This window comes from Heptranchias perlo, chromosome 9 (genome assembly GCF_035084215.1).
Source record: "Heptranchias perlo isolate sHepPer1 chromosome 9, sHepPer1.hap1, whole genome shotgun sequence".
NCBI classification, from domain to species: Eukaryota; Metazoa; Chordata; class Chondrichthyes; order Hexanchiformes; family Hexanchidae; genus Heptranchias; species Heptranchias perlo.
Window position 1 is genome coordinate 27800831 of NC_090333.1, and position 144179 is coordinate 27945009.

The 144179-nt window shown below is 43.3% G+C and overlaps 1 long non-coding RNA gene across 1 annotated transcript; it reads left to right on the forward strand.

Annotated features, from left to right (window-relative positions):
- The first annotated feature begins 32798 nt into the window (after positions 1-32798).
- Positions 32799-99730, forward strand: LOC137324984 (uncharacterized). Its single transcript, XR_010963762.1, has 6 exons — positions 32799-32906; positions 70232-70363; positions 76658-76786; positions 84892-85003; positions 94637-94680; positions 96993-99730. It is a non-coding gene; the product is annotated as an uncharacterized lncRNA (long non-coding RNA).
- Positions 99731-144179: the final 44449 nt, after the last annotated feature.

Consider the following 144179-nt stretch of genomic DNA (forward strand, 5'->3'; position numbering starts at 1 on the left):
CCGGCAGGTCCTCTGATGAATCACCCTCCGCAGTTACGACGGTCGCAGATGGCCCTGCAAGGAACAGAAAGCAATATTAAGCATATAGACAGATGTTGAGGTGCTGCAGATGCCAAGTGATGCTAAGATCATTCGCTATCATGAGTGCTGAGTGTTAGATTTCTGTCACCAGCCGCTTGTGCACTCCCAGTCTCTGCGTCCGCCATGGACAGACACTGCAGCGTCCGGCTTATTTCGAGTGCCTGCTGCTCTGCATCTGTTAAGGCCACCTGGTGTGGCGGGCCCCCTCCGGTCCTTGATCTCTCCCAGGCATTCTGGCATCTCAAGGCAAAACACAGAGGCGTGATTGAGTGATGGTTACATGGTGACCCGCTGCATGCATTGGTGTGGGTGGGGGAGAGCGTGAGGGAGATGCCTGGGAGGGTGGGTTGAGACATAGCCATGAGATTGTATGAGGATTGGGTTGCATGGTAGTGTTCGAATGGGAACTGGGGCGGTGAGTACGTGCAGGCAAGGTGAGGATGATAGTTGAGTGGATGTGAGGAGTGATGCGAGAGCGTTGTGGTGGCAGTGCAGAAGGAGTTGTGTGGTGGTGGAGGTGATGTGGAAGATGGAGTGTCGGAGAATGCGTAAGTATACTCACTTTGGCTGACCTGGTTAGGTCATTAAATCTCTTCCTGCACTGCACCCAGGTTCTGGACACATTGCCACTGCTGGTGACCTCCTCAGCCACCTCCAGCCAGGCCTTCTTGGTGGTGGAGGGAGGACACTTCCTCTCATCCGATGGGAAAAAAATTTCCCTCCTCCTCCTCACCCCATCGAGCAGCACCTGGAGTGAGGAGTCTTCCTTGCCTCTGGCCTGCTCCATGCTCCTAAATTGGTTCTTTGCTGCAGGAGGAGCATTGGAGGACTGCCCCTTTAAATAGGGCTCCTCCTGCTGACAGCCTGTGATGCGGGTGTGCAGTCCGCCCGCTGCACAGGTCTGGAACAGAAAACCCGGAAGCCAAGGTAAGTGCCTTCAATTAGGCTGTGATCGCGTGCGGAGCACCCCGAGTTCACTGGGCACATTACCCACGCGCCCATTCGCCGCCCCCCCCCGCTGCCAACCCGTCTCACTCCTAATATCGAGCCCATTTTTTTTGCACTTTTTACATGTGCACACATAGTGCAAGCAGTACAGAAGATAATTTGGCCCTTTTTGCCATTGTCCCGGGCTTTTTGCGCAGACCTTCCATCAAGGTGACAGTGGAGAAGCGGGAGAATCCTCGCGGAATTTCACCCTATTTATATGTTAGAGCTGGAGTGTTGTCCCAGACAATTCTGGCCCACTTCAATGACTGATGGGGCGAGGATTCCTCTGGTTGTTATGTTTAGCAACACTGTAAATTTGTTTAAGGTTTCCTCTGTTTGCTATTACTAATGAAATTGTGAACATCTTATAAAAGATTTTTCATGATTTTACTAGAAATACTTCAACAACCCATTTACGATATCGCCACACAGTGACCAAAGGAATTCCTCCCCCTTGTGGCAAATAAGAGGGAGCTACACCTGACTCAGGAGTGCTTGATGGTCCAACTTAGAAAGACCTATACTTTGATTCCCACTTACATCTTTCATGATCTAGGAATGCTTGATATTAACACTGATGGGGGTAAAAATTGGTAAATGTTCCATTCCCACCACCAACATCCATCATCCCGATGCTTGTTCCTTGTCCCCCCCAAAAAGGAAAACAATATCAAAGGAATAGAGAGGTGTGAAGTGGTTTGTGACAGGGCTCAGGCTCACCTCACAAATACTCTTAACTGTAAAATTGTTTTGTGGACATGTGGCATGGCATCATAACATCACCACCCAAATGCTGTGTTGGCAGGAAGAAGCAGCAAGAATGAGGAGTTTTTTTGAGGGCAGGAGCAGCTTTTATGGCTGAGCACAAGCAGAAAGGAGTTGCAGTGAAATCTTCCTGCTGACTTATGGAGAACGATGGCAAGTGGGGAAGGGAAGGATCAATAATGTTGGGGCAAAGGTAGGGTCCATGATGGGCTGTGCAGAAAGTACGAGAGATGTGAAGGGGAGTCTTACCTTGGCAATCTTGGTGAGATCGTTAAATTTCTTATTGCACTGGAGCCTGGCTCTGGCAACAAAAGTAATGGCATTAAAGTTTTGTGCCACTTCTCGTCATGCTGGCTTACTAATTTGCCCACCTACTATTACATGGGGAAGAAGACTTCCTTTCTGAAGTTAACTTGCTCTACCAGCATCTCAGTAGCAGCATCCAAAATCCTCGTGGTCTAGCTGGTGCTCATGTTGTATGCTGCTCCCCGGTGTTACTTCTCTCTTTTCCCCACAAAAATGCACCGCCCCTTTAAGGTTCCTAAAGGCTTGCAGTAGTACCTGATTTCCCGCCTCCTAATTGGTAAGCTACCTATGGGAAGCAAGATTTTCACTGGCAGGTTTGCCTCGATCATACGAACAAGGGGTCACCTAGAAACAGGGCTGGTTCCTCCGCCAACTCCCCAGAGACCAAAATCGTTCCCAGTCTCACACACTGAGTACAGCATGAAAAGCATTAAAGCTCTTTGTCCAAAGTCATATTGTTTGAATTGCATTTTACACATTTGTGGTGGTTTGGAAGATTAAGTTGATGACGGCATACAGTTTCTTTTCAGGAATGGTTCCCGTTAAGGAAGCATAACCATTGCCATGATATTTATGTCAGTTTTCTTTCCACAACTTTCATAGAATCATAGAAAGGTTACAGCACAGAAGGAAGCCATTCGGCCCATCGAGTCCGCACCGGCTCTATGCAAGAGCAATCCAGCTAGTTCCACTCCCCCACCCTATCCCTGTAGCCCTGTAAATATTTTCCTTTCAAGTACTTATCCAGTTCCCTTTTGAAGGCCATGATTGAATCTGCCTCCACCACCCACTCGGGCAGCGCATTCCAGATCCTAACCACTCGCTGTGCAAAAAAGTTTTTCCTCATGTCACCTTTGGTTCTTTTGCCAATCACCTTAAATCTATGCCCTCTGGTACTTGACCCTTCTACCAATGGGAACAGTTTCTCTCTATCTACTCTGTCTAGATGCTTCATGATTTTGAATACCTCTATCAAATCTCCTCGCAACCACCTCTGTTCCAAGGAGAACAACCCCAGCTTCTCCAGTCTATCCACGTAACTAAAGTCCCTCATCCCTGCAATCATTCTAGTAAATCTCATCTGCACCCTCTCTAAGGCCTTCACATCTTTCCTAAAGTTTGGTGCCCAGAACTGGACACAATACTCCAGTTGTGGCTGAACCAGTGTTTTGTAAAGGTTCATCATGACTTCCATACTTTTGTACTCTATGCCTCTATTTATAAAGCCCAGGTTTCCGTATGCTTTTTTAACTGCTTTCTCAACCTGCCCTGCCACCTTCAATGTTTTGTGCATATATACCCCCAGATCTCTCTTTTCCTGTACCCCTTTTAGAGTTGTGCCCTCTAGTTTATATTGCCTCTCCTCGTTCGCCCTACTGAAATGCATCACTTTGCATTTTTCTGCGTTAAATTTCATCTGCCACGTGTTCGCCCTGCCACCAGCCTGTCGATATCCTCTTGAAGTCTATCACTATCCTCCTCACTTTTTACTACCCTTCCCAGTTTTGTGTCATCTGCAAATTTTGAAAATTGTGCCCTGTACACCCAAGTCCAAGTCATTAACATATATATCAAGAAAAGCAGTGGTCCCAGCACCGACCCTTGGGAACACCACTGTAAACCCCCCTCCAGTCCGAAAAACAACTGTTCACCATTATCCTCTGTTTCCTGTCACTTAGCCAATTTGGTACCAATGTTGCTACTGCCCCCTTTATTCTATGGGCCGCAATCTTGATAATAAGCCTATCATGTGGCACTTTATCAAACGCCTTTTGGAAGTCCATATATACCACATCAACTGCATTGCCCTCATCTACCCTCTCTGTTACCTCATCAAAAAACTCTATCAGGTTAGTTAAACACGATTTGCCTTTAACAAATTCATGCTGGCTTCTCCTGATCAATCCACATTCGTCCAAGTGACTGTTAATTCTGTCCCGGATTATTGTTTCTAAAAGTTTCCCCACCACTGAGGTTAAACTGACTGGCCTATAGTTAACTTTGATGCAAGATGTCGTCGGATTAGATTTTCCTAGCCAGCCATTGCCAGAGCATTACCCCTCACAAGTGAACAACTGAAGCTATGTTTCATTAAAATAATGGCTAAATGATGCAAGAGTCTTGCATACTGTTTGAGGTGCAGGCTGCAGGGCACATCCCAATCAAGTAATGGCTTCCACGTTTATGTATACAAGATGTCTACAATTCTACTGGCTGCTTTATGAGCTTCATTAAAATAAATAAAAGCCAAAAGACTAGGAAAACAGAAAATGCTGGAAACACGCCACAGATTAGTCCACATCTGTAAAGAGAAAAAGACAGCTTAAGGTTTCGGGCAGTGCTCTTCATCAGAACTGAAATGAAAAGTGAAAAGCATTTTAATAAAACCAAAGGGCAGGCGAACGAGAACAAAAGCAAACAGCAGATACAAAAGGGGAGGTTAATGGCTTAATAGTCTGCTTGAAACAAAATCAGGAGGTTGTTAAATGGTGCACAGAATGCTCAGACAGTATAGACAGACATTAAAGAAGCAATATAATGAGCAAATAGTTAAGTTAGTGAGAGGCCCAATTTGGGAAATGGCAAGAAAGTGGTGGAGAAATGAGAAAAAAGCCTGCAAGGCTATAGCTAAAATTTGAAATGACTAATGTCAGCGTTCAGACCAGAAGGCTGCAGAGTGAGCGGGAGAAAGATAACATACTGTTCCTTACACTTGTATTGTGCTTGGCCAGAACATGATTCAGGGCCAAAGATAGAGAGGTCACTATGGGAATGCCAATGGGAGAGGTTGCTAATGTGTTAAGCTGTAGGGTGCTCAGGGTTACAGGTCAACAGACCGAGGTGTCCGGCAGTTCTCTGATCTGTGGTCGGTATCCCCAATGTAAAGGAGAGCGGACCATGAGCAAGCAGGCTGTTGGAGCTCTATTGTGTCGAATCTGTTCTGTGCACTTGCTTCTCCTCAGCTGCAAAAAGTGGCAAAATCTAGGAAATCTTGATCGTCATTTCTCTGTGACCTCTTTGTTGCAGTTGAACACCGTGAAGTGTGAAATGTATATGTGCAAAATGGTTAAATGAACATTGCTGGTGGCAAGTAATTTTATTTACTTAACTGTTCTATTCTTTTATCCGTTTTAACTGTTGTATCAAGTTTGGCAAAAAGCTAACAATGGAATGCAAACTGGATTTCAATGACAGTATTGTAAAAACTGTCACACAGTTGTTATGGATAACTGAAAGTGTATTTATGTCATTTGCTTCATTAAAATATACACATTGCAGTGCAGCACAACAAATCTTTTAAAAATGGATTTAAAAATCTTTTAAAAAGGAGACAGAGTTTTTGCCACGGTTGCAACCAAAGAGTTTGTACACCACTAAGCCATGGGTTAGTAACAAGCATCACAAAGCTTGAGCATTAGCTCCTGATGAGGTGAAAACGACACTGAACCATCACTGATTACTCATTGATTACTTGGTGATTTTCACACCTAGACAAAAATGGGCTGGAGGTTCACGATCAACCTCTCCAACCCAGTGGAAGACAGGATCCTTGACTCTGGGAACCTCGAGCAGAAACCCAGAGTCAAGGATCCTGTAAAGAAAGTAAAGGTCGGAGGGAAGGCAGGAAACCTGGGCAACGTGGTTCAGATCGAACGTCTGAAAAACGTGGCCACAGTCATGTCGGTGAAACAGTTCTCGAAGAGGTACCAGAAATAGCTCACCAAAAAGTACCTGAAGAAGAACAACCTGTGGGATTGACTGCTCATGGTCTCATCCCACAGAGAACGCTATGAGCTGCAGTACTTCCAAATTTGTACAAGTTAATCTGTGGCATTGCTTGTAGACAGGTGCCTCTCTGCTTCCTTCTAATTTCTTTGTGCCCCTCTGTCATTTTTTCTGTTTATCTTCCATCCTTTCTCCCTCTCTGTATGGCTGTCACACATTTAATCACATTGTCACCCCTGTATCCGTCTGTTTGTTTCTAACACTTTTTCACTCATTTCTGTTTCCGCTCATTCCCTCTGTCCCTCTTCTGTATGCTTCTCACACATGGTTCCTTTATGGATTTACTCAGTTTTTACTTTTTACATTTTTAAAAAAAATGCTCGGCAAAATGGCAGCCAACATGCCAGAAATGGGCATTGAACTGAGTTTGGGGAGCTGGGGCCAGAAAGGGAGATGCAATCTGGGAGCTGCTACAACAAGCACAGGTGAGAGAAGAGCTGGGCCCAGGGCTTGAGCTATAACTGATTTGGGGCCTGGGGCCTTGGGCCTTGGAGGAAACAAGGAGTGGGGAAACAGGGAGGGAAAGGGCCATCCAGGCTTGGGCTGCGGGAGATCGTGGGCGGGTTGGGGGGAGGGGTGGGCCATCTGGGAGAGATTTAGGAGGCAGTGGAGTCTGTGGTTCTCAAGAAAAAGGGGAAGAATTGTAGATGGGTAAGGCAAAGGCAGAGTCAGGGAAACTTAAAATGTAGGCAAGGAAAAGGAGCCAGTCATAGTCAAGTTTAGAAGTTGTGCATCTGGACCGGGAGCAGAGCCATAGCACGCAGGGTAGATCCACCACAAAGTTTTAAGTTAAGTATTTCTAGGCACAATTCTTTTCCTTAAAGACAGTGGAGCTCTGATTGGCTCATTAACCACTGGCTCTAGAACTAACAAATCTATCTACAGTTCAACAGGATATAGCCAAAAATTCAATGCTTCATGCTGCTTTACATTCTTTAGACGATAGTGTAAATCGTGCGATATCGGCCCAGCCACCCGTTAAACACCTCTCTCGATTTTCATTTCCGTTGACTTCAATAGAAATGAAAATCGGGACAGGTGTTTAGTGGGTGACCGAGCTAACGCTATCGCCATTTGAAGCTTCGACTGACATCTTTTGTACTGCCTACAGGTACCTGGAACATGGAAACAGCAAAGCAATCTTTTTGCTGACAATTCTAAATCACTTAAAACAGATTGTCTGGTCATTATCTCATTGTTGTTTGTGGGACCTTGCTGTGCACAAATTGGCTGCCACATTTCCTACATTACACCAGTAACTACATTTCAAGATACTTCATTAGTTGTAAAGCACTTTGGGACGTCCTGGGGTCGTGAAAGGTGCTATATAAATGCAAGTATTTCTTTCTTTTAATAAATCTATTAAAATTATAGATCTACTGTATGTAAAAGCAGTGGAAGAAATGGGTCAACTTATGTGCCACGAGGCATGGAAGAGAGAATGAGAAGAATTCTATACTCCAATTAGCAGCCAGGTCTCAAACCTATTGCATTACTTAATCTGACTATTTAGACACTGAAACTAATTGGCAAACTAATCAACACCAGATTAGGCAGAAGATGGCACACTCCTGTGAGTTGAGTTAGTGACTCAAAGATCATAACATAATATAAAGTGACAAAGATTTATTTATTTAGAACTTGCAATTGTGTAGTCTGTCAATACTGGACAACCACATGAGCATAGTGCTGAGCAGACAGGAATTTGGCAGCAAATAGATCACATTAAAGAGTGACTTAGTTCTCACGGCGACAAGACTAACAAGATTCTCAGAGATTTTAGGGCAACGATTGCAAGTGGATAAATTCAATGTCAAGGGAGGACCAGGGTCTTTAATACATTTCTCCTATTTGACCAGTCACCTTTGAGCTTTCCAATGGTAGACACGGAGGGCAGGATGGCTTTTGATGTTTTTATCTTTAACATTTTGTCTTAAAAATAAAACAATCTGACTTCCTTTCTTTGCTGGCCTTTCCTTTTAAGAAATAAAATGCAGAAAGTTATTACCATAACAAGTACCAAACAAGTTATGAAATATCCTTGATAGAAACTAAACTTTTTTTTCAAATTAACAATTTCAAAAATCATTTTCTATGTGCTTCAAGTGAGAAAAATTATAGAATAATAATAGTATTTTTAATCTTGTTCTCTAACCCTCTCTGGTTTTAACTATATTTTTGCATCCAGGACAAATGTCAACGTTAATCTTGAGCTGGCCACTAGGAGAGTGGTCTGAGGTAATTCTTCTGCAGATTATTCCCCTCTTCTCTAGTGAGAGAAGTGGCAGGTAACCACTAATGACATAACTGAAATCAGGAACCTGGGGAGTCAAGGAGCCAATACACAGCCTACCACTTCGACACACTGAAGGAACAATAAACACTGATGGACTGAAGATAGAGGGCTAAGCTTATTGACACATTGCTTTGCTTTTCAGCATCATCTAAAGATCGAAAGTGACTTAGTTGAAATGTGTTCACAAACAGGATTCTTCTGTCTTAGTGCAGGACCTTTCTTAAAGCTGTAAAACTTATAGGCCTAGAAATAGGCCTGCAATCCTTGTGCCGGAATCAGTAGGCCTAAGGCCCACCCGATATTGGGCCTCGGGCCTCATTTACATGAGGCAGGCGTCCCCAGCCAGCTCATCGTCGAAGATGAGTTCAATTTTGGGCCACTGCATCGCCAGGCAGATGCCCTGAGGCAGATCCTGGGAGAGGGGGAGTGGATCGGGAGGGGGAGGGGGTCTAGCATTCAGGACAGGGAGGGGAGGCAATTGGGATGGGGCTGAACAGGAGCCAGCAATGGTCTTCAGCACGGCAGTTGAGCCAGTATTTTTTTAAAAACTTACATTTTTGGTGGCGGACTCCAATGGTCCCTTTAAGACCACATTTTCCTGACTGCAGTTGGGCTGGCGCTGGCTGCATTTAGGGCAGCCCAATATTACAAAGGGAGCCTCAAACAGGCACTAGGCCCCTTATTTGCATATGCAAAGGATCTAGCGCCCGTTTTTGGCACAGGGCCCTGGACTCCTCTTTTTCTGCCTTTGCCAATATGGTGGGCGTGCACTTCCAACACAGAGGTGCTTTGCCACTGGATTTCACTTTGACATATTCAAATGAGATCAGTGGCGATTCAGTCAGCAGATTGCGGGCGTGCTGCAGAAGTGCGAGGAAATTCATGGCAAGTTGTTTAAATGCCAATGTCGGGCAGAAACAGCTTCCACTCAACTTTCTTCATACAAAAAGTTTCCTACACTGTTCCAGCATGGTAATTGTACCCTTATTCCACATGTTGATCACTCTTTGGGGGTAATTTTGAATTTGGGCGATAGTGTAAAACGGACGATTTGGGATTAGCCGCCTGTTAAACATTGCTCCTGATTTTCATTTCCATTGACTTGGGGCACCCCACTTAGTAGTTCCTCCACATTGACATAAAATATTGCTGGGCATGTGATGGTTGTATATTCATGTAAAGTAATTAAATCAGGACAGAGAATTTAAAAAATGTGTGAGAAAAACAACATTAGAGCAGAAGGACAAGTTAAGGTGTGTGGCCCAAATGAGCATTCTTTATACAAACGCACAGGGTGTAAGGAACAAATTGAATGAATTGCAGGCACAAATTCAATTTAGAGGGTACAACATGGTAACCATTACTGAGACATGGCCGCAAGATTGTCAGGACTGAGAACTGAATGTACCAGGTTATAAGGAAGGATAGGAAAACTGATAGTTGGTGGGGGGGGGGAGGAAAAGCATACAAAAATGCAAGAAATAGCATAGATCCTGGCGGCTGGGAGAGATACAAAGAACAGCAAAGGGTGATAACACATTTAGTAAGAGCTACATAAAGTGAGTATGAGAAAGAAACTTGCAAGGGATATCAAAATCAACACAAAAAAAATGTACAATTTTATTAGGAAAAAGAGGGTGCTCTAGAGCAATGTGGGCTCCTTAAAAACTGACAATGGTGATATTGTAAATGAAAATAAGGAAACGGCGGACATGTTAAATAATTACTTTGCATCAGTATTTACAGTAGAGGAAGAGGATAGCATGCTGGACACCCCAAGGAAACTAGTTTTGAATCAGGGACAGGGACTCATCATAAGTAACGTAGCAAATTAACAGTAATGAAGAAAATAATGGCACTAAAAAGTGACAAATCCCCAGGACCAGATGGTTTCCATCCCAAGATTTTAAAGGAAGTAAGTGAGAACATTGCAGATGCCCTAACTATAATCTTCCAAAGTTCTCTAGATTCAGGAACCGTTCTTTTAGATTGGAAAATTGCACGTCACTCTGCTATTTAAGAAAGGTGAGAAAGGGAAACCAGAGAATTATAGACCAGTTAGCCTAACATCTGTTGTTGGGAAATTACTAGAGTCTATAATTAAGGATAGAGTGACTGAACACCTTGAAAATTTTCAGCTGATCAGAGAGAGCCAGCATGGATTTGTAAAGGGTAGGTCATGCCTGATGAACCTGGTTGCATTTTTTGAAGAGGTGACTAAAGTAGTGGACAGGGGAATGTCTATGGATGTTGTTTATATGGACTTCTAGAAGGCATTCGATAAAGTCCCTCATAAGAAACTGTTAGCTAAAGTTGAAGCTCATGGAAGTGAGGGCAAATTATTGACCTGGTCAGGAAATTGGCTGAGTGGCAGGAGACAGAGAGTAGGGATAATGGGTAGGTATTCAAATTGGCAGGATGTGACTAGTGGAGTCCCACTATTCATTTAATTATTAACGACTTAGATGAAGGGATAGAGAGCCACATATCCAAGTTTGCCGATGACACAAAGATAGGCAGCATTGTAAGCAGTGTAGATGGAAGCATAAAATTACAGAGAGATATTAATAGATTAAATGAATGGGCAAAACTGTGGCAAATTGATTTCATTGTAGGTAAGTGTTAGGTCATCCACTTTGGTCCTAAAAAGGATAGATCAGAGAACTTTCTAAATGGTGAAAAGCTCAAAACAGTGGAGGTCCTAAGAGACTTAAGGGTCCATGTACATAGATCCTAAATGCCATGGACCAGTACAGAAAATAATCAAAAAAGCTAATGGAATACTAGCCTTTATATCTATAGGACTAGAATACAAGGGGGTAGAAGTTATGCTTCGGCTATACAAAGCCCTGGTTAGACCACACCTGGAGTACTGTGTTCAGTTCTGGGCACCGCACCTTAGGAAGGATATATTGGCGTTGGAGGGAGTGCAGCACAGATGTACTAGAATGATACCTGGACTCCAAGGGTTAAATTACGAGGCGAGATTAAACAAACTATGGCTGTATTCCCTGGAATTTAGAAGATTAAGGGGTGATTTGATCAAAGTTTTCAAGATATTAAAGGGAATTGATAAGGTAGATAGAGAGAAACTATTTCCGCTGGTTGAGGAGTCTAGGACTAGGGACATGGCCTAAAAACTGGAGCCAGAACTTTCAGGAGTGAAGTTAGGAAACACTTCTACATGCAAAGGGTGGTAGAAGTTTGGAACTCTCTTCTGCAAACAGCAGTTGATGTTAGCTCAATTGTTAATTTTAAATCTGAGATTGATAGATTTTTGTTAACCAAAGGTATTAAGGGTAATGGGGCTAAGGCGGGTATATGGAGTTAGGTCACAGATCAGCCATGATCTCATTGAATGGTGGAACAGGCTTGAGGGGCTAAATGGCCCACTCCTGTTCCTATGTTCCTATGTCTTTAGCTTTTGCTCCTTCTTTTCCAGATGGTTGAATTCTCTGCATTAGATCCATCGCATGCACTGCTAGTAAACAGATCTAATGTTAATGCATTGGATCTGTGCTAACTCTGTTATTTGCTTGTTAAAGTGCTTTTTAAGCAGCTATTAATGGGGAGCAAGTTTATTTGTTTCACGCAACACATTAATTTTGTACATTTGAAGCTAATGTTGAGTTCAGGGATAAGTACAGCAGGAGGTAGCTCAGAAAATTGTCAGAGAGAAGACCTTCAGTGAACACAACAGCATAGGTGTGGCCTCAAACCTCTCTTTGCTGGACACTTCAGAGGAGAAGGAGGAGCAAGAACAGCAGGAAACAACTGTGACAATCTGGAGATTTTTATCCTACAGTTTTCAAACTAACCAAAGTTAAATTGAAAGCTGTCTTCCCTTACCAAAATTCAACAAAATTCAACATGGAGGACCACGTACATTGGCTGGGGTCTTCTGCGTGAGGGCTCACAATCCCATGATTCCCCCCCCACCCCCGCCATTGTTTTTAATGGACAGGAATATTACAGGCGAGCCAGTATAGAAGCAGAAAACCTTTTCCACTGTGTCTATGGGAAGAAGCCAATGGCTCTGAAATTCCTGGAGTCCTGCTCTGCCAGTGCAGGTGCAGCAGAGTGGAATACCCTATCCAACTATGCCCAAACACCCAGAATCTGTCCCAAACTGTGGGGACAAAGCCATTTGCAGGGCCAGGGCAGGTGCTTCAGTGGTACCCATTCTGAACCAGTGGTTGGAATACATGAGCAATGCCATGCTATTCTGATGGCGGAGAGTCAGCCCTGGAAGTGCCTGATGAAAATTCTCTTTCCACATCTTTTGCTCCCTTCTAGAATTTAAAGAGAAACTTTTAAGAGAAGACAGCCAGTTCTATCCTAAATTTCGAGCCCCCAAGGTGGAAATCTTCTTTTCAGCAGTCTCCAAACTCAGGCATATCGAGCCAGTGTCTTTATTCAGAAATCAATTATGTCAAAAGCTACTTTTGTGACTGAAACAGTCAATTTTTTTGTTTGATAATGCTCCTGTGAAGTGACTACGTTATAAATGCAAGTTGTTGTTATTTGACATATTAATGTGTGAAAATTAATAGAAAGTGGAATAGAAGACTCTCTGCATACTAATCACTATGGGAATCCAATTTCAGAGCAAAGCTCTATTTAGGGGAAATGTATGCAGGAAACAGTAATATCACAGCATTAACATCACAGCTCACAAGGTATAATATCTGTTAAATTCTCAGTTTGTTTGTTTACTTCAAAGAAATGGCTACAACATAAAAGAACATAAATCCCAGCTGTGATTGTTAAACTTTAGTTCTGGCAAAACATCCAAACTCTGTGGGTGGAATTTGAGTTGCCACATACAACATCTTGTATGTGGCAACTCAAAGGTTTACCAAAGAGACAAACCTGCCTGCTTATTTCATCCAAAGTTCTGCATCTCATCATAATCTGCACTGGGGGCTGATTGTATTAACAAATTCAAGAGTTGGATAAGTACCTTGAAAAAAACTTGATGGAGGGATATGACAGGTATTGTAGGATATGATGGTTCTTAGACACTGGACTGGCCAGATAAACTTCATTGGTCTTTTCTGGTACAGTACATTGCTATGTTCCTATGTTCAGGTGGTAATTTGAATTGGTGCCACAACAAGCAAAACTTAGGTGTGAAACATTTTTAATTGTCAGCCACAAAGTTCAACCTGTGGCATTACGGACATAGAAGTGCAGGCGTGAAAGATCTGAAAGATTGTGGCAATGCTTTCCATGGTCCTTTGCTGTTACTGCACCATGTTTGGAGCACATTGGGACATGCTTTGGGACATCCTGAGGTCACGAAAGGTGCTATATAAATGCAACTTCTTTCTTTCTTTCACATTGCCTGTGACACCTCTATTTTGGCTAGAGATTTAATTAGAATTGGCAAAATATAGCCAGACTTGCCTTTGTACCCTTCCTCAGGCCAGAGAATATTTTCGTCAGCTGCTGTCATGACTAATGGAAATGGAAGATAGCATTGACTTGATGAACTGACTCCTGTTTTTTTATTCTGACACATTGTGATGTTGAGGAAGCTTCTCTTCAGCCCCCAGCTCTTCCAGCAGAACATCATGGCTATCCTCATCAGTTCTGGCCATATTCCTTTGCCCACTTTCCATTGCTGACCTGTTAGATTTCCTGGAGACAAAAATAACAACTGTCTTGATGTGGAGGCAGCAGCTCTTTAAAAGAATCAGGGACATGGAAGTGCAGGGGTGTAAAATCTGAAAGTTGTGTTAGTGCTTTCGATGGTCTTGAGGTTTAGAGCATAGTGCTACTGCTGTGCACGTTATGGCCACAGACAATTAGAATTGGCAAACTGTGGCTCTCAGGATATCCCATCTCGTGACAATCAGAGTACTCCCTGTGCACGTGAAAAACACACAGGAAGCACATTCAAATTATGTTCCTGAGCTGACCTCTCTAAATCTGGTGAGGTCAGCCATCCATTCCAACAATGTGGAGTCTCACAGGAATGTAGTTGTCCCCGTGCCATTTCAGCAATGATCACTGATCAGCCTTTTGGTGACATTTAGTACTGGATGATGACTACTGCACTAACCTGTATTTTTGGCATCGTCACAAGCTGTCCAGTTTAAATACTATCTTTTCTATAATGTCTATTTTCAACGTTAACCAACCATTGAATGTTGGGCTAGACCTGAGACAGCACTGACATTTAAATCATTTATCTATATTTAGGGGGCTTACAAACACACATCAGATATTGACTTGCACTCTAGTTTCTATTGTAGATGAGATCATTAAAATCAGCACCATTTCCTCATTTAGAGGATTCATAACGACACTATTTTCTCAAACTGCATTACAGCATTATAACCATAAAAAATATGTAATGTGCACCATCGGGAACAACCACTTAATACAAAATCAGCAGTTACCATGAATGGGTTTTGGTGCCTAAAATACATCTAACACCTAATAATGCATTAAAGTGAATGAGTTTTAAGGATCACAATCGTGAGAACTGATTAAAACACAAGTGATAGCTGGAACTGCAATGTGCTAAAGGGGATCCAGAAAGTAGATTAAGCACGTTGGAACATTAGGCAACTATGTTAATCAAGATCAAGGGATACAGAGTGAAACATTGGTTTATCTGGAGGCTATCAACAAAGATGACTTGGGGGCAACACAATGATGCACTGCATTGGAACTACAACATATTGGAACCGATTTTCTTCTTTCACTCCACCCTAGCGTAAATCGGATGGTGCACCCAACTACAATGGAGCTGAACCCGGATATATCTCTAGGTTCAGCTCATTTGCATACCCTTGCCTTCACCCGGGTGCAGAAATACCCCTGGGAGTAGGCAGGCATTCCAGATTAAAGGAGGCAACTTGGATACTGCTGCAGATCTAAGAGGCCTGCAGTAGTGCTGATGACTGCTGACTTTGGGGCCATCTGCCTGCTGTCAAAAATAGCAGCCAGACAGCTTCCAGTCCTGCTGCTGAAACTTCCTCGCCCACAGAATGAAATGCCTATCTATCTGGAGGTCTGTATCGGTTCCAGGCAGCCCCTTTTCAGATCCCCCAATCTGAAGATGCACTTTCAATGAGCAAGCTGCTTCTGGCGTCCACCAGGCAGAAACCCAGGAAAATGATGTAACAGGTCTCCCCCCCCTCTTTTTCCTCTGCTTTACCTCCTCAAAAGAGATCACATGGGGCACAAAACATAAGATAATCAGCCCTTTTGGTCATGGAATGGTAGAACACAGGTCTACCCTCGTGATTTTCCGCACAGCAAGGTTCAAATTTCAGTTGTGCTATTGTGGGGAAGTGCCAAGCATAGGAGGAAGAGGGGGAATTTTGCTGGTTAGTCACCCTGGGCTGATTCAGAAGACATGTGTTTTCTGGGAGGATTGGTTGATGTATCATATTAGAATAAATAGGGGGGTGAATTTCTGTGGAGATTGTCCCACATATCTGGCAGAAGAGTCACAGACACCCCAGAAATACAGCATGAGTGCCAATTACGCCATCTTTCCCAGTGTTTCCATGGCTCTTCCACTAAAGTTACAGCAGATGAGCGAGAGAACCTCCATGGAAATTTGCTCCTACAGTCTTACATTTCTGAAATACGGGATTGAAGCCCAATTCAGCTTCTAATGTTCATGAATCCCTCATGTAGAACTCTTTATAATTTGACATGAATTGGCAATTTCTTTCAGGAGGACATAAGAATGAAAATCTCACACTGGTGCAGGAGGATACACTTGTGGGGCTGGGTTTAAGGCACATTGTTCTGACAGAGTAGGATGAGCTTTCCTGTGCCATTCAACCTATGCTGTATCTTACCTAAGAGCACTTGATGTTGATACTGGATGGAAAACAGTGGAGAAATGTACCACTCCCAAGAAGTTTAATAAATCCAAAAATCCACCAAAAATTAAAAATGTAAAAGCGTATATCGCATGCAAAAGAACATTTACAACACACGGGCAACATCTCGCTAACACACCCACAAACTTGCACATTCTCTCACATGCTTTAATTTATAAAGGATATTGCCTTTTTATAAGTTCAAATCAGTCGAGTGGAAATTGGAAACATCTTTGGACCCACATCTGTTTTGGTTGGGACATGTGCTTCCTCTTTGATTAAAGCTCATAGAATAAATAGTACCTTATTATAAAATATTATACATAAGGAAGAGAGTGCAGCTTCTACAGGAAACCATTGAGTGGTTTATCATGTTACAAATGTATGTGTGCTGGCACTTTTACTGGATAAAAATAATGATAACTTTTATTATTTTTATTATTATTCTGCCTCCAAATCTGAGTGAACACAGGGCTCAGGTCTGAAGCAACTTCTTGGGTCTATCTGGATGTAATTCTGCAGCAGTGACTCATCGCTCTGTTTTTCTTATTCTTGGCAGGAGTTCTCATGTGAACTGAACTGTTTGCATTTTATCTCCACATTCTTTGGCTTCTTCAATGTCTGTGTGGCTATTTCTGCCAACTGTTCAGTGGTCTGTAGTACCCACAACACGGTGTGCCATACCTTTCAGACTGTGCATAGGTTGAAAGAAGAGGAGTTTGGTAAGTACTTTTGATGTTTATTTTAGTTACTGAAGCCTATTGGGCTTTGAAACCTTATGCTGTGGCTTTCAGTGGTTGGAAATTGGATGTTCCACAGGTTCCTTCAAATGCTTAAGTCTGAGCAGAGAGTGATATGATTTTGAAAAGCAAATAGTGTCACTTTTACAGTACATGTCAGGGAAAAGGCTGAGAATTCATTCATGCTAATTTGATACTTTGTGGCTCAGCATGTATTTTAATGTCAACTTCTGTACATGTAAATGCATGCTGGGTTAAAGTTGACTATTTACTCATGTCTGGTACTGTGTGGTTCATGTATGACTTCTGACCATGAACACTAAAATTTTTTTTAAATATATGCCCAACATAACAAAGGAGACAACTTTTGAAAGAAGGGCAAGTTGGGCTGGGTACAGAGGATAAGGAATTGATTTGATTAGTAGCTCAGCTAGATGGAATGACTGTATATAAATATGGCACATCTCTCATATGATCTGCATGTGAAACATATGATTATTATAACAGTGTGTCAGCTTTTATACTTTGTGTACTGTAATTTGAGGAGTATCTAAATATTAAATTACACTACTGCATTGCAATGTTAGTAGCATCAAGTAAATTAAATATAGGGGTGGACTCTTCACTGGCAGGGGCTCGCATGCCAGCGGGCGACTTATTGGAATATCGTGGGCAGCGCAATTTTCCAATAAGCCATTTGCTGTGTGTGAGGCGCCATCAATGGTGCAGTATGTTGGAAAGTTCCACCCAAAATGTCTAATACATTTTTGGTTTTTATCTCACCAATTTTCTCTGCCAATGTTCTTCCTGCCCCTTCCCTGAAGATGTTAACTCCTTGCTACAGTACGATTGCGCATGTTCTGGTTACCCTCTAGGAAGCCCAAGTGGCCATTATTTTTGTCTGAGCCTTGACGTGAATGTTAGAAGGCTTTTCGACCATGGAAGCATCATGCAATATCCTCACACATGCACTTCCAGCAGAGGTTGCTGGATAGCTAACAGGAACAGGACCTAATTTCTTCCCCTAACTCAGGGAATGCTGAGGCCAGTTTAGCACCCTTACTGCTGTCTTGACTGAATTCACTTAGTTCAGTACAGACCAGGAATCAAACTGGGACTCTTGTGGTCTATATGGCACGGTTTTTTACTGGATAGACTTACCAAGCAATCAAGGGATCTACTGTGGTTGAGGCAGTTGTTTGAAGCAAAGCACTTTTAATCCAGTATACGTGGGAAGTGCAAGACTAATTTAAACAATCATATCAACAGCTGGATGAATAACCCCAACCCAGCATATCTCACAGGGCACTTCCTCTCAGCTACCATGACAGCAGATACTTGTGTGCACAAACAACAGGGGGTAACCATATCAACAGAACACCACGGAAGTTCTTCTCTATCCATCACATCTAATCCCAACAACCCAAACATAATTCTTCCAATTTAAAAATAGTTCTAAAAAACTTATCTTAAAGTAATAATCCAGGCCACTAATTTATTTCTTGAGCATTTGTGGGAAAATATTCCTTTGCATAATTATTTAAAAAGCAATTATTTCCTTAAACATTACAATGAGGTGGCTAGTTTCACAATGGGGTTGCCAGCTTTGTGGCGTTTCTGAAACTGGGCACTCATGTCAATAATATGATCAGAGGTGCCCAAAGTGCTGCTGTACTTTGGGCACTAGAGCCCTCTATTAACGGGCATTGAGGCCTGAGGCATATGCTGCACCCCATGTATTCTACACATGCCAGTACAACCTGGAAGTACTTTAAGCACGTGGACAGTGTGTTTCTTCTACTTCCCGACTGTGTACTCCATCTAAGTGCAAGTGAGGGGGACGGCTGCTAGGTGTCAATGTCTGCGTCTTGATACAAAGGTGACTAATACCTCCTTGCAATGGGTCAGAAGATTGCCCACAATTTCAGGCACTACAAAAGATTAATGTGGTGGCTGCATGTACCTGAATGCTCAGGGAAACATCAGTACTCTTTTCAGTGGGTGGCAGAGATTCATGTAGGTAAGGAAAGATAAGCAAAGACAAGTGCCATTGGCTTTGGGTAGGCTTCTGACCTACACTCCCCACTCCCTCTGTTGCATCCACATCCATAATGTCCATGACCCTCTCTTCATAAGGAGTAATGATTTGCAGGTTTGGTGAACCCCATTCTTTCTACAAGCACTGGCTTCTGTTATGTGCAGTCTTCAGCCACAAACAAAAAAGGAACATATATTGGAAGGAGATATGTGAGAGAAGATTTATGTTACACATGTGCCAGGGCACAAGTCACCTTATGTAAGTGTGTGAACATACAGCATTAAGGAACCTTGTGCTGGCATGGTACTTGGTGCTTATTACTTGTTGGGTGACATGGTCAGCATTTTGATTGTCTAATTATACAGTATCATATAAGAACACGAGCATGCTTACTCATTTAGAAAGATGCACAGTTGGCAAACTGCCCTGAATGCTCCTTCTGTGACCGTCAGCGGGTTTACAGTGAATAGCAATAATGATGTCACATTTCGCACATCTATCTTAGCAATCTTGCATAGACCAGCAAATTTCTTCTTCACCTATACCTAGGTTTAGGCCAGTTGAGACACTCTGTTACCTCCATCTATACTATCCTGGTGGCACTCTTTATTGCAAGGTGGTCCTCTCCTCCAAACAGGGCCACCTTTCTCTACAGGACCTCCAACACCTAGTCACTGAATGGGGTCATTCATTTTTCACACAAAGCAGGGAGCACAATTTTAACACAGCCTTTTAAGAGCTACTGGTGCTGGAAACCTCACTCCCACCCCGCCCCTCCCTCTAAGTGCTCCCAGCGCATCATGCACTAAGTACTGAGAGTGCCACAAACCTACTTAAATTATCTGACCTGGCATGATGGTGTGAGATTAGCCGTGCTCTCCCAGTGTGTGTACAGCACCCAAACTGCATACTTTAATGGCTCCCATCTTTGCATAATTTTGATTTCCATCGCCCACAATAATCATCGGTAAGTAAAGACGGCATAATATGTTGGCTGAATTTTGCCACTTGCATGTTTCCTGATAGGGTTCACTTATTGAAAAGATAGGATATTAAGTGGGACCCTGACATGCATCCCCCATGCATGCAATGAAGGAGACATTGGAATAATGGTGGTACTGAAGTAGACTGTGTTAGAACCTATAGAATAGAAAAAAGACTTTCATTTACAGAATACCTTTCACATTCGCAGGATCTCCCAAAGCACATCATAGCAACTTTCGAAGTCTAATGAACTGTTGTAATGTAGGAAAATGTGGTAGCTAATTTATGCACAGCAATGTGCCATTAATCTGCTTTTAGTGGGGTTGGATGAGGGATAAATGTTGGTCAGGACACCCAGAAAACTCTCCTGCTCTTCAAATTATGCCATTGGATCTTTTACTGAGCAGGCAGATGGGACTCGGCTTAACGTCTCATCTGAAAGGTGGAAGAAGTTGTTGTGCAGTAATTGCAAAGCCAGTGAGGCTGTGAAATAAGGAAAAGAGCATTTGGCTACATAGAAATAGAGCCAAATATGGAGAATGGCAATTTGAAAACATAGTTGTGAAGACATCCAATTTTTTTTATGCAGGAAAGAAATTTGACTTAAAATCATCTCAGGAGTTTGTAATTGTGGAGTAAGGATCTTTATGGGGGTAGGAATGGGCACTGGTTAACAAGAAGTGTCTTTGGAGGGGCTGGAAAAAATAAAAACTATAATTTCTAAATTTGTCTCCATATACGTGTGCTGATTAATGTAGCAGGTGACTCTGAGATGTTTTGGATGGAGTGTGCTGCATGTTACATTGGGAAACCTGTAGAATCCCTGTGTAACTTCAGAGCATAACTGCTAAATTGCTTGAGGCAGGAGTTTCTGGAAAGTTCACAATGTCAGCAGCTCTTGAAAGTTAGCAATGGACCATAAGGAGCCTCACCAAGTTCAAACCCTGGCCTTTGCTGTCAAGTTCAGCATTCACTGGGTTCATTTTATCAGTTGTTACTTTGACAGAACACTGTATGTTAATTAAGGACTCTCTTTCAAGTACAAAAACTGACAGTGCCACAAGGAAGTGTATGTGACATTGCATAATTAAAGAGTAGAATGAAGTCCATATTCATTCAGCAACTAGAGCAAGGGATAAATGCAAGTGTTAAGCAAAGAATTTGTTAGGTAACTTTTATAGTTTCTGTTTATTCAGCAGACCAAGGGTTAAAGTCCTTATTGCAGCATTTGTGTAATTGCATGGAATTTCTGTTTACTCAGCAGGGCAAGGGTTAAAGCACTAATCTCAGCATTTCATGCTCACTGTATGCAGTTCCTGTTTACTCAGCAGAGCAGGGGTAGCCTATCGTAGCACTGGCAGTGTTAACTGTGTGGCGCTCCTCATGTACGGATTAAAGCACCACTATCAAAGACTCGGGGAGAAGAGGTAGGAGCTGGGTATAATAGAAACAAAATGTGCATTTTTTAAATAATTCCTCTTGGGGAGACCTTCAAAGGTACAATTCACTTCCACTTGAGTCCAGAAACAATTTGCATCCATTAAATTTAAAACTGCAGAGCTCAAACTTTTCAAGAGATATCGCTTCTCTCCTTTTAATTGTAACGAACAAAACTGACCTCTTTGCCCAAAATGTTTTCCAGCAACGTCTGTTATGGAGTTATTTAAGTTTTCATGTTAGAGGTCAATTCCATACACTGCATGGTCACACGTGTATCACTGATCTCCACCCTTCTCCTTTGATTCCTGCCAATCACAGAATCATTGCTGAAGAGAAGAGTTCAATTTCACTCAGACACAAACTTCATCCCTACTGAAAGGGGTAGAAATTCCTTTGAGTGGGTTTTCTTGCGTAGAGTGGACGTTGCACTTGTAGCGTGCCAGAACACATGGGTGGAAAGGAGACCTGATTAATTAAAATAAAACATGCGCTACTGTAGCCAGCGCTACTTGTGCTGTTAATTGGCAGCTTGTCTGATTTAAGGGGAGGATGGTGGGAGGATCAATGACATGATTTAAAGGCAGCCTGCACCTCTTAAAGGCGAGATGCACTTTGGCTTCAGGCATCCATCACAAAGGACTGTGAAAAATGGCAGGCACCGGAGAAGCTGCAAGGGCAGCCTAATTTTCGGCCACTGCTTTGGAGGTTTTGGCGGAGGAGGTCCGCAGGAGGAGGGGCATCTTCTAACCACCAGGCGGCAGGAAGATTTCCAGGCAAGCTTCCCGGGCACGAGTGGGCAGAGTGCGTCAGTGCGAGGAGCATCACTCCCAGGACATGGCTGCAATGTAGGAAGAATTTCAATGACCTCACCATCATCACCCCCTTCCCTTCTCACTTAAATCTCACCCTTACACATGATGCATGAAAAATTGCAGCTGCTTTCAGAAGCCACTGTTCTGTCTCTGCTTACCCATGCCGTTAAATGCTAACTCTTGTCTCTTTCTTACATTTCAGGTCCAGTAGCTGCACACAGCCCTCAGGGAACAGAGGAAGAAGAGGAAGAAGAAGAGGGCAGCAGCACTGCAGAACATGAAGCATCACTCGATCTTATACTTGCAGACAGCAGCTCAGAGACGTAGTTCCAAGGGTAGACTAGAGGGGCCAACATGTGGAAATGCACTCAGCATGAGTGCTCATGAGCAAGGGCAGGGGGATAGGATGGCCCAGGAAACAGCTCTCCAGAGGGACAGCTCACATCCTAGCCCTGCTGTGCAGGGTACAGATGGAGACATCGAGGGCCCACCATCCATAAGGAGACTAATGGCAATCCACATGGAGCTTCTAAGTGCACTGGGCTGCCTGCCAGAGAGCTTGCGCACAATGTCAGAGAGCATGGAGGAGTCCAGCTCCAACTTGTGTGCTATCGTCATGCATGGCATCGAGACTGTGCAGTCAAACATGGAGCAAGTGGTCAGCTCTATAAGCACTGTAGGGGGGCCACAAGGCAATGAAGCATCTGGTGACAGCTCTGTCAGCTGCGATGGAAGCTCACACTGCTGCCATCTTGGCTATGGGGTCCAGCATCTCCTCTAGCTTACAAAATCTGAAGGAGAGCGTGGAGTGGGGCTTCAAGAGCCTCCCAGCACACCTGCACTCTGTTCTCGTGCAGAGCCGTGGGAGTGCTGAAGCTCACCCCCCCACCCCCGAGTGGCAGTGGCTCCATGGAGGAGGATCCCACGCCAGCCTCTCAACCAGTGCCCGTATTGGTGCCAGACGTCAGTTGGGCCAGACTGCCCAGGTCAAAGCCGAGTCCCAGCAGTCTGCAGCACGGTCGTCAATGGCCAGAGCTCCGCGAGGTCACCCATCACAGACATCTCAAGTGTCCTCAGCGGCAGTTCAGCAGCCTTCCACCTCCCAACCTGTAACCACTGGGGAACCACCTCATGGGAGCACTAGAATAGATAAATGAGCACACAAGACAGGCACTAAGGAGTTGCACAAAGGTGACTTGTAAACAGGCATCAGTCATGTGAGCATTTGTCAAACGAATAATGGAGTCAGTTGGAGGAGTGAAGTAAAAGATTTGTTTTGGTATACCTGTTGGTCTTCATCATCTCATTAATGTGAGAGGAACACAAAAGTTATACAGTTTGAGGACATTAATATGGTGGGTGTGAAGATTGGGTCAAATGAAAGGAGGGACTGTGCTGGGGGCAAGGGAGGGATTGATGAGGAGAATCCCTCCTCATAATTTTGCTGCCTTACAGATCTGGCAACTTGCAGCACTGCTGGGTCGTGCTCTTCTGCTTCCTCAGTGCATGCTCTGGAATTGGGCTCCAGTTCACGCTGCAGCAGGGGGCACAGGGACATGACTGTCTCCCTGTTGAAATGCAGCCCCCTTAAATACTGCTTTTCTGTGAGATCCAGGTATAATGATTGGTTGCTGAAGATCCGAATGCTGTAAGGCCTTCTGCCCCTTGTCTCCTTTGCCCTCTTCTTGCAGCCTGTGCAGGTCTTTGCTGCTGCTCCTCCTCATTTGGGAGCATCAAGGGTAAGCCCAGCAGCATGCCCATGTTCAGCAATTGTGAACAAGAAAATGCAGTGAAACATTGTAGCCCTCCACAAACTCCCTCTTCCAAAGAATTTAACAGCCAAACTGTATCCAAAACAGCTAAAAACTTGCCCCAAAAGCACCTTAGCAGCCTAAACCAACTAACCAGAGACTTACCTTAATGGTGAGGATCCCTTTAAATACCACTTCTGAAAGCTGCTTCCCGACCGTTGTTGCCATGCCATTAGGAAGGATGTGACGGCCTTTGAGAGGGTGTAGAAGAGATTTACTAGAATGGTTCCAGGGATGAGGGACTTCAGTTACATGGATAGACTGGAGAAGCTGGGATTGTTCTCCTTAGAGCAGAAAAAGTTAGGAGGAGATTTGATAGAAGTGTTCAAAATCATGAAGGGTTTAGATAAAGTAAATAAAGAGAAACTGTTCCCATTGGCAGAAGGGTCAAGAACCAGAGGACACAGATTTAAGGTGATTGGTAAAAGAACCAAAAGTGACATGAGGAAAAACTTTTTTATGCAGCGAGTAGTTATGATCTGGAATGCACTGCCTGAAAGGATGGTAGAAGCAGATTCATAGAATCATAGAATCATAGAAGTTACAACATGGAAACAGGCCCTTCGGCCCAACACGTCCATGTCGCCCAGTTTATACCACTAAGCTAGTCCCAATTGCCTGCACTTGGCCCATATCCCTCTATACCCATCTTACCCATGTAACTGTCCAAATGCTTTTTAAAAGACAAAATTGTACCCGCCTCTACTACTGCCTCTGGCAGCTCGTTCCAGACACTCACCACCCTTTGAGTGAAAAAATTGCCCCTCTGGACCCTTTTGTATCTCTCCCCTCTCACCTTAAATCTATGCCCCCTCGTTATAGACTCCCCTACCTTTGGGAAAAGATTTTGACTATCGACCTTATCTATGCCCCTCATTATTTTATAGACTTCTATAAGATCACCCCTTAACCTCCTGCTCTCCAGGGAAAAAAGTCCCAGTCTGTCTAACCTCTCCCTGTAAGTCAAACCATCAAGTCCCGGTAGCATCCTAGTAAATCTTTTCTGCACTCTTTCTAGTTTAATAATATCCTTTCTATAATAGGGTGACCAGAACTGTACACAGTACTCCAAGTGTGGCCTCACCAATGCCCTGTACAACTTCAACAAGACATCCCAACTCCTGCATTCAATGTTCTGACCAATGAAACCAAGCATGCCGAATGCCTTCTTCACTACCCTATCCACCTGTGACTCCACTTTCAAGGAGCTATGAATCTGTACTCCCAGATCTCTTTGTTCTATAACTCTCCCCAACGCCCTACCATTAACGGAGTAGGTCCTGGCCCGATTCGATCTACCAAAATGCATCACCTCACATTTATCTAAATTAAACTCCATCTGCCATTCATCGGCCCACTGGCCCAATTTATCAAGATCCCGTTGCAATCCTAGATAACCTTCTTCACTGTCCACAATGCCACCAATCTTGGTGTCATCTGCAAACTTACTAACCATGCCTCCTAAATTCTCATCCAAATCATTAATATAAATAACAAATAACAGCGGACCCAGCACCGATCCCTGAGGCACACCGCTGGACACAGGCCTCCAGTTTGAAAAACAACCCTCTACAACCACCCTCTGTCTTCTGTCGTCAAGCCAATTTTGTATCCAATTGGCTACCTCACCTTGGATCCCATGAGATTTAACCTTATGTAACAACCTACCATGCGGTACCTTGTCAAATGCTTTGCTGAAGTCCATGTAGACCACGTCTACTGCACAGCCCTCATCTATCTTCTTGGTTACCCCTTCAAAAAACTCAATCAAATTCGTGAGACATGATTTTCCTCTCACAAAACCATGCTGACTGTTCCTAATTAGTCCCTGCCTCTCCAAATGCCTGTAGATCCTGTCCCTCAGAATACCCTCTAACAACTTACCCACTACAGATGTCAGGCTCACCGGTCTGTAGTTCCCAGGCTTTTCCCTGCCACCCTTCTTAAACAAAGGCACAACATTTGCTACCCTCCAATCTTCAGGCACCTCACCTGTAGCGGTGGATGATTCAAATATCTCTGCTAGGGGACCCGCAATTTCCTCCCTAACCTCCCATAACGTCCTGGGATACATTTCATCAGGTCCCAGAGATTTATCTACCTTGATGCGCGTTAAGACTTCCAGCACCTCCCTCTCTGTAATATGTACACTCCTCAAGACATCACTATTTATTTCCCCAAGTTCCCTAACATCCATGCCTTTCTCAACCGTAAATACCGATGTGAAATATTCATTCAAGATCTCACCCATCTCTTGTGGTTCTGCACATAGATGACCTTGTTGATCCTTAAGAGGCCCTACTCTCTCCCTAGTTACCCTTTTGCCCTTTATGTATTTGTAGAAGCTCTTTGGATTCACCTTTGCCTGATCTGCCAAAGCAATCTCATATCCCCTTTTTGCCCTCGTGGCTTTCAAAAAGGAATTGGATAAATACTTGAGGGAAAAAAATTTGCATGGTTACGGGGAAAGAGCAGGGGAACGGGACAACTGGATTGCTCTCACAAAGAGCTGGCACTAACTCGATGGGCCGAATGGCCTCTTTCTGTGCTGTAATCATTTTATGCGTCTATGATTTTATGATTCTATGAATTGCTGGGCGGGTTAAGGAGATGAAATCTGAGGTGTGCAGAGACACCAAATTCAGGAAAGGGCCCTGATTCAGACGTAGGATCCTGATTATTATATTTAAATGGCGTCTGCATTTGCTGCAGGCGGCCGCCGGGGACGCCTATCAAGCACCCGAATCAATATGGCGTAGCTCGCACTTCCGTCACTTTCCTGGCACGTTCCTGAATTGGACTTTGTAGCGCTCATTCTGGACCCCGAAATCGTGTGAGACGCAGCACAATTTCTATCCCAAAGTGTCTTCTGTTGTGTATACCTGAATAAGGAAGAAAGAACTTGCATTCATATTGCACCCTTCACATCCTCAGGACATTCCTAAAGTGTTTCACAGCCAATTAATTACTTCTGAAGTATAGGGGGTGATTTTAGGAGGCAAATGCAGGTGCGTTGGGGGCGGGGGTCGTCCGAAAATCGCGCAAATCCTGTTGGGGTTCGGACGCTGGCTGCAACCCGCCGGCTTCCGAGTTTCCCAGCCACGCACCTGTGTGCACGCGGGTGACCCGAAAACGGAAGTCCCACCGGCAATTAAAGCTGACGGGATGACAGTTAAAGAGCCAAATGTACCTCATTGAGGTACTTAAGGCACTTTACCTGTGACAGATGAAAGGATTAGAAAGGTTTTTAACTTACCTGGGTGGCTTGCCCACCACTTCTACAAAACACATTAAATAAAAAAACATGCAATGAAGTGAAAACACTAAATGTACCGACCTTTGAAATCTGCTCCGATGTCTGATGTCTCCTACTCCAATGTCCTACTCTTCACCCTCCCGATGTCCCCCCCGATGTCCCCCTGATCTCACCCTCCTGATCTTCCCCTCTCCCCCCAGATCTTCCCCTCTCACCCCCCACGATCTTCCCCCCTCTCCCCCCCCGCTCCAGTCTTCCAGTCCAGTGCCGGACGACGCCTGGCTCTCTCTTTCCTGCCCCCCACCTCGCGTTGCAGCTCCTGATGGCAACCAGCCTGTCAATCAGGGACTGCTGGGCGCGAAACCTGGCGAGGACATTAACAGGCGGGTGTGAATCGGGCGGGGCATATAACGGGCGGGTGTGAATCGGGCAGGGTGTATAACGGGCGGGCATGAATCGGGCAGGGAGTATAACGGGCGGGTGTGAATCGGGCAGGGCGCATAACGGGCGGGTGTGAATCGGGCAGGGCGTATAACGGGCGGGTGTGAATCGGGCAGGGCGTATAACGGGCGGGTGTGAATCGGGCGGGGCGTATAACGGGCAGTTGTGAATCGGGCGGGGCGTATAACGGGCGGGTGTGAATCGGGCGGGGTGTATAACGGGCGGGTGTGAATCGGGCGGGGTGTATAACGGGCGGGTGTGAATCGGGCAGGGTGTATAACGGGCGGGTGTGAATCGGGCGGGGCGTATAACGGGCGGGTGTGAATCGGGCAGGGCGTATAACGGGCGGGTGTGAATCGGGCGGGGCGTATAACGGGCGGGTGTGAATCGGGCAGGGTGTATAACGGGCGGGTGTGAATCGGGCGGGGCGTATAACGGGCGGGTGTGAATCGGGCAGGGCGTATAACGGGCGGGTGTGAATCGGGCAGGGTGTATAACGGGCGGGTGTGAATCGGGCGGGGCGTATAACGGGCGGGTGTGAATCGGGCGGGGTGTATAACGGGCGGGTGTGAATCGGGCGGGGCGTATAACGGGCGGGTGTGAATCGGGCGGGGCGTATAACGGGCGGGTGCGAATCGGGTGGGGCGTATAACGGGCGGGTGTGAATCGGGCGGGGCGTATAACGGGCGGGTGTGAATCGGGCGGGGCGTATAACGGGCGGGTGTGAATCGGGCAGGGCGTATAACGGGCGGGTGTGAACACTGAAGAAAAATTATTATGGCCTGAAATTTCCTTAGAGCAGCTCTCATTGCACCACCATAACTTCGCAGGAAATCTCAGGCTATAATTTCAATTTATTATGGATTGTCCACTCACAATGAATTGTGTATGTTTGTGGCAAAATGGATTTTTGCCAGTTGAATTTTTTTCACTTGTATTCTTGTAATGTTAGATTCAGCATGTAAGAGGTTGGCTCTCAAGGCATCACATACGATTCTTTTGAACAGAAAGCCATCGGTCTGTTTGTTTATTGGAGTTTCCTCAAGATTTTTGTTTCAACTGAGACAATGGGTATGTGGTATTAATTAGTTAATCATCCTGAGGTGGGCCATCATTTATAATTCCAAGTATCTTGTGGCATTGTTATAGATGGCTGCATTGTCCTACAGAATTATCACTGAAACATCTGGTTGCTTAAGATGTTGTTCTGTTCAATTTGCATAGCATGGGGCTGACCTAGGAAAGGCCTCACATACCTAAGGTGGAAGTTCTCTAAGAACGGTAAGAAAGTCGCAGAGTGTGTGTCCAACTTTGCAGTCCGCAGCTAAGAAGGCTGTCTATGCCTTAAAGCCTGAGCTAGCCCATCCTCAAAGGATTATGTTAGTGCAAGTAATTTCCTGTTTTAAGGCCCATGTTTAGAGAAAGCAAATTACATCTTTATTGTTATTTACTTGCCAAGGAGTGTTGGGAAATATATATACTCTCACCGTGTTAAACTATATACAGTTCATTCATATCATAGAATCATAGAATGATACAGCACACAAGGAGGCCATTCGGCCCTTCCTGCCTCTGCCGGATCTTTGAAAGAGCTACCCAGTAGTCCCATTCCCCTGCCCTTTCCCCATAGCCCTACAATTTTTTCACCTTCAAGTATTTATCCAGTTCCCTTTTGAAAGTTATTATTGAATCTGCTTCCACCATCCTTTCAGGCAGTGCATTCCAGATCCTAACAACTTGCTGCATAAAAAAAATTCTCCTCTTCCCGCCTCCGGTTCTTTTGCCAATTACCTTAAATCTGTGCTCTCTGGTTACCGACCCATTCTGCCACTGGAAACAGTTTCTCCTTATTTACTCTATCAAAACCTTTCATGATTTTGAACACCTCTATTAAATCTCCTCTTAACTTTCTCTGCTGTAAGGAGAACAACCTCAGCTTCTCTAGTCTTTTCACGTAACTGGAGTCCATCATCCCTGTTAACCATTCAAGTAAATCTCTTCTGCACTCTCTCTAAGGCCTTGACATCTTTCCTAAAGTGTGATGTCCAAAATTGGATACAATACTCCAGCTATTTAGCATAACTTCTTTGTACTTGTACTGTATACCTCAGTTTATAAAGCCCAGGATCCAATATGCTTTTTAATAGCCTTCTCAACTTGTCCTGCCACCTTCAAAGATTTGCGTACCCCCAGGTTTCTCTGTTCCTGCACTCCCTTTAAAATTGTACCATTTAGTTTATATTGCCTCTCCTCATTCTTCCTACCAAAATGCATCACTTCATATGTCTCTGCATTAAATTTCATCTGCCATGTGTCTGCCCATTTCACCAGACTCTCTATATCCTCCTGAAGTCTGTTACTGTCCTTCACATTGTTTACTACATTTCCGAGTTTCGTGTCATCTGCAAACTTTGAAATTATGCCCTGTGTACCCAATTCCAGGTCATTAATACATATCAAAAAGAGCAGTGGTCCTAATACCGACCCCTGGGGGACACCACTGTATACTTCCCTCCAGTCTGAAAAATAACTGTTCACCACTACTGTCTGCTTTCTGTCTATTAGCCAATTTCGTATCCATGTTACCACTGTCCCTTTAATCCCATGGGCTTCAATTTTGCGAACAAATCTATATTGTGGTACTTTATCAAGAGCCTTTTGAAAGTCCATATATACTATATCAACTGCACTACCTTAATCAACCCTCTCCATTATTTCATCAAAGAACTCAATCAAGTTAGTCAAACACGATTTACATTTAACAAATCAGTGCTGGCTATCATTGATTAACCCATATTTTTCCAAGTGACAATTAATTTTATCTTGGATTAATGTCTCTAAAAGTTTCTCCACCAGAGATGTTAGGCTGATTGGCCTGTAGTTGCCGGATTTACCCCTTCCCCCTTTTTTGAACAGGGGTGTAACATTTGTAATCCTCTAATCCTCTGGCACCACTCCCATATCTAAGGAGGATTGGAAGATTGTGGCCAGAGCCTCTGCTATCTCTACCCTTACTTCCCTCAGTAACCTAGGATCCAGACCAGGTGACTTTTCTACTTTGAGCGCTGCCAACCTTTTAAGTACCTCCTCTTTATCTATTTTTATCATATCCAATATCACTACTACCTCCTCCTTTACTGTGACATTGTAAGCATCCTCTTCTTTAGTGAATACAGTTGCAAATTTACTCATTTAGTACCTCAGCCATGCCACCTGCTTCTACAAGAAGATCTTCTTTTTGGTCCCTAATTGGTCCCATCCTTCCTTTGACGACCCTTTTACTATTTATATGTTAGCCCCTCTCATTTCCTTTTTCAGTTCTCCTCTGTACTTTCTGCATTCAGCTTGGTTCTCTACTGTATAATGAGCCTGACGATTATCATAAGCCTCCTTTTTCTGTTTCATTTTCATCTCTATTTCTTTCGTCACCCAGGGAGCTCTAGCTTTGGATGCCCTTCCTTTCCCCCTCGTGAGAATGTGTCTAGTCAGTACCCGAACTCTTTCCTTTTTGAAGGCCTCCCATTGCTCATTTACTGTCTTACCTTATTTCTCATGTAAATGAACAACTTACTGGGGATTCAAGGCCTGTGTCTTGCTAAAACACTTATTCAGTCCGTAATGAGAGAAGAATTCATATCACATCACATGATACATTCCAGTAGTCAGTATACGGAGTAAGGATTCTCTGTTATAATCCCTGGGTAATGCTATTGTTTACCAAGATAGCGGCCCAAAAAATTGCACTCCCATTGTAAGCGATGCAAAGTCTGCTTAAGGAAGTCACGGGTGACATTGAACTTAGTTAGAAACAGCGAATGTATGAAAAAACAACATAATGAGACCTATCTGCTGGCCAACTATTCCCAGGAAAAGAAGTTAGCATGGTGTTATCATCAGTCGAAGCGTCAAATGACACCCTAAGCTAGTCAATAACAGATGGCAATTTTATGTGGACAGGGTCAGTAACATGCACTGCTCTGTGTGGAATTATAGGCTAGGGTAACAATTTAACTCTTTCAATACTCACAGACTTTTTCAGCATCGTAATTCCCACAGCTTCTCCTGCATGGAACACCTACAAGACTGATTTTCCTTAGATTCCTAAAGACCAGTATGATAATGTAGAATATGTGGTGTGTACGAAATGGCAGAACCAGTTTTAATGTTCACAGATTTGGAAACAAACTTTAAAAAATGATAATATTGGTTGTGATTCTCATTTCAGTATAGAAGTCCTGCAGTAGCCTTTGAAAGGATGCTTTGAAACTTCCTTCCAATATTTTGTCTTTTTAAAAAAAAATAAAGCAAGACTTGTCTTTAAACAAAATTATATTCCTAAAATGGGAAATCAATTTGTGTTAATAGACTCACAGAAAAAAAGAATAATTCATGAAATCAGGGAACAAAAGTTAGTTGAAGGGAAGTGAGACGCCTTGCAGAGAAGTTTTTTTCTTGAGGAAGGCAGATCAAGACGAGGGAGAGAGGAGCAGTATAATCTGAAATATGTCACCCAAGACTAAAGCCAGGCATAAATCAATGAAAAGATTGTGCTGCTCTGTATTTATTTATAGACATGTAAATAGCCACTAGGTTTGCTAAGCCGTTTTACGTGTCAAAGTGAGATTGATGATTAATTGAACTTTACAGCACACTGAACTATTTAAAATAAAATATTTTGGAAGTTCAATTTAAAGAAAAAATATCTGAAAAAAATCCGTGTCTATATAGGTCAACAAAAGATAGACATTGTCTGTTTAGTGCTGGCAATCTAGGGCTTGAATGGCAGTTCTAGCCGCCCACACTGGGTGGGGTCCCTCTGGCTGACTCATATGCATTATCATCGATAGGAATTCTCCACACAGGCACACAGCAGGTGAAAGTTACATAGCCTGGTGTACTTCACAGATCAAGAGCAAGGTGGGAGTTTGCAGACTCTGTTGTGATTCTGTCTCAGAGAAACTATTTATTGACAGCAATTAATTCTCCACTTCCATTACCCCACCCCCTTCCCTCCTTGTTCCTTATCCCCTGGTTAAGCCGCATCAGGGTGGAGTTCTGAATTTTTTTTCAAAATCCATGAATGATCTGAGAAGGTTTATTCTTTCTAGCCACTAACCATGTCCCTGCCCAAAAAGGGAGGAGGGAGGAGTCTCGGGAGGCTGTCCTTTTTAAAACGAAGTCATTTTTTTTTCTTCAGAAGAAAGTTGAATGCAGTTGACCACCAGATGGGATGTTGTAGCTATGAAGTAATGATGTCGAAATATGTTCCTGTTGAGCACGAGTCGTCTGGAGGGGAAGACCGGCTTGATTGTGAGTAACAATTCAAAACTCTTTTAAAGTCTTCCTGCGTGTAAGTCCCTTTAGTCTAATCTATCCCGTTTGTGAGACACATATGCACAGTTCAGGATTACTATGTCGATGAGCAAGTTACCTCTGAGGAATGTTCATTTAAAAACAGTCTGCTGCTGGCTATAATTTTGCCTTTGACTCGTTTTAAAGGGGTGTGGGTTTCTGTTCAAATAAAATTGCACTTGTTGCTAAATTTAGTTCCCAATAGTTTTTTTTCCCAGGAAATCTTTCCATCTAAAATTCTTTATCATGACGTACTTGTTTTAATAAATAGGTTTGCATGGTCCATTTTTGCATGTCAGTGAGACGGGTTCTGAAGGCAGCAGTTCATTTGAGCCAAATGAGACGTGGACGGATCTGATGGGTGGCTTAATATATGTAAAGAAACTACCTTTGTGTCTTCAAACATGGCTGGAGTGAATGGCAGAGCTTTTAGAAGGGAATTCAGTGTGAAAATATTTCTGCCCAAAGCGAAGTTCTGCCTTTTTTTATTTCTTTTTTTAACTCTTTCCCTGACTAGTCCTGGTTGCACAGATACCTTTAGTAACACTGTTGAGTTCTGGTTCTCATGTAATCAATCCGATACGATTGGTAGTTATCACTAAATGCTGCTTTTATCTATTCAAAAAATCCCATTTTTTTGTGGAAAATTCTTATTCTTGTTCATTTCATTCACCAACTGGTTGTTTAAATTTTATTAAAAATTGATTGATTAAATTTAATTTAAATAAATGAAGACACGGACAGAAAACAGAGTCTTGTGGTCTGTCAAATGTAGTCCATTTAAACCTAAATTTTGGTAAGGCTGGTTGGAATCGGACCGAATTCTGGTTAGAATTCATTGTATAAACCAGATACTGTTCATCGTCTCTTTCCTTGTTAAATAGATTAAAACTCCTGTGCTTGGTTTAAATGCTCACAAATCGTATTCTCATGTGTCTATTGACGCTGCTCAACTTAAGTCCTTCTGACCTCTGTGAAATTGTTTGAGATTTTGCCATTAGCATTTAAGGTATTGAAGTAACATCAATCAATTGTGCAACAATGATAAAGTGATGACCTCCTTGCTCCCGCCAGTTTGGTTTTCCTGAAGAAATTATCAATGTCTGAACTCTGGGTGCTATGAAACCAACTCTGCCTATTCACTTTTATCAGCTTTCTGATTGAATTCTTCAAATTTGCTCTGCATTGAGTAATGATTTTTTTTTTGCGCCTTTTGTTGCAATTTACAGTCCAATCTCATTGTTATAAATTTACGAGGACTAGAAAAAGCAGAATGTTCTGGGAGGAGGGATTGGTTTGAGATGCCCTCCCAGTTATAATGGAGTTTCAGCTAGGACCATGGAAGCAGAATGTTGTAATAAGAAGTTTGTTTCAACAAGGTTCTCACTGTAACTTGATTACATCTGTTTTATTTGCGCGTAACCCATAGAGAAAAAAAGAGAGTCAGGACAGACAGTATTAGAGAAGAAGTGGGAGAAAAATAAAGTATGAGAGAAAAGAGAGGCAGGATTTCTGTCATTAAAGGCCCTGAAGAAAAATTTGGGGAAATTAGTAAATTGCTCCTAATTTACATATTTTAGGTGCTAAATTTAGTCTGTATTTTTCCCCTTCAAAGAGCTTCCTGTTTGCCAAATCCCACAGCCCTCTTTCCACAATTAGAACATTCTACGTTCAGTTGCATTATTGCTGGTTCATTTTCCTATGATTCATGCTCAGGACAGTAAAGATTTATAGATAGAAATCCATGTAGTGAACTATTACAAGAACTTCAAGTCTGCCTTTAATTTTTGTTACTCCATAACTCCCCCCCTCCCCCACTGTTAAATATTGATATATGATTATTTATACTAAAGCAGCTTTCTGGGCCTAACTTGTGAGAAAAATGAAAGATAATAGTGAATTTGTTCTGAAGATAGGTGCAAATTTGAGGCCTTCAGTTAGAATATATTCAGTAAAATCAGATGGACCTGGATTAGGAGTGGAGCAGCTCCACCCCAGTCCGGAAGAAACTGATATTTGGATTTTTAAAGACATGTTTGTCAAGAGTCTTTGCTTATTGCAGACTTGTATATATGTGGACTGACAGGTTTATGTGAGAGAAGAGCTATGCTCAGTCTACTGACCTCCTGAAAGGTACAGACATGGATGTTAATTAAGCCGTTCACTCATTCTTCCATCGTGTTAGTGAAATGGCATCCGAGCGGCATTCCACGTGTACAGAGTTAGACGTGAGCAAAGCTTAGTGGCATCATTAGAGTGGAAGGGGCTAGGAAAGAGTCTATCTGGGTGGGAGCACTTACTGAAAGTGTAATGTCTGTCTAGGACGATTACATTCACTTATGAGCTTTATATGTTTAAGAGATAAAGGGAGACACAGAGTAGAGTCTCCGAGGCTTCCTGTCCTGCAAAAAAAAACTGACATAGGCGTATTCATTGTAACCGCTACCAGAAAAAAGGAGTAACTATTAAATGGGGTATTTGGAATGCTGCCATTATGTGGACCTCGTTGGGACCAGGGACAAGCATATGGGTTTGAAATTTTTTTCTCTTCAGAAACATTACTGATGCCAGCTCAGCCGATGGGTTCAATCCCTCACTGGCACAAATCTATTTACTGTAAATATTTTACTCCTCTTTGGTGTAGCATTTTGTACCTCATTGTTAGGAGTTTAGTGGAGACCCATTATGTTTTTATTTAAATAGGTGATGTAGTTTTGCTTGTACACTGCAAATTCAAGTGCACGTTTAATTATTTTTTTGGAGGAAAAGTGGGTGTGGATTTCCCTCATCCCTTTTTTTGGTGAAAAAATCATTACTCAAAAGGGTTACAAAAATGTGGGAGTCCGAACCCTCTGCATCATCAAAGGAGTTGCTCTTTTAAATAGCTTTTTCCTTGCACTCAACCCAATAAACCCATTGCCCTTCCTGAGTAAGTAGAATCAAATTAATCACCATGAGACATCTTATGGAGTAACAATACAAATAAAAATCTGAAAACTAACTTTTTTTGCAAATCTCTGAAGTGGAATGTCCTAAAGTGGATTAGGGAAATGTACAGAGTACTTCTTAGCTGATAATATTCTATTTTTGTTCCTTTTACTGTAAATCTTTCCTACATTGTTTGCCTTTGGTGAAGAAATGCTACTGCAGCACGTGACAGAGTTAATCCCAAGAAAGGCCTCCATTTGTTGATTTGAAAATATTTTTCCATTTCCTTCCTATGCCTGATCAGCACAGGAGCTGTGTGCTAGTACTCCATCTTATTATAGTTATTTTAACTGGATCCTTGCTGAGCCTTTGTTGAACTGTATTAAAACTAACCAGCAGTCTGGTGAAATGTGGCACTTGTGTGCTAACTCACTGTGCCACGCAGTGGTAGGATCAGCAGATTCTCTGTATAGTGAGTTTCAGTTTCAGCCTAGTCCACACGGGATGGGGAGAATGTGACTCCTTCAAGCATCTCCCAGCAGCTGTCCAACGGCACCATTTGCACAGCCTCAGGAATGGGCTTCCTTGTAACCCTCTCAAACAATCAAGGGTGTGTGACATGAATGGAAAGGGAGGTAAGGAGAGGAACCTCTTTGAAAGAATAAAACTGCTGTGCATAGGACGCAAACGTTCAGCACTGTTATTGTATGAGTACTTATTTATTTACTAATCGTTAGAACCTATTGTGTTAACCAATTAACTAAAGGTCCAGTTTGAATGAGCCTGCAGGGATCGCTGGTTGGTGGATTCTAAATGCACATAATTGGCCTTAACTCAATAAATAGATCATTGCAAAAGAAAAAACACAGCTGTAATCGCTCTACTAAAGGAAGCAGACACCCATACCCCACGGGGCTGTAAAATGGCTCCTGCAGAGGCGGGATGGAGGAAAATGGAATTTAGATAAAGTGCTACAAGACTGTGACATTTTCAGTGTCCAGCTTCCATCTGCAACAAGTTTATGCCATTTCAATTCCACTGAGGGATACCCTCTAAAGGCCACACAATCATTAGGGAGATTGTAACCACTAAGATAATGAGCCCTGAAGCCACACGTTTCGGAAGTGAAAGAAATAGGTTAAGTTTCAGTTTATTGTAGAAACAAGATTGTTCCCAAAATGGTGACAATGAGTGGAATTTTGCCACAAATCCATGCTGCCGTGGTCCTTAATTGTTCCTAACTTGGTAGTTGTGTAGACCTCTGTTTATACATGTTTAGTTTTATGCAACATTTTTTCTCTTATTGTCATATATGTTGCTTATATAGTTCAAATATGGCATTGCTTAAAATGTCAAGATTAATGTTTAATGTCCTCTGGAAGTCTCACACTATGGGGTGGAGTAGCAGCACCTGTGATCTCTACTCACTGTTCCCCACACATGGGGGTAGATTTTGACCTTGTGCAATAGTATAAAATGGGTGATAACGAATTGGGAGCCCGTTTTACATCTCTCCCGATTTTTATTTCTATTGTGAAATATTAAATTACTGTAATCCAATCCAAGTTAAGAAAGATAAATATAGATTATAAAAAAGTGCACAACACATTGCTGGGTGGGTGAAAAGTTGGGTCATATCCATAGATTTGTTAAGGGAAGGGCAAAAGCCACTCCCTGGATTCAAAATTTGAGCAATACTATAACTCACACCAGTTAAATTAACTGTAAAGGCCAAAGGGTGATTCAGACCAGGATTATTCTTCATAGAGCTGACAGCAAAAGAGAATTAATTTCAACGTCACTTTTTAGACCAACAATAAATGGTCACACCTTTAATTAATCAGGATTAATGATTTCAAATTATCCTCACAATAAGGATACACCGTCCAGTTTATATTCACTTTACAGTAATTGGCATTAGATGGTGTCCTGAAGAAGGATTTCTTTCATTTGAATATGGTTCTATTCAGAATATAACTTTTGTTTATGTTGACTTTCTGTTGCAATAAACCTGCAAGTCAGTAACTAAAATTTTATGACCTTCAACTTTCCATTTTGGGAAACTAAGGTCGATTTAAACTCCCGGCAGGAAGCAAGTGAGAGGGGAGGCAATCCCATGTGGGAGTCAGAGGCCCACTAGATTTTAACTGCTGGGCCTGATTTGAATGCTGCCGCAGTTGGCCGGCAGAGGAAAACAAAAAGTAGGCAGCCCAGAGGCTGGACCCTGACCAGAAACCCCACACAACAGTGCCCTGGGCCCCAACTCCCCAAATGCTATCCATAAAACATACAAATTCTTGCAATCTTTGATATTTAGGTAAGATATGATTTCATCAAATTTTGTATAGTCAAAAAGAACAGCTAGATTTAGGAAATACAACTATTCTGATTCTTGAAATACTTGTTAAAAACCCATAAGATATACGAATTAAAAAAGATGGTTTTATAAGATTGTTATAGTTGACAGATCGATCATATAAAGTATTATAAGGAAACTGTAAGCACTATGAACATTTTTGAATATGACTTAAACCAAACTGCAGAAAATCCTCTATAAAAGTGTCCGTAATAGAAAGAGCTTTGAGATTAAAATCGCAGAAAATTAAATAGTTTACGAGCTCCAGTTTTCAGTACTCGTGTCTCTGGTAGTTATAAAACTTCTTTTTATACTTGAATATAACCCCTGTATTATGTTTAACAAATGCCATGTTTTATGTGGGTTAATATTGTTATAATGAATACAGGACTGATTTTGGTGCTATTTGATACAATGGATCCGAGCCTGCCGTGCAGACTCCCCGATATGGGTGCCACCACCCTTTAAAGAGCAATACTAATTCTTATTATAGAAGTTGCATCCTCTTCAATTAATCATTTAGAACAGAAGATATTGGAAGTAACCAGTTGACTCTTTAAGATTTCCACTCGAGCAATTATCATTTTTGCAAGTTGTTTCCCTATTTTCCCAATCTTTCTACCACTGTTAACAAAAGAAAAATTGATTCCAAGCCTGCCCCAATAGCTCTTTGTGTCAACACAGCCACTTTCTGTTCTTTATTTTAATATGTTATGAGCTATTCAAGTTATGCCTCCAACCCTACTTAGGCCAGGTCCCTTGGGGTAATTGCAATGCCTGTCGCTGTCCCTTGGAGAGTCTGTGATTTGGACATGTAGCCAAAGTCTGCTCAACCAGCCTGAACTTAAGATGATGACCTTAGTAGGGTATAGGATAGCTACTCTTTAAAAAAAATCAGATTAGTTAGTAGCCTGTTGGTAACAGAATCCATATATTAGTGAAAGGTAAATTAATATCAAACGGCACATTTCTCCTGTCTGATACAGACAGTCCCGCATATCTCACGTTAGTCTCAATATTAGCCCTTGTACACATACTGTACATACCAGGTAAAAGAGAAAAATTCACCGTTGGGTACTATACAGTTCACCTATGTCTCAGTACCAGCTCCTGTAGTCCTACAATATATGCAGGTAAAATTCATGCAATATTATCAGTGCTACTACAACATCAATTAGGAAATGCTGCTGCTCGAAATATTACATGGGTACGGAGCAGGTCTGTGACTGTGTGGCTAACTGGAGCATCCCCTGGCTTTAGATCAAATAAGTTTTTCACTGAAAATTGCTAAAATAATTGTGTTTTGTTTCACCTTTTGTAATTGAAAATCTTTCAAACCAGCTATATTCACAAAGAGCTAACATGTCTGGTACGGGTACAGGCAACATGTACATTTTTAAAAATGACAGTGAACCCAGGTGTTCCTTTTACAAGGTAAGAAGAAAGGAAATTTTTAAAAAATATATTAACCACTCCAAAGTGCTGCGTGACAAATGCTGTGCGCTCGTGTGTGATAACCACATTTACAGAACAGGCTAGGGAGCAGCTGAAAACTCACTCCTGCCTAGTACAGTCCAGCTCACATATGCCTTAGCATTCTCTCCCATACATGTCTAGTATATATGAGGTACAAGGGAACCATTCACTCCTATAAGGTACTAGCTGTATTGGTGGTGGACGAACCAGTGTACTATTACACATGGGTACAGAACCCCTATCTATGAATCCTGTCTCAGCTGGCAGAACTGGATTGTGGAATCACCCCTTATATGTAATCCATCTGAGGCACTGATTGGCTAAATATTGAATATAAAATATAGATTGAGGGACTACTAATCTGCACAATGATCTTGTTCCTACTATTTGCACTGCTTTCCTCAACATTATTTTATTAAAATAAAATCAATACATAGAAATAAATAGAAATTCATTAATTTAATTAAAATTCAAACACTGTTTACAATATACATAAGTAAAATCATAGCTTTAGCAAGAAAAATAACAATGTTCCTTAGATCATATGCAGTACAACATAGAATTGCACAGAGTATATAAAGGTTGTGATTCTTCTGCTCTATCCATATGAGAAGTAAATTAAACATGCTCAGTCTTGCACTAACATAAGGAGATATAATTAAAGAAAAGTATTTGCAAAAATGAACAACCGAGTAGACAAATCAACAAAATGATGCAAAGACGTAAACTGGTCAATAGCTGAGCAATGGCAGAAATGGGGAGAGCAGGAAATGGGTAGGGACATGGAGAATTAGTCGGCTTTCTGATTCTTGGGTTTCATTTTTTTCCTGGATTCAGATCACAAAGTGTGGTGAAATCAGCTGCAAACAAATATTTGCTTTTTTATGACAAAAATAAAACAAAATGCTTGCAAACAGAAAATGTGTTTAATCAGTAAAATAACTTTGCAGCAAAAACAATTTTGGAAGGAACAAAATCAAATGTCAAGTCAACGATAGGTGCTTGCAACTGGTCTTCTCAAAGTATAAAACCAAAAGAAACTGGCAAACACCTCGTCTGCTTAAAACTTTCTTTAGCTATCTATACATGATGCAGGTGAAGCCGCCTATCGGTACAGAGAAATGGTGACGTGCTCTTGATTCCAAAAAGGAAAAGCACCTACGTGTGTCATACCAGGACTGCAGTGTGTTTGACATTTCTGGGTTTTATTGGGTTTAACTGTAATATTGGAATTCGACTTTTAGGGGATAATTACATAGAACTGTATAGAATTTACAGCACAGAAACAGGCTATTTGGCCCAACTGGTCTATGCCAGCGTTTATGCTCCACACGAGCCTCTTCCTACCCCTCTTCATTTAACCCTATCAGCATATCCTTCTATTCCTTTCTCTCTCATGTGCTTTTCCAGCTTCCCATTAAATGCATCTATGCTATTCGCCTAAATTAATTCTTGTGGTAGTGAGTTCCACATTTTTACCACTCTTTGGGTAAAGAAGTTTCTCCTGAATTCCCTATTGGATTTATTGGTGACTATCTTATATTTATGGCCCCTAGTTTGGAAACATCTTCTCTATGTCTACCCTTTCAAATCCCTTATCAGGTTTAAACCTAAAATCATAATTCTTAAGAATGAAATAGTCACATAGACAGGCCCATGAACAGGACATCAGTGACAGAAGCAGAGGGCACAGTAGCACACAAGGATCAGAGTTCATACATCCCCATAGCCATAAAGCAGAGGGAGAAACGGGGAACTGGATGGTCAGGCAGAGAATGCAACGGGTGAATTTCTGCGGGAGGTGAGCAGACAGGATGAGAGTATCCTGAAAGGAGTGATGATGAACGGGTAAGAGATAGGGTGCATACATCACTGTGTTCTTCAACTGGATGTTTTAAACGGTTGGCAGATGGACAGAGCATAGCCAACAGCAAAAAAATAACAATCAGCACAGATAAGAATAATTCACCAAAATTAAATAAAATCCTCACACAACAATAAATAACAAAGGAAAAGTCATCACAATTCTCGATCACCAAGACTATCCAAGATCATCAGAAACAAGGGGTTTTAGATTCACCTTGGGCGGGAGTGCAAAATGGGCGTTAGTGAATCGATAGCCCGTTTTACACTCTGCCTGGTTTTCATTTCCATTGACTGCAAGATGACACAAGATCAAAAATAAATACAGATGAGGAGGGTCAGTCGATCCATCTTAACTCTCCCATCTAGAAAATCATACTGTCTCCCCATCACAGCATCTAAAGTTTGTCTTAAATAGTTCCAAATTTTTTGTCTCCAGTGCCCAATTTGCAAGTCAATTCCAAGTGTGAAGAATTTCCTGTTGTTGGTACTAATTTGCCTTTTTCCGTTTTAACCCTGTGCATCCTTGTTCTGCTTTGTTGCCATGCCTAAAATTGGTGCTCTAGAATTAACTATTGAATGCCATAGTATATCATACATAAGGTCCCCTGGTATCACCTCCTTTCAAGGCCATAGGGTGGATTTTCATTTTTGGGCATGCAGTGGGCAGACCGATTACACTGCCTTCCCGATGTCCTCAATGAGAGATCGAATCTCATTTGTATCTGATTGGCGCTCACGGGCAGCCTGCCAATCAAGGGGGAGGGGGTAGGAAATCTGGTGGCTCCTCCATATTGCTAAGCCGGAAGTTGGAGCTTTAAAGGAGGGAAGTAACTCATGCTCCTCCTGATGTCACAAAAATGATTAAAGAAACACAAACACAAATGTGAGCTGCCTGCAGTGGTTCCTTTAAGGATTCCTGGTTAGGCCACTATAACAATAACAAAAACAACATCAACTTGCAATTATATAGCGCCTTTAACGTAGTAAAACGTCGCAAGGCGCTTCACAGGAACAACAATCAAACAAAATTTGACACCGAGCCATATAAGGAGATATTAGGACAGGTGACCAAAAGCTTGGTCAAAGAAGTAGGTTTTAAGGAGCATCTTAAAGGAGTAGAGAAAAGCAGAGAAGCTCAGGGCCTAGGCAGCTGAAGGCTCGGCTGGTACGCCTAGGACCAATGGGCAGAGCATGCACGGCGTATGCTCCATCCATTGGTACCCGAAAATTGCATTGCGGTCCTGTGTTCGACACAGGATTTGCATATTTTAATGAGGGAGCTCTGGCCGCCTATTTCCAGCACTAGTTGGAAATGGAGGTGGGCTGATCTGGAGCGTGAATGGGGCGGTAAGTTCAGCGTTGCGATTTTCGGAGCGCTACCGCTCCATTCATGCCTGACGGAGGCAATGAAAATTAGCCCCCAAATTTCTCCATTCTTTCCTCAACTTCAATCCACAGACTCTATTCTCAGCAAAGTTACAGTCTGTAATCTAATGAGGGGTCCAGATGGTTTATACATAGAGGAGCATTAGGAGCAATTGCAAGGCAATTATTTAATCAAGGGGCTTTGATGACAGCTCTCATGATTCATAACTGTCATCTGAATTCAGATTACATTATTACCTTTGAAAATACATCCTGGTAATTGATATTATTTATACTATTTACTATTTGTACTTTTACATTTATTTTTGAGCAGGGGATTTTCTGTTTTTGTGCTGGCAGCAGCCCATCTATGTGGACACCTGACCTCAGCACACTCCCATATTCTTGATGCACGATAGTGTTTGCTCAAGAGGATTAATTATCATAGTGCGCTTGCTGTAAATTTACTGAGAAGTAACCTACAATTCATTGCTGGGATAGTCAGTCTATTGGATATTTATTTACAGACATTGCTGTCTACAATATAGATATCAGTTTACTTCACCGCCTCTCTGCCCCATTGCCCATGGATTGTCATATCTGTGAAGCATTCTGAGAATTAAGGGGGTAAAATTCAACCCTGGCAGGGGTGACAAACTGGCAATAGCAGATCGGCCGCCAGTTATACACACTATCCAATTCTCCTTTCCATTGATTTCAATCAGGCAGGGGTGTTTAACATGCAACCCACCCACTACCACCGATTTAGCACCCCCACCGAAGTTGAATTTTACCCACAAAGTAGGCATACAAAAATGATCATTGATTAGGAATATAAGAAAAAAAGAAGCAAAGTTTCAAACATGACTTCACGATGATCAATATTAATAAATACCTTTGCATCAATTGAAAATCTTTCTCAATGGTTAAAAGGCAAATTTTTACATTTCAAAAGAAATATATATATTTTTTTAAACTTCATTTTAATTTAGGTTGTTGGTTCTCAAGGTCTAAAATAAGAAGAATCTCAATGTAAAATAAATTCATACTGCAGCAGTTTATTGTCCAAAATTGGGAATTTATGAATATTACATCAGCAAACCTGTTAACTGGAATTAATTTTGTTTTCAGATAAGTGAAGTCCCATAGATTTGTGGTAAGTTTAATTGACCATGAAATTACTACATCCAATGGTAACGTATTAAAATGTAACATATTTGCCTGAAATTCCCCTCATCACTATTTTAGTGGACACATTGGGCAGAATTTTAACTTTGAAAAACGAGTGGGTTGGGGACAGAGGGGTGTGAAAATCACATCAATTTCAGACCTGCACCCAACCCACCTCCAACCCGCCTCCAACCCGTTTCCGGTTTTCACCGGGGTGGGACGAGGAGCGAGCAACTAACCCACTCCCAGGAGGTGGGTTGGTCACTCAAACCTTTCAAGGAGGCTGCGGGCCTCCATTTTAAAAAATGTTTTCAATTTCAATCCCTGGAGGCCGGGATTCCCGGGCCTTCTCCTTCACGTCACATGAAAGGAGGCGAGAAGGCCCGACTGCAGGTAAATGCCTTTCTGGCACTGCTTGTGGGCCCGGAGGAGCAGGAATACTTCCCCCAGACCCAACAAGCCTACCTGCAGCGACCCCCCACCTCCAATGATCACGGACCCTCCCCCCTAATCTCCAACCCCCCCCCCAACAATGGACCCTTACAATGGCCCCGATCCTCCCCCACAGTGATCACGGACTACAGAGATGACCCCTGATCTCCACCCCCCTCCCCCCGTGACTGACCCCTGATCCCTCCCCACATGACTGACTCCCCTGTGACCCCCATGCTTTTCCAACATCTCCGCGATTGGTGGCAGGCTTCAGGACCAGGCTACCCATGCACCTGCAGTAGCGATAGAGCCTGATAAGGAGTCCTCATAGACCTTAGAAGACTTGAGACAAAGGCCACCTTTGCCCCAAGGGGCTTATAATACCACAGCACAGCCAAACACCACTAGCCCTCAGGTATCACTTCGGCAGTGCATGAGCATGGGTTTGAGAATGGCAGAGAGGGACACTAGGGGTAGGCACGGTGGTAGAAAGAAGTACTTGTTGTAAATATATGTGTGCACAATCATACCACTTTGTGATTTGAAGTCATGCCCACTGCCCACTGGTGCCCCCATGCCCACCCATGCCCCCCCCGCCACCCCCCCATCCATACAATGAAAGATTTACCTAAAGACTTACCTTTTCATGTCCTCTTCCTTGCTCTGCTTCTGTCTGACTGAGACCAGCCTGTCAATCAGGCCGGCCAGTTGGACGGCAAACCGACAATAAAAAAATAAAAGACTTCCTTATGTCAAAATCGTAAGGTCGTCCGGAAAACCCGGGTTTTCCGTCCGCAATTCGGCCCCTCCGCCCTCTTCCGAGCTCTGGGTTAAAATTACCCCCATTAACTCAAGTGAAATAAATTGGTAGTGTCTCTGCTAAAATAGTGGAAAGAGGAATTCCAGCCAAGTGCATTAAGTATTCACATGTTAGTATTCCACAGTGTACTTTCAGGGTTTTTGGAGAGTATTTAGCCGAGTTTTGTTGAGTCTCACTTTTATTCGAGCATTCTTGCTGTTTTTTTACTGCTCCCACTGAATTATGTCGTATCATGGTACTTGTTTCATTGTTATTAATGGCAATTGTTACTTTTTCATGAGTTTCACTCACTTTTGGTGAGTTGCTGCTTCACATTGAGTCTTATTTTTGATGAGTCAAAGGCCCTTTTGAAGAAGGAGTTTTGCTATAAATCCCCTTTAAGGAGGTAACCACATGATTAATTCTGCAGATAAAGGATGAGCGTCACCAGCAGGGTACCTTTGGAAGAAGAATCCTGAGAGTGGGACTTCTTCTTTAAAAGGAATCCCATTTGGCATAATTCTCTCTTTAAAAGGCTTCTTGATGCCAGGACTCTGTATTTAATATGCCCATTGAGAGATTTATAGACATTTGGCCAGAAACAACCCCCTATAAATACAGCTTCACAGCACATTAGTGATTGCACTTCCATAATAACAGCTCAGATGAAGAGGGCCCGAAAAGGGGCAAAATAGATTTAAAAATAGCAGGATCTTTGTGGGAAAGCTGGATTGCATTAATGTGAAAACTGTTTGATCGGAGTGTGCGATAGTTCTAAACACAGCCTGTGTGTCTGCCCTATCGCTTTCAAACAGTCTGTGTTACTCTTATTCCTAGACTTTTGATGAAACAAAATCAATTCTCTCGATTCATTCATGCATATCAACCCCCTTCTAATACAGACCTGCAGATTTCAAAAAGCACTCTCGAGAATATTTTTAAAACAAGAACATTTTTCCTTTTTTGGTGCTAAGCCCCTTTAATAATCCAATAATCTTATTTACTTTTGAAAACCTGTTTAAAATCTTATTGAAATCCTGATCATATTGACAGACCTCATTTACTACACATAGAACCAATTAATGGGAACTGCTTACTTTAGCAGAGAGAGAGGCACCATTCAGTCATTATTTGGAAGGGAAGGATGGGGCAGTTATATCCGCTCTCCTGTTCCCCGTTGTGGGTCTCCTGGCCTCACTCACTAGCTAACTAATTTCCAGGCCTCTGCCAATGTGACCTTGATCTGTCTATTCAGCGATGCCTGATCATTTTTTCAGTCTCGGGATTTGGCAGTCGCTGGCAAGGTCGGCATTTATTACCCTTCCCGAGTTGCCCAGATTTGATACAACTGAGTTGGTTAGGCCAGTTCAGAGGGTGGTTAAGATAGTTAGTGTTGTCTGAAGTCCTATAGTGTGGGACTGAAGTCATATATAGGCCAGACTGGGTAAAGATAGCGAGACTCTTCCCTATAGGACATTTGGGTTTTTACAACAATCTGACTCTTACTTTTACATGATCACGTTTAGTTTTACTGGTACCAGCTTTTTATTTCCAGCTTTATTTTTAAATGAATTCAAATTTTTAAACTGCCATGCTTGCATTTGAACTCATGTTCTCTGGATTACTAGTCCAGTAACATTATCAATACACTGCTGTACCACAGTTATTTACACAATGGGTAGCACCGTGTTTTACTGATAAAGGAAACACATTGCTCCTATTTATACAAAGCCAACCAGGTCATTTTCTTTTGAATCTCGTTGGCAAAACTGGATAAACTGTTATTCAGCCTGTTTACTTGTAGCTGACATTCTGAGCTATCGAGGACTTTGGAAAAGTGACTGGTTCTGGAATTTCCATGACATCCAATGTATTCAAAAAGGCAATAACTAATGAATGTCCCAATTAATACCCTGACAGTTAGTACACAACTAGTTTCTATGATTTGCCAGTACAATGTGAGATCCATTTTCTCTCAACAAATCTGAACTATTAATTTATCAGATAGTTATTCTAATTTTTCAAAAAAATCAATTCCTAAAACTTGTTGATTAACTGAAGAATAATGGACACCATGCTGACTTAAAAGGCACTAATCTCATCAGGAGTCCAGGTAACACAGTTTATAATCAGCATCTGAATCCTGTGATTATCTGAGATTCTTTTGCAATGATAGAAATTGTAGAGTTTGGGAAAATGGTTTTGTTTCATTTTGGTTCCTTATTTTTGCTACTGATGGTTGCCATAGTGGATACCGACACCCAAAGTTTTTGTTTAGTTGGCATGTGATGACATTCACACTGAAGGATTAATGATTGGGACACAGTGACTGCAAGTTTATAAAGTGAAGATCCTAGCTGATTCCTGTAAAATAACAGTCAGCACATATATAGCTTATAAACAAGATAATGCACAGTTGAAATCAGTAACACAATCAATATGTCCTAAACTGTAAGAATGTGCCCTTCACAATGTATACAATATAAAGTTGAGAATTTCTTACCATTGTCAACCTTGGCTCAGTGGTAGCACTCTGGCATCTGAGTCAAAAGTTTGTGGGTTCAAGTCCCATTCCAAAGACTTGAGGACAAAATCTAGGCTGACACTCCTGTGCAGTCCTGAGGGACTGCTGTACTGTTAGAGGGGCCGTCTTTTGGATGTTAAACCAATGCCGCGGCTGCCCTCTCAGATGAAGGTAAAAAAAATCCCATGGCACTATTTCGAAGAAGAGTAGGGGATTTATCCCCAGTGACCTGGCCAATACTTATCCCTCAACCAACATCACTAAAACAGATGATCTGGTCATTATCACATTACTGTTTGTGGACCTTGCTGTGCACAAATTGGCTGCCATATTTCCTACAATACAACAGTAATGAATAAACCACCCTCTGACATTGCATCATGGAATCAGTGAACATGTCATTAAAAGAGCAAAATCGGTCAAATTTGTGTACACAACCTCGTGTAAATAGGATCGATGAGGAGTATATGACAGTGACAAGTGAAAAAGACCTAGCTCTTGAGGGATAAATGAGATCAGCCCTCCAATCACCAGGGACATTCCTGGCACCATCTCCAGTTACACATTTCCAGCTTCAGAAATCACATCGTGCCACAGCGATTGCACGCGCACTTTAATGATGAAAGTGAGCTGACGGCTTAGAAACTTATTATATATTATTATTTTGTTAAGATTGATTTGGTAAATACGCTTTTGTTTAAAAGCCAACTAAAGGAGTACAAAGTTTTGTTTAAATAAACACAAAATCTGCAAAAGGTGTCTGTGTAGTTGAATTTAAATCCATAATCCAATTTTTAAATGAAATTCTTAAAACATAATTTCATGATTGGAAATAAATATTTTGAGATTATATCAACCCCATATACAAGTATTTTGAGATTATATCAAGCCCATTATATATATTCTATCCATCACCTAAACTGCCTATTTCTACCACTGCTGCATTGCCCCCTCATCACTATCTCATCCCCACTGCTGTTGAAACTGTCGTCCACGCTTTTGTCATCTTCAGAATGAACTTCTCAAACTCTCTCCTCACAGGTTTCCCAAGCTACACCCAACACAAATTTCAACTCATCCAAAATGTCATTGCCCTCACGCTATCCAATACTATGTCCCACTTGCCTATTTCCCTTAATGTCATCAACCTCAACTTCACCAACACGTTGGGCTCAATTTTACAGGAAAATTGCGGGTGCATTGGGGATGGGCGGGGGGGGCTCCGAAAATCGCGGAAATCCCGTTCGGGTTCGGAAGCCGGCTCCAACCCGCCGACTTCTGAGTTTCCCAAGGAAGCACCTGTGTGCGTGCGGGGGACCCGAAACCGGAAGTCCCGCCGGCATTTAAAGCCGGCAGGATGATAGTTAAAGAGCCATATGTACCTCATTGAGGTACTTAAGGCACTTTACCTGCAGCAGATTACGTGATTATAACGATTTTTAACTTACTTGCCCACCGCTTCTGATTCACGGGCGTGAAGGGCCATTTCAGGCAAAAAGAAACAAAATAAAGTACATCAAAAAAAACAGAAGGAAGTTAAAACACAAAATCAACCTACCTTTCCATCCTGCTCCGATGTCCGATGTCCTCCCGATCTCCCCCTCTTCACCCCCCCGATGTCCTCCCGATGTTCCCCTCTCCCCTCCCGATCTTCCCCTCTCCCCCCCCGATCTTCCCCTCTCCCCTCTCGATCTTCCCCTCTCCCCCCCCCCCGATCTTCCCCTCTTGCCCCAATCTTCCCTTCTCCCACCCCTCACCCCCGTCAATCAGGCTGGCTGCCGGGCGCAAAACCCAGAGAGCACGTTAATCATCAGCAATCACCATGCAATCGCGTCGGAAACGGAAAGTTTTGTTATGCGGGTTTGCCACGCGCATCTTCAACCCCCCCGCTGCGAACCCGCCACCATTTCAAAATTGAGCCCATTGTCTTCAAATTCTTCAATGTCATTTACAAATCCCTCCGTATGCCCCAGCCAACTTGTGCAAATTCCTATAGCCCTACAGCCCAACTCACACTCATCATTCTGCTAAGCGTGGACTACTGTGCTTCTGTCTCCCTCCCACTGCTCCACCACTGGTGATAGAGCCTTCAGTCATCGTAGACCCACTTGCTGGAATTCCCCTCCATCTTGCTGCATCTGTTCCCACCTTTAAAAGTCTCCTCAAACCTATTTCTTTTACCAAACCTTTGATCACCTCACCTAACTCTTCTCCGAACTCCTCCTTGGTGTCCATTTCTCTATGCTCTTGTTCAATGCCTTTGAAATTTTGCTACATTAAAAGGTAAAAATGCAAACTGTTATTGTAAGAAGGAACCATTAAATAAATAGATTGAGTTAGCTTTCATCACAATTCGCAGACTGAATTTACTTATATCGGAATTAGAATTATACTACCTTGTCAGTGAATAATCTGGATCTTCTGTACATGGGTTCTACATTTTAACTCACGTGCAGTAACCCTTATTTTTTTTTATTCGTTCTTGGGATGTGGGCATCACTGGCATTTATTGCCCATCCCTAATTGCCCTTGAGAAGGTGGATGAATAAAAAGTCATAGCCACTAGCACACGGGATTAAAGCATGCTGAGTGATGCTTTAATCCTGTCCCTGCTGAATAAACAGGAGCTCTAGTCAATTATACAACAAACATTGTGAACAGTGTAGAAATCCTGACCCTGCTGATTGAATAAGAGCTAGAGTTAGTTAAGCAATAGATATCGTGGCTGGCTCTTTAATCCTTTCCTTGCTCAATAAAGAGGAACATAGTTAGCAGAATAAGTACTGTGACTAGTGTTTTGACTTCAGGATAAATGGGGACTTTATAATGTTAGTATAACTTATGCTGTGAATTGTGCTTTCATCCATACCTAGCTAAGCAGGAAGTTCATATGATTTCACAATAAATGCAGTAAGGCATGAATTATTAAACTTAAATCCAGTAACATCTTAAATATATAAATATATTTGTTGAAGTAGCTGGAGATGGTTTCAAAAACCCAAAAACTTTATAAATGACAAATAGGTCTTATTGTCAATTAAATTAGAAATAAGAGACACTTTGTGCTTAGAGGATGAAGAAGCAAATTGGTTTTCAGCCATCACTCATTTCCATTTGAATTTTATTCCAGGGAAAATCTAAACATGAAAGGATGAGGAGTAAATGTTTCTATTTTATTCCTCCGGCTTTAATCACAACAGAAGTGATTTTAGCTGGACAATGCAGTATGAAGTGAGGAGAGTGTGTGAGGCTGCACAATTATTGGGCGTGATTTTTAGTTGTCTAGTGCCCCATTTTTCAGCGTGAATTGGGTGGCAGTGGGTTGAAAAATTTTAAAGAAACTTTGTGCTAATTTCCCGTCCGAGGCCTGCCCAGTGCAACTTTTGAGCAGGCCTCAATTTAGGCGACCGGGTGGAAGCCTCATTAAAATATTTAAATCAGGGTCCTAAGACATGTTTAGGACCCCCCAGTGCAATATTGGTCTTTCAAATGGCGTAGAGCACGCTGTGCACCCTCCAGCCAATGGAACTGAGCACTGGTTGGTCAAACCAGCGATCCTTAAAGGGGCCACTGCAGGCCACTCCAAAATAGGGAAATAGCAGTAAAATATTACTTTTTCACTGAAATTAGCAAATTGAAGGAATTACATCCAAGAAGGTTTTGTGTAAGACTGTAATGTAACAGTGGGCTCAGCAACTATCTTAGAAAGAAAGTTTGCAAATGACTACAATAATGTTTTACTACCTTGTACTCTAATGTATTTACTTCTGTGTAATTGTTACAAATTAGGGCCTGGCATAGATACCTTTCCAGGTTCAGTGGCTTCAGTCTCTCTCCCTGAAGCAGCCTAAGTGTCATATTTTATGGAGCTGAATCACACTGCCCTATATCTACTTGTACAATACCTTAACGCAAGAACATACCCATTGCATCCCTGCAATCTGGATCAGGTGCTCATTTCTTTTGCACGTGTGTTTCTTCAATTTCTCTGAAGGCGGGCCAAGTTAAAACTAGATGAGGTGAAGCTTGGCTTGAATCGTTAAGGTGTTTTATTCCACAGAAGGGTGAAATGAGTAGAGCAACAGGTATGATCAAAGTTGCTTAGTTCAATCAGTAAAACTTATATTCGCATAATGATACAAAATAAAGTATACAACTGCTTCCCCACATCGGTGGGCTATCTTCGAAGAAGAAAGAAAGAACTTGCATTTAAATAGTGCCTTTCAAGACCTCAGGATGTCCCAAAGCGCTATACAGCCAATGAAGTACTTTTTGAAGTGTAGCCGCTGTTGTAATGTAGGAAATATAGCAGCCAATTTGCGCACAGCAAGATCCCACAAACTGCAACATGATAACGACAAGATAATCTGTTTTAGTGATGTTCGTTGAGGGATAAATATTGGCCAGGACACTTCTTACTTGACAGGTTGTACTTGATTTAAACAAAAAAACCTCTCTACATTCTGTGCTGCAGCCGTGGAGTTCTCTCCCTGCTTTTTTTTAACCTTCTAGCAGCACATTGCTGCCTGACCACTTGTTCAGCGTCCTGTTTCCGGAAGCCCGACTGGCCTCTTTGGTATCTTTGTTCTGTTCTTAAAAGTCTCTCACTCCATGTTAAAAAGTCTGCTCCTCTCACAGACCAACATAGACTGAAAGGTTTTCAAACACAATGGTAAGAGGTTCCTTTCCGAATACCCAGACAAACTCAAGGATCGATTATAACCTCCCCGTCCCCCTCCCTCCCCCGCACAACAGGAATGGAGTGGGGGGGGGGGGGTGGGGGGAGTTAAGATGGCGGCTTCTCACCGCGTTTTCATACGCTACCATTTTCACTTGGCTGACTTCAGGCACGAGAAGGCTGCCCGCCCCAAAGCCCCAAAGTAGCAGGGGCCAAATTTAAATGGCAGTGTCGTGACATCGGATCGGGCATTCCATTTTAACCATAGGCCCGAGTACAGCAAAAGGTTCGCGGTCCAGGCAAGTGCTTTTTAAATATTTTTAAAGGTGTTTTATGGATACTTTGGGCCTCCCCTGCCCCGGACTTCCCCCTCCCACACGATCGCAGACTTGTCTTTGCCAGGAACCGATTCCAGGCGGCAGCTTGACCCCCCCCCCACCTCCAATTGTGAATCCCGGCCACTGGCGGTGATGTCATTCCAACTGGATTTGGGCGGGAGTCAGAGTCGGGCCATGTGAATGAGTCCCGGGAGTTAAAAGCTCCCTGGCACCGCACTCTGAGAGCCGAACCGTTCACCGCCTGCTTCAGCCCCCCACCCCCTACTCCTGTCTCAAGACCCCCACCCTCTACTCCTATCTCAGGTCCCCACCCCCTACTCCTGTCTCAAGACCCCCCACCCCCTACTCCTGTCGCAGGTCCCCCCACCCTCTACTCCTGTCCCAAGATTCCCACCCCCTACTCCTGTCGCAGGTCCTCCCACCCCCTACTCCTGTCTCAGATCCCCCACCATTTACTCCCGTCCCAAGACTCCCACCCCCTACTCCTGTCTCAGATCCCCCACCATTTACTCCCGTCCCAAGACTCCCACCCTCTACTCCTGTCTTAGATCCCCCACCATTTACTCCCGTCCCAAGACTCCCACCCCCTACTCCTGTCTCAGATTCCCCACCATTTACTCCCATCCCAAGACCCCCACCCCCTACTCCTGTCTCAGATTCCCCACCATTTACTCCTGTCCCAAGACCCCCAACCCCTACTCCTGTCTCAGGTCCCCCACCCTCTACTCCTGTCTCAAATCCCCCCACACCCTACTCCTGTCCCAAATCCCCCCTACCTCCAACTCCTATCCCAAGTCCCCCCACACCCTACTCCTCTCCCAAATCCCACCATCCTCTACTCCTGTCCTAAGACCCACACCACCAACTCCTATCCAAAGTCCCCCCACCCTCTACTCCTGTCCCAAATCCCCCCATCCCCATCTCTTGTCCCAAGACCCCCCACCCCCTACTCCTATCCCAGGTCCCCCCGCCCTCTACTCCTGTCCCGTTCCCCACTCCCTACCTCTATCCCAAGACCCCCACCCCCTACTCCAGTCTCTAGTCCCCACACCCCCTACTCCTGTCCCAAGTCCCCCCAGCCCCTACTCCTGTCTCAAGTCCCCCCACCCCCTACACCTGTCCCGTCCCCCACCCTCTACTCCTGTCTCAAGTCCCCCCACCCTCTACTCCTGTCTCAAGACCCACACCCTCTACTCCTGACTCAAGGCCCCCCACCCCCTACTCCTGTCCCAAGTCCCCCCACCCCCAACTAGTGTCCCATGTCCCCCCACCCTCTACTCCTGTCTCAAGTCCCCCCACCCCCTACTCCTGTCTCAAGACCCCCATCCTCTACTCCTGTCTCAAGTCCTCCCACCCCCTACTCTTGTCTCAAGTCCCCCCACCCCCTACTCCTGTCCTATGCCCCCCACCGCCTACTCCTGTCCCAAACTCCCCACTAGTGTCCCAAGTCCCCACAGGAGTAGGGGGTGGGCGGGTTTGGGACAAGAGTAGAGGGTGGGGGACCTGAGACAGGAGTAGGGGGTGGGGGTCTTGGAACAGGAGTAGAGGTAGAGGGGATTTGGGACAGGAGTAGGGTGTGGGGGGACTTGGGACAGGAGTAGAGGGTGAGAGGACCTGAGACAGGAGTAGAGGGTGGGGGTCTTGGGACAGGAGTAGGGGGTGTGGGGCTGAAGCGGGCGGTGAACGGTTCGGCTCTCAGAGTGTGGTGCCAGGGAGCTTTTAACTCCCGGGACTCATTCACATGGCCCGACTCTGACTCCCGCCCAAATCCGGTTGGAATGACATCACCACTAGTGGGCAGGATTCAAAATTGGAGGGGGGGGGGGGGGGGGGGGGGGGGGGTCAAGCTGCCGCCTGGAATCAGTTCCTGGCAAAGACAAGTCTGCGATCGTGTGGGAGGGGGAAGTCTGGGGCAGGGGAGGCCCAAAGTATCCATAAAACACCTTTAAAAATATTTAAAAAGCACCCCCTACTCCTGTACCAAGTCCCCACACCCCCTACTCCTGACTCCTGTCCCAAGTCCCCCCACCCCCTACTCCTGTCCCAAGTCCCCCCACCCCCTACTCCTGTCCCAAGCCCCCCCACCCTCTGCTCCTGTCCCAAGCCCCCCCCACCCTATACTCCTGTCCCAAGTCCCCACACCCCCTACTCCTGTCCCAAGCCCACCCCACCCTCTACTCCTGTCCCAAGCCCACCCCACCCTCTACTCCTGTCCGAGGCCCACCCCACCCTCTACTCCTGTCCCAAGCCCACCCCACCCTCTACTCCTGTCCCAGGCCCACCCCACCCTCTATTCCTGTCCCAAGTCCCCCCAGCCTCTACTCCTGTCCCAAGTCCCCCCACCCCCTACTCCTGTCCCAAGTCCCCCCCACCCCCTACTCCTGTCCCAAGTCCCCCCATCCTCTACTCCTGTCCCAAGCCCACCCCACCCTCTACTCCTGTCCCAAGCCCACCCCACCCTCTACTCCTGTCCCAAGCCCACCCCACCCTATACTCCTGTCCCAAGCCCACCCCACCCTCTACTCCTGTCCCAAGCCCACCCCACCCTCTACTCCTGTCCCAAGTCCCCCACCCTCTACTCCTGTCCCAAGTCCCCCACCCTCTACTCCTGTCCCAAGTCCCCCACCCTCTACTCCTGTCCCAAGTCCCCCACCCTCTACTCCTGTCCCAAGTCCCCCACCCTCTACTCCTGTCCCAAGTCCCCCACCCTCTACTCCTGTCCCAAGTCCCCACACCTCCTCCTCTTGTCCCAAGCCCCCCACCCCCTATTCCAATCTCAAGTTAAAATTAGCCCTTAACAAATCATTTATTGTTTAGTGTCTTGGAGAAGCAACTTCTGATTAAGTTATTAACCATCTTTAGCCTAGATTTTTTTTTAAACTCATGAGAATACAATTGTTTTTCAAAACTCAACGTTAAAAGTGACTCTTTCACCAACTCCTTTCTGTGGAAAAATGGTCCAAAAATCCAGAAATGTGACTAATATATACAGGGTTTGCTATTCCTCTATAACATGCAGTAAGATAAAACCCAGTATCGCTGTGATTGAAGTCACATGATACAATAGTACTTCAGTTCATTACAGAACCTGCAGTTTATCATCTAATTATTATTACATAGAATTACATAGAATACAGCACAGAAACAGGCCATTCAGCCCAACAGGTCCATGCCGGTGTTTATGCTCCACACGAGCCTCCTCCCTCCCTTCTTCAACATATTCCTCCCTTCCCAAAACCTCCCATTCCCAGTTAATCACATAATAAAAGTGTTTCTATTCCCTCTACTTCTCTTGGCAGATTTGCATCATTTGTTTAAGAAATAAGGGCTGTCTGCACTCTTGGTGTTGGCCTGCTTTTTTCTTTTCCTCAGGCTACTAGATTCTGTTCCACTTTTCCTGTTTCCATTTCAAATCTGCCTTTCCCCACTGGAATGGATAAGAAATTGGCTGAAGGGTAGGAAACAACAAATACTCATAAGAGGAGTTATATCAGAGTGGAGTACCTCAGGCTCAGTGCAGGGGCCACTAATGTTTCTCATTTATGTCTATTCAGAAGCTAAATGCAAAGCAGTCAAATTTGCAGATGATACCAAACTAGGAAACAGTTCAAAAATTACAGAGAGTAATAGCAATGGCAGAAGAGATCTGCCTTTGCCTACTATGCTACAGCAGGGAAGATGTCACCAAGTTGTGCCATCTATTTGGGCCAGACCTGCAGACTATATCCAGCACAGGCATAGCCTACTTGTTGCAGTTGGAGTGGAATGAGAAGCTCTGCAGTTATGTCCCCTAAAATCATTGTCATTTTAAGAGTTTATGTGCCACCAGCACTTGGGTTGGAAGTCGCAACAGTTCAGCACCCCCCCTCCTCCCAGAATTCCAAAACTCAGGGGCATGTATGCCATCACAAAAATTGGTGGTGTGCCTCCAACATCCTGAGCTCATAAGAACATAAGAAATAGGAGCTGGAGTAGGCCATACTGCCACTCAAGCCTACTCCACCATTCAATAAGATCATGGCCAATCTTCTGCCTCAACTCCACTTTCCCGCCCTATCCCCATATTCCTTGATTCCTTTCGTGTCCAAAAATCTATCGATCTCAGTCTTGAACATACTCAATGAGTGAACATCCACAGCTCTCTCATGGTAAAGAATTCCAAAGATTCACAACTCTCTGAGTGAAACAATTTTTCCTCATCTCGGTCTTAAATGGCCACCCCTTTATCTTGAGACTATGACCCCTAGTTCTAAACTCTGCAGCCAGGGGAAACAGTCTCTCAGCATCTATCAGGGGAAACAGCCTCTCAGTACCTGCATCTCAGCTCAGCCCAAATCCTAAGGTCAAAACAATAGGATCTGCTGCCTTCCCACCAAGCAACGTGGATAAGGTCAAATCAGTACATACCCCCAAAAGGCACTTAAGCGACCATGGTCAACAAATGGCATACACAGGGATTGAAGAGAACTGATTGGAAATGTGACCTCTACTTCTTCAACAATCTGATGAGGAAATTCTCTAACTTTGCAATGCTGGACAATATTTCCAGTCATCTCCACCCAGTCCTGATTTATAATGCAATTCCAAAGCTCAATATGTCACTGCTTTGTAGCACACTCAAGCTGTATACTATCCTCTATGTATCTGACTATAACAACAACAACAACTTGCATTTATATAGAGCTTTTAACGTAGTAAAACGTTCCAAGGCGTTTCACAGGAGCTTTATCAGACAAAATTTGACACTGAGCCACATAAAGAGATATTAGGACAGGTGACCAAAAGCTTGGTCAAAGAGGTAGGTTTTAAGGAGCTTCTTAAAGGAGGAGAGAGAGGTAGAGAGGCGGAGTGGTTTATGGAGGGATTTCCGGAGCCTAGGGCCTAGATGGCTGAAGGCATGGTCGCCAATGGTAGGGTGAAGGAAATCGGGGATGCGTAAGAAGTGCAGAGTGCACACCAAGCACCAACCAGAAGAACAAAATCATAAATCTGCAATACCTCACAATGTTGAAACAGTTAATGCATGATCCTTAGGGCTAGTCAGATGAAAGCTCAGTCCTCCAGTAGACCAATATGTTCAGTTTTCTATAGCGAAACATCAACAGGGAAAACCTTTGAACTGATGCAGATGGGCTGCGTGCGTAGCAGATTTGTTTTATTGCATTCTTCAGCTCCCATCAAAGTTCTTAGACTCCTACCTCGCCTTGTGTGGGTGAGAAGGACGGGACAGCGCCAAGTTTTTGGTTGCGATTTTAATTAAATTCTCCTGACGCTCTCAGTGCAAGGAAGCTGGTTTCCGTCCAGCCGCTGGGAAAAGCAGCAGCTCTCTGGCACAATTTGTCCTGGCCAGCCCATTAATCATGGAGTAAGCTAGCTGATTCGCACCGGCTTAAATAGTGTCACCAAGAGGGCACCCTAACCTTATAGGTAAACACTATTACCACCATATAGAATTCCACTCCTAGTTTTCAAATGATCTTTTCACTTAAGGGTGCTCATGGAGGCAATGTAAGCATCCATTTTGTGCTGTAGTGTGTAAAGTGACATCAACAAGAGGATCTCCTTCAATATGTTACTGAGGGTAGGAGGAAGTTAATGTTTCCTGGTCTTGTTTGAGACCAAGTAGGACATCTCTCTGCTGAATGTTAAAGAAAGAAAGAACTTGCATTTACATAGCACCTTTCACAACCTCAGGCCGTCCCAATGCGCTTTACAGCCAATGTAGTACATTTGAAGTGTAGCCGCTGCCGTATTGTAGTTAATACAGTCATCAATTCACAGGCCACTTCAATGATCCTAGTTTAGGGCTTCCTCTCAGCATAGTTTCCACAGTCTACACCAACAATCGGATTTGAATATATAAATGTCCACCCACCAGTATCCAAACAAGTTTTACAACAGAGATACAGGCACCATCTTGCATAAAGGAAAGGGCCAGTGGGTAAGTTGCAAGATAGATTATAAGAAGCAAAATAATATCACAAAATGTTTTTGTAGTTTAAATCTACAAGTGGTGAAATTACTCTGTGTTAGAGATAAGTGTGCATTACTGTGTAGTAATTTGATGTGTTAACACTAAGGGAGCAATAGCAAATTTTTGCTAACACTCCTAAAATTATTCCTGGGACTAAACCAGCTTCATTCTGTTAACACACAGAACTAGCATTAACATATTTTTTTTTGCTTGTTATGGACTTGAAAGCAACAATTAAAAGTGAATGTGCAGACTTGCTTGTGCTTGCTTTCCAGCCCATGTGACATTAAGGATGCTCACTATAAATGTGGCATTAAAGTAGTGTAGAGTATTGTCAAAAGTCCAGAGCTGAGCAGGACAGGGCAGAGCACAGTAGGGCAGAGCAAGGTGGGGCAAGGCAGAGCAGTGCAGAGCAGGGCAGGGCAAGGCAGGACAGAGTAGGGCAAGGCAGGGCAGGGCAAGGCAGGTCAGAGCCGGACAGGCAGGGCAGAGCAGGGCGGGGCAAGGCAGGACAGAGCAGGGCAGGGCAAGGCAGGGCAGAGCAGAGCAGGGCAGGGCAGAGCAGGGCAGGGCAGAGCATACTACAAAGCATAACACGGTTATTTCAGTCCACATAGCAGCTTGGGTGCACTAGCAAACCTTATTTTGCTGGACATTTGGAGGAGGAGCACAGCAAGCAGCAGGAAAGTCAAGCTAGGTCGAGGTCTGCAAGAAGAGGACCACCAGGAACCACTACTACCACAGGCAATGTGTCTACCAGTGACAGAGCCACCTTAACCTCATCAAAGATCAATGTATGAGGAAACTGTGTGTCACAGAGGAAGCTATTGGCAAATTGTGTCATCTCCTGGTATCAGGCTTGCAAACCTACAACCAAAGTGCAACATCAACACCATGCTATTAATAGCAGAAAAACTGATGATGACACTCAACTTTATTACCATTGGTTTTTGCAAGACCGCAATACATTTGGCAAAAATCAGTTTGCTGTCCATTACTCCATTACCCAAACCGCAGGTGTCCTGTTTCGACATGCTGGTGTTACAATCAGTGCTTGCATGCAGCATCAACGGGACAGGTTGTTGGAATCTTCCCCGGGGTATAGGTGCCATTGACTGCACCCACATGGCCATTCACACACCTGGGTGTTCATCACCAGTTGATGAAAATCCAAATGGTTTGCAACCACCACCAAATAATTATGCATGTGAATAATTAAGCAGTTTCTGGAGAGTGCCTTTGCTGCCCATAACTTAAAGGAATCATCGATTCCCCACTTGCTCCAGAAAAAAGACAAATTGAATGGTTGGCTCCTCAGAAATATGGGTTACCCTCTCAAAGCATGACTCATGGCACTGCTATGAAACCTCCATGTTGCCTAGCAAAAAACATACAATGGAAAACATTAAAGAAACAAGTACATCATTGAGTAAACATCTGATATGCTCAAACAATACTTGAGCTGTTTGGATCACGGTGGGAATGTTCTACAAAATGCCCGAGAGAGAGATGGCAGCATGATAATGGTGTGCTACAGACTTCACAATATAGCCATTAAAAAAGGCATACGAGGATTTGTTTCCCATATTCTACATCTTTCAGTTCTAACAAATGGTTACACCTGTAGTACTAACATGTCGTTCCTCGACAGATTCTGATGGATTTGCGATTATTTCCAGCATTTGCAGATTGTTTTCTTTTCATTCTTCAGTCGTACTGTTTATGTGGAAACCATTAATTTCAAAACTAAACATGGACTGTAAAGTTCACTGTGCTGTGTTGTGATTTTATTGAAAATAATAGTGCAGGTATATTGTGTGTTTAATGTGATGTGCCTGTCCCTTGTGGAATGTGTACTAGGGCATGTGGTATTGCGACTACCTCTCCTACATGATGCCCTACTGGATGTGTAGAGGCTTCCTCAGAGGTTTGCTGCAAACGTGCTTGTGATTCAGCTCGTCTCTTACTTCAGTGTGCAGCAGGCCCAGATGGTCCTGCTTCTGTGCCAGGAACAGCCTGTCCCTTCTACCTGTGGAAGCCTGTGCACATTCAGTGGCTTTTTCTATCAGTTGTCCAGAGCTGCAGGGAAGGAAATGGCATGATTTGAGAGGCATCAGCCTGGTTTACTGTGTCCAGCCATCAATTCTAGGGCAGTCAGGCTGGGAATTATTCTGCAGAACCATTCCTCCAGTTCCCCACCACTGCGGGATTTTGCAATAGAAGTGATGGTAGCCATTGAATACATTATCCAAATTTGAACCCATTCAAAGTGGACAGTCTGCCACATCATGTGTCACATTTTCCATCACCATTGCTGCAGGAGTTCCTCAGGGCAGTGTCCTAGGCCCAACCATCTTCAGCTGCTTCATCAATGACCTTCCCTCCATCATAAGGTCAGAAATGGGGATGTTTGCTGATGATTGCACAGTGTTCAGTTCCATTCACAACCCCTCAAATAATGAAGCAGTCCGTGCCCGCATGCAGCAAGACCTGGACAACATCCAGGCTTGGGCTGATAAGTGGCAAGTAACATTCGCGCCAGACAAGTGCCAGGCAATGACCATCTCCAACAAGAGAGAGTCTAACCACCTCCCCTTGACATTCAACGGCATTATCATCACCGAATCCCCCACCATCAACATCCCAGAAACTTAACTGGACCAGCCACATAAATACTGTGGCTACAAGAGCACGTCAGAGGCTGGGTAATCTGCGGTGAGTGACTCAACTCCTGACTCCCCAAAGCCTTTCCACCATCTACAAGGCATAAGTCAGGAGTGTGATAGAATACTCTCCACTTTCCTGGATGAGTGCAGCTCCAACAACACTCAAGCAGCTCGACACCATCCAGGACAAAGCAGCCCGCTTGATTGGTACCCATCAACCACCCTAAACATTCACTTCCTTCACCACCAGCGCACCGTGGCTGCAGTGTATACCATCCACAGGATGCACTGCAGCAACTCGCCAAGGCTCCTTCGACAGCACCTCCTAAACTTGTGACCGCAACCACCTAGAAGGACAAGAGCAGCACATGGGAACAACACCACCTGCACATTCCCCTCCAAGTCACACACCATCCTGACTTGGAAATATCGCCGTTCCTTCATTGTCGTTGGGTCAGAATCCTGGAACTCCCTTCCTAACAGCACTGTGGGAGAATCTTCACCACACGGACTGCAGAGGTTCAAGAAGGCGGCTCACCACCACCTTCTCAAGGACAATTAGGGATGGGCAATAAATGCTGGCCTCGCCAGCGACGCCCACATCCCATGAACGAATAAAAAAAAGTAATGCTAGACATAAGAACGGCAGCTTGTTACTTGGGACAAGGGTTGCTATGATGGGGATGGGGGGGATTTAAAATTTAAAACCTATAAGTGTGCAATTGATCACAGGACAATCATACAGGGTACAGTAGCATAATGGTTATGATACTGGCCTAGTAATCCAGTGTCATGAGTTCAAATTCCACCATAGCAGCTGGGGAATTTAAATTCAATTAATTAAATAAAAAATCTGGAATAAAAAAGAACTAGTATCAGTAATAGTGGCCATGAAACTACCGGATTGTCGTAAAAACCCATCTGGTCCTTTAGGGAAGTAAACCTGCCATCCTTACCTATTCTGGCCTATATGTGACTCCAGACCCACAGCAATGTGGTTGATTCGTAATTGCCCTCTGAAATGGCCTAGCAAGCCACTCAGTTGTCAAGAAGGTGGCTCAAGGGCAATTAGGGATGGGCAATAAATGCTGGTCTTGCCAACGACGCCCACGTCCCATGAACGATTAAAAAAACTTGCACTCTGTGAATTGGTCCATAGTCTGCCGCAGCCATTTTCCTTCTCCCACCATTGCTTCAGGGAGCTGGTGAGGCTGATTCTGGAAAACTTTCTGGGGTCAGCAACGAACACAAGGCTCACTATGTTGAACTTAATACCAGCTTTCCACTAAAAGTGGAAAATCTCACCTGATACGTAAATGTACAAAATTAACTATGTTGTTGTGATGGAGAGAGATTTTTAAGTGCCTTCACGCGGCGTAAACAGGGCGGTAGTAGCCTGAATATTACCACTTACAGCCCCGATTGCACTGCTGTTCCAGCCACCGCCATCTTGGGTAGAGTCCTGAGAAGGGCAGCCAGAGTGCCACCTGTTTCAGGCAGGTGACCATTTGCAATATGCAAATTTGGGCCCTATGTCATCCATAGTACCCCAATTGCAATTTTGAGGTGGAAATGGATGGAGGCCACTCAAAAAACGGCCCATAGAAATTTTTAACTTGTATTTTTATGGGGCCAGGAGAAGCAGCTCCTCCTGGCCCCACAAAAGTACTCCGGCCTACTACCGACCCATGAAAGGACCCCCCCCCCACCCCACCCCAGCCCCAGGATCACCCTCTCCCAGACTTGGACTGTCAGCTAGCTCCATTTAGGAGCTGAATAATTTCCCGCCCTCCCCAACTGGCAAGCTGCCTCAGGGCATGGTTTGGTGCATGGAGCTTACCAACTGTGTGCAAATGAGGCCCGGGCCTTAAAATGGGTTGAAGTACCTTGCCTACAGAAAGTTGACTGAGTGAATTGTAGTTGCCAGCTACACATCTGAATCATTATCATCAGTCTTCAATCCTTCTCAACTGCACCAGTCTAGGTTTTCCTTTTATGATTCTGCTATGCTGGTTCCCAAACATGATCATTACTTGTGTGCATTTTCAGCAATGTACTGCATCAATTTGAGTTCAGTAAACTAATGTACTCATAAACTCACCTGACTTCTGTAACTTGGCATCAGTGGGCACCTACATATATGGCAACCTCCGTACATCTATGCCTTGCTCATTCTTAGTACTAAATAAGAGTGGATAGTCAGCAGTTGGTATGTACTTTATGCACACAAGATCTGGCTCTGAGATCATGCCATCAAAACACTTTTGGAAACGGTGCTCTGTTTGCCTGTGTGTAAAATGGGGCACGGGATGGGGGGGTGGGGAGGCGGATGCCCGGCCCTCTGCCTTTTGTCATGTTCGATTTCAGGGGGACATAATGAGGCCGTGCCTCAGGCGAGTTCAAACCTCATTTAAGAAATCTACTTATTAAAATCAGGTCCCAAAAACGGAGTTTCGCCACTATGAGCTGGGCTCAGCGCACAACACGCACCTCCTCCAGATAAAATGGGCACTTTCGGAATCAGGGACTGGGCTTGCTCAAGTGGGCTTCTTAAAAGGGGGATTATTCTTTGAGTCAAAAGTAGTTTTTTTTTGCATTTGCAATTACATCTTGTTGCATTTTACTCCATGAATCAGTTGGTTTTGCTGATTAGCCTGCTATTTTTATATTTTTGTTTGTTTTCCCAATACTTTCCTTCATGATTCTTGATTGTTACTGCAACCATATAAAGTGGTGAGGGTAGGAATTCCTTTTGTGGCTCCCATAGCATCACTTGATTTAGATGAGAGAGAGGAAGGAGTTCATAAGGGGCCAGCAATGACTCCTCTCACGTTTTTTTTTGCATCCTACACTACTTCAGGACCTCCATCTAGAGAGCCCCCCACCACATGAACCTGAACATGTCAGAGGAGACCTGTATTCACCAGCTCTGCTTCACAAGACAGGCTGCCTTAGAATTGTATTATCTGCTGCATGCAGATAACATCTGGAACAGAAACAGCTCTTCCCGTTAACGCAGCATGAAGCATTCCTCTTACTGGATCTTTCGGAGATACTCCAGGGACATCTGCCACATCAGGCAGTCTATGTTGCACACATTTTTCCAGCAAGTGCCAAAATGCAATGCAGGGAGAACTCACTTTCTCTGTGGAAAGGAGGTATCAGCAGGGTTTTTTGAAGGGCAAATCGCCAAAGAGGCCACAAATGCATTTTGCTGCTACTCAGCTGCCATCCGTACCTGCAAGAAAAATGTGTCATCCAGCTTTGGCACAATGAAAGAATGTGTGTAAAAGAACAATGATATTTTACATGGTGCCTCCCAGATGGTGCAGGCATTCCCAATTTAGCTTTGTGCTTGATGGGCCCATAAGAAATGTAAGATGCACACTCAGCTTCATCTGCCTCCTGATGCCAGCAAACTTCTTCCTCATTGACGCTTCATCACAAAGACTGCCTACTTCCACCTTTGAAACATCATCCACCTCTGCCATTTCCTTAGCCCACCTTTCGCTGAAGCCCTCATGCATGCCTTTGTCACATCCAGACTTGATTACTCCAATGCTTTCCTGGCCAGCCTCCCCTCCATGGCCTTCAGCCATCTCGGCCCCACGCTCTGGAATTCACTCTCTAAACCCCTCCGAAAATCGTTCCCGTGAAGCGCGTTGGGACGTTTTACTATGTTAATGGCGCTATATAAATGCAAGTTGTTGTTGTTGTTGACTCTTCATTTCCCTCTCCTCCTTTAAAGCTCTCCTTAAAATCTATCTCTTTGATCAAGCTTTTGGTCACCCATTTTGTTTGGCTTGACATCCATTTTCTTCGTACATCCCTGTGAAGCACCTTGAGACATTTTTCTTTGTTAAAGGTACTAAACAAATATAAGTTGTTGTTGTTACAAACTATTGGCCTACTGCACTGTGGTGTGTCAAAGGTCCATGCAACATTGTTTTACCCTTTTAATTACTGTCACTGCATCCTGAAGTGTAGACAAAACCACTCCATGCAGGTAACAAAAACTGACATAGGGACTGAGCACAAGCAATAACAATTTGCATTTATATAGCATTCCTCACATAAAAAAACATCTCAGAGCGCTTTACTAGGGACTGGAGAAGGAGGAATTTAAGCAGAGAAGACTCCACATCAAGCACTTATTGTTCTTTCTAAATCATCAGAGGGAAAGGCAACAAATGAACTTTAAAAAAATGCTATCTTTAACTTGAATACAGGAATGAAAGGTTACATATTTTATTTTTTCAGTATTACTCAGAGATAAATACCATGCTGAGTATTGTCTGTAGATGAAAGTAGTGATTTTACATGGAGGGAAGTTTAAACGCATTAGGCTACATTGCGTTTCCAAAACTGGAGTGTCACCATCCTACCGAAAAGCTTTTAAATAACATTGATTCCTACATGTATGGTAAAACTAAATATATATATATATATATATATATATACACACACAATATATTTAATTTGAAAAGATACCTCTGGTTACTTTGTTTCAATGTTAAAGATCTATAAAGTGTGTTAACTACCAAATGCTAACAGGCAGAAAAAGATGTGCATTGTCTGCATCTGGAGCTTTGTAAAAGTCAGTACACTCGTAAATTATCAAGAGGCAGGAAATGCCTCCCTTTTTTTCTCAAAGATAACTTGAGACTTTTTCTCCCTTCCTGCACTTGCTTGCTAATGGCATGAATAAAACTTTTAATTAGTGAGGATCTTTGAAAGGCTTGGCCTCAATGACAAATGATTTAAAGGATCCCTTTATTCAATAGCTGACAGGAGCTGGATTTAAAGGCAGCTTTATTACCAAAGAAGCTTGGGGCAACCTGAAGGTGAGAAAGCTAAACCTCCCTTGGGCAGACCCGCTACTCTCATTTGAAGAGGGGGAGAATACAATTATCCTTTGGCACTTGGTGATAAACTGGCAGAATGAACATATCGTTTACCTCTCGTGACAGAAGAGCTACCCTCTTTGAGACCCATGGTCACTGAAGCCATATTGCTGTAGGCAAGCAATGTGGGATTAATAATTGTATGAGTATATTGCTGGTGACCGCAGGAGGGTGGGAGCACGTTACCTCTCTGGAAGGACTTAACTCCCAGGGAACGAACCCTCTCATTCTCTCCAGCTGCTAGAGAAATGGTTTAACCTATTCTTTGGCCTCAAACAATGAAGTCCTATAATGAAAGTAGCAAGGTCCTGACTAAAGAAGGACAACATTTACTGAATTTCAAAACTAATTGAGAGGCTAAACTAGGACCTTGAAATTACGCCATGGGATATTGAATCATTTATTTTAAATGGGTTATCACTGCCACTAAAATAGCACAGAGAGTAATTTGAGACAAATTGGTTAAGCATTCTTACATTAGTTCCCACAGTGTAATTTCAGGGTCTAAGTTACTAGGGATAGGAATTAATGCCCAAATGCAGCTTTCAGCTTTTGAATCCATGTATCTCAGCTGATGCTATCAATCTTCCTACTGCCCCTATACAGAATGCAAAATGCAGGCACATATACAAGACATGCTTGTTGTATTGGGGCACTCTCGAATAAGTCTGACCCAAAGTGAGGACAGAACATTTGTTTTGAGTGGATATAAGTGTGTTTTGTAGCTTTGATTGGGAATATGACTGCATTTGATAGATATGTTTGAAATTATGAGGGTTTTTGGTAGAGTAGATGGGGAGAAACTGTTTCCATTGGCAGGAGGGTCAGTACCAGAGGACACAGATTTAAGATAATTAGCAAAAAATCCAAGGGGGAAAGGAGGAGATTTTGTTTTACACAACGAGTTGTTATGATCTGGAATGCACTGCCTGAAAAGGTGCTCAAAGCAATAGTAACTATCAAAGGGCAATTGGATATATACTTGAAAAGTAGACATTTGCAGGGCTATGGGGAAAGAGCAGGGGAGTGGGACTAATTGGATAGCTCTTTCAAAGAGCTGGCATAGACACGATGGGCCGAACGGCCTCCTTCTGTGCTGTATGATTCCAAGGTTCTATTATTTGACTAAGATGCAGGACAATTCTGAAATCGATAAACATTTCAAGAAACCACTGCTGGAGGAGAAATAGATGAAGAATGGAAGTGGGTCTAATTACAAATGAAAATTTGATTAGATGAGTTGAACCAATAACTTAAAATGATAACATATTTAAATTTTACTTCTTTCAGTCCCTTCATTGAACCAGACATTAATCATTAGAATCTATAGGTCCAAAATTCCAGTGGGGAGCAAGGGCATGAAGTGGTGGATCGTCATCAGGAGATTGCAATTTGGGGTAGCAGTAACCTGGGAAATTCTAGCCCTCAACCAACACCATCAAAAAACAGATAAACTGGTTATTTATCTCATTTGCTGCTTGTTGAACCTTGCTGTGTGCAAATTGGCTGCCGCGTTGCCGGCTTTGTGGAGCAGGTTAAAATAGCAGCAGGTCAGTTCCCGGCTGGTCCAAGGCGGATAAGTGACTCAGGTGGTTTTAATTCCCCACCCTTGTGGTTTCCCCCAGGTGGGTAGGGTTAAAATCAGCCCCTTAGAGTTTGTTCTAGCTGTTTGTCTGCTAGTGACAGGACTCACATGTATGCAGAGCATGGGGGCATGCACAGAATTCGCCTACATTACTGTAACAACACACAGATACAGCAGAGATCCCCTGTACATGAGTATTAAATTTACAGCCCCGTAAAATGCCTCTTATGCTATCTCTGTGTTAGACTGCAGAATTAATGTTAATTATGTTGTACATGATGTCATTTTTATGATGTGGAGATGTGCCCAGTGGGAACTGGGCTAAGACATTTCAAACTCATTGGATGTCGGATCCTTAAAGAAAACTTTCTTTCATCAGTCTGGATTGAACTCTGGTTCTCAAGGACCAAAGAACAATGGTTAAATCCACCACCCAGTCCTATGAATATTTCAGTCTAATGGGCAGTGATATTCTTTAGCGATTACCTCACTATTGGGTGTAACATTTTGTGTTGGTTCGCAGTATTTCCAACAACTAAGGTTTTGCTCAGAAGTCCAGAGTGTTAATTAAAATACTATACGGTTGAAAGGACAAAGGTTGAATCAGGGAAAAGCATCTCCCATGCCAATCGGTGAAATCATGGTATCTATAAAATTTATACATAAAATGTAAAAGATTTTTTTTTTAAAAAGCTAAAACTGCATTGGAAATAATTCCTGCCACAACAGATACAGTACTCAACCACTCACCCCCACCCCAAACCCACACCTTTCAAAATTGCTGGGCTGACACGGCAGCAATGAAGCAAAGTTTTCAGAGGGAACCATCAAGGCGCTGAGACTATCCAATCTCAAAAATGCCTGGATATACTGCGGTTCCTCAGACGTAACTTTTGTCACCGAGCCTGTTGGCTACCACACAGATGGATAAAAACTTTGATGTTCAATCCTGCACTCATCTCCAACCCAGCCTCCACCTCCCATGTACAGGAGACAAAGCTTGCAGTTCAGTATCTTTGTTCTTTCCTGCTCTGTGTATAGATAAGTATAACAGGTAAAAATCTATGATCTGTGCTGACAGATGGTTTCTTCAGCTGGCCTTTCTAACCACGCCCCCTCCTCATCAATCTACTGTGGTACAAATTTCAAATCCCTGGTACAATGAATGAGAAATGATGCCCTGACTGTAATGCTGAGATCCAGCTTTGAAGGATCAAAGACAGCAACACTCCAGCTGACCTTTAATGTTGATAACATCAACAAGGAATGTAGGCCCTCTAGGATACTCTGGAAGTTGGCAAATACACATTAGACTAGACAAACAAAACTCTGTACAACTGCCTTTATGACTAAAAGCCAGGGCTACAGAGCTCTCTAGTTTAGAGAAAGAACTTGTATCAAAGCAGCACCTTGAATCTGAAATAAGCCAGAACTGACTGATCGACGAGCTGACTGAGTAAATTAAAGCAAGCAGAATATAATTATTATATAATATATACCAATGAACTTTCTCCTAATCTGGAAAAAGAAAATGAAAGAGAATGATAATTCTGCTAATTCTCGCATGATCAGGACTCTCAGATTCTCCTAAATCAGCATTACATCCCTTCTGACTTTATAATACAATGCAAGTTTCAAATTGAAGCCTTATCAGGAACCATCGTGCAAAAGACATGGACCACATCAGTAACAATAACTTTAAAACAAAGATTTATTATCTTAGCATATGTTACAATTGATACTCAGTGCATCATTGGCAAAGCAGTTTCTTGGTGGGGTCAGATGACCAGCGTAAATCATCCTGTCTGGGTTAGATGTCACTTAAATCCTTCGACTGGATCAATATTTTATAAATTATTTATGTGCCCATTCTCCTCAATTTAATGCTTAGAATCAAGTAAGGACATCGCTGCTAATTCTGCAGTAAGTTTTGTTTTAGTTGCACTTTGTGTTATGCTATTTAATGTACGTAGGATGAGAAAAGGCCATCAGGCCCATGGGCACTCACCCCATATTTATCTGACGCTTCTTTCTAATGTTGGAAATGGTTGGTGAAGCTGTCAGAAAAACATCAATTACGTTCATTGGTTGGAAGGGAGGGTTGATCCAATTAAAGAATGAGTTACTTATAAGTCTAGATCTGAGCTGGCATTAACAGGATGAATTAGACGAGTGCAGCAGCTTAGAATTTTACCCTAACATGACTGCCTTTTACTTTTCAGTTGATCAGTGGGATGAACAGAAGATCTGTCAAAATCTGATTACCACCCGTTTAAATTAAGAGAACTTCCCACGTCAAGGCGGAAATTATCGTATACCATTCTGGTTTATCATAGACCATGTGTGCATTACTGGTAAGTGCCTCTTCTACAATCAAATTGAGTGATGTTAAAACCTGGAGCTGGAAAATATTTTAGAGTTTTCAATCATGACTCTAGTATTTGTGAACAGTTCATTTCTGATTGGTTCTGAGGGTTCATTTCATTTATATTAACAGACAACACCCAGACAGTGAACTTCTTTAAGGATGTTACAAATAATGTAGTTGATGAAACTACCTATGACATGGTTTATAGTTGTGGGTTCAAACCCCACTCTGGGACATCCACACACAATCTAGACTGACTCTTCAGTGCAGTACTCAGGGAGCACCATGTTGTTTGAGGTGCCATTTTTTCAAATGAAGTGTTAAACCATGGCTGCATCGGCCTATTCAGGTGGATGTGAAAGATCCCATGACACTATTCTGATCAAGGAGTTATCGAGAGTGCCTGGCCAAAATTCTTCCCTCAACCAACAGATTAACTGGTCATTCATCTCAGTTACTCAGTAGGACCTTGCCGTGCGCAAATTAGCAGCTTTATTTGCCTACATAACAACAGTGGCTGCACTTCAAAAGTAATTTGTTGATAGTAAAGCACTTTGGCATGTCCTGAGGATGTGATGAGGCGCTATATGAATGCAAATTCCTTCTTTCTTTCTAGTTGAACTTTGATTACTTCGCACATTAAAGACTTCTAATAAAATTAAAACCATGGGAATCCAGGGTAGGATAAAAATAGGAAACAGAAGTTGCTTGGCTGGATCTCAGAGGAACAATCTAAGTTCACTGCTCTCCCTCATTTACATTTGAACAGTGCAGACAGTCTCCATATAAGTCATCGTGAAAACCTGGATGCACAAATTGGCTGTGGGACTGTTTGGCCGGTGTACATGCACAAAGTACTGACATTATGACACCAGATGGCTACATACACTTATGTGTTGGCATCATGATTTTTCTACAAGGGAACTGCACTGCACTTCGAACAGTGCCATTTACTAGGGACAGTTGGACTGGTGGTAGTTCAGAAGACCGTCATGACCCGGAATTTCCTCGAAGCTGCTCTCACTCCGCAATGGTAACTTCTCCGGAGATGCGGCGGAGACCCTGTTTATGTGATGAAGTTTCTACCACTCTTCTGGTGAAGTTACGGCAGCAGAGCACAAGCAACTCTGAGGAAACTCTGGGCCTGTGTTAAAATACAGAACTTTGTGGATGCCAGTCTTAAGAAATGGAGTGATTGGGATTGCCACCAGCTGCATGAGAGCCACACATCAGGAGTTGGCGGCAGGAAGGCTGTATAAAAACAGCTAGAGGGTACTACAACAACTACAAGAACAACATCTTGCATTTATATAACGCCTTTAACATAGTAAAACATCCCAAGGCGCTTCATAGGAGCGTTATCAAACAAAATTTGACACCGAGCCACAAAAGAAGATATTAGGACAGGTGACCAAATGCTTGGTCAAAGAGATGGGTTTTAAGGAATATCTTAAAGGAGGAGAGAGAGGAAAAGAGGTGGAGCAGTTTAGGGAGGGGAATCCCAGAGCTTACAAAGGAGACAGTAATGCCAGAATGGGAGAGGTACAGGGTAGAGTACCTCAAAGATCATTAACTTTGACCGCTATTGTTTCTTATCTATATAAATGACCTGAATAAAGAAACCAATTGTAAGCTTCTGAAATTTGCAAAACGACATGAAAGTTTTAAGGATCGAGGAGGCAGTTGATGGTTCGCAGAAGAATTTAGAATAGTTATGTAACTGGACAGACCAATGGCCAATGAAATTTAGTACTGCCAAATAAAAGTATTGCATATATATTTTATTGCTTAATAAAAAATCTGGAATAAAAAATACTAGTATCAGTAATGGTGGCCATGAAACTACCGGATTGTCGTAAAAAACCCATCTGGTTCACTAATGTCCTTTCGGGAAGGAAACCTGCCGTCCTTACCCGGTCTGGCCTATATGTAACTCCAGACCCACAGCAATGTGGTTGATTCTTAATCACCCTCTGAAATGGCCCAGCAAGCCACTCAATTGTACAATCTCACTACAAAAAGTAAGAATAAAACCGAACAGACCACCCGGCATCGGACCACTAGGCACTGGACATGACAAAGGCAAACCAAGCCCAGTCGACCCTGCAAATTCCTCCTCACTAACATCTGGGGATTTGTGCCAAAATTGGGAGAGCTGTCCCACAGACCAGTCAAGCAACAGCCTGACATAGCCATACTCACAGAATCATACCTTTCAGCCAACGTCCCAGACTCTTCCATCACCATCCCTGGGTTTGTCCTGTCCCACCGGCAGGACAGACGCACCAGAGGTGGCAGTACAGTGGTATATAGTCAGGAAGCAGTGGCCCTGTGAGTCCTCAACATTGACTCCGGACCCGATGAAATCTCATGGCATCAGGTCAAACATGGGCAAGAAAGCTTCCTGCTGATTACCACCTACCGCCCTCCCTCAGCTGATGAATCAGTCCTCCTCCATGTTGAGCACTACATGGAGGAAGCACTGAGGGTAGCAAGGGCACAGAATACACTCTGGGTGGGGACTTCAATGTCCATCACCAAGAGTGGCTCGGTAGCACCAATACTGACCGAGCTGGCCGAGTCCTGAAGGACATAACTGCCAGACTGGGCCTGCAGCAGGTGGTGAGCGAAACAACACGAGGGAAAAACTTACTTGACCTCGTCCTCACCAATCTACCCGTCGCAAATGCATCTGTCCATGACAGTATTGGTAGGAGTGACCACCGCACAGTCCTCGTGGAGACGAAGTCCCGTCTTCGCACTGAGGACACCATCCAACGTGTTGTGTGGCACTACCACCGTGCTAAATGGGATAGATTCAGGACAGCTTCTAGCAGCTCAAAACTGGGCATCCATGAGGCGCTGTGGGCCATCAGCAGCAGCAGAATTATATTCCAGCACAATCGGTAACCTCATGGCCCGGCATATTCCTCACTCTATCATTACCAACAAGCCAGGGGATCAACCCTGGTTCAATGAGGAGTGTAAAAGAGTATGCCAGGAGCAGCACCAGGCATACCTAAAAATGAGGTGCCAACCTGATGAAGCTACAACACAGGACTACATGCATGCTAAACAGCGGAAGCAACATGCTATAGTCAGAGCTAAGTGATTCCACAACCAACGGATCAGATCAAAGCTCTGCAGTCCTGCCACATTCAGTCGTGAATGGTGGTGGACAATTAAACAACTAAAGGGGGGAAGAGGGTCTGTATAAATCCCCATCCTCAATGATGGCAGAGTCCAGTACGTGAGTGTAAAAGACAAGTCTGAAGCGTTTGCAACCATCTTCAGCCAGAAGTGCCGAGTGGATGATCCTCCTCCCAATATCCCCACCATCACAGAAGCCAGTCTTCAGCCAATTCGATTCACTCCACGTGATATCAAAAAACGGCTGAGTGCACTGGATACAACATAGGCTATGGGCCTCAACAACAACCTGGCTGTAGTGCTGAAGACTTGTGTTCCAGAACTAGCCGCGCCTCTAGCCAAACTGTTCCAGTACAGCTGCAACACTGGCTTCTACCCGACAATGTGGAAAATTGCCCAGGTATGTCCTGTCCACGAAAAGCAGGACAAATTCAATCCGGCCAATTATCACCCCATCAGTCTACTCTCAATTATCAGCAAAGTGATGGAAGGTGTCGTCGACAGTGCTATCAAGCATATGTGCTACTCACCAATAACCTGCTCACCGATGCTCAGTTTGGGTTCCGCCGGGACCACTCGGCTCCTGACCTCATTACAGCCTTGGTCCAAACATGGACAAAAGAGCTGAATTCCAGAGGTGAGGTGAGAGTGACTGCCCTTGACATCAAGGCAGCATTTGACCGAGTGTGGCACCAAGGAGCCCTAGTAAAATTGAAGTCAATGGGAATCAGGGGGAAAACTCTCCAGTGGATGGAGTCATACCTAGCACAAAGGAAGATGGTAGTGGTTGTTGGAGGCCAATCATCTCAGCCCCAGGGCATTGCTGCAGGAGTTCCTCAGGGCAGTGTCTTAGGCCCAGCCATCATTAGCTGCTTCATTAATGACCTTCCCTCCATCATAAGGTCAGAAATGGGGATGTTCGCTGATGATTGCACAATGTTCAGTTCCATTCACAACCCCTCAGATAATGAAGCAGTCCGAGCCCGCATGCAGCAAGACCTGGACAACATCCAGGTTTGGGCTGATAAGTGGCAAGTAACATTCATGCCAGACAAGTGCCAGGCAATGACCATCTCCAACAAGAGAGAGTCTAACCACCTCCCCTTGACATTCAACAGCATTACCATTGTCATATCCCCCACCATCAACATCCTGGGGGTCACCATTGACCAGAAACTTAACTGGACCAGCCACATAAATACTGTGGCTACAAGAGCAGGTCAGAGGCTGGGTATTCTGTGGCAAGTGACTCACCTCCTGACTCCCCAAAGCCTTTCCACCATCTACAAGGCACAAGTCAGGAGTGTGATGGAATACTCTCCACTTGCCTGGATGAGTGCAGCTCCGACAACATTCAAGAAGCTCAGCACCATCCAGGACAAAGCAGCTTGCTTGATTGGTACCCCATCCGCCACCCTAAACATTTGGTCCCTTCACCACCAGCGCACCATGGCTGGCTGCAGTGTGTACCATCCACAGGATGCACTGCAGCACTTGCCAAGGCTTCTTCAACAGCACCTCCCAAACCCACGAGCTCTACCACCTAGAAGGACAAAGACAGCAGGCACATAGGAACAATACCACCTGCACATTCCCCTCCAAGTCACACACCATCCTGACTTGGAAATATATCGCCGTTCTTTCATCGTCATTGGGTCAAAATCCTGGAACTCCCTTCCTAACAGCACTGTGGGAGAACCTTCACCACACGGACTGCAGCGGTTCAAGAAGGCGGCTCACCACCACCTTCTCGAGGCCAATTAGGGATGGGCAATAAATGTTGGCCCTGCCAGCGATGCCCACATCCCATGAACGAATAATAAAAAATAATTGATTGACAAAATGAGTGACATAAGTGTATAATGAAAGAGATAGAATTAGCACAGTAATATTTAGGAAAGGTCCTGGGAGTAACAATATGCTTTCAATGTCAATGCAATGTGGAGAACCAATTAAAAAAGCTAATACAATGTTAGAATACATAACCAGAAAAGGTGGAATATGTGTCTACAGAGGGGATACTGAGGCTTTCTAATGCACTGGTCAGACAACATTTGGAGTAATGGCACAATTTTTGTTACTATGCGTCAAAGGAGACATAGATGTATTGGAGAGGAACCAATAAGAGTAAGAATAAGCACCAAGGATGATCTCAAGTGTAAAGGGAATGAGCGGTGTGGAAAGATTAGAGAACCTCAAGCTCTATAGGCTAGAGAGAAGATTAATGGGGAACCCCAGTGAGGCATATAAAGAATTAAATGGCACGGGTAATTTGAAACCAGGACCTTCAAGATAAGTCATAAATTTCAATTAATGTAAATTAAATGTAAAACATATATTAGAAAAAATGTTTACTCAAAGGGTGGTAAATGTTTGGAATAATCTACCAGGCAAAATAGTAGAGCCAAAGATGTTCAGGGTGTTGAAATGCAGTTGGATGGTGGGCTGGCTGATTTGGAGTACTAGAGGGGTGAACTTCAATGGGCCAAATGACCTTTTGTCCTCGACTTTCTAATGTTCCTAAGGTGATCAACTGAAAATCGTTGGTCTGCTGTGAAACAATGGGCAGCATGAGAATACTGAAATGAAACATCAATGTTCCCTTGTGTTTGTATATTCTTCCTATCTCATGGCAAATAGATCCATTATAGACACAAAACAGTATAACCTGGTTAATCACTCCAACCCCAAAGGAGCATTCCTTGAGATGTGATATTTCCATTTCCCCCTTCAGCCATTTTTTTGGTAACCACAGAGAAAGATTGCCAATTTTATGTCAGCTTGTACTAAATTATGATCATTTTTGCTAAGTCATGCCCACTGGAAACTGAGTTGAGATTGCCTAAATTCATTTCATGTAGAACGCTTACAGACAGCAAAGAAAGAAAACTAATCCCTTCTGTATGCACTGGATTCAAAGCCAGGAACAAAAGTGCAATGACAGTGCATGAACTCATTGCACTACCAGTTCACCATGTTTATCAATTTTAATAAAATGACACCTAGATTTGAGCACAGTTGCTCCTGAATATATGTCCTTAACTTTAGGGCAATTCACCCGAGTTGTGCAATGGTGGGTAATACAGTACAGTGTAGACATAGGTGTATCATGCAATTTTCTCTTTAACAGATGCTTTACTCTTCAAGGAAGGATTCAATCACAGGATGGCCTTACAATCTGAGAGCTGGATCTCCATTCAGATGTAAAAATATGGAGCTACTTTTGTGAAATGACAGATCTAGCAACACAGGTACAATGGTAAGCTGAAACTGCGCGTTCGGTTGATTTCTTAATTGACATTTCAGGGCAGATTTTCCTGACCATTCCCTGGGCAACACCCAGTTCCCCAGATACATAGGTCAAGAAAAAGGGATGGTGACCCAGTTGTCTGAGTCGCTACCTGGGATTACTGGTGGCACAGAGTTCAGTCTGCACCTGCAGTAGGTGCTGGCTCATCAGTGGCATTTAAATGAGGCAGGAGGAGGTGTTGCCACCCGCATATCCAGATCACCAGCTCACTGAGCACACCAGCACAGGGGCACCCTAAACACATGGCATTGTGACTTGCTCCCGAACTCCCAATGACCGGGGAGGTCCATGGGGGTCCCTGAGAAGGCTGAAAAATAAAGGTGAGAATTTTTTTTACAATTGTTAAAAGCTTCCCTGCTAAGCAACAAAAGGCACTTTGAACACCTTTTCAGAGTTGCCCTTCTTCTTAAATCCATGTGCCTACACAATTTTGTTTGGAGTTGTTTTCCATTAGGAGGTCACTATCCATCTTATTTGAACCTACAGTGTTTCTGAACCATGCAAGGCCAAAGTTGAAAGGATGTCCTTTTCTACTTTCTCATCCCAGGCCAATTTCACTCAGGAGCTGAACACTAAAAGGTACACAATAGCGGGGTGATTGAGCATCCTACATTTCCCTTCCCATTTTCCCTTGTCTCCTCCTCCTTGCCACACAACAGCATGGAAAAAGTGGAGAGCTCTCCATGTGTGTCATTAATCCTAGTTTCAGACCCATTTAGAGTTATAAATAAAAAAGTCATAGCAGAAGTAGGTCCAGCTTGGAAATACCCCATATTATCTTTGGATTCTCTCTAAAATAAAACATAAAGTCATCCAGGAAAACTACCTTCCAGGCTAAACACACACAGTACAGAAGTAGAGCTTGCCAGAAACGTTGACTTCATTGCTGCTTCCAATTTCCTCTGAAAAATATTTGCATTGCAACAGTGAACTGTTAGGTTTTGTTTTTTAAAAAAAAACTCTTCATTGCTTTCAACTCTTCTTGGGAAATGCCACTGATAAGAAATAGCTCAAGTTTGGTGATGCCTTGATCACCCCAACAATAAATGGTTGTGGAGTATTTGGCTTTCGGTGAAAGAATGTAGTCTTTGTCAGGCGTGAAATCTGGAACACTGAATGCTCATTATTACCAGGGAGATAGGAAAAACACATTCCAAAGCTGGTTCTTCTTTCAAGAGCTGATGACTTTACCTGATGCCACTTAGCCCTTTTGACAATCAAAACCTGACTCTATCTTTCTATAACACAGCAAATTGGTCACTTCAAATGTGGTGCTTTACCTGTCCAATTTGACCTTGTATAATCATTTCCCTTTGTTAGCTTCTTGTGGTTCAGCAACAAAAGCTTCTTTAATAGCCCTTGAACTGATGATTTTCAACGTAGGAACATAAGAATTGCCAGACGAAAAAAGACCAAGGTCCTTCTAGTTCACCTTGTACCATCCTGGTGGTCGCATGGAACAACGATTATGGAGTTGTTGACCAATCATATCAATCAATCTTAAAAGCTTATATCAGAGCCTAAGTTTTCCAAATCTGCACTGGCAGCAATGTCCCTCACCTACTGCCAATGCATATCAGAAAATTACATTGCCTGTGATTTTTTTCAATTGGTAACGATATGTGCTGGAGGTGAGCAATGTACCACGCAGCCAGCACAGACTCGGAAAATTTACCCCATATGTCCAGTTCCCCATCTTTTTTCCAGGGAAAACAGATGGAATTTCCATAGCTTCTTTTCATAGCTCACTGATTTAAAGATCACTGCTACAGATTAAAGTACTTTCCCTTTTAATTTGCTCAACGGCAGGAAAAAAAAACACTTCCTATCTACGTGGACAAGTGCAAGCCCTTCAACCCCACCTCTAACTCCCGCCCAACAGGAGAGCCAGCATTTCAGATCAGATGGAGACCTTAGTTAATACTCTGCTAATGTTAATGATGTTAAGTCGCCACATGCATTAAAATATCAGGAATTGCCTCCTTTTCCTTCCTGGATGTTGTTGTAGAGTTGCTTTTAATTCCATAACTAAGTGTACAGAATTATCATTAATTTTAACCATGCTAGCTTGAGAGGTCCCAGGACTGTGTTATGCAAGTACTGAAGGAAGGGGTTTTAATTCTGGGGTGTCTGGAACATTCATCACCCAGGAAAATTAGTAAATTTACATGCAAAATTGGCTGGTACATTTCCCCATTCTGTATGTTGATTGATTTTCATTCTGGGGAACAAATATAACACAAAATATAACTCAATTATATTCAGTCAAGATCCACTTAACCTCATTCATAAATCGTACTGAGATCCAGATGAGACACAATCTCAATTCTAGTTTTTGTGAGGCCAATTGAAGCATCTCTCTCTCTTACTCTCTGCTGTGTTTCTGTTACTCTTCCCTCTTTGTCTGTGTTTCTGTCTCTTAATCTCTTTCCTGTCTCTTTGAGTTTCTCTATAACTTTTGCTGATGTTTTCTCTGCTACTCCAGTGATCTGTGACTCTCCCAACTGCATCCTTTTCCTCCAGTAATCTCCAACTGCTGACCTTTCCCAACTCCCAACCTCCCATCTCCTATAAGATGCCCTTTCTCCTCCACTCCTCATGTCCCTGAACAAACTGTGCATTGTGTAAGTTGGCCTCCACTTCCCGAGCTCCTGATCAATGTGGCGTATAAGGTCTTCCACTCCCAGCAGTCCTGAACAGGTGATCTGTATACTGTGTAAGTTGCTGTACACTTCCGAGGCTCCTGAACTCATTAGTACACATTTAGAAACTTAGAAAGATTGAAAGACTAAATCAGAACTACGTGAGATTTATGTTGTTCGGCACTGGGTTCATCCTTGAATTGGGAGCCCTTGTGACTGTAGGATTCCCAAGTGTCAATGTGGCCAATCCAGGCTTTGATATACTTTTGTTCATTTCTATCTTTTGTGGATATTTCTGTTTAAGGAGTGAACATTGAAGACATCATTAGGAGACATACCATGAAGTATTACTGAGTTCTGACAGCGCGGCAGAAGTGAGCTGACATTGGAAGAGAGATTGTCATTACCAAGAGTGGGCAGCTGTAGCTTTCATTGTGGGTTAATTCAGCTCCCTTCTGTCTATCTATTGTTCTCTCCATTTTGCCCTGAGCATGCGCCAACTGTGGCCGAAAGAGATAGACACCTGCTCCCAGGCCTTTGCCAGTGTGGCTCGGAGCATGATCATCGTGCCACTGGAGAAAGTGCCTCCCTAACTTCATGGCCTCTCCAACGCTTACCTGGGTTCTCTCAGCTCCCAGTGGAGCTTTACTGGCATCTGAGTTGGGGGCATAGTAGGGTACTGGTGGAGAGAAGAAACAGGAGATTTAGCAGGTCCCCAGGCAAGCTCAGCATCAGGACTGGCAAATCAACTGATTTTATGAGCACCAGAGCAGCTGCACTTCTAAAACCCGAAAGCAGAGAAGCAGCAAGATCAGTGCTTGGGAAATCAACTGATCCTTGCTTACCTGGAGTTGGGCTTCTCTAGATTTATGGACCCCGATATTAATGGGGAGGCGGGATGGCAGTGGGAGGGCAATTGGGCGCGTGACAAACCCACGTGAACCAAACTTACTGTTTCCGCCGCGATCGCACGTTGATTGATAGTGGTTAACATCCTCTCCGGGTTTCACGCCTGGCTGCTAGCCTGATTGACAGGCTGGCTGCCATCAGGAGCTGCAATGCGAGGGGGGGGCGTGAGAAAGAGAGCGAGCGAGACGTCAATCGACGCTGGACTGGAAGACCGGCGTGGGGGGGAGAGGGGGAAAGATTGGGGGGGGGGAGGATCGGGGGGAAAGGGGAAGATCGGGAGAGTGAGATCGGGGGGACATCGGGATGGTGAAGAGGGGGACATTGGAGTGGGAGACATCGGACATCGGAGCAGGTTTCAAAGGTAGGTGCATTTAGTGTTTTCACTTCATTGCATGTTTTTTTTATTTAATGTATTTAGTTTCTTTTTCCCTGATCCGGCCGGTTTCACGAGGAGTGAATCAGAAGCGGTGGGCAAGCCGCCCAGGTAAGTTAAAAATCTTTCTAATCTCTTCATCTGTCACAGGTGAAGTGCCTTAAGTACCTCAATGAGGTACATTTGGCTCTTTAACTGTCATCCCACTGGTTTTAATTGCCGGCGGGACTTCCGTTTTCAGGTCGCCCACACGCACACAGGTGGGTCTCTGGGGAACTCGGAAGCTGGCAGGTTGGAGCCGGCTTCCGAACCCGAACAGGATTTGCGTGATTTTCGGAGCCTCCCCGCCCCCAACACACCCGCATTTGCCTCCTAAAATCACTCCCATGGTTTGTATGACGGGCCTACTAGGAAGTGAGTGAAAGTAACCCAGCAATGACTCTCACTCACTCCAATTCTCTTCATTCCTTGTGAGGCAGAGCCCTCTTCCCACTCGCTGCCTTCCAACCGTAGCACAATTGATACGTATCAGGAACTTAGTGGAGTGGCATTATGCATTGGGGCTGCATCACCATGCTGCCCTACAGCTTTGAGTTCTTGGGACTAGTCTCTACAACCAAGACAGCAATACTTACAATGACATCTCGCACTACCTGCTGTGAAATTGTTTCTAAATGTAAAAATCCTTTAAAAAAACAATTCTTTTTTTTGAAAATCTATGCAAGGTCTGAAATGCATTCACAACAGTTTTGTGTATTGAGTAATGACCATTTTTGGCTGCATTGACTGAGATGGAGAGCATACATGCCAGCTTTTCCTCAAAAGGATCGTTTCAAATCTATTCACTGCACGTCTGATAATATCGTGATATTTTATTTTTAACTGGTGACATTACTGGCTCAGGAAACTCTCCCCTCATCACCCACCCATTACTAAAAAGTTCTGATTCTGTGGTCATTGAATCATGTTTCCTCTCTGATACAAATAGACGATAATGTCTGTCAAGCTCTTCCTGTCCAGCTTACACAGTAACGTAATTGCTTTTTGTCTTCAGCTTATTGCATCAGTCAGGGGCAATGTTCATAAAAGGCAGAGTCCTGCTGAAATGACAGTTCTGTAACTTCATTCATCATTTTACTGCTTCTAGCCTCGGTCTAAACTTACTCTGTAAATCATAGCTCACTGTCGACAGCATTGGTAAAGATTACAGCTGCAGGATTTTATAGCATATATAAGTGGGGGAAGGAAGTTTACAGCTCCCGTCTACTTTGAATTATTATACAGCTTCCAGACATGCCCTGCCTATCCCACTCACCCACCTGCCAGTTAGTAACTTACTTGTTTTCTTCCCGGACGCTCTCTTGTCTTTTTTACTTTTTGATTCTACTCCTTTGTGGATCTGTCTATCTTTCACTCAGTCCCTCTTTTTCATCCTTGCTCCACTATTTATCTTTCTTGCTTTCTCTTTGAGCCTGCTGCTCGCTGTTTCTTTATTTTTCACAGCTCCCCTGATTTGCAAAGCGAGTGACCTATGAGAATGACATTAGATGTACTCTAGGACAGGTTGTCAACCTGTAAACCATCCACCCTCTGTGTAACCACACAAATCTTGAAAGCAACCAAAAGTAACTAATATTATAAAACAAAAATGCCAAGATAAACAAAGCTCGTTGGCATAATATTGGATTACAAGAAATCGTACAACACTTTCATGTCTCAAGGTGCCCCAGACTGCTCAATGGCTTACGTCTCATAATCCACTGCGATCCAGTATGTCTTCTGTATGTCACATGTGTGAGTTTTAGTCATCACCTTCTCCACCTCTGTTTTACAGTCATCATGAGCTCCACACCAATATCAACCTAATTCTATCAAGAGATAAATATATGGCAAATGCCACTTGTGAGCCTAAAAAGTACAAAATACAATTGGGTTTATGATACAATTCTCTAAAAATATAAATAACAATTAAAGCCACAGTGATTCACCAGCAGTTTTATATACAGAGGCAAATTAATAGCCATTCCTGTCACACTTTGCTAAAACATGGCTGCAGCATTTGGAATGGTATCCTCGTTTTTTTCTGCTCTGTGGCGTTTTGGCAGTGCTGGAGAATAGATATTCCTGCCCCTTTTCATGCTCAATAATGGTAAACTTTGCTCCCAGCTCCAAACCGGCAGCTGAGGTGGCGGTGCCCAAAACTGACCGCAGTACTCCAGATGGGGCCTGACCAAGGCTCTGTACAACTGAACCAAAACAATGTACAGTCCTTTTGGGCTGCTGTCCATGCCCCAAGGAGACACAGTCTCCTTCAATTAATGCTTTTTTTTCATCTTTTGAGCGCAGAAAATCAGTTAAAGTTCTTTTGTGATGTCACTTTGTTCTGATTTTCTACCAGTAAATTGTAATGTCCAGCGTGTAATATTATACATACCTCCACTGGGGAATTAGCCAGCAAAATCTCTTCCTGTCGCACTGCCAGCCATTAACATGGCCTCTGTTTTTCTGGTATCTGCCAATCTTCATCTTTACAAGCTCATGGGCACAAAAGAAAAACTGGAGCAAAAAAACTGAATGCAAACACTTTGTGTGGAAAGCCCATCAAACCTTCACAGGCGTCAAAAAAGGATCCATTAATTAAGGTTTTCACAGATGTGCCAGTTGGTTTCCATGTTACCTGATCTGTCTGCATGGCATATGAGAACATTATTCATTCTTAAGCTATTTACAGATGAATACCACAAAACCATTGGTGCTGAGGTGCAAAAGGGGGAAAGAAAGGGAGATGGATGAGTCTTTTAGTGTCTTTCTACAAAACCTTGAAGCACAGTCTGAGAAAATCAAAATTTAAATTGATCCTATCTCAATATATGTTTTTTACTCAAGTTTTTACACTCTTTTCCTCACCTGTCTTGTACAGTTGATGGTAAACTGGTCTGTTTTCTTTTATGTTGTTGACTCTGCGCTAAGATTTTAAAGGGAAGATGTCAGGGTGGCATTCCAGGGGCTGCCAGGAGTAACTCTGTTCTCAAATCACTGCCATGCTGACTACCTCAAAGTGTGTCTTTTTCTTAGATCTCAAATAAAGGTCAATGAAGAGCCATTCCGTAGAGACTTAGAGACAGACATTTGCTCCAAACAGAAGAGAAGCAGACAGAATCCACCTTACTTCGAGTGCTCACCAAGTGTGTCCACTAGATGCCACTGCCCTGGGAAGTAAAGAATGAGCAGGAGTCATCTTTGTCTTTTTTGACAGAGTTCTCTCTTTCCCTTCTCATCCCCTGATTTCGATGGCTGTTTTTTGTTTGAATTATATAGTCATAGCTGCAATTTGCTCAGCTGTGCCCATATTGCAAATGGCAGCCTTTACAATAGTAGCAGGAGCACTGCTGCGCATTGAATTAATAATGGTTTTTAAAAAAAAATGATTTGGCAGATTAATAATGGTAGAATTTCAACATTAATGATTCTACTGTCGACAGTACTGATTTAAAGCAAAAACCCATCCCTCTTCCATGCGCTACTGAAGAGATTTGAAGTTTACTGTGAGGGGGATCAGCAGAACTACAGAGGAGCAAACCCACATCCTATCAGAGGCCCTGCTACCGCACACCGCTCTTAATCCCCATATCCCTTTCACAAAAGTCATTGCAAACACTTAAGGTTCCAGTCGCTTCCTGTGAATTTCAACCCAGCCAGCAGCAGCAATGTCCCCAAGATACTAGAGCTATTGATCACAAATGAACATGAACAGGCTGCCGGCTCAGCGTTAAATTTAGACACAGCTTATAACCAAGGCGTGTACCAAAAAAAAAGTACCATCCACCTAACAGGTGTGCTCTATTACAGCTGCAAATTAAACAGCGACAGCAATGATAATGAAGTTAGGAGTGAGAGGGGTGAAGAAAGAGTCAGAGACAGAGAAGCGGAAAGTACTGAGCTTACCGCAGATGAGCTGATTCCTGTTGGTGAAAGCAGGTTCCCGTTATGCAGACCAGTCCTGTGGTTATTGAAGTAGAAACTTGCTTCCCTTGCTCTTTGCATTGACAAAGCCTTCCTCAGTCGTGAGTTTCTGCACAGAGCAGAAAGAAATGTGGTTATTATTTACAAAATATGTATTTTATTTTCAGATCCTTTATGACACAAAAAGAAAAATGTAAATTAAAAGAGAATCATGGAGACTGAATTTCAACCCAGAGAGCAGCAGCAATGTCCCCAATTCACTACAGATATTGATCATAAGTGAGTATTCTAGTCATTTTTACTGTAAGTCTTTCATCTACAACTCAGCTGAAGAAATGTCTGTATGAAACATGATTATAGTCACATTTAGACTGAGACTAAAGTAAGATAATCTTACCATATAAATTAAGCTCCCACAGACTGTTTTGGTAAAAATCTTTATTTTTTTTAAGAATTGTTGTAAATTAGTGACTATTTTACACAAACCCTTCCCTAAGTGATCTTTTCTTGGTAGTGATGTTTACCTATTGGCAAAGCTTTAAGTACGAACTCCTTCAAATATTTGAACAAAGCCAGGGCCCAGCCTGTGTCCTTCCTCCAGCAGTCAGGTGGGGATCCAGAAGATGGAAAGGGGAGAGATTCACTAAGAAAAGGCAAAAAAATTAGAAATAGGGAAAAAAAAAACATTGTAATCAAAGTTTCAGGTCCTGCTTATGTACAATATTTTTTTGTTCATTCTAACTGGTTTAGCCGAAAAGGAAAAATATATTCTACTGAATTTCCTAAATGATATAAAGACTGATCCCTGTAGATTTATCAGTATTAGCCAGTCACTCCTTGTTGCCCTGTTTTAAAACTATTAGTTGGTGCAGACATTTTGGCCTGGCAGAAAACTGATGCGATCTGATCGGCTGTCCATTTTACACCTCGCCCTGTTTTACTTTCCATTAAAATTGCCCCTTTGTGTAGGACTTAATCTGCCGTGACACCATAAAGTTCCTCCCAGTCATCATGAAAAGAGAGGAACTTCATGGACTCACAGCCGCATTCTGTCATTCACAATGTTATTGGACCAGAATCTCTTTGTTGCATGAGAGGAAGTTCCTCCAAGAAACCTAGAAATGACTGTTGATGCTCTGAATGGATGAAGGTTTGATGTGTTCACATGACATTCCTTTGTCCACTATTTTAGCAGAGATGTTAATCCATTTATGGTAAACTGTAAGAGTTCATCCACTATCCATATCACAACAGTCATTTCTAGGCTAAGATTCCTGCTTCCAGACTTCCTTTAATCAGCAGTCCTGGTTCTGAGGTAGTAGTGAATTCTAAAGCAGCTTTTTAACTGAGAGGGTCTGATAATAAGATGCAAGGCATTTATGAGCCAAAGCAACCCAAGCAAAGTGCCTTTAAAGAGTAGGGACCACTAAGGATCCTTTAAGAACTTTCAGATTCTTTTGGTTCATTCAATCTCTTTTTGTCATTTTTCTACCTAATTCCTTTTAGTCTATCATTTTACATGCAAATGAATTGAATTAACATCTGTGGTTACTATGATTAACCCAACCCCCCAGGTACCTCACAGATATGATTTTGGTTGTGTATATTTTCATCCTACTCCCTCATACTACTGTGCTCATTAATGCTCACATCATGGATTTAGATGGATTACACTTATCTGTAGGTGAGGATTCAGCCTAGATTGATGGGACGAAAGCCTCCCCTGTCAGTTGGCTGCAACAATATTAAATTAAATGATCTGGAATCAACCCCAACCCTGTTTTACAAGTCCACAGCCGAAAAACATATCCATAATCTGGTACTGAAGTGACAATCTCACAGAGAGAGACTACAAGTATTACGGGATTAGGAGATAGAAATGTCACCTCAGTACAGTAAGAAGTGCTTTTCTGAGTTTGTGGGTAAGTTATTTGCTGAGGTAGTGCGCAGGGAGCTTTGTCATGCACTTAAACTTTGCTATACCTGACTTTGGAATGTTTGATTTTGACACTGAGTACAAAAAGTGGATTCCACTCCACAGCAGTATCACCTTGAGTACAAAACACAATCTACAAGACACAAGTCAGGAGTGTGATGGAATACTCTCCACTTGCCTGGATGAGTGCAGCTCCAACAACACTCAAGAAGCTCAACACCATCCAAGACAAAGCAGCCCGCTTGATTGGCACCCCATCCACCACCCTAAACATTCACTCCCTTCACCACCGGCGCACCGTGGCTGCAGTGTGTACCATCCACAGGATGCACTGCAGCAACTTGCCAAGGCTTCTTCGACAGCACCTCCCAAACCCACAACCTCTACCACCTAAAAGGACAAGGGCAGCAGGAGCATGGGAACAACACCACCTGCACGTTCCCCTCCAAGTCACACATCATCCCGACTTGGAAACATATCGCCGTTCCTTCATTGTCGCTGGGTCAAAATCCTGGAACTCCCTTCCTAACAGCACTGTGGGCAAACCTTCACCACACGGACTGCAGCGGTTCAAGAAGGCGGCTCACCACCACCTTGAGGGTAATTAGGGATGGGCAATAAATGCTGGCCTCGCCAGCGACGCCCACATCCCGTGAACGAATAAAAAAAAACAATGGCTCAGAAATTGCTCGGAGTGGCGAACCAACATTGCTCGCAGCTCGATAGATTTATACTAACTCAATAACTTACCGCGGTCTTTACTGGGTGCACTTCCTCTAGTAGGAAGCAGAGGCGAGCCCAGCGTTAGCTCCATCCAAGTTAGGACCCATAGGAGAAGTGAGAGGATCACGCCCTCCCCTCAACCAATCAGATTGCAGCACTTTTGACAAGCTACGTAGAGTTTCTGCAGGCTTGGAACATAAAATCCAGGAAGTGAAAAGGTACAACATTAAAATCATTTGTAAAAACAGTTATAGACAGCGAAAAAAAGAGAGGGTAAGAAATAACCAAATTAAATAAAAGGGAAAGAAAGGATTTTAAAAAAAAAATTTTAATGACCAAAAACTATTAAAATAAGGAGGAATGAGACTCCATATTTTTAAAAGTTAATTTTTAGTTGCTTGGCAATCATTAAGACTTACCACACTATTATAACTTGGTATTTTTAAGTGTACCTGTTTTGTGGCGATATTAGTTACTTTCAGCTGGGCAGATGAGCAAGTTGGCGCTGGTCCATTGATTCCACTGATTCCAGCCGGCGATATCCCTTTAATTTGTTGCTGTCATATCACCGGCGAACCAGCAGGAACATGGATTTTCGCATTTCACTGCACATGTACGAACGCCAGAGCTTGCTCCTCGATTTCGCCACTAACAACGATGAGCGCTGCTGAGCGTTCTTTTTTAAGCAATTTCTGGGTCAATAGCACCCCCACCCCAAAAAAAAAGAAATTGTGACAGGCAGCCACAAAGAGGCTAAGGCAGCTAAAGGAGAAATCATCAAGGAAGGGAAGTAATGAAGGCAATACAACAGGGAGCAAAATACATTGGCCCTGAAATTATACTGTGGGATAATAGTTTATCTGACTGAAATTCTTCTCTCTACTGTTTTAGTGGCAGTGTTAACCTATTTCGAATAACAGGGACTAGATTTCAGATGAATGTATTGGGCATCCAGGTGCTGCTATCTCATAGGATAATTTCAGGGCTATTTGAAGAAATGTTGACAATTCAGCGAATACCTCTGGTCAATACAGAGTCATGGCAGAAAAGACAACATCTCACTTTTTTGTTTTACCTTTTCTCTGCTGAGTTTCCTTCAGGTTTGTTTCACTTCCTTGCATGCTGGTACATCCTGCTATGGAAAGTCCTGGAGGTCATTTGAGCACAGGGCCAGTGGAAATCTTTTCTGACAGCTAATGTTACTAACAGCTTTGGCAAGAACATTCATGAGTCATTGGTTGAAGTAGGAATACCATAAATTAATGGAAGATGTCACATTGTTGGATCACAGTCACATTACCTATTACAGTATCACCATCACCATACAGTATCGTAGTCTGCGTATGCTCCTACCCAGCAGGCAGAATGTAAAATATTTAGGAGCATTACACCTCCGTGACAAAGAATGGAATGGATTCCCTTCCCGTTGGCTGTAATGCAGCAGGGCGGGACTTCTGCCCACCATCCCAACTCTACCATGACCCTGGTCATTACGTATGCAGGGCCAGCTTCCAGCGAGATCCCCGCTGCCAAGAGAGAGCCTGCCGCTGCCAGCCTGGAAAACTCAGGCGGTGCTGCTGTAGGACTGCTGCTGCAGGACCTGGAGAGTAGGAGGCCACTTAACAGGGCAGACGAGCCCCAAAGATCAAGGAGAATTTTGGGGGATTTTTTTAGCCTCAGACTAGGCCAAGACTTAAAAAGGTGTTGTGAAGGCCCTCCCCCGCCAGCCTTCTCCTGGTGGTCCCTGGGGCCAATGGGATCAGCAGTGAAAGGTAGGGAAGTGGGGCAACATGCCAGGCCACACCTACCCACCGGCATTGACAAGCAGTGTGCAGGAAAGGAGCAGCCAGTGGCCTTCCTGGCTGAAACAGGGGAAGTAAATTGAGGTTGTGGTGGTAACGCAACAGTAGGCTTTTTTGCCTGATTTTCCCCATGTTTTCAGCCAGTATAACACCTGATTTGGGTCAGGATAGCAGACAAAAGTCCAGGCTAATGTCTCATGGGTGTTACAGGGCCTGAAACATGGAGATTGGGTGTTGATGTGTCTGCCCATTTCATTTCCCCAGTCTGTCTATGTCCTCCTGAAGCCTGCTACTATCCTGCTCACTATTTACTGCTTTGCCAAGTTTTGTATCATCCGCAAACTTCAAAATTGTACTCCCTATACCCAAGTCCAGGCCATTTATGTATAACAAGAAAAGCAATGGTCCTAATACTGACCCCCCAGGGGACCCCACTGCATACTTCTCTCCAGTCAGAAAAATATCCATTCACCACTACTCTCTGCCTCCTATCCCTTAACCAATTACGTACCCAAGTTACCACCGTCCCTTTAATCCCAAGTGCTTCTATTTTCTGAATAAGTCTGTTGTGTGATACTTTATTTTACTTCCAGAAGGCATTCGACAAGGTGCCACATAAAAGATTATTGCTCAAGATAAAGAATCACTGGATTGGGGGTAATATTCTGGCATGGGTGGAGGATTGGTTATCTAACAGGAAGCAGAGAGTTGGGATAAATGGTTCATTCTCGGACTGGCAACCAGTAGCCAGTGGTGTTCCGCAGGGGTCGGTGCTGGGTCCCCAACTCTTTACAATCTATATTAACGACTTGGAGGAGGGGACCGAGTGTAAAGTATCAAAGTTTGCAGATGATACAAAGATGGGAGGGAAAGTGGAGAGTGAGGAGGACATAAAATACCTACAAGGGGATATAGACAGGCTGGGTGAGTGGGCGGAGATTTGGCAGATGCAGTACAATATTGGAAAATGTGAGGTTATGTACTTTGGCAGGAAAAACCAGAGAGCAAGTTATTATCTTAATGGTGAGAGACTGGAAAGTACTGCAGTACAAAGGAATCTGGGGGTCCTAGTGCAAGAAAATCAAAAAGTTAGTATGCAGGTGCAGCAGGTGATCAAGAAGGCCAACGGAATGTTGGCGTTTATTGCTAGGGGGATAGAATATAAAAACAGGGAGGTATTGCTGCAGTTATGTAAGGTATTGGTGAGACCGCACCTGGAATACTGCATACAGTTTTGGTGTCCACGAGGCAGTACAAAGAAGATTCACTCGGTTAATCCCGGGGATGAGGGGGCGGACATATGAGGAGAGGTTGAGTAGATTGGGACTCTACTCATTGGAGTTCAGAAGAATGAGAGGCGATCTTATTGAAACATATAAGATTGTGAAGGGGCTTGATCGGGTGGATGCGGTAAGGATGTTCCCAAGGATGGGTGAAACTAGAACTAGGGGGCATAATCTTAGAATAAGGGGCTGCTCTTTCAAAACTGAGATGAGGAGAAACTTCTTCACTCAGAGGGTAGTAGGTCTGTGGAATTTGCTGCCCCAGGAAGCTGTGGAAGCTACATCATTAAATAAATTTAAAACAGAAATAGACAGTTTCCTAGAAGTAAAGGGAATTAGGGGTTACGGGGAGCGGGCAGTAAATTGGACATGAATTTAGATTTAAGGTTAGGATCAGATCAGCCACGACCTTATTGAATGGCGGAGCAGGCTCAAGGGGCCGATTGGCCTACTCCTGCTCCTATTTCTTATGTTCTTATGTTCTTAAATGCCTTTTGAAAGTCCATATAAACATCTACTGCACCACTTTCATCAACCCCCTCTGTTACTTCATCAAAGAACTCAATCAGGTTAGTCAGACACGATTTGCCTTTAGCATGGCTACATTCTGTCTTTGGTTTTGCAATTTTATTGGCAAGATCAACCAGAAATCAAATAGGAACCTGACATCCATATAGATATAAAACTTTTTATTATGTAGATACATATACAAGACTCTTATATCTCAGTATTAGAGTGAGATATTATATAATGTACACAGGAGTGTTATGCCTCATTAGCAGTGTGTTGTTGCAAGATACACGGAAGCGTGTTTATCTCTTCTTAGTAGCCACCCTCATTATAACCTGTAATAATATTGCCTAGTGGCTCAGAAAAATCAGTGGATAATTGCAACAGTAACAGAAATACAAATTCAGAGCATATAACTGCAATGGTAAAACTCAAGAAAGAAAAACAATAATATCAACCTGTAGATATTATACCATAAGTCTGTTTGAGGCTGCAACAAGGTTTGGATGACTGTGTAAACCGCTTGTAGTTTTTCTGTTACGTGAAATCCTCTGAACACTACAATCTGGTATCAGTAGAAGTGACCGTGAAGCTGTCGGATTGTTGTAAATACCCATCTGGTTCACTAATATTCTTTAGGGAAGGAAACCTGCCATCCTTACCCGGTCTGGTCTATATGTGACCCCAGACCCACACCAGCGTGGTTGACTCCTAACTACCCTCTGAAGTGGCCTAGCAAGTCATTCAGTTGTATGATAAAGAAGGCCCAACGCCAGCTTCTCAAGGAAACTGGGGATGGGCAATAAATTATGGCCATGCCGGCATCTCCAGAATGGTTAATAAAAACAAAAAGATGCTGCCTACCATTACATGTATCACCAGAATAATGACCAAATATCCTCCCTTTAGCCTGTTCCAGTTGACTGTTTATTTGGATAAGAGACTCACATCCAGCACTGGATTTTTAAAAATACTTTGTGTTACCTAAAGAATATATATAATTACAGCCTCCTTGGCATCAATGGTGTTACATTTGTGTCATTTAACACAAGTCAATCTTTCACCATAGCTTTAGGAAAAGTTAAGACTTTGAAAAAAATAAAATTGAGAATGCAGAAACTCTCAGTGCAGCAGATAACAGTGTGTGTGGAGGACAGAGCGTTTCCAGCTGGCTAGCTTGTCGGTGTAGCAACAGAGGTTTCACAGCAGCCTCTTCTAGGAATTGACCAGCCCTGAAAACTCCTCAGCACAAGTGACAATGCCTCATCAAAGGGTGATTCATGTTTTTAAAAAGTTTTTTTTTAGTTACAAGAGAAAGGGTCTTTGAACCTCCATTCTATCCATTCTCTCAAGCGTGCACGCACACACACACTTACTTCACATTATTCAGCATGTGACCTAGTTAAACAATAATATCTCAGGAAAGACATGTCAGCAATTTGTGGCTCTGAGAGGAGTATGGGATAAACATGTAACTCCAATGGCTCAGAGTGCTGCTATGGAGATGGATAAACCCCGTCATAGTCATGGTACAGACTACTCTCTGACAGAGAATCTGTCTTTCCTGAAGCCCTATGGCTCTGTGAGGAGTGTTTAATTAAAAAGCTCACGTGCCCCTTTATTTAAGGCTGGCTGAAGACTAAAATGATTAAATCTGTCAAAATCCAAATTACAATGTTCCACTTTAACAACCTCAAAGGAGGAATGCAAGGAGGTATGAGGAGAAAAATGTAACAGCTTACAATTATGTGCACATACCAAGAGTGACAGTGGTGGACTTTAGTAGGTTGTGATCTTTTCACTTCTACCTTTGAGAAATAAGAGTCCATTAAAAAATATCTTTTATGTAGAAATAAAAATTGTCTTTGGTAATACAGTACCTGGTCTACTCCACCTTCCACATATACTGTTTTATGCTCCATACAATGATATAGTGATTGTGATGTTATTTTTATGTAAGGTACAATGACTGTTACCTGGTAGGGAAAATTCAGCAGTCCCGCACTTGCAACAGGGAGTCACATCGGAAAGAAGCCCATATTAGGCAGAGTATGACACTGTAGTGGCAATTCTCCAATACAATCTCCCTTCAATTGCAACTCCCCACTGGAAGCTTGAAATCACCAAATTTATCTTATATATTATGTACTGATTGTGTTAGTATCAAAGGCATACTCACTGTGTTACTTCTTAGTAAACAACTGTAACTCTCAAGGCGCTTCCACTGATTACATCAAGGTCCTTTGGTGTGGACAGCCTTCCACATCCCCTGCATGGAGCATTGCCAGTTCACGTCATTCATCTTGACAGTTGCCAGTAGGAAAAAAAGGTACTCGAAACAGAATGAAACTGCTCGTACATGTTATTAAAGAGAGTTAGGCAGGATTTTAAAAGGGGAAAAAAGGGAGAGTTGGGAGCGGGAAGTCAATTAAAATCGCTGTTTTTGGGAGCGGGCAGACATCCCGGCTGGAACCCACACATTTTTGAATGAGACTCAGGCAAATCTGTGCGCATGCGCACATCAGTCACCAGGAAGTCCCGCCCCCGCTTAAATCCGGAGGGCCGATAATTAAAGGGGCAAATTGAGGTACTTAAGGTAGTTTATTTTTTGTGTATTGGCCACTTAAAAAGATTTTAACATTACTTGTGCGGCTTTCCCACGGCTTCCCACTTTCCCACGGCTTCCCATTCATGCCTGGTTAAACCAGGAGAGAAGGGCCGGATCAGTGAAAAATAGAGTAAATAAATTAAATAAAATTACATTTCCCATTGTAAAAAAAGTAAATAAACATACCTTAAAAACAATGTTGCCTTAAACCCCCCTCCCCCTCCACCACCCCAATCTCCTAATTTCATCTAGGAATACAGACAATAATTATAAATCACTCGTGCTTTGATCACATGGTTTATGATATAATCTAAAGCTTCTGATCAGATTAGCACCTTGCAATCATCCCCAGGTATCCCTTGTACTTGACTTAATAAAGTCTGGGCAAATGTTCCTTTTTTAGCTGATATGAGACAGGTAAAATAATAGACTGGCTTCTTTTTGCAACAATATGTTGACCCTATTGTCACCATTTGTCCACCCTTTGCATCACAGAGCAAGCTAATCCTGCTGCTCACAAGAGAAAAAAGGTTCAATAACAATTGTAAGTAATAAAAAAAGCAGCACAATTCGGGCAGAGAGCTAGCAACAAGCTAATGTTTGCTTTCTTAGCCCAGAAATGGTGCATGTGTGATATGGAATATTTTGCAATCCCAGGTTTGGTACAGAGTAAAGCTCGCTCCTCGCTATCTCGCCAACGTGCCTAAACCCCAATCTCAGTAGAGTATCTCCTATTGCACCACTGTGACATTCCATCTTCCCACACTAGCCATTTTAGAGGTCTCTCTGGGTGAGATTGCCAATTTATTGCCTGATGATTTTGACGTACACATTTTTTGCTGTGGATTTATGCCCGCTTAATTGAGTTTGCAAAAATTCATTTCTCTAAGCTTCCATATAGCTAACTGAGAGAGAAAACTTTAACGCCATCAGTGTGCTGAATTCACCAAGTCATAGATGTGAAAAACATGTGTTCTAAAGCGCTCCATTGTCTCATTCCTACTTGGTTATGAATCACAATGATATTCTTTTATTTGTTTTGTTTTACAGATGGATTTCCACTTTATAAAAGGACAGGGAAAGGGGGGTCAACTGTATCCATTCCTATAGTGACTGGAGTTGCTTTCCTGTACTGGGACAGCCAAATTTTGAAGAGGTGTTGTGTGTTAACCTTCTTATCTTTCTGAAATGCAAACTTCTATATTATCACTCTGAAAGCGACATGTTTTACTTCAATGACCAACAGATTTTTTTTCCCCTCGTTATTTCATTCAAAAGACTGGTATTGCTCATATTAGAGTTTTCATGCATGTTCCGCTTTTAGAGCCACAACAAGTTTGTGGTGGGGCAACAGATGCTAATAATCTACAGCAGTCCCATCATTTTCAATATTTTTATCTTATTTTGGATTGGAAAATGTTAGTTGTTTTACAACAGGGGTGAGCCTTGCAATATCTCCAAGAACGACTATTAGTAACTTGCTTGAATCAGCTGCTTTTTTTGGTTGTTGTTGGGCCTCAGCTTGGCTCTAGGTGCAAACTCTGAGATTCCCGAGGGCTGCGAGATATTGCCTGCTGTGGCTGGCTGGGTTCCTGGCAGAGTGTTTTGATTTAATAATGTAAAATCACATTGCCAGGGATTACCAACCTGTCACCAGCTATTGCCGACCATTCCTAGAAGAAAAGAGCATCTTGCCATTGGGGAAAGGGGGGAATGGTGGACTTTATCCACCTCATAGTAACATTGGAATTGCCAAATGAGAAAAGACCAGGGTCCATCTAGTTCGCCTTCTGCCATCCTGATGGTCGCATGGTACAACATAGCAGATATAGCTCCTGTTTATCAGAAACCGAGGGTGGAGGGTCTCTCTAACCTGTATGATGTCCTCCCAGTTAGGAAGGATTTGAGCAGACAAGGAGGATCATTTTGACTTTAGACAATAATGTAAAACACACGATATTGGCTTGGCCATCCGTTAAACATCTCTCCTGATTTTCATTTCTATTGAAGTCAACGGAAATGAAAATCAGGAGAAATGTTTAACGGGTGGCCGAGCCAATATCGCGCATTTTACGCTATCGCCTAAAGTCAAAATTACCCCCAAAGAGTTTCCTCAAGGAAGTTTTTATTCTTAAATTCACTTTTTAACGTTAAAGAATTCATTTGTCAGGATGGCCGACATGTTGATGTGAAAAGGGTTTTTGCAGAGCTGACTGTTCCTCAGTTGTTCCAGGGACTGAAGCTGTCTGAAAACACCTCAGCACAACAATATCACCCCCTTTGAAGGAGCTGTTAACACTCTGGGAGAACGCTATGAGGGTAATTTTACCAGTCCACACTGCAGGCCAGAAACCTCACCCATTGGATGTGCATTGCCCATAATTTTCCAACCAGTAAAATTATCCCCTGTAATTATAAAGTGACTACCCCAGGTGTGCACCAGGTGCTTATTTTGTTTTAAAACACAGCAAAAACTAAGAGGAAGAAAAATCAGTTATTAATTTTCCAGTAAACAATGCATTGGTGTCACTATTGGGCAGTGGACACAATCTGCAGGATCTCCTTAAGTAAGCGCACCAGAGCAGGTCAACCTCAGTTGCCTGGCTGTAAAATAGAATCTTCTATATCAAAGAAAAAGCACTACATAACATAATGCTCAAAATGTTCAATTATTTACTTTAAGATCTTCCTTCTCCTTTAAGAAAAGAGACTGAGAATGTGTTCATTTCAAATGTTAGGCATTCGCTTTCATTAGAAAACAATAACAATTCTGTCTTGTGTATCTTTACATGAGGGAGAGAACTCATGCCTGTGTCCTTGGCGTGCAAGGGTCTCTTGCTGCTCAGCATCTGCTGTTTCAGATTATGAAGTGCACGGCCACGTGGAGATACTAAGGGCGCCTGGAGGAGGGATTTTGTCTCTGAGCCCCGTGCGGTGAAGGACTTAGCTAACTCTGTGAACAGATCTTTGAACGCCTTCATGTTCACAGTGGCTAAGTTCCGCACCTCAGGGGGTTGAACACAAGAGGATTTCCGGATCACCATTTGCAGTTCACATGTCAGTGCAGGCTTATATCAGTCGGTCCACAGATCTTCCTAGTGCTAATTATTCTTCTCATGTTTTGTGATTCAATGCAGAATACGTTTTACAGAATGCTTGAGTTCAATAGGATGATTAAAACAGCATGCTAAACCGAGAGAGACATAAGTGAGGATCTTCGGTCCAAATCCAGATGTGCAATACTTTTTATTTTCTCAGACCCCACCTCCCCCAACCAAAGATTTCAACAGAGCCAACTGCACATACATATTTGACCAGATTAATGTCACTCATGTACTCACATGTTTTGTTTATATTACACAGGCCCGGGAAACATCATGAATTGTTCCTTAACATTTATTTGCAGCTTTGTGCTATGGTGCAAGATGCGACTACTTCAGACTTTGGAACTCTTATGACCAGCAGAGGGAGAAGAATCAGTTTGCCTGGATTCAAACTTGGGCCATAGGGGTGAAAGGGCAATGCTGAAGCAACTACAATACATCTCCCCCCACCCCCCCAAGTTACATTGATTTCAATCTCATCAATTATTTGTTATAACCCAGTAAGCAGAATAGCACTATAATTTTAATTGTCAATCGTTTATTTTTATCAGCAATCATCAACTCAGGTAATTTGCCAACAGAGTAAAAACACAATGTCATCTGAAAATTCAGGGGAGTGGGTGGGCTGTGAATTATATTGATTGAGTGGAGGAGAGGAAGGGACAGATTATTGCGGTAATTTCTTAGCATGTTTTGAAAAACAGAGAAAACACTTCAGTGCCAGTGGGTCTGGTTTAAGATTTAGAATTAAGTAAGAGAGCGTGTCATTTTTTTATTGAGAATCCTAAACAAAGGGTCAAGACCCATCGTGTAGAATACCACCAAGGTTGATTAATAAACGAGAATATGAGATAAATCAGCAAGTGGTGATCTGGTGAAGCCTAGCTTGTATTTTAAACCCTATGGTCTATAGGAGGAAGGAAAGACTGCGTGAGGTAAGGAATTCCACAGCTTTGAGGTGCTGTGAAAGAATTAATTGGAGTAGGAGTCAATGAATCTGAATTTCAACGTAGTGAGGATACAGTTGGGAGGATGTGTTGGAAGATTCATTTGGAGCTAAGGAGGAACAAGAGAAGAAAGTTTAGAGCATCACTGACCAAAGAAGTAGTAATAAAGTGGAGAAAGGTTGTAACGGGGAGAGAGGGGTTGGAGGGTGGAGGTGACAGACAACCAGCTTTTTCTTTTACCCTGTCCACGAGTGTACAAGAGGTGCTAGAAGAACCTCCCAGCATCCAGGAACAGAGTTGACTGGGCTTCAGAGAGTCAAGAATTATTGTGGGGAAAAGAAGTGTTTGGCATGAAAGAAGAAACTGAGCTTCTTGGAGGCAACTTTAGTGATGGAGAAGAGTACGAGTTCCACTTGACATCAACGGAGAATAGGTGAAGAGGAACATAGGAATAGGAGTAGGCCATTCAGCCCCTCGAGCCTGCTCCGCCATTTGATAAGATCATGGCTGATCTGTGATCTAACTCCATATATCTGCATTTGGCCCATATCCCTTAATAGCTTTGGTTGCCAAAAAGCTATCTAAGACAGAAAGCCTCAAAGTTAAGAGGTGGTAACTTTTGTTTGTGCACACTGAAGGTATGTGATCAGAAGGATGATGTAGAGTGGGAATCGTCAGCAAATGAATGGATGAGGTTTTATAATAAGTAGAAATGGCCATTGATATGGAATGGGAGCACAGCTGATGGGAAAAGAATCAACTACAACACAGGGAGAGTGACAGAGCAAAATGAGAGCAGGATTTAGTCGTATCAGGTCAAGTCCGGACACCTTTAAATTGTATTTCAATTTTATTCCTGGGAAGTGTTGTAAAAAATTTCTTAAAGCCACTCACATTCCATTGGATCTGGCTCCAAAGAGTCTGAAAAAATTCTCCTCAACTATTTACAGAGGTACCAAGTAGATCAGGGTAGTCAGGCTAAATCTATGGGAAAAAAAACAATGCAAGTGAAGAGAATGAACTGGGCACACACTCTGTCCAGTGCCATTAAACATTTAAAAAATTTGTTTCTGGTCTGCGAACAGGACTCACCTGAAACAGCTTTTCACTCACAGAAAACTGTTACCCGAACTTTAACCCTGTATTACCATGTAAACAGGGACTGTACTTCCCTTAAGGTACAGTACATTACATCAGCTTCTAAAGCCTCAAAATATGTTTTACAACTCTTTCAATGCTGACATTCCTCAGGAATGTTTGAAATTAAAGGACTATTCTTTCTCCGGGTCTGCTAAAAAGACCTTTTTTCAGTCACTCCTGGCAAAGGAGAGAACTGGGTGAGTTGCTGTGTTAGTAGGGTTTGAACTGAGCCCAACAGCTGTATGGAGCCCAACTGAAACACGTTTGGGTAGTTTCAACTATCTTGCTAGTAATGTTGCGTCCATAGCGCACAACTATCCATAATTTGGAAGCCTGGCTCAGAAATATCATTCTCCAGTAAGAACAGATGTCACTGACTTTTTTAAGCTTGAATTCTTCCTTATAAGGACAGTGTTTTCCTGGAGCAATTTGTTTATGTTTGAAAAATTGAACTAGGCAAACAAAAGGTAATTTTCACAGCTAATAGTTCTGAGCTTCCCAGCAAATGGAATTGACTCGAATCCCACTTGGGTACAGCTTGTTTTCATTGGGTGCAGCAGCCTCTCGTCACCGGGACATTATGCCGCACTGCTTGCTTCTGCAATATTAGGAAACAGAAATGTTAGCATTGGAGTTTTGTTTTTAAACCATTTTTTTTTGCTAGTAATTTAAATATGAAACATGTTTATGCCCTGGGATCCCTGTATAAAGTGGGAAAGGGATCCATTTCTCAGAGTTCATATCCTCACTTTGATGAACACAAAAAAGTTCCCACATAATCCTAAATATTTATGAAGGCATGCTGATTGGTGTCTTTGTGTCCTTTGCTCTTTCTGCTTTTGTGTTTTCAAACTATTGGTCAGAAGCAAGGTGGGGCCATTTTGTCAAAAGCAAAATACTGCGAATGCCGGAAATCTGAAATAAAAACAGAAAATGCTGGAAATACTCAACAAGTCAGGCAGCATCTGTGGAGAAAGAAACAGAGTTAACATTTCAGGTCGATGACCCTTCGTCAGAACTGGAGGAAGTTGAAGATTAAACAGTTTTTAAGTAAGTACAGAGCCAGGGAAGGAGGGGGAGGGAGTGGGGAGGAAGGAACAAAAGGGAAGGTCTCTGGTAGGGTGGAGGGCAGGAGTGATTAAATGACAAAAGGGATGATGGTGCAAGGCAAGGAGGGTGGTAATGGGACAAGTAAAGAAACAAAAGATGGGTCTAGAGGAGCTGTAAATGGCAACATTAGAACCATTACCAGCACCTGCTGTCCGAAAAAATGGGAGGAGTGGTTATAATCTGAAGTTATAGAAACCAATGTTGAGTCCGAAAGGTTATAAAGTGCCCTAATCGAAAGATGAGGTGCTGTTCCTCGAGCTTACGTTGAGCTTCATTGGAACAGTGTAAGAGGCCGAGGACAGAGAGGTCAGAGTAGAAGTGGGAAGGGGAATTAAAATGGCGAGCGACCGGCAGGTCAAGGTCACGCTTGCGGACTGAGCGGAGGTGTTCAGCAAAGTGATCACCCAGTCTGCGTTTGGTCTCCCCAACGTAGAGGAGACTGCATTGTGAGCAGTGAATACAGTATATTAAATTGAAAGGAGTACAAGTAAATCGCTGTTTCACCTGGAAGGAGTGTTTGGGGCCCTGGACGGTGGGCAGGGAGGAGGTGAAGGGACAGGTGTTGCATCTCCTGCACTCGCACGGGAAGGTGCCGTGGGGAGGAAAGCAGGTGTTGGGGGTGATGGAAGAATGCACTAGGGTGTCGCAAAGGGAGCGGTCCTTTCGGAATACTGAAAGGAGAGAGGAGGGGAAGATGTGTTTGGTGGTGGCATCGCGCTGAAGTTGGCGGAAATGGCGGAGGACGATACGTTGAATGTGGAGGCTGGTGGGATGGAAGGTGAGGACAAGGGGGATCATATCATGGTTCTGGGAGGGAGAGGAAGGGGTGAGGGCAGAAGTGCAGGAAATGGGATGGACGTGGTCAAGGTCCCTGTCAACTACAGTGGAGGGGAATCCTCAGTTGAGGAAAAAGGAAGACATATCAGTAGCACTGGTGTGGAAGGTGCCATCGTCAGAAAAGCTGCGATGGAGACGAAGAAACTGGGAGAAGGGTATAGAGTCCTTACAGGAAGCACAGTGGGAGGAAGTGTAATCAAGGTGGCTGTGGGAGTTGGTGGATTTATAGTAGATATTGTTGACAGCCTATCCCCAGAAATGAAGATAGAGAAGTTGAGGAAGGGAAGGGAAGAGTTGGAGGTGGACCATGTGAAGGCGAGGGAAGGGTGGAAATTGGAAGCAAAGTTGATTAAATTTTCCAGTTCGGGGAAACAGCAGGAAACAGCACCGATACAGTCACCAACGTACTGGAAAAAGAGATGGAGGAGGGGACCTGAGTAGGACTGGAGCAAGGAATGGTCCACATATCCGACAAACAGGTAGGCACAGCTAGGACCCATATGGGTTTCCACAACGACACCTTTTTTTTGAGGAAATGAGTGGAGTCAAAGGGGAAGTTGTTCAATGTAAGAACAAGTTCAGCCAGGCAGAGGAGGGTGATGGTGGAGGGGGCTGGTTGGGCCTCTGTTCAATGAAGAAGCGGAGAGCCCGCAGGCCGTCCTGGTGGGGGATGAAGGTGTAGAGGGACTGGATATCCATGGTGAAAAGGAGAAGTTTGGGGCCGGGGAACTGGAAATTGTTAAAGTGGTGGAGGGCATCAGAAGATACTGGACAAGAGGAGAAAAAATAGAGTCCAGATAGGAAGAAATAAGTTCCATGGGGCAACAACAGGCTGAAACGATGGGTCTACTGGGGCAGTCCTGTTTGAAGATCTTGGGAAGGGGGTAGAAATGGGATGTGTGGGGTTGGGGGACTATAAGGTTGGAGGCCATGGGGGGGAAGTCTCCAGAGGAGATGAGGTCAGTGACAGTCTGGGAAACTATGGCTTGATGTTCGGCGGTGGGATCATGGTCCAGGAGGAGGTAGATGGAGGTGTTGGAGAGTTGGTGTTCAGCCTCCGCAAGGTAGAGGTCTGTTCACCACACAACAACAGCACCACCCTCGTCAGCAGGTTTAATGACAATGTCCGGGGTGGACCTGAGAGAACGGAGTGCTGTGAGTTCAGAGGGAGGGAGGTTAGAGTGAGTGAGAGGAGTAGAGAAATTGAGACGGCCGATGTCACGCCGGCAGTTCTCAATGAAAAGATCAAGAGAGGGTAAGAGGCCAGAGGGAGGACTCCAGGTGGAAAAAGAATTCTGAAGGTGGGAGAAAGGGTCCACTCTACGGGGGGGAAGACTCCTGGACAAAGAAGTGGGCGCGGAGGCGAAGGCGATGGAAGAAGAGCTCAGCATTGTGTTGAGCTCGAAATTCATTGAGGTGGGGGCGTAAGGAGATGGAGCTGAGGCCTTTGCAAAGGGCTGATCGTTCGGGGTCAGAGAGGGGAAGGTCAGAGGAGATAGTGAAAACATGACAAAGGGTGAGATTGGAGGGAGGGATGGGGTCAGAGGAAAGTGAAGGGGAAGAAGGATCAGGAGGGGTGTCGGTATCGAAGGGTTGTTGAAGCTTGCGGTCCTTGACACCTGAAAGGAAGAGAAAAAGTTTTTTGTTAAAGCTCTGGATGAGGCAAAGGATGAAATGGAACTGCGGACCAGGACAACTCTGAAATGAGTGAGTCAGTGCTGCTGGAGAGAGAAGTTGAGAGCGTGCGGTGGCACATGGCATTGAGTGTGGATCTCAGGAAGCGGCAAGATCAGTGGTTCGAGGAACGCTGAATATCATGGAGATATCTGTAATCACGGGTGGATCCGAAACATGAAGGGTGGAATTTAAGCTGGAATCCACATGGAATAAGTCGGAGCTGGAGGCAGTTGCTGAGGAAAGAGATGTGGCTGTGAAAGTGAGTTTTAGTAGAAACTTGACCAAACACGAGAAGGGAAACAGAAAGCAACGATGGTGAACAAGTAAAAGAGACAAACAGAAATCCCGTCGGAGAGAAGAACAGAACTTTTTCAAGGTGGGCATTCCTGGAAGAGAAGTGGCCGTGAATTAAACACTAAATCAAAAGCAAAACACTGCAGTTGCTGGAAATCTGAAATAAAAACAGAAAATGCTGGAAATACTCAGCAAGTCAGGCAGCATGTGTGGAGAAAGAAACAAAGTTAACATTTCAGGTCGATGACCTTTCGTCAGAACTGGAGGTAGTTGAGGATTAAGCAGTTTTTAAGCAAGTACAGAGCCAGGGAAAGGGGGGTGGAAGAGGCGGGGAGGAAAGAACAAAAAGCAATTCAACATTTTGCATTGCCTCTTCGGTTGCACTAATGGGGATTGCTGCACATGGCTCTCATTTATGGTAGCAGTGGAGTGGAACTTGTTGATATCATTGGAGACAGGGTGCTATTGAAAATGCCTGCCCAGGCCCTCCTGACCACTCCAGCCAAAGGGCATTAGAGCACATTTCACTTGTGTTTCATCCAAAGGAAGAATCAGTCTGAAGCACTTGAAGCCCCTTTGACTTGCATTTGGCACAGTGCACTATCCCTGGGGCCACATAAGTGCCCTTTGATTGATTGGATTGCAGAGTCATTATGTAGACTCACTCTGGGCCCTTAGAGGTTGCACATGCTGTAATTTATTTATAACTGTAATAAGCGATTTCTTGGTTTAATGATGGACTGCGTACCTCTGCTTCTGTAACTTGTTTTTATCTCCGTGTGCTTTGTTTTGTTTGGATTGCATGAATATGAAACCTAATAAAATGTTAACTATTGAAAACACAGGAACAAAGGATGACTGAGAGACCCCAGCAAATGTACAGATCTAATATTTATAGCACCCATTAACATTTAGTGCTACGTGGCAATTCAACTGAATATGGTTCCTCCTTAAACTCCAAGATCCAAACCTCTTCTATATCTAGTTCCCTACACTAATTCATTCTTCTCATTTCATCTCCACAGGAATAAGACATTTCAAAGAGGGGTTTGTACCCACTGAGAGCAGCTATTAAAAGCTGTGAAGTATTTACAGCAGCCTTTTGTCACCAGGACATTATGTTGTACTGCTCGCTTCTGCTATATAATAAAACAGAGATGTTAACATAGAAGTTTTGTTTTTAACAACAGACACAATAGCCTAGAAATTACTCTGTGCAAAATTATTACTTTAAATGGGTTAACCTCTCTGTTTAAATAGCAGACACAGAAATTAGATATAAATGTAAAATATTATTGCACAGTGTCATTTTTAGGCCGATGTGTCATTCATTCTGGTGTAGAGGGGACAGGAACAGCTGGATTACAGATATTGTTTCAGGTAAAAAAAAGGCCAATTATTTTAAAGAATGGCACCCTCAGCAGGAGCATGCTGTGAATTCTCTTTTTTAACAACATTTTATCACTTATTGGGTTTTACAAAAAATACATATTGTAACTCAACATCATTAAATTTATTAATCTGAGTTTCCACATCGCATTAAATTAAAGGGACGTATATGTATATTTATTGGTTTTTATAAGTCTTCCTCCGTATAATAGTCCACAGAGACAAAAATGCTCCCAACAGTAACGTCTACACTTGCTATTTATTCTTAATGAAACTTTCCAGTAATCTTACTCTTGTTTAAAAACATTTCTAGATTAGAAATAAGGCCTGACTTTCCTTTAATAATAATGAAGAGAGCAGGGTTGGTTAATGACTTGATTATGAATATGTAAGGCATACTTGAATATGCTTGTCAAATCTATTGCATTACTGATTGGTATAATAAGCTTAAGTCTATTTAATGTTGAGCTGTATTAAAAATGATTTCCATCAAAGAAGACATCTCGTAAAGAAGAACTCCTTAAAGTGTCCTTACACTGCTATACTTTCTTGGATGTGTTCCCAGACCACCCCCTCCCAACAATATCAAACACAATGTGCTCAATTTTAAACCCGAATTGCGGGTGCGTTGGTAGTGGGGGGGCTGCGAAAATTGCAGAAATGCAGAGCGGGTTCAGAAGCCGGCTCCAACCCGCCAACTTCCGAGTTTCCCACAGACGCACCTGTGTGCGCGTGGACGTCCCGAATCCGGAAGTCCCGCCGGCAATTAAAGCCGGCGGGATGATAGTTACAGAACCAAATGTACCTCATTGAGGTACTTAAGGCACTTTACATGTGACATATTAGGTAGTTAGAATTATTTTTAACTTACCTGGGCGGCTTTCCCAGAGCTTCCGATTTACGCCTGGTGAAACCAGATGTGAAGGGCCGGATCAGGCAAAAATAAACAAAATAAATTAAATAAAAAACCATTGCTAAAAGTTAAAACACAAAATCAACCTACCTTTCCACCCTGCTCCAATGTCCGATGTCTCCCTCTCCGATGTCCCTCTCAGCCCCCAATGTCTCCCTCTCCGATCTCCCCTCTTGCCCCCCCCGATATCTCCACTATCTCCCCCTCTCCCCCATTTCCCCCCGATCTTCCCCTCTCCCCCCCACCCCGATCTTCCATTCTCCCCCCTCCCATCGTCTGTTCCAGCAACCAGATGATGTCTCACTCTCTCTCTTTCTCTCCCCCACCATTGGCATTGCAACTCCTGTCGGCAGCCAGCCTGTCAATCAGGGGCTGCCAGGCGTCAAACCCGGAACGAACTTTAATCACCATCAATTACATTGCGATCGCGTCGGAAACGGTAAGTTTTTTTTATTCGGGTTTGCCACGTGCACCTTCCAAACCACCACCCTCCCACCCCCCCGCCAACCCATCACCATTTCAAAATTGAGCCCAATGTTTGCTTTACCCATTGGGTGCTACTCGGTACTCACCTGATAGTAAATTGCTGATGCTCGGCATCCCATTTGGTAAAACACTTTATCCGATGATAATAATCCTTTAAGTTAAATTCTTGTTAGTTGTACATATGCACTGAAACAGCGTGAGCAACAGATGAAGAGAAGATCTATATGGGAGATGCATGATGCACCCCACAAACTGTACCACAATTTAATGTCAAACAGTCAGCACATAATAATGCAGCATTATAATAACAAATGATTGTAAAGCACCTAAGGAGCTGAACAATGTTACAGTAGAGTCTTGACCCATGCCTATATCCACAGAATATGTTTTCTAATCCAAGTTATTTCACCCCACTATGCCCACCAGCTGTCAACCAATGTTGCATTGGCATTGATCATATAGAAAGCCAAGGCCCTTGAAGACCCAGCCTCTCTGGTTGTTGTGCTAATTATTTGCTTTGTAAATGTTGCTTGAATGTATCTAGGTTACCGAATGGAACATTATCAACAACTGGAGGAACTGGGCTCAACCTTCTGTGCCTACTGAGCTGATAACAGTTGATATAGTCTGCACTGGCTCAGTTCAGCAGGAACAGGAGTTGTTCCCCTTTGACCACCTGAGACACGTGAACAGCTTGATCTTCCTTCTTTGGAAATAAATGAAGGAAGAACAACATAGATTCAAACTAGTGGAGAAAGTACTTGGTCTTTGATCTTTTTTTAAATGGAACCAGCCTTTGTGATTTGTGAGTATGGCTACCCTTACTTCTATCAAAGTCTATCCTACAACAATTTCCCAAATACTCTTTAATCCTGTGTATGAATTGCTTTCCAAAAATATGGTTCTTTATAAGACTCCAGGCAATATACTTTTAAAATTTGTGATACCGCTGATTCAAAGCTGTAGACTTCCCTATAAGAGTTGCATCTTAATTGTTCTATCTTTCAGACATACCCATGAGTACTATGATAATAATATGAGGTGTAGTTCTAAAATTATACCTAGTACAGGAGCAGCAGTATGGCACAGTGCACTAGAGATCTGACTTTGTATACCATAAAGCAGTAAGGTCTAGATTAGCATATGCAATTCCTCCCATGGTAAATTACCAATCTCAGCAAAGTATTAGAAGACAGACACTTCCCACTCAGGGTGGGAGAGTCACCCCACAGCAGCCCTTGCATACCTCCTAGTGGCCACCTGCCCACCATCCCAGACATAGATGGTGCATGAAATGGGAAAACCTTGACATAGCATCTTATCAAGTCCTCAGGATGTTCTAAAGTGCTAATGAATTACTTTTGAAAAGTAATCAGTGTTCTTATGTAGGCAAACATTGAGGAGGGGAAAGGAAAATGATTTTAAAAGAATCTGGATGCTTGTATTAACAGTTTGCACATTTAATATCTGATGTGTTGGTTAAATGCGGTATTGGCATAATTGTAAGGTCCATCTCAAACCTAAGGTATCAACAGCAAAAGGCAGACTTATGAAACTTCTAAGAGCCGATGCATTGCTCATTATAACCCAGTATTCTTCTGAGGATGTCAGTGGATAATGTGGGGAGCTTGGCTGAAGCTTAACTCACAATATCATTAGTGAAACAATAAGAAGAGGAAGAAGAGATATGAATTAAATTGAAGATGTACATTGAGGATTTTAAACATTAAACAATATAATATTAATAAAGAATGGGTCATTTTCCAACATGACACTGCCAGTGGGGAGTTTCACCTGCCAGCAGCACATACTGGAGAAACAGGCAGACGCTGCCAAAGGTTTCCTTACAATCAGGAACACCATCAGAAAATTACCCCCAGGATCAATTTAACATTTAATGTACTCCAAAATGCTAAAGGTTTACAGTTGGCAATTTAGGTCACGGATTAGCTTTAAATCTAAAGCTTCCCAAAGCCCACAAAATTCAGGAATTGTCTGTCTTCGAGTTCATCAAGAATCCATTTTTTCAGGATATTTGGAGGAGCACTGTCCCTGTCCCTTGTGATATCTGACAATTTACTACACAATGGCAGCAGTGTTTTTCCAATATGTTTTCTACAAAGAGAATAGTGACTTTAATGATGACTCTTGCAAGAAGTGATTTCTGGAAAAGAGATACTGCTGGGCCATTTTCTGACTGTTCTTTATTCCCTTTTATATAGCTGGTGATTTGGCCTGCTTAGTTTGTAGAAAGACCAGGAAAATCCATACTGAGGATATCAAGGGGCAAGACCAGAGCTGTCCAATAAATCTGGTTCATTAAGTGATTGTTAACGTTGCATTTGAACTTCTTAACTGCAAGAGACAGTGTCTGAGGCAGTAACACAGTCTAGAGAACTCTAAAGGAAGGAAAAACAGTGTGTCAAATTTCACTGTTACAATCTATACAGATTTTATGGATTGATACATAGGCATAAATTCAAATCCACTTGTGTACCTGACATAAATGTGGAGGCCGTGTGACACTCTTGTGATGCTTTTCTGGGTATGGTCTTGTAGAGGATTTGCAGCCCAGTTACACCTCTGTGATCCTGTAAAGGATAAATCTTGGGGTTAGATTTTCCTCTGGGAATCTACTTGTTTCCGGGCAGTCTCAGAGCGTAAATTGGAGGAAAATGGGGTGGAGGGGCCCACTGCTGAATTCTTACCCCATTTTCCTCCACCTCGCTGATGGAGGATTTCGTCAGCTGTTGCTTGCTTGCCTAGTAATGGCAGGAGGATGTATATTAGTGAATTAGTCATTTTCCCTCCTCTGCTGCCCCAGCTTGCCTCATAAAAATAATGCCTCATTGAAACAGGCCAAAGCTGTGGAAGGCCAGAGATGCTCCAGAGCCAAAGGTCACAGGCAACTCAGAACAAGCTGCAGGTGTTTTAAAAGTAGAATTACGGGTTTTTTTAAAACATTTTATTCATCTTTTTTAAAATTGAATCTCTTTAAAGTATTTTAAAAATATATTTAAGTCTTTTTAAAGGTTTTTTTAAGTTTTGTGTGGCAGACTGGAATGGGGAAACAATGGAATCCTCCTTCCACCTCCCCCTGGTTTGAGGAGGAAGAGGATCAGAAGAACCAATGCAGGGATGCCAGACTGAACAGGCACTGCTGGCAGTCTCTGCTCCCTACCCACTGGTACCTACATCTCCTTTTCTATAGATCCAGCCAGGACTACTTCACCTTGACCCCTCAGCAGTGCTTCAAATGGCTGCACCTCCCTGCCCAGGCAGTAAATGAGTTGTACCAACTTCCAGACAGCTTTGAGCACAGCTCATAAAAGAGACCCTCAGCTGACTTAAGATCCGAGCCAAATGCCAAATGAGTCCTGCCATTATAGCCCCACTTTGGCATCAAGCTCATTCATTTGCTGACACGTCTCCTCCACAGCACAAAAGCTTCCATTCGGGGATTATTCTGTTGTTCTTTCACACAGGCATTCCAGCACCTTGCCCCAAATCATTTGGTACATGTTTCATCAGTGACAAAAACATTTCACTGAAAACAAATCCAAACAACTTTCGTACTTTTTAAGACCCACTGTGCCTCTCTTGGTACCTAGCTTCATATGCCCTTTCAATCTTAGCCTCCTACATTTCCTACTGGTAGGACGTTCTGAGGTGGCTGGCTGAGGATTTGCAGCAGAAGCTTTGAGGGATTGAGCTGGTAGTTCCTTGTCTTTGGATATGGGCCATTTCCCCCTTAAAAGAAGGATGTAGAAAAAGAGAAGGCTCACTGCATACCATCATATGGAATGCATCCCATTTCTTAATGGGTGTGCTGGTACTGTAATATCTACTGTGTGAGCTTCCCTCAGTGTTCAGTTGTGAGTAAAGGGATACTTCCAGGATATGGAAGGAAGTATGAAGGGTACTGTCACACATCCTGCATGTAGGTTATAAGTTAATGATGGTGTTTGATGCATTGAGGACAAGGAGGCTGCAACTCGGAAATCTGTGCATTGTTGCAAGGTTATCTTGGGAGCCCTGAAGAGGTAATGAACTTCTTCCGACATTGAGTAGCTGTGCAGGAGTTACTGGAGATAGCACCTCCACCTCCTTTATGGCACTGGATCATACCCTTCCCTTCGTTTCCTTTCCTCTATGCCAAAAAAGTTGATTCCTCCTTTGCCAAAATGCAGGTAGCAACATCTCAACAGAAGAGTTTTTAAATGTGTGGGCTTGGTCCCCTGAAGAAGCATCAGCCTCAGATAGTGCAGTGAGCTACATTGTTTTAGGCACAAAAAGACTGCCATTCAGCTGCTGCAGCAGCACAGGACTTCCCTACCGTCAAGAGACGGACCGCCTTTAGAGGGTGCTGATAACACCAGCAGTCTTCCATGAACATTTAATGAAGGGAGCAATGAAGAAAATTGAGCTGGTTCTCGCCAGAGTTTGACTAGTGCACTGAAGTGCAGTTTCAGTGCTATTTGGGTAGTAAATCCGTCACTGAGGAAAAATCTAGCCTTTGGTCTTTGCATTCACTTCAAATCTAGGGGTTGATTTGCCTGAGGTGTCACCTAACCACTGACAGCAACTGCTGTGGTACCAGGGCGTCTGATTGTGTAATGTTCAATAATTCTGTGACAAGTTGAAATTAATACCAATTTACAGGATTCAGTAAAGTGCTTCTCCACATAAAATCCAAATTGTTACTATTTCTTTATTTAATAAATACCAAATCTCCAAAAACATATCTTTGTTTCTGTGTAGTCTGTAACTATGCCTTATTTTAGTTTTATTTGTTTTTGATGAATTCTATGCTCATTGAGGTCAAGGTACCCGTGTTGGAGAATGGAAAATTTTACTACTATTTATTCCTAGTATCACCATTAAGCATATGTAGTATAGGTTAGGCACACAGTAAAGCTCCTGTACGGAAGCTAGACACAGAGTGCTACTCCATCAATGAGCTGTAATCCTAACCACAGAACAGCTTTCAGTTTCATTTCCCATCCAACTCATCCTTGTTGTCACTCTCAGATTGAATCTGATTGTTAACAACCACCAATCCTGCCTTCCAACCAATCTGATTGGTTGACAATCACCAATCCTGCCCTCCAACCGATCTGATTGGTTGACAATCACCAAACCAGCCCTCCAACAGATCTGATTGGTTGACAACCACCAATCATAACCTCCAACTGATCTGATTGGTTGACAACCATTAAGCCTGCCCTCCAGCTAATCTGATTGGTTAACAGCCACTAATCCTGCCCTCGAACCGATCTGATTGGTTGACAACCACTAATCCTGCCCTTCAATCGATCTAACTGGTTGACAACTTCCAATTCCAGTGAAAAGAGCTGATTTTTCTTCTGAAACGGTGACTGTCATCTGAATTTCTGGGAGAAGTTAGAGGATGGGACCCTACCAGTTCCACCTTTTTCATAGCAGCAACATATGGCTATATGCTTGCACAATTTTGTAGAAAGTCAAACTAGTTTAAAAACAGCATTCCTTTAGCATTGGAGTACAACTCCTGCATCATTCTTGTGGCATGCATTCATTACTATTGTGAAGAGACAATTGTCAATATTGCAGTGCTATCACCAGCAGTCTGGTAATGTTCTTATACTTACACACAAGTCAGGATTATATTGACATCAAAAGCAAAATATTGCAGATGCTGGAAATCTGAAATAAAAACATAAAATGCTGGAAATACTCAGCAAATCAGGCAGCATCTGTGGAGAAAGAAACAGAGTTAACGTTTCAGGTCCATGACCTTTCATGAGAACTGGAAGAAGTTAAAGATTTAACAGTTTTTAAGCAAGTACAGAACCAGGCAAAGGTGGGGAAGAGACAGGAGAGGGGAGGAAAGAACAAAAGGGAAGGTCTCTGATAGAATGGAGGACAGGAGTGATTAAATGACAAAAGGAATGATGATGCAAGGCAAGGAGGTAATGGGACAAGTAAAGAAGCAAAAGATAGGTCTAGAGGAGCTGTAAATGGCAACAGCGGAACCATTAGCAGCACCTGCTGTCCGAAAAATAGGAGGAGTGGTTATGGGTTAGCATTGGTTGAAATCAATGTTGAGTCCGGAAGGTTGTAAAGTACCTAAACGAAAGATGAGGTGCTGTTCCTCGAGCTTCCGTTGAACTTCATTGGAACAGTGTAGGAGGCCGAGGACAGCAAGGTCAGAGTGGGACTGGGACGGAGAATTAAAATGGCAAGCGACCAGCAGGTCAGGGTCACACTTGCGGACTGAATGGAGGGGTTCAGCAAAGCGATCACCCAATCTGCATTTGGTTGCCCCAATGTAGAGGAGATCGCATCATGAGCAGCGAATACTGTATACTAAATTGAAAGAAGTACAAGTAAATCGCTGTTTCACCTGGAAGGAGTGTTTGGGGCCCTGGACAGTGAGAAGGGAGGAGGTGAAAGAGCAGGTGTCGCATCTCCTGCACTCGCACGGGAAGGTGCCGTGTGGAGGGCAGTGGGTGATGGAAGAGTGGACCAGGGTGTCGCGGAAGGAGCGGTGAGTTTTGATGGAATACAAAACAGTGACACTAGAAAGAAAGACGTCTGCAAAATACAGGAGTTAGGAATTCACACCAAAACCACACGGTGGCACCAATAGTAGAAATCTGGCAAATACATGATAATCTGGAAGGAATCCTCTTTTTATGGGGTACAGCAACTTCACTTAAGATTATAATCCCTTGTAGCTGCCAATTAAGTGGAAATCATGCAAGTGTAAAAAGAAATCTTAGATTTTTAATACAGCTCGAGCACAATTGCGTTCTGGCTACCCCAAAGATTGCCATACTGGCAGGGCCTAGCAAACAACAGCTGCACATGCCCACCTCATCTTGAGCACGAGCCAAGATTCGCAGGCTGCCCCATGGATCAGCAACGGGGCATGATCCATAGACTCATGGCCTTGAAATCCAGGGTCCCAACTCCACCATCTGAAGTGCAGTGGACACGACTCCCAGCCACCCATGACCATCAAGGTAGACCCATCCCAAATCACAGGAATGGGGTAATTTCCATAATCACGGTGCACAGCCCGGATCTGTGCGGGTGCATTGGAGACACCTGCACCATTGTGTCAGCAGAATTCAGTCTTCGATAGGGGGACCCCAAAGGCTGGGCAAGGCCGAAGAAATTACATTCCAATTTTTCTTCTGCTGCTATGGGGCCAAACGGCTATCTTTTTTTAAAAAAGATAAATCCCTGGGATTAATTACCTTTCATTTATGTATGGTTGGGGCCTTTACTAGCCCTACAACAGAACTCACACAAGCTGTCAGCTGGCTTGAGTTCTGTTGGGGCTAAAGAGAGCGTAATGAGCAGAATTCCTAGAGTTGCCTAGGAACTGCCCCCGGGCATGCCCCAGAAGCAATTGTTGGACCTGGGGGGAGTGGGCGGAAGACTTGCACACTGCCCACCAACTGGAATTTGGGATGCAAATCCGGACGATCCGAACCTGTCCCAAAGTTCCAGCCCCACCCGTAGGCGATCCGCCAGATTTCTACCCTCCCAGCCTACTGGAACTTTGGGCCCACCATTAGCCCTGTTACTGCTGAGCTGGCACCAGCAGGTACATGAAAACAGAATGGAAGTACGTTCAATGTAAAGTATTCCTTCATCTATGTAAGTAAATAAGATAACTGAAAACTATGCTGCCTTGTAATTTAAGGAGTGATTCCACAATTCCGGCACTCACGCCTGTTCGTCCATCATTTCCTGAGATACAGCTCCTGCGAGCACCATTCCGCACTGGAGGGTTCATATAAGAACATAAGAAATAGGAGCAGGAGTAGGCCATATGGCCCCTCGAGCCTGGTCCACCATTCAAAAAGATCATGGCTGATCTTCAACCTCAACTCCACTTTCCTGCCCTATCCCCATATTCCCATATGGCAGGATCACCCCTTCAATGTCACTTCCTCAGCTCTGTGCCAATCCACTATTTCAAGTCACCAGAGAGGATCAATTACTTTTTTCAAAAGGTGGCCATTTGGCAATTTGTGGTCGATGTTGCCAAATCAGCAGGCAATTACCTTGGCTTCCAGGTTTCGCGTCTCCAAGCTGCGCAGCGGGCCTCTTGCACACCCGAATGACTCGATTTAAAGCTCACTATTTAAAGGGCCAGTCCAAGAATGGATTTTGAAGGAGAAAGGAGAAATGGAGTCCAGGAAAGCAAAGGCTGCCCCTAGATTTAACAATGCCTCCCTGGATGTATTGCTGGCTGCAGTGAGATCCAGGTGGGAGTTAATGTTTCCAATGGATGGCAGGAAGAAACCTGGCTCTGTAACCAAAATTGCTTGGCTGGAGGTAGCAGAGAGGTGAGCAGCAGGACCCTGGTGCCCAGGTCTTGGGTTCAGTGCAGGAAGCATTTTAATGACCTAACCAGGTCAGGAAAAGTGAGTTCAGTTGCTGATTCACCCACATCCTGTGTTGTTCAACACCACCGCCACCACCCCCACCCTCGGTCACTCTGTATTGGCACGCCAACTCCATCACATAACTCCTCACACCCACTTAAGTGTCAACAGCATCAACCATCCTTCACTTTCTATGCACTTCCTCAACTGCCCATTTATTCATCCACCACTGCCACTCACCCCAATCCTGATGCAATGTAATGTATCTCTTTCATGGTCAGCCTCACCCAAAGCAATACATTCATAGGGCGAATACATCACATTCAGTCACTCCCTTGTAGGAGAAGACAGCACAAAAGGCAAGGGAGAGGAGCAGAACTGGAGGTGGCCCACCACATAGTGGAGGTGACAGATGTGGAGGAGAAGGCCATGGAAATAAGTTGGACCATCACATGCCTGTCCATCGGAGATGGAGAGATTCCTCAGAGGAGCTCATTCCTTCTGAAGGTGCACCGTCACAGGACATAGAGCAATGTATCAGTGCAGATACTCACACTTCAGTGGGTCCTGTTAGACAGATAGTTGTCACCTGGTGATTCACCACTCACAGGGAGCACAAGCGGACACTAGTGGCAGGGGCAGCTGCGGAGAGTCCATGTTGGAGGCCGTACTCTTCTCCAAGCTCTGCTTAGCTGGACATAGATACTGAACCCCAGGGGCCATCATTGAGAAGGAGAACGATTGAGATGCAGCAGCAATTTTGCAAGGTAATTGAAAAAGTCCCACGCACACTCTCCACAATAACGAAGAGGGTGAAGGAGTCCAACTCCATCACTAGTGGATTGGTGGCACAGGTAAGTGCGAGAATGTCTGCAATGGAGAGAATGGCAGCCTCCATTGAGCTTCAAGAACAGCTCTCAAATGAGTCCGTGCAGGCCATAACAATGGCTGAGTGGACTCTGGATGCCAACATGTCTACTGCCTTAAACAGGATGACAGATACTTTAGCTGTGGCCTTACAACGCGGCACATCTGCTCACCAACCCACTGTCCAGCAGAGTGGTGGGAGTGATGTGGCTCTGGCCCGGGAGACGGATGATTGCGAAAAGGGACCTGGAAGTGGGGACTCCACTCAAACGCTTCCATGTCTCACCCGTTGCCCCCTCCTCAACCAGTACCCACAATGCTGCCTCCTCTCTCGATGGCCGAATCTGCCCCTGCACAAGTGCAGGTGGAGCAGTCTTTGATGGGGCCCTCATGGGCTCCAAAACCCAGAGGGCATAGGCCGAGAGCATCTCAGCAGTCAGGACGTGAATTTGAGCGACCTGCCACTGCCTCTGCCGAAGCCAAAGGGGATGCACCACATAGAAGCGGTAGAAAGAGAAAGGCTAAGCAATTGTAATTCACCAAGGGTATGCACAATGGTGTTTATCGAGCTGTCATGTTGTTAATTTATATTTTTTTTGTTATGGCACATTAAATTTAATCATTATCACCACCACTGTCATGTCTTGGCCATTATTCAGTCCCTTTTGTGAATTCGCTCTTTGATGTGCTTGGATGCCAAGACATGATGTCACCCATCGGGCGTGTGTGTAATGTATGTATGCGTGGTTGAAGGACTGTTTTGTGCAAAGGGAGGTGAAGGGGGGTGTCGGTGGTGGTGGTTGTTCCAGGTGGCCTGAGTATTTCAAAGTCTTTAATTTGCACATCTCATTATGAGAACCTGTTGGAGATGAGGGAATCCCTGTCATCACAAGCAGCAATGTGCCCCGGCTGCTTTGGCGATGGGTTCCCCATCTTCATTTCCTCCTCCTCAGATGTACTGTGGAATAGATCCATTGTGTCCCCCATCCTGACCTTGTCAGTTTGAGTGGCTCCAAAATGTAGGTAAATTTGTCTGAGCACAAGAATTCTCAGTCTCAACAAAGAAATCTCAAACTAAACTCCCAGCCAAATGTTTGCCTGAGAGAACTGAGTGCCCAACTGCAAAACCTCACCTTTTATTGAGATGTGTCAATCACTGGTATAAAGGGCCAAATGAGCTTCGGATGCAACTTGCTTCTGCTTCAATGGCGTGTTTCAAAAGCCACGGGAGTCACATTCAGGAGTAGTTAAATCCCTTTCTGTTGCAGAATCCACAAGAAGTTAAGTACCTAAAGTGTTTCAACTACCTGAATTGGCCCTTTAAATATCGACCCACCAGCTTTAAGCGGGGACGGGACTGTTGGGGTTTCTGTTGTGCGGACGCATCCTAAGGCGCCTGAGTTAAAACCGGAAGTGGGCGTGCTGGAGCCGGGATGCGGTCTTGCTCCAAAAAGCTGCTACTTTAACCTCCCACCTGCCCCCAATCCACCCGTTCTTGGGGGTAAAAATTACTCCCCTAGGGTCAGAGGACCGAGTTATCAGGCAAGGTTACATAAATATGAACTTTTTAGCCTTGAAAGGAGGTGAATGAGATAGAGGGGTATAAGATACTAAGTCTATAGAAAAGATTAATCCAGAGCAGGACACAGGGACATAGGAACAAACTGGTAAAATAACTAATGTCAAGAAACATTTCTTTGTATAAAGAGTCATTAATACTTGGAATGGTTTTAGATGCTTGATGGGGGAATCCAGATTCCTATGCATGGATAGCTAGATGGGCTGAATGCCTTTCTTCATCTGTACTTATCTCTGTGATCTTCATGTTGTTTTCTAAAGATCCCTTCAGTGAGTGACTTCATCGGGAGAACCTCAGATTTGGCATCCGTTCCTTTCAGGAGGCTAACAAGCCTGAGAACTTTAGTACAGCCAGTTACTGCTTCTTATCCTGAAGTTTCTGAGCCCAAATCGTTCTGTGCTGTATCATTCCAGGATTCTATGATGAAATGCCTCTCTGACAAAGTAATAAACTTTATAGATGGCTTGATTCACTTACTTTTTTTACTTAGACAGGAGAATAGTTTACATTCAAAGTACTTCCACACTTAGCTTCTCCTTTCAGGATGTGCCACAATAATTCCCACAGGCATTATAGATAATTAAAAGACTCTGTGGAGGAATCAATATTTAATTCTCATTGTTTGTTAACTTATAAAATAATAATTTAACACTCTTACTTGTGGCTTTGCTGTAAGTAACAATTACCTAGAAATGAAACAGCTTTTATATGACTTTCCAACCAGTGGGAATTTTGTGTAATAAAATCATCAAGCTGTTCTTTATAAGCAGTTAATAATTTAGTTACATACAGTGCGTAATGGAAGTCCATCCCCTCTCCCCTCCCCCCCACCATGTGTAATACCTTCAGATATGAATAGAACCCCAAACTCTTCATAGTGCACGATCTTTGATAATTATTTTACGAACATATGAACAACGAAGGACAGGAAAAGTCCCTCTGGTCCATCCAGCCTGTCCCACACGATCGTGATTCCTTGTGTATCACAATATATACCCACCCAAAACCATGTGATCTCTTGGGAGAGGCCAAAAAACAGATAAAAACCCAGGACAAAGTGGGGAAAAAAATGTGAAACTCCTCTCCGACCCCTTTGGCAACTGAAACTAGTCCAGAAGATCACTCTGGCCCTGATAATTCTATACATTACCTACCTTATGTAAGAGGTGATCTCCGCCCCAGCCAGAAATAGGCCCAGCCTTTAATGATCATTCTTTAATAATCAGCTTAGTGCAACAGCTGACCCCCCCACCCTTCAAATCAGCTGGAATGGCAGAAGCAACAGTGGGTGCTGCCGAGGGAATCAAGTCAAGCTGGAAGTGGTTTGCAACATGCAGCTGCAGTCTGCTTAACTCAGCCTACACTGAAGCTATTGACTCTGGTAAAACAGGAGCTTGAAATTGGGGGAGAAATCGCTTGGGAAATAACGGAGAGCACAACAGCGCTCTCTGTTTTTAGTGGCAAAATCGAGGAGCAAGTTCCGGCGTTCGGACATGCGCAGTGAAACACGGAAATCCGGAACGTCGTCCTAGTGGATCGCCGGTGATATGACAACTTCGAATTAAAGGGACATCACACGCTGCAATCAGAGAAATCATTGAAAAAGTGCAAATTTGCTTATCTGCCCAGCTGGAAAGTAATTAATTATGTCGCCAAACAGGTACACTTAGAAATACAGGTCTAAACTAAGTTTTAACAGCACGGTAATTCTTAATGACTGCCAAACAACTAAAAATTAACTTTTAAAAATGTGGAGTCTCATTACTCCTTATTTTAATAGATTTTGGTCATTAAAAATTTTTTACTTTTCCTTTCTGTTTCTTTTATTTACTTTGATTATTTCTTACCCTCTCTTTTTTTACAGTGATTTAAAATGTTGTACCTTTCACTTCCTGGTTTAACGTTCTAAGGCTGCAGAGACAGTGAACGCAGCGTGTCAAAAATGCTGTGATCTGATTGGTCGAGGGGAAAGATCGGTCCTTTCGTTTCTCCCAGGGTCCTAGCTTCGCCTGAACTGACGCTGGGCTCTTCTCCGTATCCTATTCGAGGAAGTGGCCGAAGAAAAGATCCCGTTAAGTTAGTGGGTTAGTATAAATCTATGGAGCGGCGAGCACTGTTGGTTCGCCGCTCTGAGCGATTTCTACCCCATTATGTATTGGCAGATTGCTGATGGGAGAAGGGGTTTCCATACAATGGCATACTCCCCGCACTGCCTTCCAAACAGCTTTTAGTATTTTTTAAGTTATTATATAAGCCCCATTACCGCTTAGCAATTGGAGACATATCGTTCCTTAAATGTCAGGGAAAAACAACTGTTTCTATTATCCTTCAGGTTAAAAGCCAATCTGCTACTATCAAAAGTTATCTGTGGATCAATCTGTCCCTGAAGTTATCTAGTTATAAATGAAATCTATTTTTATCAGACCCTTGTCTCTGTTTCATCAGCAATGAATTGTGTTTGTTTTTTTAGCTGGTATTTGTATAGTTGCCTCACACTCTCTGAGGGCTAATAATTCCCTAAAGTCAATACTAGGGTTCTTGTTTATCTAGTTTCACAGCCTGTTCCTTAGAATTACAGTATTCACTTCTGGATGCCTAAAGCTTCTGTTCTACTCACCAGGCCACTCTGATTGAAGCACGTTGAATAACTGCCTCACTCACACCAACCACATTACCCCTCCCTACCTGACTCACTATGTGCAGGTACATATATACATGCACACATATAGAGGATCTTGTACTGCACTGGTGCTCTTGCTTGTGAAATGGTGCTCCAAAATTTGGAGTTAACTGGATCATCGTGTGTGTGTGTGTGTGTATGTGTGTGTGAATGATAACTCAGCCCCATGCATGTTAGATTTATCTACTGACGGAAATCTATCAGCCCAAACAGCCGAACTCACATCAATAAATAGATTTAAGGTAGTTTCACTTGTGACATCATAACACTTATTGGATTCTCGGTGATTAGATCAGCTCTAGTTATTATTATGGGGCCAATCCTTCACTACTCTACCACCAAGCTACCTATTTAGTGGGTGTAGCTGGAGGTGTGCAGCTGAAATGGAGTTACATTTAGCTGTTTTATATTAATTTTTCATGGTGAATTTGGATTGCTATGAGTGAAGGTTCAGTGAGACAATCATACTGTAATAAGGGTATAAGACTCGGGGCAGGCTGGTGGTGAGGCATTTTGGTGTGATTCTCCACACCAGTAATTCCCAATCTCAGCCGGGCTTTATGGAAGATCTTAAACACAAATTAGACACTTCCTCAGAGGGAGAGAGGGAAAGAGGTAAACAGACTAATAAGCAAACATCCACTAACTTCTCTGTAGCCTTGTCATGCGTTCTATAGATAGGGACCTGATCGCAGGTCATCTTATAGTTATGAAATGCTGTGCAGTACAGGGAACCAAATAAGAGGGAAGGGAATAGAGTTTAAATTTCTTAAGCCTTATCTTTGCAGGTCAATATTAAATTACTCACTATATTTCAACTCAGAACTCTAGTCCTGACATATTATTGGAAAATGCCAATCTGCCTCGCTCATACACTAAGGTACAAACTAGAACACCAAAAAAAGGAGTGAGGGCAGATGGACTGACACCAGGCTGATTCAGCATTTATTTTGAGAGTCCCAACTCTTACCTTCCTGATCTATCTAATATATGTCCTTGATTTGTTTCCATCCACTAAACACTCGTTACAGAGTGGGAATTCACAACACAAATAAGGCAAGCATTAGAAAACTCTAGAGAGACTCACAGCTGAGAGAAAATACATTGGTGATGGCAGTAACTGTATTATTGGTCCATTTCCCATGACAAGTGCTGCTGTTGGCCCCCGATGATGTAGATGAACTCAGCCAGCTGCACCTTATGGTGGAAATGGCTTGCCTTGTATCTCAGATGCAGTATTGAGACAATAACCACCCAGTTGTGACTGAACTGGAGGTACTAAGGGTGTCAGGTCATCCAGATACTCTGCGACATAGTTACTATAAATATACTTTCAATGCATGACCATGAGATGCTCGTTCTTCCTCTGTGTTTGTTTATTGCTTGAAATTGGAGATTGGCATGCAGGCCTATGTATTATATTTGGCAACTGAGGGGTGGCCTGTCAACTCCGTGACTTTCAATTGCCAGACTATTCTCAATTCCCAAGACATTCTACATGCATTTACATATGGGTTTTTATTGATAGTTAAATGTCTTTTGAGGGGCATGTTACAATCTATGTTTGTCCACTATTCCAAATAGCAAATGATTGATATCAGCCACACTTTCATTAGAAGTAGAGCCCAAGAAGTTTACACACGGACAGAGGGGAACTGAAGGGAGACTCTCCTCTGGCTGCTCTTATTCGCCTCCGAGCAGTCACTTTTATAAAAACAAAGTCACTTGACCAGATGAATGCAGTCACAACAATATTCAAGTCGCTGGACATCATCCAGGACGGAGCCGTTCGCTTGATCAATGTCCCTGCACTGGAGACAATATCCACCCCTTCTACCACTTGCGCACTTTGGCTGCAATGTGTATGATCCACAGGTTTCACTGCAGCAGCTCACCAAGGTTACTTCGACAGCACTTTGCTCCCCTGCGGCCTCTACCAACTAGAAAGACAAGAGCAGCAATGTTATGGGAACATGCAAATTTCCCTCCAAGTCATACACCATCCTGACTTGGACATAGATCGCTATTTGTCACAATTCTCTACCTAGCACCATAGTGAGAGCATCATTGCCACAAGGACTTGCTAGCAGAGCATTTCCTGTTGCAATCCAGATAACTGCAGCCCTCAACTTCTTCCAGGCTGCCACAAAGTAATCAGTAACATCAGGTCAGCCTGCAGTCGATGCTTGCATTAAGCAGGTAACTGATGCCATGTTTGCTAGAACGAACACTTTCATCACTTTCCCTATGGACAACTGGAAGCAGGATGAAGCTCTTGTGTTCACGCAGATTTCAGGCTTCCCCCAGGTTCAGGGCATCAATAGCTGCACTTGCGTCACCCTGCAGGCTCCTTCACATGACTCCACTGCCTTCATGAAACGTAAGGGCTTCCATTCTATTAATGTGCAACTGGTTTGTGATCAGCCGCAGCAAATCATGCAGACACCATGATGCTTTTATATTGTGGCAATCCTCCGTTTCCTTTATTTATTCATTCTTGGGATGTGGGCGTCGCTGGCAAGGCCAGCATTTATTGCCCATCCCTAGTTGCCTTAAGAAGATGGGTGTAGGCCTTCTTCTTGAATTGCTGATAGCAGTTTGATACAAATAGAAGGCAGTTAAGAGTAAACCACATTGGTGTGGGACTGGAGTCACATATTGGCCAGACTGGGTAAGGATGGTAGGTTTCCTTCCCCAAAGGACATTAATGAGCCAGTTAGATTTTTACTTGGTAACTTTTACTGGTACCAGCTTTTTATTTCCATATTTCTAAAAACTGAGTTGAAATTCTCAAGCTTCCATGGTGGGATTTGAACTTATGTTCTCTGGATTATTAGTCCAAGTCTCTAGGATTACTAGTCCAGTAATGTAACGACTACACCACTGTATCCATATCCGCACTCTTTTCCCGAGAGGCTGGCTGCTGTGAGCCCATAGTTCCTGTCGTATATGTTCTTTTATCTACTCCAGTGCTCATACGAGGTGCTCCCTCAATGGCTTTAGCATGGGGGGTGGCTCATTCAAAGGCTCAGCCAAAGGTTCTTGAGATGCTCAAGTTTGGCAATCTGTAGGAGCATGGGCCAGGGAGGGTCCGGCTGCGGATGCATATAAATAGAGGATTAATAACAGGTACCAAGAAATAGCCAGCTCATTGCATATATGAGAAATCCATAAACATACCTTGGAGGCAATAAACTTATGTTAAAACTTCCCAATAAATACTGAATTAAATATTAAAGGGCCAGTTTTTTTAATATATGCAATCGCAGGGAGTATCATTCACCAGCCATGCATAGCAGGAGATAAGGGGCACACTGACCATGATTTTCTGCCAATTAAAATTAATGCCCAGAAAATTATGGGCATCGTGCCCACGATCTCCCAGCCGACGCCCGAACAGTAGTACACATTTGGATAATCGGCAGTTGCTGGGGTAAACTGGCCTAGCTGGTTTTCCGGTACCAGAGCAGACATTGGTTCAGGGAGTGACAAGTGTCCAGATATGCTGGTATCCTGAGAGAGAGCAACACATTCCATTCCTTGGCAAAATTACCCCTGCATCTGGCTGCAGCTTAGCACTCCCACTGATTTGCGGGAAAGCAGACATGTAATCTCCTGGGAGAGGCGAAGTACCAGAGAAAATCTCAGGACCAATAAGGGAAACATAGCATGTAGCAGAACAGCAACAATAATGTACATAGCAGTGCTCATGTGCTGTACCTGTGGCTTCCTCTTGTACAGAAAGACCCCAAGCTGGTAATGCAGGACCATCACACAAACCTCAGCACTCACCATCACCCACTGTATTTGAAGCAGGTTCCAGCCCACTTCAGAAGGTATCAGTGGTCATGCGTCTTCCTGAATCATTTTATGATTTTGATCCTATGGTGCCAATGGTGAAATAGATAATTCATTACAAGCATAAACTGTAGAGCAAGTCACTGGAGATACAGGAAGAAATACACTGAAGAATCAGACATGCAGGTATTGACACATTGAAGGAATGGATATAAAGGGATGAATAAATGAATGTAACTTGTAAACTAACAATTTGCTTTCCTGATACTTGACCCTAGATTGTGGAAAATTTCTCTGAAAACATGCATATTTGTGCATGAACATATAAATAGAGGATTAATAACATGTACCAAGAAATAGCCAGCTCATTGCATATATGAGAAATCCATAAACATATTTTGGAAGCAATAAACTTATGTTAAAATTTCCCAATAAATACTGAATTAAATATTAAAGGGCCAGTTTTTTTAATATATGTAATCGCAGGGAGTATCATTCACCAGCCATGCATAGCAGGAGATAAGGGGCACACTGACCATGATTTTCTGCCAATTAAAATTAATGCCCAGAAAATTATGGGCATCGTGCCCACGATCTCCCAGCCGACGCCCGAACAGCAGTGCACATTTGGATAATCGGTCTTTAAGCTTTTGTTAAAAGTTTTTCTGTTAACAAAAGAAATAGTGGACCTTTCTGAAATGTAGGGAGAAACACTGTCATCAAGTCCAAGTATTTACTTGTAACACTGTGGATAAAGCATCCCTTTTACTTCTTGTTTCCTATTAAATTATGGTGTGACTCACAGCACTGGCAGAACACTTGAATATCTCATAATGGACACAGATGGTCATTCTATGCAGCTGATTTTTATGCCTCTGCATTACTTTTAAAATTTATTACAGCAGGGAGTTCTCCTCAAATTTTCCCTCCGATTTCATCCCCTCTCCACCTCCTCACTTGAAAACAGTGGGGTAGATTTTGACCTTGTGCAATAGTGTAAAATGGGTGATAGTGAATTGGCGGCCCGTTTTACATCTCTCCCGATTTTTATTTCTATTGAAGTCAATGGAAAATCGGAAGACATGTAAAAGAGGCTGTCAAAATCTAACCCAGTGACTCCTCCTGCGGTGTGGTTCTCCAGGTGCCAATGACCATCCTGTACTTCGCACAAGTGGCCATTCGTGAAGTGTAAATTCAGATGGTGTCAGCATTTTATTCAGCTGTGGAAGACCATTATAGTTGAGTCAAGTCTTGTTCTCACCTAACATCTGTCGACGGTCATTAGAAAGCAAGCAGAAGCAGGAACCCTGGCTGGATTTTCTTCTTCTTAGCTTGTGAGGCTGAGCTCAAATCTAGTTTCGATTATTGTTCCAGCTAAAGTCAATTCATTCAACAGAGATGAAGGCAGTAGATTTACCTACTGAGCTATCAGGGAGCCAGTTTATGTATTTTTTTAATGTTCTCCCCCTTCTCTTTAGCGTACTCCATGCAGTGTAGCCTTCTCCAACTGAGGGTGGACAAACAACCTTTTGCCAAAGATTGACCTGGGCCATTAGGAAGTGCACAAAGCAGCTAAGGAGCAGGGAACAATTTTTGGGCCCAGACTCGACGCTGCATGACCAGCGAGCACCTGAACCGCAAGGCCCAAGGATCGATGGAAATTGGTGCTTGGGCCTCATCAACATACTCAGGGTGAGCTGTCAATGAAGCGAAGAGATCAATATAGGGCCATCTGCCTTACCAATCTTCTGCTCCGCCTGGCTCTAAAGGAGCGTTTTTTAAAAATTAAACTTACCTCTGCTGAAGCATGGTGAACGGGGCAGGCGTGATGCCTGCCCCTCTCATCAGTGACTAATTTCAGCAAGGGGTCTTTCAACAGGCATTAGGACCCTACTTTATATATTTAAGGCCTAATGCCTTTTTTAGGCATCTGCCTGGACCGCCTAAGGAAAGGGCCTCCGAATTTAGCAGTGGAACCAATGCCTGCGCAGATTTGGCGCATGCAGCCCCACTGGTTGGTATGCTTGGCACCCATTTTACACCCGAGAAACAGGCACAATGCATATCAATTCCTACCGCAATGAATGTCACACTGGTTTTCCCTTATGTCACTGTAGAAAAAAGTTTGCCTACAATTAACAGTTCTATTCTCCACAGACAAGGCACTCATCATTAGTAACTCACTACACCATAGTCCTATTAGTAGGGATATGGTACAGTTCCATGGCACAGTATATTGGCACACCACTGCAGTTTAAACTCAGTGCTTTTATATTCATTACACCATGGGAGATGTAATTTTATGTAATTATGATGTAAAGTAAAACATCTCCTAGCTTGTTCAGCTGATATACAAAAGTAATAAAATGCTGCAGGAAGGAGATGAAAAATGAGAAATGCAAAACTAATATAACATGACGACAATTATGCCAAAAGAGTAAGCTGAACAGATGGCTGCTAATATGTTTATTTGCCAACAGTAACATTCCTTGGCTCAAACTCTGCATGAAAACAAATGCCTCTCGTTTCACCTCACCATCCTTTTTTCTCAACACTGTTGTGCTAGACTTTCCACCCACTGACTATGAACGGCTGAAAATCCGGTCTGACTTGCCAAGAAAAGGTCCAAAATTTTTATTCATTTGTCTTTAATGGATGAATTTTGTGTGAGGAATGTCAATGTGAGGAAATGTGAGGCAACATTCTCCAACTGAGCATTCCCAGGTAGAGCTCATGTTAGATGCACAATAATGTGTCTGAACCTCATTTTCAGAAGGCATTTTCCTTCCCCACTGAATCCTATGTCAGTCATCCTCACAGCTTCTCTGAATTATGTCCTGTGTTGTAGATGATAGCTTGGTCAATGCTGTCCTAACCTTTGTTTAATTTCATCCCCATCACTGGCTTATTTCAGATCGACAGGTGAAAGAACACGAGCATGTATTGATGGTCGCTATACGGTGACAGAGAAGTAGTATGGGTGATTGGAGACCAGAAAATTAGATGGTCGTAAGTGCCCTCACCCAATATTGGTGAGATTTGCTGAGAGCTCCATTGAAATATTATAAGAGATTTAAGTTTTGCATGGAATGATCTTCCTTCTGCTTAGGACAGGATTGCACTCCATTTGCCCATTTGGACTGGGCCTAAGACAATTTCCATGTGTAATGGAGCTCTTGAAGGGGCAGAGACTTTCTAGTTGTCTAATTTATTTTCTAGTTTTTTTAGTACATTCTTAGAACTATTTTAAAAATTCTTTTAAGCACCTTTTTTGGAGAATCATTTTTGTCACAGCCTTAGGTGAAGTTTACCTGGGTCCTAAAGTAGCCGAATATTTTCTGATAATTCACTGGAAAACCAACAGGGACAGCTGAAAAAAAAAGAGGGGACTGCTACTTGCAAACATTGGTGAGAAAGGTGTACAGCAGGCTGTTGTGTGCTGTCTTGTACTGGACCATTGGGTAGTGCTGGCTGGCTGCTCTTCCAGGCCTACAGTGACAGAAAAAGGGTAAATGCTAGAATGGTGGCTAGGTAGCTAGAATTAGCCAGGTGATACTTAGCTAAGTGGAGTTTTCAGAGCAGACTGCATCTAGCCATTCCTTCCTGAAAACTACCCAACAGAGTAACAATCATTCTTTAAACAGAGAAGTAATGGCCTGAGTGCTATTGCCTATACTTCACTCTGCTGAAATACATAAGCATCAAATGAACAATTACACATAGAATGTTATTACTTGGTGGCAATCTAATACAGTTAATCATGTTCAGAATATCCTTGAGAAAGCCCTCAGTTTTTACACAAATTATTAGTACTCAGGGTACAATTAACTAGAACACTAAATAACACTCAGAATCCTCAGATCTCACTTCAGACACTAACGAGCTCTGTAATATCACAGAGAAAAAAGTAATGCAATATCCTGATGGAAAAAATAATATAAATTAAATGTTAAGGCAGTCAAGACTCTGGTTACTAATATTGACCAGAGCCGCGAAAGGTTAGAGCTTGGGGCTGAATCTGTTTCAGGGTGAAAATATAGGGAAGTCCCTTCATAAATTTGAAGTCTGGAGTCTGTTGTTAATTATAAAAATCAAATGAGATAAAATCTAATATGACTAAGAAATAAAGCAGTTTGCAGCAATATTTTCGTGGCTAAGTCAAGACTCCAATGTATTAGTTACTACTAAGCTTGGCCAGACTGTGTTGGAAATAAAACCTGTGCTGGCTACAGTACAGCTTTGTAGTAAACATAGTTATGTTATTGTAGTAAATATAATTTATAATAAGTACAGAGGAGATGACTGACTGATCATTCTACCATCCAGGCCATAGCTCATATCCCAACTATAATTGAAACTGTACAGAAGCCTGGATATGTCACTTTTAATTTTATGTGCCTCCGTTGCCTCTTTCAGTTCGACTTGCCTCCATCTAAGACAATGGACTAGATTTTGCTGTCAAAGTAACGGTGAAGCTAATGGCGCTCACCGTTATTTATGCGTGAATGGTACAGCAACTTCAGGCAAGGGGCAGATGCGAAGTTAAACGCTGATATCCAAAAGTTGCTGTCTGAGTTACACTGCTCCACCGTTAGCTTTGCGAAAACAGCATCTCGCTGTCTGCCTCACCATTGACATGCATTGACTGGTGTGAATTTGCTGTATTTATGTGGTAGATAAGAACTAAACTTGCCAAGAAAGTCAAGTCTTGTCCATTTCAGTATAAGTACCCTTTTTACAACGTGATAAGTGTTAATTACTGCCAATCAACCTCTCTGGCATGGAAAATTAACTATTACAATTGTGCAGTCTCATTCCTTCAGTTTTTTTTACTTTTCCTTTCTGTCTCTTTTTTCTCTCTTAATCTGATCTTTCTTTTCCTCTCTTTATTTTTCTTTCTGTACCTGATTTGACATTGAATTCACCCTCTCTAATTTACACTTCCTTCTCAGTCCTTGCGCTGTTTATTTCACAATCCTTCAATCTAATTAGTTAAAGAGATACCCTGTTGGTTGCCCTGTTCACTCAGGTCCCAGATGCCCTGTTTCCCTCACTGTGCCATTATCAGCTCACACTTTCAGCAACTTGCCAACGCTAAAAATTGAAAAACCTAAATGTGCAAGGGCAAGTCTAACTAACGGCAGGTGTCCTGCTACAGCAAGACTTGGCCCACTGTCACTTCCCCTTGTTCCTAATCTCACAACAAAAGAGATTCTGGGAATACCTCTGAGAGACAGAGTTGTCTTAACCTGCTCTCAGGTCTGAATCAGGTCTACTCTAACCATAGGTAATATACTGGTTTCTGAGTGTGAAGGAGACAAGGAAGGCCCTGTATCTCAGTTAATATTCCAGTGAATTTCTTTAGCTATAAGAGTGGGAGCTGGTGGGCGCAATAGTATTTGAATATGGAAGCAAGCAGGAAGAAAGGGGACACAGAAAAATATAGGGTATAAGAGGCATATGGAAGAACAGAAGACACTAAGGTGTAAAAGGAAAGTACAACTAGATGGTACATTGGGACTGGGGGGCAGATGGATGGAGGAAGGAAGGTCTACGAGTCAGAAGGACATAAGAGGTATGGGCATGACCATCAGAAGTACAAGGAGCATTGGGCTTTGGGCATCAAAGCCAGGAGACAAGAATCAGTAGTATAAGACCTACAACAACAATAACTTGCATTTATATAGCACCTTCAAAGTGGGAAAATATCTCAAGATGCTTCACGGAAGCATAATCAGACAAAGTTAGGATGCTGAGTTGAAGAAGAAGATATTCGGAGAGGTGACCAAAAGCTTGCTCAAACAGTTGGGTTTTAAGAAGGGTCTTAAAGGACAAGAGGGCGGTGGAGAAGCAGAGGGATTTAGGGAGAGGTTCCAGAGAGTGGGCCCATATGATTAAAGGCATGGCTGCCAATGATGGGATGAAGGGAGTGGGGATGCACGAAAGGCTAGAGTCAGTTGAACGGAGAGCTAAATGGGAGGGCTACAAGAGGTTACAGAGATAGGGAGGGGCAAGGCCATGAAAGGATTTAAACACAAGAATGAGAATTTTAAATTGGAGGTGTTGGGGGACCTGGAGCCAATGTAGGTAAGTGAGGACACGGACGATGAGAGCGGGACTTGGTGCGGGATAGGATACAGGCAGGAGAGTTTTGGCTGACCTGAAGTTTACAAAGGTTGGTGGATGGGAGCCAACATTGGAATAGTTGAGTCTGGAGGTGACAATGAGAGTTCCAGCAGCAGATGGGCTGAGGTAGCGGCAGAGGGGGTGACATTACAGAGGTGGTAGTAGGCAGTCTTTGTGATGAGGAGAATATCAGGTCAGAAGCTCAGCTCAGCTATTGCCATTGTGTGTGCCAAAGAGCAGATATGGGGGGAGGCATCAAATACTGGGTATCAGAGTCATGAAGGATGACAGAGGTGTGTAATAAGGATTAATGGAAGGCATCTGGTATTGGCCACCTGAGGCATGGAATAAACAGAAGGAGAAAGTAATAATCAATTCCACTTTTCTTTATTTTTTTCAAACTGATTAAATCAGTTTCATCTATGCTTCCTGTTACTACACACACCAAGCATGCACACACCATGGCCCTAGATGTCAGTGTAACCAGAGGTCATGTTTGAACCCTGGAATTTAAATTATTGGCAAAAAATTACAAATAGATAATGATGTCAACTCATTATTAATTTCAGACAAGACGGGCACTTGTGCATCTAAAGATTATTGGATTGTCAGGCCTGCCTGACACCCATGGAAAACATTTTATTAAATCACAAGTTACTGCCACACCAACCAGACTTCATCAACCTCATCCAGCGCTGGCTGATAAATTAATTTGGTTGGGTTTGTATTAAAATCTATCTGTTATAGGTTACAAATAAAGGAGATAGATTTAAATTTACCTGCTGAGTTTCCAACTCACATACATACTTTAAAAAAACATTTCACAGTCCACACAGGGTAGATGAAAATTTAAAAAGTTCTGAAACAAATGTCTGAATGAGATCCATAGAATCAAGAAATTATTTCCAACATCCGCATGTTTTAATATGTCTCCTGCCCTTGATCCAGGTTACAGTTCTTTGATGTACTATGAACACATTGTGTTACCCTCCGCCCTCTTTGCTGCACAGACATTGGCAGCCAAGGATCCAGCCTATTATATAAAAAGCTGTATTGAACATTTTATAACATATAATAAGATATAGGGCATGATTTTAACTTGGAAAAACGGGTGGTTTGGGGGTGAGGGGGCAGTAAAAATGTTTAAAATCTAAAATCCACCCCCAACCCGCCTCCAACCCGCCCATTTCCGGTTTTAACAGAGGTGGGATGAGGGGCGGGAGACCAACCCGCTCTCAGGAGGTGAGTCAGTCACTAAAGAGGCCGCGGGCCTCCATTTCAAAAGCTTTTTTGTATTTAACCCATGGGGGCCGGGATTCCCTGACCTTCTACTTCACGCCACATGAGAGGAGGCGAGAAGGCCCAAAGCAGCAGGTAAGTGCCTTTATAGCACTGCTTGTGGGCCTAGATGAGCAGGAATGCTTCTCCCAGGCCCAACAAGCCTAACTGCAGTGGCCTCCCCTCAACGATCACCGACCACCCCCGCCACAATCTCCAACCCCCCCCTCACGATTTCTGACACCCCCTCATGATCTCCGACCCCAACCCCCCCAATGACTCCCGTCCCCCATCCCGATGATCCCTGACCCTCCCCCATGACTCCCAACCCCGATCCCCACGGTGATCCCTGAACCCTCCACGGTGACATCTGACCCCGGCCCCCCGGTAACCCCTGACCTCAACCCCTCTCCCCATGACCGACACTCCCCCACTCCCGCATCTAAGACTTACCTCCTTGTATCCTCTTCTCCCATCCAACTGTTGGGCAGGTAACCATCAAAAAAAAGACGCCTTTACGTCAAAATCATAAGGATGTCCAGGAAATCCATACTTTCAGGTTTCGCATCAGGAATTCCCGCCCCCGCCCCCCACCGCCACCCCACTGACTTCCAGGCTCAGGGTTAAAATTTAGGCCATCGTGTTAACAAGACAGGAACCAAATTTCAGTCATCTTTTATAAATTGATTTTGTTGTAGCAAGGCTTTATGATGAAGGACAGGTGTATATGATCTGTTTTATTACTATTACCTTATATCCTGTATGGAACCGGTCAGGGCTCACCTAATTAATTTAAACCATTGATCGATTAGGTTCTGGTGGTTTATCTGGAGATGAGAGAAGTTCTGCTTGCAGACGAATTATATCCTATACTAAAGGGCTCACCATTGTTTCATTTATTCTTGGTTAAAGGCTCGTGCTGGGGAGTTTTTGCGAAGTCTAACTTTCTGGAGCTGCTAATATGCGTCTGCTCTGAGAACTCTGCTAAAAATGCTCAACTAGTCAGCAGGGTTAAGTTAGTGCTGCAGCTGAATCTCTGTTACAGATGAAACGTTTACACTTTTATTGCCTCTACTTACAGCGCACAATTATGCTCAGTATGCCGACCGCATTATGGGGAGAAAAGTAAAAAAAAAAGCAACAAAATAATAATATTTAGTTTGGGTTATAAACAGTGGCATCTATTTTGGTTCAGCCTCGAGTCTGTCCTTATGCTCATAAACAAATATGGGCCGGAAATTGTTCGTAAAATAACGAAGGACCTAATAGCGTTCACTGTTATTAATGGGCAAATGGAGGAGCAAGTTCCGAAGGCCGCACATGTGCAGTCAAACGCAGAAATCTGAAACTTTCTCTTCCTGATTCCCTGCTGATCTGACAGCATCGCGTTAAAGGGATATCGCAGGCTGAAATCAATGGATCAGCGTGAACTTGCTCTCTTGCCCAGCTGGAAACGAACTAAGTTCACCAGAAAAAAGGAACGCTGAATTATATCAGGTCTAAGCTAACTATTAACGGCATGGTAAGTATTAATGACTTCCAAACAACCTCTCTGGCACTGAAAATTAACTTTTAAAAATGTGGAGTCTCATTACTCTTAATTTTAATAATTTTTGGCCATTTAAAAATAATTTTAAAATTTTAATTTTTTTTTTACTGTCTCTTTTGTCTCAGTCTTTTAATCTTACCCTCTATTTTGCTTTCTCTATCTGATTTTATAGTACATTTACTAATCTTAACTGACACTTCCTAGTTTTTACACTGACAGTTTGTGAATGAGACCCACTTCCTGGTTCTCACAGTGTGGCCTGCTTCAAGCTAACTGGTGGAGGGGACAGAGAGAATCTTTCCCCGCTCACACAGCCTGGGACAGAACGCTGCTGTTTTTTGAACTCGTATTTGAAGCTGCCGCAAAAAAGACTGGGATAACTTAGTGGGTGAGTTCAAATCTAAGGACCACTGAGCACTATTGGTTTGCCATTCAGAGCAATTTCTGGGCAAATATCTTTGTTCTCACAGTTCATAATGTTATGATCCCCAACCTTCAAAAGAATTGTAGCAGTTGCACAGCTGGGAGCAGGTTATCGCCATCCCCTCAGATGAGGAGTAATGCTAGGCCAGGGGAACCACAAGGAAATAAATCAAAATGGGAAGCCAGAAAAATACATTTTAAACAAATATGATTTAAAAGTTTTCCTCTTATGTTCTAAAAAGAAGAATTAAATCATGGGACATGCGCATGATACTTATCCAATTACCAATTAGAATACAAAAAAATACTTCAAATATAGAATTTAGGCCTCAATTTTATTTCTAAAGCTCTGGAACCTTGTGAGTTTTTATAATAAGACGCCACTACTCAAATTATGTAATATAAATTATGAGTAATAATTAGCAGGGAAACGTTTATAAAATAAATCACAAGTGTGGTGCTTGTTGGAGCATCAAAAACAACAACAACTTGCATTCATACAGTGCCTTTAAAGTAGAAAATTGTCCCAAGGTGTTTCACGGATGGATAATCAGACAAAAATGGATGCTGAGCCAAAGAAGGCAATATTAGGCTGGGTGACCAAAAGTTTTGTCAAAAGTTGGTGGTGGGGGTGGGGGCGATGGTTTAAGGAGCATCTTAAAGGAGAAGAGGGAGGTGGAGAAGTTTAAGGAAGGAATTCCAGAGCATGGGACCTAGACAGCTGAAGATACAACCACTCAATGATGGGGCAAAGGTATGGGGGGATGCAAAAGAACGTTGCATCTTGGAGTGTTAGAATGGGGGTTCATGCCTGCAATTACTATGTATAGGTTCCCAAACTTAGTCACACCTTGAGGGTGGAGATGTATATCAGAGGTCAAGAGCCTCCCCACACATAGAGAAAGAGGAATTTTGGACCTCTTTAAAGTGTACCCTCTCACGTTGCATGATTTTACAGTTTCTAGTTACTGCCTACAACTCAGCATTGACGAAGCTCTGATGAGTCTCCCAATGTTTCTTCAGACTTGTTCTTGGACCAGGATAATACTTCAGAGTCTCAGAAGAGGGATGTGGGGGGAAAAAAAAGAAAAACAACTTGCTGAAAAGAAAATGATTTTGATTGTTTTTCATTTGTATTTTGACTAAAGTGAGGAGAAACAGTCCAGGACTGTAAAATGACAATCCCGCTGATCAGTAAGTAAGACCAGATTGAGCGGATCACTGACAAGATGAAGTCACAATACCTTTGGTGCTTTGACTGAAGTATTTATTTCTGTATTTTTAGAAGTTGTGCACATCTGATGTCATTTATGGCAGGTTGTGTGGGATCGAGGGTTGTTGTTGCAATCCTGGGTATGCTTTGCTGCAACCTGCTCCTCATTATCTTCAGCTTTTATTACTGCCACATGGCATCCTGCCGAGATAAGTTGAGGCTGTGATGTGGCATTCTTCAGTGGCACAGACTAAAGAAGCCCAACAAGACTGACTCACAGCACATGTTTTTGTCAATCAGACACTCTGCAAACACAACCACAGAGTATATTCTATGTCACTGGCGTTTCCTCTGGGCAATTTTAGTCATCTTATTTGTTTTTTTTTATGTTTTTTGGTGGGAAAAATGCCAATTTGTTTTGTGTTGTGACCTTGCTAAGAATTATAGTGAAGCAACCCAGAATTCTTGACTTTATTATCTGAAGCAACCATCAGAGAATCTGGACAATACCTGTTTCTGAGCTGCTTATATGAGTACAGGCATAAGGACACTATTATAAGATCCTCTCTCACTCCTCCAGTTCACCATCATCTTTTTTGTTGAACTCCGTTTCTACCCAGGGCTCAGAGCTCAAGGTGCAGAGTTCCAGCACACGGGGAGGAGTTTTAACCTCACACACCCACGGGGAAGTGATAGGATTGGATCGGGCACTAGTTTTAGACCAGGTCTGATTTTACTTTCCATTGAAGTCATGGGAAAGTAAAATCAGATGTGGTAAAACGGGCGGCCAATCCCATCCCATCACTTCCCAGTCGGTGGGATAGTTTACAATTACTCCCACTGAGTCATCCCAGCAAGAGAAGACCTTTATTCTGTCTGTCTGTGTTGCATTTCAGATTAAGGGCATGATTTTTCCATCCTTGGTAGCCAGAAGCAGTACTACAACCACTGCTGGAAACTCAATGCTGTTCTCCAAGTCTCTGGCCAGCTGCCTATTGCCAATGCTTGGGGCACCAGATACCTGAAACCTGCAGTTAATCCACCAGGATTTATTCAGGAGCAAATTGTGGCCGCAATGAAAGGATAGCGTTCTACTCCAATATCTAGAGGGCAGGAACAGAGAAACCTGGGGGTGTATGTACACAAATCTTTAAAGGTGGTAGGACAAGTTGACAAGACTGTTAAAAAAGTATATGGGATTTATTAATAGAGGCATAGAGTACAAAAGCAAGGAAATTATGCTAAACCTTTATAAAATACTGGTTAGGCCTCAGCTGGAGTATTATATTCAATTCTGGGCACCACAATTTAGAAAGGATGTCAAGGCCTTGGAGAGGGTGCAGAAGAGATTTACTAAAATGGTACCAGGGATGATGGACTTCAGTTATGTGGAGAGACTGGAGAAGCTGGGGTTGTTCTTCTTAGAGCAGAAAAGGTTAAGAGGAGATTTTTTTCGGCATACTGAGCATAATTTCAAAATCATGAAGGGTTTTGATAGAGCAAATAAGGAAAAATTGTTTCCAGTGGCAGAAGGGTCGGTAACCAGAGGACACAGATTTAAGGTGATTGGCAAAAGAACCAGAGGCGACATGAGGAAACATTTTTTTAAGCAGCAAGTTGTTATGATCTGAAATGCACTGCCTGAAAGGGTGGTGGAAGCAGATTCAAAATGGAATTGGATAAATACTTGGTGCAAAAATAATTGCAGGGCTATGGGGAAAGAGCGGGGGAATGGGACTAATTGGATAGCTCTTTCAAAAAGCCAGCACAGGCACGATGGGCCGAATGGCCTCCTTCTGCACTGTACCATACTATGATACTATGATGTTATGATCTCACCCTGATAGTGTAATTTGAGAGCTGATTCACATTAAGGGGCACTGGGCAGGATGAAAATGCACTGTATTTACTTCAGTTGGAATGATCCCAAATCCACTTAAAATAGAATCCAATGTGAATTAATATCAAAGCTTTGCAAAAGTTCAATCAACATTCCACGGACACATGACATATATCAAACATAATTCGAGGGAAACTGGAAGGTGCAGGGGCTTAGAGCACTATCCTTTCACTTCTGTAGTCTGGGTTTGAATCCAACTCATGATGATGATATGAAAATCTCCTGAGAGCTATTAGGACATCAGGGCAGAAAATGCATGGAGTGAGAACAGACTATTCAGCCAATCAAGCCAACTCCTTCCACAAACTACATACAATGAACTCTACTCCACCTATTCAATCTGCTGAGGTAAAGATGGAAATTTTAACCTGATCCGCACTGCGGGAAACTAACAAAATAAAACCAGGCGGAGTGTAAAATGAGCGCCCGATCCTCTCAGTCTCCTGCCGGGTGGGTTGGGTTAAAATTACCCCCAAAGTCCACCCCACAAAGGCAATGAAGTAAAACACTTGCACACTTATCCTTCCTCCACACCTCCATCATACAGCTTAGCTGGCTGCTTTCTACAGATGGCATTTCCTTGGACACAGCAGCACAGGAGATTTAAGTGGAATAAATGTGGGCACTCTCAACTCAGTTTTTAAGGGGCACAGCTCAGCACAAAACTGACTCTAATTTGGCATTAACTTCTTGGCACTAAAATGGCAACTCAGATGTGATATTCCTGATCTGAGGGTATTAGACATAAGTTCAAAAAGTGAGAAATAAAAGCACCAAGGGACTGAAAACAGATCACTTGAAATGGGCAGGAATCGGGCATACACTGAGAAAGAAAAGAAAGAACTTGCATTTATATAGCACCTTTCACTTCCTCAGGCCACCCCAAAGCGTTTTAAAGCCAATGACGTACTTTTGAAGTGTAGACACTGATGTAATGTAGGAAATGCCAATCTGCATACAGCAAGGTCGCACAAACAACAGTGAAATAAATGACCAGATAACCTGTTTTAGTGATGTTGGTTTAGGGATAAGTATTGACCAGGACACTGGGGAAAACTCCCTTGCTCTTCTTTGAAATAGTGCCATGGGATCTTTTACGTCCACCTGAGAGGGCAAACGGGGCCTTCGTTTAACATATCATCCAAAAGAATGCACATCCAAAAGTGTAGCACTTGCTCAGTACTGCATTGGACTGTCAGCCTAGATTTTTTATGCTGAAGTCCCTGAAATGGGATTTAGAACCTTCTGACTCAGAGGTAAGAGTTCTACCACTGAGCAACGCTGCCACCAGCCTCCAATTCGGCATAGGTCAAATACACTGAGGAATCAGCCTCCCATCTCCATTACATTACGAGGGGATTGGAGTTACGTTGTACACTATTTTGAAAACATTGGTTAATGTGTTCACATCAAATTCCAGTGTGCACTATTTTAACAACACTGTTAACCTATTTATTTTAAATTAAGAATGGTGCAGACAGGAATTTTAACCCATAAGTGTACAAAAGTGCTTCAAATTAAGAATATTTGGACTTTGCTCCAGTGCAAATGGCAGCCACTCACCCGCACACCATTGTGAAAGTAACAGCAGCATGCAATTGGGTAGAAGTGCATTTTATTCAAAATGCCAACACAAGACAATGATGAGATGTGGAAAATGAGGCCAGCATACTCTCTAGAACTTACTGTTTATAACATTAGTGTAAAAACGCATAATGTATTCAAATGGCATTCTGCCTAACATTTTACAGCAGCTTTAACCCAGTTAAAATAACAGATTAATGCCTCCATTAAAATAGTGGATATAGGAATGTCATACAAATGTGTTAAGATTTCATATGTTAGTATTGCAAATATTATTAAAAATAGTTTTATGTATTTAAGTTGCATGTATTCAAAAGAATACATTTGATTTAATCCTATTTTTACATTGGCAAAATCCATTTGCATTAGATTTCACAGGCTTCTTCCTATGTGAAGCTTGTTTTTGTGATAGAAGTTAATTGTACAGTTTTGAATAGGTCTTATTAGTGCAAACACTAATGTTATTAATTTAAAAATAGCCAGACCATGTAAGTGGCGAGGAAGGAAAGGGATATGGGGATCGGGCGGGAAAGTGGAGTTGAAGTCAAAGATTAGCCGTGATCTGATTGAATGTGCCGGCTCGAGGGGCCGTATGGCCTACTCCTGCTCCTATTTCTTATGTTCTTATGTTCTTAAAAGGGCAACATAATGTGTGTTTTATTTGAAAAGTAATTAAGTGGCATTGCATATATTTAGATCTCATTATATTGGGAGTTGCCTCAAATCTGGGAAAATAACACAGTTTTTCCAATTATTGGATGCAGAGGGAATAACCCATAGGATCATTCTCATAATGCAGCTTTCGAATTCAGTTTCACAAAGGGCCATGTTTTCATTGAACTTAAACAGAACAGTAAGTTATAATTAAAGAAAGCAAAACACAGTTTCAAGTTGCATGTGTGGTGGGTACCACCTTGATTAAAAAGCCAAGTGCATTGAAGAAAAAATGAGAATCATATGTAAGCACCAGTCAAATCTACTTATAAAAATACATTAAACAGATCAAAAAATATACCCTGCCTTCTCTAATTCTGTTCAGTAAGTCCTGAAATAATTATATGTACACATTTGTGTGTGTGTGTTTCCGCTTGTGTGTCCTTATACATGTACATATTCATGCTTGTATTTCTATGTTTCTGTGATCTCTGCACATATGCATGTTTGCTCATGCATTTACATGTTTGTGTATTAGTGTGTTAGTGCATATGATGCTTCTGCAGATATTTACATTTTTGTGCATGCATGTTTGTGCATCTGTGTGGTTATGTAAACATTTCCATATTTATATGCATTCTTCACACAAAGGGTAGCGGAAATCTGGAAGTCCCTCCCCCAAAGAGCTGTTGAGGCTAGCTCAATTGAAAATTTCAAAACTGAGGTTGATAGATTTTTGTTAGGCAAGGGTATTAAGGGTTAAGGAACCAAGGCGGATAGATGGAGTTAAGATGCAGATCAGCAATAAATGGCGGATCAGTTTCGAGGGGCTGAATGGCCTACTCCTGTTCCTATGTTCCATCTGCAATCACTTGCATGTGTATCCATATCTCGGTAACCTCCTCCAGTCCTACAACCCTCCGAGATCTCTGCACTCCTCCAATTCTTGCCTCTTGTGCATCCCCGATTTTAATCACTCCACAATTGGCGGCTGTGACTTCAGCTGCCTAGACCCTAAGCTCTGCAATTCCCTCCCTAAATCTCTCCACCTCTCTACTTTGAGCCACTCTTTAAAACCTACCTCTTTGACCAAGCTTTTGGTCATCTGTCCTAATATCTCCTTATGTGGCTCGCGATCAAATTTTGTTTGATAACGCTCTTGTGAAGCGCCTTGGGACATTTTATAAATGCAAGTTGTTGTTGTATGTATGTCTGAGTTTATGATTGACATAGATACTATCACTAATTAATCAACTACATTGATGCAATTCAGTGGTTAGACTATTAACCTGCTAACCTGATCTCCTGTATTGAATAGGAAGGGTCCCTTACAAAAAATAGAAAAACAAGTGTGGCCACCAATGTACATTAGCTGCCAAGTTGTGGGCAGAGCTTACGTATGCAGACTGTACTGGCAAACATTGAATGCAGCCTGCCAGCTTCATCACTTCCCGCAGCTTACAGGCCGCAGCACTGCTGTTCAAGACTTTTTATTGCCTTTAGTCATTATTCCAGCATGTTTTTTCTTTAAAGTCCATATTTTTGTGTGGTTGAACTAGTGCTGCAATATTCCACACATCAAGTCACTCTTTTCTTTAAAAAAAAGGGTAAGATTTGTCTTCATAAGTTGAAAAGCAACATAACTCTAAATCCTTTTAGCGTAGCGGCTGAATGTTCCTGAATTAATCTCCAATCCTGTTCTGTCATCCCACTCCCAGAACAAATAATAAATGGCATTAATTCATATGAACATACGAAAATGACGGGCAGGAAAAGACCAGCTGGTCCATCAAACCTGCCCCACACTCATGATGACCGGATCACCACGTGTAGACACTTCTTACCGCTCACCCCCCCCTCCCCCACCCCAGCCATGTAATCTCCTGGGAGAGGCAAAAAACTAGGAAAAAACAGGGCTAGTAAGGGAAAAAAGAACTCTGTAAAATTCCTCTCCGACCCACTCAGGCGATCGAAACTAATTCAAGAGATCACATTGACCATGCAAGGTTTGCATTGTTGTATTTCCTGCTTACTTTAAAATGACCACTGAGATTCTACAAAACTGTTGAGAAAATAAACCGGGGTCACATGTTTCTTTAAAAATCTCACCAGCCATTAAATTGAACAGGTGAAGGGTCTATTGATCCCAATGGAAATATCTTCTCTTTTAACTGGAAGCTCGTGGCCCAATCTTGTGGTACGTCCCCCAATCAGTAAGGATCATGAGCTGCTAGTAATAAACACAAAGCTCCAGTTGAGTCTTTCCATTCTTTTAACATTGATCCTTGGTATGAACATCTCCAAATTAGCATTTGGATGCTGTTGTGATTTACTACCCACCACAAATAATAAGAGACAATGGCTGTTCATCTTAAAATAGTTTTATTCACTCTTTGGATCCATCAAATCCTTCAGTGCAGGCTACTAAGAACTTTAGGAAATTGAGGCACCCACGAGATAAACATTGGGAAGACCAAAGCTGTTGTTTTCAGCCCCAGCCACAAACTCCATGCCCTCACCTCCGATTCTAACCCCCTCCTCACCCACTCTCTCAGGTTGAACCCAACTGTCTGCAACCTCAGTGTTCTATTTAACCCTGAGCTGAGCTACTGACCTTTTAGACTCTCCTTATCAAAGACCACTGACTTCCACCTCCGTAACATCGCCCGTCTCTGCTCTTGCCTAAACCCACCTGCTGCCGAAACCCTTATACAAGCTTTTGTCACCTCCACATTCGATTATTCCAATGCTCTCCTGGCCGACATCCCATCCTCTACCCTCTATAAACTTCAGCTCATCCAAAACTCGGCTGCTTGTATCCTAACCTGCACCAAGTCCCGCTCACCCATCACCCCAGCTCCTGTTGACTTACGTTAGATCAAGGTCTCCAAACACCTCCAATTTAAAATTCTTAGCCTCGTGTTCAAATTTCTTCATGACCTTGCCCCTCCGTATCTCTGTAACCTCCTCACAACTCTCCAAGAACTCTGCGTTCCTCAAACTCTGGCCTCTTACATATCCCCCACTCACTTTGCCTCAAGATCGGCAGGTGAGCCTTCAGCCACCTAGGCCCTAAGCTCCGGAATTCCCTTCTTAAACCTCTCCATCATGTTCTCTATCTTTAAGACCCTCCTTAAAACCTACCTTTTTGACCAAGCTTTTAGTCACCCCTCCTAATATCTCCTTCTTTGGCTCAGTGTCAAATTTTATCTGATTACACTTCTGTGAAGCACCTTAGGACACTTTACTATGCTAAATGCGCCATATAAATCCAAGCTCTTCTTGTTCTTGTTGGGTGCTGACTTACCTCTTGGTCTTCCTTTAGGGTCTCAACTTAATGACAACTACTTGGGATTAGTGACAGTGCATCTCAAAGAAAATTCCCAGTATCTGCTCTCTTCCTCTATGGTCCATTTCTGGATGAGGGTAGAACTGTCATACATCTTTACATCCTTAATAGATATTATTCACCCTTCTGCCCGAGAGGCTGTCTTAGAACTGATGGGTGTGGTCTTGGCTGGATATCCACTATCTTGCAGGAAGACAAGAAGAAAGCTTTAACATTTTTTTTGTTGTGTCATGTGGTCATGTGGTCATGTTCATTTCTTTTCCCAATTGTATACATTACAGCTGCTAATTTTATAATCAGAGATGTTAAAATGTCTTTTTTAAGTCGTTGTGGGGAGGGTAAAGCTAATTTTAGAGAGGGGCTGTTCACTCCCAATCCCACACATTGTCCTTTTTAACTAGGGGCATTAAAAACTTACTGACCCATGGTCCAGTCATTCCAGTGATGTTCTCTCCTTTTCATAGAATCATAATATTGTACAGCACAGAAGGAGGCCATTCAGCCAATCATGCCTGTGCCAGGTCTTTGAAAGAGCTATCCAATTGGTTCAATTCCCCCGCTCTTTCCCCATAGCCCTGTAAATTTTTTCCCTTCAAGTATTTATTTAATTCCCTTTTGAAAGTCACTATTGAATTTCCTTCCACCACCCTTTCTGCAGTGCATTCCAGATCGTTACAACTCACTGCGTCAAAAAATATTTCTTCATGTTGACACTGGTTCTTTTGCCAATCACCTTAAATCTGTGTCCTCTGGTTACCGACCCTTCAGAACCTGGAAACAGTTTCTACTTATTTACTCTATCAAAACCGTTCATGATTTTGAACACCTCTATCAAATCTCCTCTTAACCTTCTCTGCTCTAAGGAGAACAACTCCAGCTTCTCCAGTCTCTCCACGTAACTGAAGACCCTCATCCCTGGAACCATTCTAGTAAATCTCTTCTGCGACATCTCCAAGGCCTTGACATCATTCTTAAAGTGTGGTGCCCAGAATTGAACACAATACTCCAGCTGAGGCCTAACCAGTATTTTATAAAGGTTTAGCATAACTTCCTTGCCTTTGTACTCTATGGGGTAAATTTTAACTTCCAGCCCAGAAGGGAGCTGGGGGGCAAGGTTTCCAGGTGTGAAACCCGGAAGGTAAGTGGGGGGGGGGGGTCGCGATCTGCAATCATGACCTTAATGAGGCCCATCAACTGTGCTTCCCCGCTTCATGCCCGTCAGCCAGTCTGATTGACAGGCTAGCTGGCTGGCTGTCGGGCAGGAAGGCCTGCTGTAACAGGCCGCAGCTGGGCATCAGAGGGAGGGAGGAAGGGATCACACCCTGGGGAGAAGATCGAGGGAGGGGCTGGGAAGAAGATTGTGGGGGGGTGCTTAGAAGATCAGGGTGGGGGGCTGAGGAAAAGACCAGGGGGGCTGAGGAAGAGATCGGAGGTCGCTGAAGGTCGGGTGAAGGTTGGAGTCCACCATGGGGTGCGGGGGCGCACCATCGGTGGGGCATCATCGGGGATGGGGGGGGTAGGGAAGCGGGGGGGGAGAGGCCAATCACGGGGTCCTGTCAGCCAGGTGAGATTGTTGGGCCTGGATGAAGCACTTCTGCTCCTCCGAGCTCATAATCAGTGCAATAAAGGCACTCACTTCATGGATCCGTCCCTTATAAGTATCGGCCCACCAGCTTTGAGTGGGGGTGGGACCTCCTGGTGTCTGCTCTCCACACACAGAAATACCTACCTGGGTTAAACTCAGAAGCAGGCGTGTTGGAGCTGGGATGTAGTCCCACTCTGAAACCACAGTATTATTAGCCCCCGCCCCCGCCAACTCACCCATTCTTGGGAATTAAAATTTACCCTTATGTCTCTATTAATAAAGTAAAGGTTCCAATATGCTTTTTTAACAGCATTCTCAACCTGTCCTGCTACCTTCAAAGATTTGTATACGTACGCCCCAGCCCTCTTGTTCCTGAACTCCCTTTAAAATTATACCATTTAGTTTATATTGGGCTCGATGTTAGCAGGGCTGCGGGTTCGCGGCGGGGGGTGGCTATTGGGCGCGTGGGTAACGCGCCCGGTGAAATTAGCCTGCCCCCCGCGCGATCGCAGCCTAATTGGATCCACTTACCTGCTCCTCCGGGTTCCCCGCTGCTGATCTGCGCGTCGGGCGGGCTGTGCACGCGCAGTAAGGTCTGTCGGCTGGAGGAGCTCTATTTAAAGGGGCAGTCCTCCACTGACAGATGCTGCAACAAATAGGAAAAATTACAGCATGGAGCAGCCCAGGGGGAAGGCTGCTCCCAGGTTTAATGATGCCTCACTCCAGGTATCATTAGATGGGGTGAGGAGGAGGGGCAGGACAGAGATCCTCCCCCCGGCGGGCGGGAAGAAGTGGCCTGCCTCTGCCACCAGGAAGGCCTGGCTCAAGGTGGCAGAGGAGGTCACCAGCGCCACCAACATATCGCCCACCTGCATACAGTGCAGGAGGCGCTCCAATGACCTCAGTAGGTCAGCCAAAGTGAGTACACTTACTCATTCACCTACACTCCATCTGCCACATCACCACCCCCACCCCACATCTCCTTCTGCACTGCCAACACTACTCTGTCACATCACCCCTTACACCCACTCAAACCTCATCCTCATCTTACCTGCACTTACTCACCTCACCAGTACTCATCCCGCCACTACCACTCAACCCAATCCTCATACAATCTCATGGCTCTATCTCATACTCACCCTCTCGTGCATCTCTTTCACAGTCAGCCTCACTCAACCTGCCACTACCTGTGCTGCAGCCACAGGGCATGCATCACATATGTGCAGTAGGCAGCGTAAGGCAAACGTGTCGTGAGCATGAAGGGGATGCACAAGGGTGTTTGAGAGTTTGTCATGGTTTTTACTTATATTGAATTTCTGACCAACTCACATTACATATTATATTGGCACCACTACTGCCACGTCTTTGCGAATCTTGTCTGGTTTGTGCAATAATGCCCTTTCCTGAGGATCACAATGAAGACCCAGAACTGATGCCACCCATTGTGTCACTGCAGAGTGGGTGTAGGTGTATTTGCAGGGCTCTTTTGTGCAGACGACTGAGAGACGTCGGCGATGTCCCCGGTGGCACACTGGAAGGATGCGGAGGAGAAGTTGTTGAGGGCAGTGGTGACTTTGACAGCGACAGGTAAGAAGATGGTGCTCGGGACAACCGGGAGCAGCTCGGCATGAAGGAGGCTGCAGATGTCCACGACTACATGTTGAGTGAATCTGAGCCTCCGTGTGCACTGCTGCTCAGAGAGGTCCAGGAAGCTGAGCCTCAGTCTG